General features: G+C 44.6%; 2 protein-coding genes across 2 annotated transcripts; one reads left to right on the top strand and one right to left on the bottom strand.

Moving 5' to 3' along the window:
- The first annotated feature begins 56473 nt into the window (after positions 1–56473).
- LOC126458176 (trichohyalin-like) lies at positions 56474–67131 on the top strand. Its single transcript, XM_050095045.1, has 4 exons — positions 56474–56499; positions 58120–60709; positions 60796–60851; positions 66676–67131. Exons 2-4 carry the CDS (start codon positions 58154–58156, stop codon positions 66728–66730), a joined length of 2667 nt encoding a protein of 888 aa, XP_049951002.1. The 5' UTR covers positions 56474–56499; positions 58120–58153; the 3' UTR covers positions 66731–67131.
- An 8886-nt stretch (positions 67132–76017) lies between these two features.
- Positions 76018–126160, bottom strand: LOC126456469 (carboxypeptidase B-like). Its single transcript, XM_050092220.1, has 7 exons — positions 126080–126160; positions 125681–125813; positions 116432–116641; positions 101184–101372; positions 96442–96803; positions 90085–90268; positions 76018–78309 (listed from the first exon to the last, which is right to left on the bottom strand). Exons 1-7 carry the CDS (start codon positions 126158–126160, stop codon positions 78137–78139), a joined length of 1332 nt encoding a protein of 443 aa, XP_049948177.1. The 3' UTR covers positions 76018–78136.
- Positions 126161–144179: the final 18019 nt, after the last annotated feature.

Here is a 144179-nt window from a genome sequence, read left to right as displayed (position 1 = left end):
TAATCTGGCGCCTTTTATAGCGTCTACGTGTTCAGAGTTGGCGCTTTTCTAGAGATTTTAGGTTCACTTTTAGCGCAAAGCTGTGTCATCGAGTTGGCAACACTGATCATAGACTTGTTCCTAAGCAGTAATGAGACTGCTATGCAGCGCATTTGCGTCACTGTCAACATTATATCAGTTTTACAAGCATATATTCAAATGTACATGTATGTAAGTTTGTGTTGTTATTAGGTTCTAGAACTGCCGCATGGAGCAAAATTATTAGGTTAGTTAAGCTAGAAACCAGAAGTTGAAGATACAGAATCGCCAATATTTTCTAATGACCATAAACGAGATCAGGTAAAGAACTGTTAAAAAAAGAGTGTTGCTGAATTTGGTGTGAAAACAACAATGGTATCAGATTTGAAGAGTAACAGGGAGGACTTTCGTTTCAAAATAATATTTCCTGATAAGGAAATTATCACCGTTTGTTTATCTGTAAAATGTGACGATAGTGATGATGGATTAGCTGGCGATATTGGTGGTCCTTTTGAAGACAGTATGATAAAAAAAGAGACAACAACCCAGCTGGACAAAATATTGGTTTATTTGGAATGCGAGGTGGAAATATTTAAGCCTGTGTGATCGTGTTCCATATAAACGACATACGAATAACGTTCAGAAGAAACTTATTGTGTATAAAACTCATTCAGTTTTTTTATTTTTTCTCAATATCTTACGGTGTTTAGCCCATGTTAAACCATTTTTTCTGTATTTGACGATAAGTAACTATAGTGAAGTGCAAGAAGTGAATGGTTGTCGCGTGTTGTAGGCGGTGTCACTACGTTCCTCTTATCCGAGTAGTGTTGCTCAGACAAGTTAAAATTTTATACTCACTGAAATGTAGTGCGTGCGGCGCTATTATCAGTTGGAGGAACTGAAGAACTAACCGATTCGATGAAAATAAGCATAACCGTATTAGGCCAGGATTTATTGTCACGTCCTTCGATAAAGTTCGAGAAATTTCAGGATCCAGAATAAATAACAAATCAAGGCTTCGAAACCGGACGCCTGATAAATGGCAGAGGGATTGGAAGATTGGAATGGTGGAAATACGGAGCACTGTGTGCACAATGTGCTTCTGAACATCAAAGTGAGACTACAAATGGATCACATCATCCCCAGCATGGTTGTTTTTCATTTTATGGTAGCACACGACCCGCACTCTCCAGATGTACACGGATAGGCGAGACCATCGGCCTTAAGTGACTATGGTGGTTTAGTGTTCCCTGAACTTCTAGTTTTCATATGCCCTCACGAAGTGGAAACTAGGAGGAATGAGCACCCTCAGGACGAAAACGGGTCGTTAATTAGGAATATGAAGAACTTTATGTTACTAACAAAATGGCTCAAATGGCTCTGAGCACTATGGGACTTAACTTCTGAGGTCATCAGTCCCCTAGAACTTAGAACTACTTAAACCTAACTGATCTAAGGACATCACACACATCCATGCCGAGGCAGGACTCGAACCTGCGACCGTAGCGGTCGTGCGGTTCCAAACTGTAGCGCCTAGAACCGCTCGGCCACCATGGCCAGCTGTTGCAAACACTAGTAACAAATAGTGCGTCTGAGATGGAACTAAACACATTTTGAATGGTTATCCACGAGGAAGGCAGAGACGCGGGTCTGAGAGATATTTATAGTAGAGAGTCAGTGAGTGTCAGAGTAAACGCCAATGGTGTGAAAGGAGGGGCAAGAAAATGAGAGTAGCAAGAAGAATACGATTGTCAACTAGCGAAGATGTCAGTGATGAGGCAATAATTATGATGTAGTATGCAAATGACAGCGACCAGAATATGTGCATGAAAATAAGTCTAACGAATAACGCAGAAAGACAATGATTAGCGAAGTGTTGGGCGTATGTACGACCTACGTTCACAACAATAGCATATGCAATTGCAATTTAGTACAATATAAATGTACTACTAACTATTAATTGAATAGTATGTTCAATCTTTACAGAACTTTGACTAGTCTACACTTCTCCGAGTCGGACAATAACCGTTGGATTAATTACAAAATTGCATTTTCTAGAATGCAAATCCATAATGAACTGTACTGACTCGCAGCCTATCGATCTACACACAGATCAGGAGGCTATTCATATTCTAATCATACGTATTGGACCCCCCTTCCATTTCTGATAATTTATGTACGGTATACACAAATACACTACTGGCCATTAAAATTGCTACACCACGAAGATGGCGTGCCACAGACGCGAAATTTAAACGACAGGAAGAAGATGCTGTGACATGCAAATCATTAGCTTTTCAGAGCATTCACGCAAGTTTGGCGCCGGTGGCGACACCTACAACGTGCTGACACGAGGAAAGTTTCCAACAGATTTCTCATACACAAATAGCAGTTGACCGGCGTTGCCTGGTGAAACGTTGTTGTGGTGCCTCATGTAAGGAGGAGAAATGCGTACCATCACGTTTCCGAATTTGATAAAGGTCGGATTGTAGCCTATCGCGACTGCGGTTTATCGTATCGCGACATTGCTGCTCCCGTTGGTCGAAATCCAATGACTGTGAGCAGAATATGGAATAGGTGGGTTCAGGAGGGTAATACGGAATGCCGTGCTGGATCCCAACTGCCGCGTATCACTACCAGTCGAGATGACAGGCATCTTATCCGCATGGCTGTAATGGATCGTGCAGCCACGTCTCAATCCCTGAGTCAACAGATGGGGACGTTTGCAAGACAACAACCATCAGCACGTACAGTTCGACGACGTTTGCAGCAGCATGGATAATCAGCTCGGAGACCGTGGCTGCGGTTACCCTTGACGCTGCATCACAGACAGGAGCGCCTGCGATGGTGTATCGACGACGAACCTGGGAGCACGAATGGCAAAACGTCATTTTTTCGGATGAATCCAGGTTCTGTTTACAGCATCATGATGGTCGCATCCGTGTTTGGCGACATCGCGGTGAACGCACACTGGAATCGTGTATTCGTCATCGCCATACTGGCGTATCACCTGGCGTGATTGTATGGGGTGCCATTGGTTACACGTCTCGGTCACCTGTTGTTCGCATTGACGGCACTTTGAACAGTGGACGTTACATTTCAGATGTGTTACGACCCGTGGCTCTACCCTTCATTTGATCCCTGCGAAACCCTACATTTCAGCAGGATAATGCACGACCGCATGTTACAGGTCCTATACGGGTCTTTCTGGATACAGAAAATGTTCGACTGCTGCCCTGGCCAGAACATTCTCCAGATGTCTCACCAATTGAAAAGATGTGGTCAATGGTGGGCGAGCAATTGGCTCGTCACAATACGCCAGTCACTACTTTTAATGAACTGTGGTATCGTGTTGAAGCTGCATGGGCAGCTGTACCTGTACACTCCATCCAAGCTCTGTTTGACTCAATGCCCAGGCGTATCAAGGTCGTTATTACGGCCGGAGGTGGTTGTTCTGGGTACTGATTTCTCAGGGTCTATGCACCCAAATTGCGTGAAAATGTAATCACATGTCAGTTCTAGTATAATATATTTGTCCAACGAATATCTGTTTATCTTCTGCATTTCTTGTTGGTGTAGCAATATTAATGGCCAGTAGTGTATATGCACTGAAATAATCAGAAAAGTTTTTTCTATGATCTTAAACAACATTTCTCAATTTATCTTGCACTTTTATTAATTTATAAGGAAAATTATCATAAAACATGAAGTGGACGTTGGCAATGGCATATAGTTTTGGAGTTTACCGCCCAACCAGTCAGGAAGCTCGGTTCACATGTCGTCATAAAGACGCCAGAAGCAGCGGGAATTATATATATTCATTTCAGCATTTCACGACTCACCTTATAGGTTAACAGACGTCTCGTCACAGTGACAGTAGTCCACTGCGTTGAACACGAACGAGAAAAGTACTGAGAAATGCCATATACAATAACTCTGCTACCTACAAAGAATGTAAATTACAGGAGAGATGGAGGCGGTGGAAAAATAGGCATACGCAATGAAATTCAAATCGAAAATGTACTCTGATTGCACACAACAAACTAAGAATAAACCGTTATTTTCGGAAGCTAGATAAGTATTGCAATCTTCTTATTTCACGTGACTATTTTGGAAATAAATGTCCTGGAATTGGGATTAACCCAGAAGAGAGAGCATTAAAATGTGTTTTAGAGATAAAGAAATGGTTGGCCGAAAGTACATAACAACACAGACACAAATCTATGTTTGGGAAAGTGAGAATGGTGAAGGTGAATGGGTATCTACTAAATTAAAAAAGGTATGTTCCGTAGTTTCCGTGTTGCATCTCGGAGCAATAAAAATAGAATCAGTGAAAGAACGATTCGAAGTGATAGTTTCACTGCATGATTGCTTCAGTTCGTATAGGTACGAAAGATCCAAGAACCTCACCATAAAACACAAATTACTTTCAAGAAAAGGAGTAGTGGAAGAAATGGAAATGCAATACAGAAAACGAGAATTGGTATTGAAACGTATGTCTCTATCACAAATGCAAGTAGAAAATTGTCGAAGATAATTGTTTTCAATATGTAAGGAGCAAACGGTGGCTACCAAAGACTTATTTATGCATTTCTACATCTACATCCACCTGTATACTCTTCAAATCACTGTGAAGTGCGTGGCAGAGGGTATGTCTCACATGGCAGTTATTATTCTTTCTTCCAGTTCCATTCACTTATTGAGCGCGGGAAGAATGGTTGTTTGAACGCCTCTGCGCGTTCTGTAGTTAATGTAATCTTTCCTCTCGTTGCCATGTGAAGGATACGTAGGGGGTTGTAGTATATTCCTAGAGTCATCATTTAATGGCGGTTCTTGAAACTTCGTAAGTAGGTTTTCTCGGGATACGTCACAATTCAGGAGTTCAGTTCGGTTTCTTCTTTATCTCTCCCGCGAGCCAGGTCAGGAAAACTTGTGATCGTTTGTACTGCCCTTCCCGTATACGTTCTATATCCCCTGTCAGTCCTACTTCGTATGGGTCACACACACATTTGAGCAGTATTCCAGCATGGGTCGTAAGAGTGATTTGTAAGCAACCTCCTTTGCAGACTGATTGTATTTTCCCAGAATTCTACCAACAGACAGAAGCCTAACAGTTGCCTTACCCACGACTGAGCCTATGTGGTCACTCCATTTCATATCCCTACGAAGTGCTGCACCCAGGAAACTGCAGGAGTTGGCCGATGACAACTGTGACTCATTGGTGTTATAGTCATAGGCTACAACGTTTTTTCGTTTTGCGCAGTACACAGTTTTAAATTTCTAAACGTTTAAAGCAAGGTGCTAATCTTCGTACCATCTTATCAAGATCTGACTGAATACTTATGGAGCTTTTTCCAGACAGTACTTCACTATAGATAACTGCATCGGCTGCAAAAAGTGTACCATTACTATTAACATTGTCCGCAAGGTCATTAATATGTAACGTGAACAGCAAGGGTCCCACCACATTTCCTTGGGGCACACCTGAAGTTACTTGTACATCTGACGATGATTCTCCATACAAGGTAACATGCTGTGACCTCCCTACCAAAAACGCCTCAGTCCAGTCACAAATTTCACTTGATACACCGTATGATCGTATTTTCGACATTAAGCGTAGGTGCGGTACTGAGTTAAACGGTTTTCGGAAATCAAGAAATACTGCATCTACCTGACTGATTTCAGTATGTCATGTGAGAAAAGTACGAGTCGGGTTTCGTACTATCGATGTTTTCGGAATCCATGCTGGTTCGCACGGAGAACTTCATTTTATTAGGGATAAGTCACTGTCTTCGAGTTCAGAATATGTTCCAAGATTCTTCAACAAATCGATGTCAGGGATACCGGGTGGTTGTTTTGTGGATCACTTCTACTACCCTTCTTGTAAAGGGGTATGACCTGTGCTTTCTTCCAACTACTGAGCACGGTTTTTTGTTCGACGGATCTACGATAGATTATAGACAGAAGAGGGGCTAACTCAACGGTAAATTCAGTATAGAATCTGATAGGGATTCGACAAGGCCGTGAAGCTTTGTTCAGTCTGAACGATTTCAGATGTTCCTCAACACCACTGACAGTAACACTTTTTTCACTCATTTTCAGTGGTACGATGATTAAACTGGAGCAAATATCCTGGGTTTTCCTTTTGTAAAGGATCGTTTGAAAACGGAGTTAAGCTTTTCAGCTTTTGCTTTTCTACGCTCAGTCCCACTTCCTGTCTCATTCGCGACCGATTGGACACTAAGTTTGGTGTCACTAAAAGCCTTTACATACGACCGGAATTTCTTTGGGTTTTGTGAAAAACCGTTTGACAATATTCTATTACGTTAGTGATTGAAGGCTTCATGCATTGCTCTCTCGACAGCCAAACACGTTTCACTCAGCGTCTCTCTCTCTCTCTCTCTCTCTCTCTCTCTCTCTCTCTCTCTCTCTATGTATAGCGCTACACTTTTTTTTACACCTATTACCTAGTTGTTTCTGTTTCTTTGGAAGTTTCTTTACAGTGACTGTATGCCATGGAGAGTCCTTTCCATTATGAACTGTTCAATTGGGTATCCAGTGCATGGTCAACTATTCTCTTAAACTTGAGCAATAGCTCGTCTACATACTCCTGCCCTGTTCTGAAAGTTTCAGGTTCCTTATTGAGTACTGCTTTCTTATCTTGTTGACTAAAAAAATATATATCTTACTACTTGTTTTGGTTGTCCTTTGCACTTTGGTAATCATTATTGGCACAAACGTGTCATGGTTACTGATACTGCACTCATGCTCATAAATTAAGGATAATTGCAGAATGTGGTAACACACAACGTGCCACTACACAAAACTGGTGCTAATAGCATAGGCACATAGGAAACACACATGACACGGATCTTTAAGTCCACGGTATTGGTGATGAGTTGAGAAAACCGTCTCAAAACGCGTGTGCTTCAAAATGCCACTGTTTCCTGCGCATGTACCCCGCCATCAATATGAGATATGATCACCATGCACACGTACACAGGCCACACAACGGGGTTGGCATACTCTGGATCAGGTGGTCGAGCAGCTTCTGGAATATAGCCTCCCATTATTGCACCAGTGCCTGTGGGATCTCCTGAAATGTCCTAGGGGTTTGAAGGCGTGCAGCGATACATCGACCGAGAGCATCCCAGACGTGCTCGATGGGGTCTAGATCTGGAGAACAGGCAGGCAACTCCATTCGCCTGATATCTTCTGTTTCAAGATACTCCTCCACGATGGCAGCTTGGTGGGATCGTGCGTTATCATCCATCAGGAGGAAGGTGGGACCCACTGACCCCTGAAAAGGCGGTGCAAAATGACGTCCCGATACACCTGACCTGTTACAGTTCCTCTGTCAAAGACATGTAGGGGTGTACGTGCACCAGTCATAATCCCACCCCACACCACAAACCACGACCTCCATACAGATCCCTTTTAAGGACATTAAGGGGTTGGTATCTGGTTCCTGGTTCACGCCAGATGAAAACCCGGCGAGAATCACTGTACAGGCTATACCTGGACTCGTCTGTGAACATAACCTGGGACCACTGTTCCAATGACTACGTACTGTGTTCTTGACACCAGGCTTTACGGGCTCTCCTGTGACCAAGGGTCAGTGGAATGCACCTTGCAGGTCTCCGGGCGAATAAACCATGCCTGTTCAGTCGTCTGTAGACAGTGTGTCTGGAGACAACTGTTCCAGTGGCTGCGGTAAGGTCCCGAGAAAGGCTACCTTCAGTACTCCGTGGCCGTCTGTGGACACTGATGGTGATATATCGGCCTCCTTGTGGTGTTGTACACTGTGGACGTCCCGTACTGTAGCGCCTGAACACGTTTCCTTTCTGCTGGAATAATTGCCATAATCTTAAGATCACACTTTGTGGCACACGGAGGGCCTCTTTGAGCCATTTTCAACACACAGTCACCATCAGCACGTCTGAAAACGTCTACATTCTACATACTTACTCGCTGTAACAGCATCAACACACCTCTGCGTATATGGACTGCTGCCAGCGCCATCGTGCGATGACCGCAGGTCAAATGTACCGCATGGCCATACCCCGAGGTGATTTAAACCCGCAAACCACCCGCCGGAGCATTATTTCACCATGTATCAGCATTATCCTTAATTTATGAGCATGAGTGTAGTTTCTATATGGACATCCTGAAAGATGACTGGTATTACGTCCACTGTTTTTCCCGTTCTAGGTAGTTTTCAGAGATGACATTTACTAATGTTTCACAGGATGTCTCATCACGCCCCCTGTAAGAAAACTGAAATTTTCCCAATTCATTGTTGGAAGATTAACGTCTCCACCGATGATAACAGTATGACAGGGGAACTTATGTACAAGCGTATTGAGGTCTTCTGTAAAGTTTTCGGTTGCTACAGGAGGTGAGTTTTGGGGGGGGGGGGGCGATAGAAGGTCGAATTACTATTTTATGCCCATGCCTGATACTGAGTCAACAGTCTCGCATGCAGCTTCAATTTCTATTTCATTTTCTTGTCTACTGCGGCAAATACACCACCTTCTTCGCTAAACACTTAAATTTTCCCCAAAAATTTCATCGCTTTCAATTTCAGGTTTCAGGCAGCTTTCTGTAACTAGAATTATGTGACTGATTTTCATTTTAATACTCTCGCCTGTAGGGGCATTCTTTTGAACGTTACACTCATACTTCTGGGAGTCCTACGACGGTCGTTATCTGGACTATATGGAGAGTCGCCTAATCTAAAAAAACTCTTGGGTGCACCCACACACAGTTAGTTGGATAGCAGCCTCTGATATGTGGTGGACACTTGATCCGTTTACAGGAACCCTGCATTTCTGAACCCTATAGCGCAAGTCCAGGAAGTCGCGACCTAACTTGTCACAGGATCCTCGAAGTCTCTGGTTCAGTCCTTCTACTCGACTCGGAACCAGGTGGTCACGATCTGTTCTGCGAACTGTGCTAAAAATTCTCCTTGAGCAAGGCTGGTCTTCTCAACCTTTTCTGCCAGTCGCTGGAATGATCGAAGTATGACCTTGTCACCCGGACAACGGGCATCGTTTGTTCCCACATGCACAACAATCTGCTGTTGGTTGCACACTGTTCTCTCAATGGCTGTCGGAATAGCTTCTTCAAGATGTTCTATGAGCCACACTGAGTGCAGCTGGTGTTCCTTTCTGTCCCTCGCTGTCATTTCACTAAGGGATACCATTATTCGTCGTACGCATTTCAGTAGCGGTGCACCCGTAAATTAATCATTTACGAATCGTCATCGCACAGATGATCTGTAAGGTCATAAAACATATGAAAGTACTTTTCGCCTTTACTTTGCATTCCCCATGTATATTCAAGTAAATAAATGCCAAACAACTATTTGCACAGCCTTGATCCATGTAAGTAATTTTTAATAGCAGACCACGTTCCTTCAGTGCTGTTTGTACATGCTTCTGTTCTTGGATCCTTGAAATGAAGGCTATTGATTGCGGAGAAGGGCATAAATTTTTTCATCTTTCAGGCACTTACACGAACTTAAACAGATACTGTTGTCGTCCCAGGGAATATGTATCCTTTTGATATGTCCAAAACTATCTCCTTTTCAAGAACACGGAAAAAAAATTATCAGTGGCTCTTTCAGTAGCGCAGAATATCAATCGCCCTATTGCGTAGCTGTGTCTCGTTAAATTTTTTTCCCCCAAATAGGAATTTTTCAGTTTCGTCAGTTACATCTTTCCCAGCAAAATTTTCATTTTTTTTCTAAACACATAGAGCTAAAAACTTCTCTGCAGTACTTCTTTCAATCAACTATGCATTGATTACCAAGTTGTAACTCGTAAGCCGGCCGGTGTGGCCGTGCGGTTCTAAGCGCGTCAGTTTGGAACCGCGTGACAGCTGCGGTCGCAGGTTCGAATCCTGCCTTGGGCATGGATGTGTGTGATGTCCTTAGGTTAGTTAGGTTTAAGTAGTTCTAAGTTCGAGGGGACTGATGACCTCAGTAGTTAAGTCCCATAGTGCTCAGAGCCATTTGAACTATTTTTTTGTAACTCGTAACAAAACACAAGGGTTGAATGAAAAGTAATGCCTCCACCTTCGTTAATTGGGTTTGGATGGGAATATCTTAATAAATCAAACGCAGAAATAATCCTTAGAATGTGATCTTTAATCACCAATATTCACTTTTCCACATAATCACCAGCCAACTGGATACATTTCTGCCAAAGATGCACAAGTTTTCTCAATCTGTCACGGAAGAAGTCGACACTCTGTTTCTGCAACCACAGTCTCACAGTTCTCTCGACTTCTTCATCAGAATCATAATGATGTCCCGGTAGATCTTCTCTCATTATCGGAACAGATGGAAATCAGACGGTGCTAAATCTGGACTGTATGGAGGATGTTGTACGGTGGTGAGATTCAAGTCTGTGCGCTTTCATTTCAGGAGTCAGCACCCAGGGTACCCATCGTGCATACATCTTCCGATGGCCAAGCAAAGCAATAATACAGGGTGATTCAAAAAGAATACCACAATTTTAGGAATATAAAACTCTGCAACGACAAAAGGCAGAGCTAAGCACTATCTGTCGGCGAATTAAGGGAGCTATAAAGTTTCATTTAGTTGTACATTTGTTCGCTTGAGGCGCTGTTGACTGGGCGTCAGCGTCAGTTGATGCTAAGATGGCGACCGCTCAACAGAAAGCTTTTTGTGTTGAGTACGGCAGAAGTGAATCGACGACAGTTGTTCAGCGTGCATTTCGAACGAAGTATGGTGTTAAACCTCCTGATAGGTGGTGTATTAAACGTTGGTATAAACAGTTTACAGAGAATGGGTGTTTGTGCAAAGGGAAAAGTTCTGGACGGCCGAGAACGAGTGATGAAAATGTAGCACGCATCCAGCAAGCATTTGTTCGCAGCCCAGGAAAATCGACTCGCAGAGCTAGCAGAGAGCTGCAATTTCCACAATCAGCTGTATGGAGAGTCCTACGAAAAGGGTTAGTTATGAAACCTGAACGTCAACTACCCGAGGCGATGGATCGGCCGCCAGGCAGCCCGTGACAGAGCACTTCATCACTGGCCTCCAAGAAGCCCTGACCTTACCCCCTGCGATTTTTTCTTATGGGGGTATGTTAAGGATATGGTGTTTCGGCCACCTCTCCCAGCCACCATTGATGATTTGAAACGAGAAATAACAGCAGCTATCCAAACTGTTGCGCCTGATATGCTACAGAGGGTGTGGAACGAGTTCGAGTATCGGGTTGATATTGCTCGAGTGTCTGGAGGGGGCCATATTGAACATCTCTGAACTTGTTTTTGAGTGAAAAAAATCCTTTTTAAATACTCTTTGTAATGATGTATAACAGAAGGTTATACTATGTTTCTTTCATTAAATACACATTTTTAAAGTTGTGGTATTCTTTTTGAATCACCCTGTATAATCCACACATTCTTGTGAAATGTCTAGTGAGTTTTCAATTTCTCTCTGATACGACGAGCGCCCTGAATCAATCTGTCAACATTTTGCTTGTGAAACTCGGTGGTTGCTGTCACAGGCCGTCCAACTCTTTGTCACACAGGTCAGATGTCCTACCTCAACATCTTTAAACATCCTCGCCCAACGACGCACAGTACTCACATCGACACAATCACCATAAACTGCTTTCATTCTCAGATGAAACTCCTTTGGGGTGACACCTCCTGCTGTCAAGAATACAATTACTGCACGTTGCTTAAATCGCATTGACCGACCGTCTGCGCAGGGTTCCATACTTTACACTGTAAAAACACAACCATTCAATACTGAGGCTTCCAGCCAACTGGAGCTGTAGAGAAGAGGCTACGGAACAAGCCAGTACCTGCCGCATACCAATGCTGCCAACTGTTGAAGAGTTCAAAGCTAGAGGCTTTACTTTTCAGTCAACCCTCGTATTTGGTATTAAATTCAACCATCCAAAACTAAGCCTATGTCAAGTGTATATTGATATTTATCGGTAGTTTTCTACCTGCAATCGAGGAACCTTTCCTTACTGGCCATTGTTTCTCGTGCCCATTATTCACTTTTACGCGACACTTCCACATAAAACCTTCATTCAGACTCCTCTTCCGCACCCACATCATTTGTCATTGGCACACCAAACACCTTCTCTCTTTCGCGAAGAAACCACTAGCCATGAATCAATTCTGGACTTGCTTTTCGACTTTAAAAGCTATACTAAAATTCCAAATCAATTCCTTGGCTCATTATTTCACTTCAGCAGAAGAATTCAGTATACTTTCGAAACCAATCACTGAAAAGCCGCCAGACTATTCTCTTAGTGACAATAGCTAAAGAGTTCGCTAATGATCTCTTAGAAAGAAGTCAAAGATCGCTACTTAGGTCCAAAATCTACAACTTATTACAAACTGTACAATATAAAGCGTACATTGTACACTGGCGGGCCAAAACATTATCACCACCTACTTAAAAGTGTGTTTGTTCACTACTGGAACGCAATTCAGCATTGATTATGCGTGACATTAATTCGACAAGTGCTTGATAGGTTTCCAGAGGTTCGTGGCACAAGATGCCCACACACGGGTCGCACACTTCCCATAATTTAAGACCGGTTGGTTTGTTGGCGTGAAACTGGTGCCCGATACAGCCCCGGTTGGGCTTCATCGGATTCAGGTAAGTCGAATTTTATGGACAAGACATCAACGTGAGTTCGCTGTCGTGCTCCTCAGACCACTGCAGCACGATTCTGGCCTTGTGACACGCACAGGTATCCTGCTGGAAGATGACACCGCTGTTGGGGAAGACATTAAACATCGAGTTACAGAACGCTCACCTAGTACACGGCTGCCATGGTGCATTCGATTACGACCACAGGTCCCATGAAAGTACAGGTGAATGTCCCCCATAGCATAATACTGCTCCCACCGGCCTGTGTACGTGGCGCGCTGCATGTTTCGAGCAGCCCTTCGCCGAGATGACGGCGTATCTGATCTGGACACGGCCATAGGACTGCTCTATCAATAAACGGTTTTCATCAGACCTGGTTACACGATTCCTCTGGTCCGCGGTCCAATCTCGATAATCCCGTGTCCTCTGTGATCATAATTCACGATGTTGTTGGGTCAACATGGGAAAACGTAGGGGGATCTCTGCCGCGGAACACCGAATTGTGTACGCTGAACTATGTGCTCCTACAAACTTGTGCAGGTGGCAGCACTGTACTCTGCCGTCAGATCTGCCACAGATCGCCGCCTATCCTGCTTTAGAGAGTGGGCAAGCCTCCGATCCCTGAATTCTGTGATGAGGTATGGAAGTCCAACTTCTTGTAGCCTCCTCTTGGTCTCAGCATTCTTCAACCACTTTCCATAGACGCTCACGACAGTAGCACGCGAGTAACCGAACAGCTTCACCTTTTCCGAGATGCTCGCTCCCAGGCACTGGGCCACAAAACTCTGGCTTTTGTCACAGTCGCTCAAGTCGGCGGGATTCCCGCATTTGCGCCACTTATCGTCGCTAGAATGATTCCCTGTTCGTCTGTGCTCTGCTCATACACTTCTCTTACAGCATTACGGGCCCTCAGCGCCACCAAACAGCGTACAACCTCGCTGTGGACAGTAGTCATACTACACTACTGACCATTAAAATTGCTGCACCAAGAAGAAATGCAGATGATAAACGGGTATTTACTGGACAAATATATTGTACTAGAACTGACATGTGATTACATCCTGAGAAATCAGCACCTAGAACAATCACCTCTGGCCGTAATAGCGATCTTGATACGCCTGGGCATTGAGTCAAACAGAGCTTGGACGGCGTGTACAGCTACGGCTACCCATGCAGCTTCAACACGATACCACAGTTCATCAAGAATAGTGACTGGCGTATTGTGAAGAGCCAGTTGCTCGCCCACCATTGACCACATCTTTTCAGTTGGTGAGAGATCTGGAGAATGTGGCGGCCAGGGCAGCAGTCGAACATTTTCTGTATCCAGAAAGGTCCGTACAGGACCTGCAACATGCGGTCGTGAATTATCCTGCTGAAATGTAGGGTTTCGCAGGGATCAAATGAAGGGTAGAGCCACGGGTCGTAACACATCTGAAATGTAACGTCCACTGTTCAAAGTGCCGTCAATGAGAACAAGAGGTGACGGAGACGTGTAACCAATGGCACCCCATATCATCACGCCAGGTGATACGCCAGTGTGGCGATGACGAATAAACGCATCCAATGTTCGGTCACTGCGATGTCGCCAAACAAGGATGCGACCATCATGATGCTGTAAACAGAACCTGGATTCATCCGAAAAAATTACGTTTTGCCTTTCGTACACCCAGGTTCGTCGTTGAGTACACCATCGCAGGCGCTCTTGTCTGTGATGCAGCGTCAAGGGTAACCGCAGCCATGATCTATGAGTTGATAGTCCATGCTGCTGCAAACGTCATCGAACTGTTCGTGCAGATGGTTGTTGTCTTGCAAACGTCCCCATCTGTTGACTCAGAGATCGAGACGTGGCTGCCGGATCCTTTACAGCCATTCGGATAAGATGCCTGTCATCTCGACTGGTAGTGATACGAGGCCGTTGGGATCCAGCACGGCGTTCCGTATTACCCTCCTGAACCCACCGATTCCATATTCTGCTAAAAGTCATTGGATCTCGACCGACGAGAGCAGCACTGTCGCGACACGATAAACCGCAATCGCGATAGGCTACAATCCCACCTTTATCAAAGTCGGAAACGTGATGGTACGCATTTCTCCTCCATACACGAGGCATCACAACGACGTTTCACGAGGCAACGCCGCTCAACTGCTGTTTGTGTATGAGAAATTGTCTCGAAACTTTCCTCATGTCAGCACGTTGTAGGTGTCGCCACCGGCGCCAACCTTGTGTGTATGCTTTGAAAAGCTAATCATTTGCATATCACAGCATCTTCTTCCTGTCGGTTAAATTTCGCGTCTGTAGCACATCATCTTCGTGGTGTAGCAATTTTAATGGCCAGTAGTGTATTTTGTCTTATTAGGGTATATCGGTAACACACCACTGTCAAGATATAGGGTTCCTTTACGGAATGAAAGCGACAAAATGAGCAATATAGCGTGATATAAATGTAATAAAATATATATCGTTGCTGTGTGTGATACTTCAGTTACCATTCCGGAAAAAAGGAAATTTTTCACTGTCATACAGTCGTAGACATGAGTGATGGGGTATAAAAGTCTATATCTTAGGAAAAGACCTTGAAACATGATTAGAATGGGGTGATTAATGTTTATAACCTAACAGCTGAAAGTCACCTTTCAATCGAGCTTACACAAACTAAGGTACGTAACTGCAACTAATTTTTTTGCTTTCAAATTCGTTGGCTTCTGCAACTCACTTCTAAACTGATGCATTACGACCTAATCTTGACTTCGGGCTATGATACAGATCAGTCTGCCAGACTAGCCAGGTTTTTTGCCACCACATTCGTTAGTTTCGCAATCGCAGAAACAAATTGTTGCATTCCTGTCTGAACTAGATACCGCGCTACACTACACTTCAGTCTGTCGCCACAGCCAAGAGCATTCCTTTCACATTCGTACGCTTTACCAACTCACAACCAAACTATTGCATATAAACCTAATCGAAGCCTCAGACAAAACTACATGTCAGTCTGTCACCAAGGCGGCCGGCCGCGGTGGTCGTGCGGTTCTAGGCGCTCCAGTCCAGAGCCGCGCTGCTGCTACGGTCGCAGGTTCGAATCCTGCCTCGGGCATGGGTGTGTGTGATGTCCTTAGGTTAGTTAGGTTTAAGTAGTTCTAAGTTCTAGGGGACTGATGACCACAGCAGTTGAGTCCCATAGTGCTCAGAGCCATTTGAACCATTTTTTGTCACCAAGGCCAGGTATTCTGGGTATTCTGCTGTCACAATTGTTGGCTTCGCCAACTCTCAACCACCAAATTGTTGCTTTCCACACCACCTTAGCCCTCAGGCTACAACACTGATCGGTCTGTCATCACAGAAAGGTTTTTTTTTTTTTTGTCGTCACATTCGTTTGCTTCGCTACCTAATAATCAAACTGGTGCAGCCTAACGTCTTACCTAAACTAGACCTCGGGCTCTGCTAACGATCAGTCCATCTAGTCCTAAGCCAAGTTGTTTGTTATCTTCATTGGATTCGACAGATCACAACCAAACCATAACACTTCAACGTAACCTAGACCTAGGGTAAGGTAACTGATCTGTGTACATCATAATCAGTTTTGTGGCAATCAAGTTCTATAGCTTCGACAACTCACAACCAAACTGATGCATCCCAACCTAACCTAGAAGTCATGCTACACTGTCACCACAATCTAGTTTTTCCTATGAATTCTGCTGCTTTCCATCTTCTTTTTTCTCTGACTTATGTTGCTTTCCATTAGAACATGCTAAAGAGAGTACTAGCAGTAAAAGGGGCCTGGGTGGCTGACTAGTGGTAATTATATCACAATGTCAGAAGAAGTCACAATCAGCTACAGTAGCCCATTACAAACAGTAGGTGCTTAAAATGTTATTAGGAAGGCAAAGAGTATGTGGTATACAAAGAGAATGGCTTATTCACAGTATAAAATTAAAAGCATGTGCTCAGTTGTGAACGAAGTGTCTGGTCAAGAGCACAAGGTCGACGATATAAAGTCAGTTCATAGCAAAAACATTTCTGTTACTGATAAGTCAGATATATGTACAGTATCTAACAATCATTTTCTGAACATTGCTGGTGAATTAAATAAAAACTTAGTTTCCCGAGGGAATCGTATAACTCTCTTGGAAAATATCTTTCCAAGTCTGATGTCTGAAATACTCCTCTGTGATACTGACAATGGGGAGATTGAGTCAATAATTAAATCACTGAAGACTAAGGGCTGTCATGGATATGATGGAGTGCCTAGCAGAATATTAAAGTACTGTGCTGTACATGTTAGCCCTGTACTTATCCATATTTGTAATTTTTTCTTTAGGAATGGTCAGTTTCCTGAACGATTAAAGTACTCAGTAGTAAAGCCGCTTCATAAAAAAGGAGGAAGTGATAATGAAGACAATTTTAGACCTATTTCTATGCCGTCAGTGTCTGCTAAAGTTATTGAAAAGGCTGTGTATGTAAGGATAATTGATCATTTTATATCGCATAATTTGCTATCAAATGTACAGTTCGGCATTAGAAGTCGTTTAACAACTGAAAGTTCTATATTATCTCTTCTCTGTGAGGTACTGGATGGGTTAAAAAAACGCTTCGAACGCTAGGCATATTTTTTTATTTAACTACGGCGTTTGATTGTGTTGATCACAAAATATTCCTCCAGAAGTTGGGCCATTACAGAATACGGGGACTAGCTCACAATTGGCTCACGTCTTACTTTAGCAATGGAGAGCAAAAGGTCAGTATTCACAGTGTCGAGAATGGCTGTGATGTGGGGTGTGAGTGGGTACGGTCAAATGGGGGGTGCCCCAGGGATCAGTGTTGGGGCTACTTCTGTTCCTTTTTTATATAAATTATACGCCCTCTAGTATTACAGGTGACTCTAAAATATTTCTGTTTGCTGATGGCACTAGCTGGTAGTACTGGATGTTGTGTGCAACATTGGCTCGGTTTCAAATAGTGCCATTCGTGACATAAGTTCATGGCTTGTAGAAAGTAAACTAACACTAAATCACAATTTTCATTTCACAGAATGGGCATATGATTAGTGAAAAGTTTCCATTCAAACCCAACCTTGACTCCAGGCAATGTTACATTTTAGTCTGCCACTACGCTCCTATACCTTGGGCTACGCTATGGGTCATCCTGTCGCCACAACAAGATTTTTTGATTCACGTTCGTTTGCTTGACCAACTCACAACCAAAACGTTGCATTCAAACCTAACCTAGACCTCGATAAGTGTGTCACTACAACTACATTTTCTCCTATCGCATTAGTTGGGTTCTCGAGCTGACATCCAAACTGTTGTGTTTTAATGTAACCTAGCCCTCAGGCTATGCTACTGATCAATCTTTCAACACGTCTAGGTTTTTTGTTATCACATTCGTTGGTTTCGCCAAGGCAGAGTAACACTGTTGCTTTCCAACCAATGCCTGACCTCGGGATGCGCTACAGATCAGTCTGTCGTCATAGCCAGTTCTTTTGTAATGACAGTTCACAACCAATCTGTTGCATTCTAACCAAACCTAGACTCGGTATATGCAACATACCACCCTGTCAGCACGATCAGTTTTTTTGCTTTCACAGTTTTTGGTTTCTCTAAATCACTACCGTATTGCTGAATCCTAAACTAACACAGATGTTGTGCCACCCTACAGATTACTTTTTTTGCTGCCATAATCGTTGGCCAACTCACAACAAAACTGTTGCAACCTAACCTAACCTAGAAATCAGACTATGCTTCAGATAAAACTGTCACCACTGCCAGGATATTGAGCACACCATTCGTTTGATTCGCCTACTCACTTCCATATTCTTGCATTCCAACCTAACATAGAACTCAGGCTATGTGACCTAGCAGTCTGCCACCACCATCGGATTTCTTGCCATCACATTCTTTGGTTTCGCTACCTCAGTCAAACCATTGCATTTCAACTTAACCTAAACCTTGGGCTACACGAAGCCCAGTCTGTTACGACAGGAGGTTTTCTGCTATCATATACATTGAGTTCGACAACCAGACTATTACATTCCATCCTAAGTAGACCCCGGGCCTCTGGCTGTGTTACCGATTAGCCTGTCACCACAACCAAGGGTTTCTGCTGTCATTTTTGTTGGCTTCTTTAGAGGATAGGCAGACTGTTGCAGTCTAAGGAAACTTAGACTTCGAGCTATGATACAGATGTGTCTGTCACCACAGTCAGGTTTTTTGCTGTCACATTCGTTGGCTTTGCCGACTCACAACTAAGCTTTGACGTTCCAAACTAACCTAGACTTGGCGCTACGTATTCCAGCATAACCTAGATCTCGGGCTATGATAAAGATCAGTCTGTCACTATACTAGATTATTTGCTGTTTCATTTGATGCCTTAGCCAGCTCAGAAGCAAATTATTGCATTACAACATAAACTAGACCTGGGGCTACGTTAACGATCAGTCTGTCACGTGAGGCATGTGTTTTACTTTCACTTTCGTTGGATTTGCCAACCCACAACCAAAGTATTGCTCTTTAGCCTAACCTAGACCCCTGGATATGCTAGAGGTCAGTCTTTCACCGCATCCAGTTTTTTTTACTGTTGGCGATGACAACCCGCAAACAAACTTTTACATACCTGTGTAATCTACAACTCAGGCTACATTAGAGATCAGTCTGTCACCACAGAATGCTTGTGTCCTATGACGTTTGTTGGCTTCGGAAACACGAAAGCAAACTGTTGTATTCCAACCTAAGCTAGACCTCGGGCTACGCTGCAGTTCAGTCTGCCACCACGGCCAGCTGTTTTGCTTTCGCTGTCGTTGGATTCGCCATCTCACAACCGAACTGCTGCTTGCCAACCACACCTTGACTTTGAGCAATGATACAGACTCGTTTCTTCCTATCACATTCGTCGGCGTTGCTGACTCACAACTAATCTGTTAAGTTCCAAGCTAAACTAATCTTCAGCCTACGCTACAGATTAGTCAGGCATCACATCTCTGGTTTTTCCTATCACATTGGTTAGCTTCTCGAACACACAATAAAACTGTTGCATTTCAATCTAATCTAGTCGTCTGGCTATGCTGCAGATCGGATCGTCACCACAGCCATGTATTTTACTAGCATATGCACTGGCTTCACCAGCTTTCAGCCAAGCTGTTGAATTCCAATCAAACTTACAACTGGAGCTACGATACAGATTAGTCTGTCACCACAGAGAGGCTTTTTGTTATCACATTTGTAGGTTTCACCAGCTCACAGTCATACTATTGCTTTCCAACGTAAAGTGGACTGCGAGCTACACTACACTTCATTCTCTCACAGTCAGGTATTTTCCTATCATATTTGTTGGTTTCGACATCCTGTAGCCAGATCTCAGGTGGACATCGGCTGTCGTCTATTCAGTAGGAAATCAGAGCACAGTGTTTCCCTTGTGAGTTGAAACGAGCTTCTAATAACTAGAAGTGACTGAGTGAACTGTAGTCTAAATTATTTAATTTCTGCGTGTTTGTGTATCTAGAAGCCACTGTTCAGCATTTAGTGCATATTTCCATCGTTTGCATCGCGACAGGCCTTGTTTTCGTGTGAGCAGTCAGTTACAGTTGTGAGCCGCGTTGGTTGGGCAGCACCTCCCGACCAATCTATGACTCCACCATCATCAGTCTGGATAGAGGCTATGACTGCTGGATTCAGATGCAAGCTCAATTAATGACGCTTCGCTCACAGCATCAGGTAGTGCTGGCTTCGGGCACTCAGCTTGAGGCTGTTGCCAACGGGGATCGCTGTGAGACCCCGGATGTACCTCCAGCACGTCCCTTGTGTCCCCCGACTGGAAGGTCATTTCAAGGTATAGCAGGCAGTAAAAAACTTTATGGAGGACCGATCTAGAGGCCTCCCTAGTTCCTCTGACAAACGGTTCTCGGGAGCTATCTGTGACTGACAAAGATCGAGAGCCAGATGCAGTCGCTCGCCCTGTTTCAGAGAAAGCCTCTCGGATCGTACGATCTGGGAATTCACAAAGGGTGAGATTACTGGTAGTTGGGAGCTCCAGTGTCAAGCGTGTGATGAAGCCCCATAGGGATACGGCTGCCAAAGAGGGGAAGAAATCCAGTGTGCGCTCTGTGTTCATATTGGTAGAAGTCATTCCAAATGTGGAACGAGTGCCTCGAAGAGCACAGGGTGCGTCCATATGCGGGTGATGGCTCATGTCGATGCTAACGCCGTGAGTCGCTTTGAATCAGACGAAATTCTCTCTGGTTTCAGGTGGTTATCTGAAGTGGTAAAGATTGCCATTCTTGCATGCGAGATGAAGACGGAGATTACTCTCTGTAGTATCGTCAACAGGAGCGATTGCGGACCTCTGGTGCAGGGCTGAATAGAGGCACTGTATCAGGGACTCAGCCGATTCTGCGACAATGTAGGTTGCATTTCTCGACGTGCACCATAGGGTGGGGGAATTTCGGGTTCTGCTTAATAAGACAGGGATCCACTACACCCAGGATGTGGCCACACGGGTAGCGGGATCTGTGTGGAGGGGACTGAGTGGTTTATAGGGTAGAGGGTCTCGGGAAAGCGCTGAAAGGGTGCAGAAGGAACGCAGGAAGAGGGTAGACATGGCAACAATCAGTATTGTAGTTGTAAATCGTCGTAGCTGTATTTGGAAACAACCAGAGGTTCCAGCGCTAATAGGAAGCACTGAAGCTCAAATCGTTAAAGGTACAAAAAGCTGCCTAACGCCGGAAATAAGGACTCAATGGTGTTCTGAAAAGAATACATGCAGTTGGCGACGGCGTTTTTCTTGCTGTTAGAAGTATTTTATGTTCTAGCAAAACTGATATACTTATTCCTGAGAGTTAGTACGGTTAGAGGTTACACTTGATAATCGGAAAAAAAATTATTAGTTTCTCTTACCGACCCCCCCCCCTTCCCCCGGCTGAAATGTTTCAGTTCCTGAACATTACAAAGAAAACCCGAGTATCATCTCATACAATTATAGTTGGTGGTGACTTCAATCTATTCTCAATATGTTGGCTAAAATACATGTTTAAAGTCCGTGATAGACATAAAACACCGTTCGAAATCGAATCGTGCTAAAGGCTTTCTCTGAAAATTATTTTGAACAATAATATAATAAAAATGGCGTGTGACGAGGGCCTCCCGTCGGGTTGACGGCTCGCTTGGTGCAAGTCTTTCGATTTGACGCCACTTCGGCGACTTGCACGTCGATGGGGATGAAATTCTGGTGATTAGGACAACACTACACCCAGTCCCAGAGCGGAGAAAATCTCCGAGTCAGCCGGGAATCGAACCTGGGCCCTGAGGATTGACAATCTGTCGCGCTGACCACTCAGCTACTGGGGGCGGACATTTTGAACAATTAATTCCGTACTCCACTCGAAGTGTAAATGGTTGCAAAACATACCTGATCTCATAGCAAAAAATAAACCTGAGTAAATAGGAAGTCTCATGACAGATACAGGAACTGCTGACCACAAGGTCGTTCTAACGAGACTGACCACCACAACATCCAATACACCAACAATAAAGGCAAAATATATCTATTTAAAAATAGCAGATAAAAATTTGCTTGATGTCTCTCTAAGAGACAGTCTACACTCCTTCACAGCTAACACTGTGTGTGTCGACCACATGTCGCTTGAATTATGCGAAATAGTATCGGCGTCAACTGAGAGATTTATACCGATGAAAGATGATACTGAACTCCTATAATACCTATAGTACACAAAACAGGTCAGGACACTGTTACTGAAGCAACGAAAAAAGCATATAAAACTTAAAATAACGCAAAATATCCAACATTGGCAATGTTTATGCTGAAGCTCGAAACTTAGCGCGGACTTCAGTGGGAGATGCATTTAACAGCTTCCACAACAACACTCTGTTGCGAAAATCCATAGAGACTCTGGTTGTTGTAAAGTATACCAGCAGCAAGACAAAATCAATACCTTCACTGTGCGATGGCAATGATAATATTGCCAATGACGGATCCACTAAAGCGGAGTTGTTAAACACAATTTTCCGAAATTACTTCACCAACGAAGACAAAGTAAATATTCCAGAATTCGAGTCAAGAAGAGATTTCAACATGAGTAACAAGTAGACATCCGCACAGAAGAAAGGACACTTGGAATACCTCCACTAACCTAAGTCGCCCAACCACCACCTCCTCCCAAGGATTCGTGGGAAAAGGACTCGACCAGTGCTGGACATAAGTCTTTATTTTGCATGCACCAGTCGTTATTTAAGCAATTCCATGCAGTACAGCCATCCAGTGTGTTCACCTCGAGGTCCGACTCCAACTGACCTAGTACACACTACCACCACTACAGGGCGCTTTCGTCCATTCCGTGACATATGCCAAAATGGCAGCCATGATGTCAGGTGATGATGCAAGCACCGTGATCCAAGATGGTGGCAGACAGTGTGTTCACCACGAGGTCTGGACCAAGTACACAGTACCGCCACCAGAGAGCGCTATCATCCATTTTGTGATGTAATCCAAGATGGTGTGGGGAAATGGTGGGAAAACGACTCTGCCTGTGCTGGACGTAAGTTTTTATTTTGCATGCAGTGTCTCCACCATGAGATCTAGACTCCAACTGACCTAGTACACAATACTGCCACCAGAGGGTGCTGTCATCCCTCCTGTGACGTAATCCGAGATGGTGGTCTGGAGGGGGAAAATGGCGCGAAAATGACTCATCCTGTGCTGCACTGCTGGAGAGAGTAAGGAAGGAGTGTACTTTATTTATTTTGGAACAATTTATTTAGGGATGGAGTATATTTATCACACTGATACAAAACACATGCTTGGGGTCACGCCATGCAGCTCACAGACCTGTAAACTACTCCTAAATAATGCTCTGCAGACACACAAACAACTGCTAATTTACCAAAATAATTTCAATACAGACATGCAGATTCCTCCTAAATAAAGCAGTACACTGATGTGTAGACACGCTCAGTACTGATAAACTGTCCCAATAATGCATAGCGCATCCTACAGACCTGCTCGCAAAATAATGCAACAGACACGAAAACAGCACACGCAGATTCTGCCTGCCACCTCCTTCCAGTAGACTGCACAGGAGGCTGCCTGCAACCTGTCAAAGTGACACGGCCGTCAGCTGTCAAACCATGTACAGATGCCCTCATGCATGAGGTGGCGACATCCCTTTAATACTTTGTACCTGAGAAATTCCTCTCAAAATATGTGTTCACCTAGGCACCGTTGCTGACACGACCGGACGGGAACGCCGACGCTCCAGGGGCATGTGCGCTGACATCGCCGCGAGTCACCGTCGGACGCAACCCATCACTCTCATGCTGCTGTAGGTGTAAGTTGTTCCTATTTTCGAGTATACAGTCAGTGTTATACTGACATCAGAGAACTCGCCAAGGCATGCTCACGCCAGTCTCATATGTAAGTCGCCTCTGGGCACCACATGTCTTTAACACTGATGACAGAGTAGCACAGGGTGCATTGTTTCTAGCACAACGTGAAGATGCGTCTAACCATGCTTAACTGCCCAGCGTGATTGATGCAACACCGAAATGCCGCGAAGTGCGTGCACATAGCTACAAACAATCACAAGTTCATCTAACAAGGTTCTCAATCTTATACTGTTATCACATGACTATGTAAAAAATAAGAACCGAGTCGTCCTCACAGAAATTGTATAGTGTCCCAGAAATAGTTAACGCTCGGTTTCTTAATGTCTTAGTTGTATGCCGGAAATTATTGCCCTAACTGAACCTGTTTACGAAAATAGCGCAGAATAACGTCGAATGCAGTCTTCCTCGCGGACCTAATATGGTATCCTGTCCATCACATGTTACTCTTCCTGCTTTCAACACACACAAACGTTCTCTCCTATATGTAGAGGCTCCTATATCCTAGCACAAAAGATGTGAATGAATGTAGCGTATCCTGGGAACCTTCTGCAAGGCTTGCATATACACAGACGTACAGAAAACAAAGCAAACGCTCTCCATATGTGGAGGTGTCTGGATACAGTCGAGTACAGTGCTATATTATGCCTCCCGATCAGTGCATCTGGGCTAGGTGTTGGCAGCTCTGATACATTTACAAGTAATTTTAGAACACAGAACGAGAGGTTATGTCATGATCACATGGATAGATCTGACATAAAATCGATAAAATTTCGAAAAATAAAGAGGTAATAGGTAGAAATTGACCAAATATACACCGAAATGGGGGGGGGGGGGGGTAATTGAGGAAGTACTTGCGCATCTTCTGGTTCGCGCCAGTCAATTTGTACATGGGAACAAGTATGCGGCAGCAAGAGGAGTCCGGGAAAACGTTGACATCGAAACAAAGGGAATAAGGGAGGTAGTCAATTTTTTTCCGTCGAGGCGGTATTATACTGTATGTCTGTTGAGGTACCAGTGATACACGCGATTTGACTACTGTATTTGACGCTTTTCAGGACAGAGAACCATTCAGCTCTAAACTTACTTGCATCTGCGTTAAAGGATAACAGAAAGTGGACGTGATGATTGATTGAGATAGAGCTGTTACGAGGTATGATTTAATGGTTGACTGATGCATTGTAGAGAAGGAGAAGTTGCTGCAGGTCAATTTTTCCAGTGTTCTATCTGGATGCATCAGTCGCGTGACATAGCCTGCGTTCTACTCATATACAGCCATGTGTTTTGAATGTGGTTTAAAGCACTGTCTACTTGTGATCATTAACGGTAAACCTGTCGGTCATCATAGGACTTCCATCTCATGTGTGATGAAACTTGACACATTCTTCTAATCGAACTTTGATTTATGCGATGTACTCCATCCCCATGTCGCATCTTGGGTGTAAAATCGAGACTTCAGCGTCATAACTAAGTTAGCTATATGTGCATATGAGGCGCTGTAATCCCCGTGTACACATCTGCCTGACAGATGCGCTGTTTACAGAGTTAGTGACGGAATGATTTGTAATTTTCGCATGTTGAACGCTGCGGCAATAGGTTTATCTGTTTCCTTGTAGGAGGTATTCCCAGCTACTAACGATCATTTTATATAGGCCTGATGCAGGCATCGTGTAATTTCTGAACCGTGATCGGATGTGAACAGTGGACACTATACATCTCCAAAAGCTATATTGTTCTCGTATCACGCAGAGCAAATGCTTTACGGAAGTAGTGTTTTCGTTTTATGGTTCGATAACATAGTTTATCGTAGAGAAACCGGGGAGAAGGATGTATAGCATGCGCTTGAAATATATTTCTTACATTGGAATATTAACAGTGCTACATTCCATGCAACTGATAGGCCGGAAACGCAGGCGATCTAACATTATAGCCCGTTTTCAGTGCAGAACGTTGTAGCCTTAGGAGTGCATGTGTTTGTGTTCTCTCTTTCAGGTACCGACCTTGACTCTAGAACAGTACTTTAGAGTCGACAGTGTTGGTTTATTTACGTAAAAATGCGTGCAACTCCATCCGTCTGGAGCTTCATCACGCATAAAAATCATTCTTTTCTTGTTCTTGTTAACAATATGCTATTACATCACGGCACTTTGAATTCTGTTGCTATACATCGATAAGGAGTGCTAACCTCCTCAACATAGGCGCATCTCGAGAAATCTCATGCACTTGGATGGGTTAGGACCCTGAAAGCTCCATTCATTCACGAGACATGGAGTATAGCGTCTTCTTCTGGTCGGTTGCAGATTAATTCGGTAACGGTGCTGCAGGGCGGGTTGGTCAGTGACAATGAGAGGAGGGTCTTTTTCTCTGTAATTTTGCCCCAAGACAGCGAGAATGCTCTGTGACTACCATCCGCAGAGAGATAGATCATAAATTAAGCACTATACTCGAGGTGTTAGAAATATGTGGAGCGCTGTCTGGTATAATTTGATGATTTGTGTGTTCGAGAATTAACACTGAATGGACATACTGCACAGTCATCTATCCACGTTCGCAATGATACTCGAAAAGTGGAGAAAGGTTTAAAATTGGGGGCGCGCTAGCAACTGTGATGCTTATTATTAGAGTACATCGATAGTGTTTTTTCCGTCCCATCTGTGCACTGGTACGCTGTTGGTTACCACATAATGATTAACTGATATCGCTTGTTTGAGTTGGGGAAAGAGTTTTGGTGGATGGACAGCACCTTCTGGGGTGGATAGCACTGAAAAACTGATCACATACATGAGTGCAATATGAGGAATCAGTCGAAAGGGAACACAGAGCCATCAGCTATTCCACGACTGTGACAGATGAGTTTAAATGTAGTTTGTAAACCTACGCCAACGCCGTAAAACTCTTCCAGTTTGCTGATGTTGTAACTATCTTTTATTTAAAATCATCCAGTGTTTGTGGCGTGTTATAGTAGCCACAGAAATAATATGATTTACATTGTGTGATGTCTAGTTTTCTGCAAGAGGCCATGGATCAGAGCATCTTAATGTCAGTTTAGGACCTGACATAGACATCGAAATCGTGGCAGAAAAACGAAATGTATGACAGTGTACGAATCATGTTAGAAAACAATGTTTCAAACAACGACACAGGGGTCACGGGGAGCGTTTCTTGCGACTTACAGTATACTCTGTGGGATACGGCCATCTAACAACTTTCTCTCTCTCGACCCATATCACAGCAATGCGTCATCGAGCTAGCAACGGCAATAGGTAAGCTCTATACCAGGTGAAGTTAGTGGAGCTTTTATAGTTCGGCAACGGCGATAGGTCAGCTCTATCTCAGGTGAAGTTCGTGGAGCTTTTATAGTTCGTAATTTTTCTTTGTTGGATGGTACAGAATAATGATGATACCATGTTGGGGAGATAGATGTGAATGGATGCGGATATTCTTCTGACTGTAGTATCTGTATCTAGTTTGGACGCGCACCACAATGCCTGCATTTCCACCAATTGGTCAAAACACGCTCCTGTTGCTCTAACTCAGGTTATTCTGTTTCTACACAGGTTGCAGAAAGTGGTGGATATGTCTTTCTCCGACTTCTGCTCAGTTCTGACTTAAATTGGAACGACCACATGCGCAAAGCTGTGGAAATGGGCGCAGTTGCAAGATGTGTAGGAGGTTGACTAAAACCAGGTTGGAATTTTACTGTAGCAGACAGGTTCGAGAAAGGTGACTCGTTTCGAGATACGAGAGTACCAGAAATATGATTCACTTGTGGGTGTGATACAACGCAGGTATGTGGTTGAATGGAAAGACTTGATTCCAAATAATGGACATCGTTTCTAGCAAATAGTGTAACACTAGAGATCTGAAAAACTAATGTACATTTTCTTACGATTTCAATCAGCACATCATCTACTACTATTTTTTGTGTTATTTCTCAATCAATCACCGCCTATAACTCAGTGGATATAACGCAGAACCTCTGATATGGTATCGAGTCATAATACGTTACAAGTACTATAGAAATATCTAGCTGGGGTGGTGTGAGGGAGTCGCACATACCGCTTACGTACCATGTCCCTCTGCCGAATCACTTTCAAAATTCAGCGCTTCTATAAAGAGGTTGCATCGTGGGCTACGTGTAACTGGAGTGCTGGTCTGATAATACACACTCCAGCGATCACCGTCTTGGTATTTGTCTGGATAGAAAAACTGTCTAATTCAGCGCTTCTATAATGAGGTTGCATCGTGGGCTACGTGTAACTGGAGTGCTGGTCTGATAATACACACTCCAGCGATCACCGTCTTGGTATTTGTCTGGATAGAAAAACTGTCTAATTCAGAGGTTATTGATTTATAAAGCCAGTACGGCTTTTAACATGGATACTTGTGTGCACCAGTAGAACCATGACCGCTTGTGACAATAACATACAGTAGCTGCTGGGATCGAGTTTTTTTAACATCTGGCCAATTACGTCTCTCTTTCTAGTACACGGTGATAGCACTCGCAAGAAAAACGTAAGAGACATGTCCACCCATGGTTGATTTTCTCTCATTATTGTTTCGTATCCCCAGCGATCAGTTATTGATGAAGTATTATACTTAGTAGTAGGGGTTGTGTGATACGTTCGCATTTGAGCATCAGGCGTATAAAGTATGTGTTTGTGTTCCAAAATGAGCAAAGGAAATGACTATGTCCAGCCATAAGAAAGGTATGGATTTGGTGTGGAGTACTGTGATAGCATGGGAAGAGCATGTCAAGTCATAAGAATGCTACAGCCGCCAAGAGAGTGTATTTCCGATACTTTGCTCATTGTCGAATATCGTTCAACTGAGTCCACGATCGTAACGTTTAGTTTTAAGTACAGTGATAAAATATATGTGTGACCGATTTCTTAGGATAAACATTCTACCTGTCCATGCTCGGCCTGCAGCGCCGGTGATCTGTGTGGGGGTGATTCACATTTCCCATTAATGGTAGGAGCTGTCAAACTGGAGATGCCTGTTGGAGTGTAGGAAAGAAGATCAATTTACCGTGTTGTCCTCTAGACGACCGAATAGCGAACTAATACTTAGTATGTGTTGGATGTTGTTGTGTTATTGTGGTCGTCAGTCCTGAGACTGGTTTGATGCAGCTCTCCATGCTACTCTATCCTGTGCAAGCTTCTTCATCTCCCAGTACCTACTGCAGCCTACATTCTTTTGAATCTGCTTAGTGTACTGATCTCTTGGTCTCCCTCTACGATTTTTACACTCCACGCTGCCCTCCAATACTAATTTGGTGATCCCTTGATGCCTCAGGACATGTCCTACCAACCGATCCCTTCTTCTAGTCAAGTTGTGCCACAAACTTCTCTTCTCCCCAATCCTATTCAATACCTCCTCATTAGTTATGTGATCTACCCATCTAATCTTCAGCATTCTTCTGTAGCACCACATTCTGAAAGCTTCTACTCTCTTCTTATCCAAACTAGTTATCGTCCACATTTCACTTCCATACATGGCCACACTCCATACAAATACTTTCAGAAATGACTCCCTGACACTTAAATCTATATTTGATGTTAACAAATTTCTCTTCTTCAGAAACGCTTTCCTTGCCATTGCCAGTCTAAATTTTATATCCTCCCTACTTCGACCATCACCAGTTATTTTGCTCCCCAAATAGCAAAACTCCTTCACTACTTTAAGTGTCTCATTTCCTAATCTAATTCTCTCAGCATCACCCGACTTAATTCGACTACATTCCATTATCCTCGTTTTGCTTCTGTTGATGTTCATTTTATATCCTCCTTTCAAGACGCCATCCATTCCGTTCAACTGCTCTTCCAAGTCCTTTGCTGTCTCTGACAGAATTGCAATGTCATCGGCAAACCTCAAAGTTTTTATTATTTCTCAATGGATTTTAATACCTACACTGAATTTTTCTTTTGTTTCTTTCACTGCGTGCTCAATGTAAAGATTGAATAACAGCGGGGATAGGTTACAACCCTGTCTCACTCCCTTCCCAACCATTGCTTCCCTTTCATGTCCCTCAACACTTATAACTGCCATCTGTTTTCTGTACAAATTGTAAATAGCCTTTCGTTCCCTGTATTTTACCCCTGCCGCCTTCAGAATTTGAAAGAGAGTATTCCACTCAACATTGTCAAACGCTTTCTCTAAGTCTACAAATGCTAGAAACGTAGGTTTGCTTTTCCTTAATCTAGCTTCTAAGATAAGTCGTAGGGTCAGTATTGCCTCACGTGTTCAAACATTTCTACGGAATCCAAACTGATCTTCCCCGAGGTCGGCTTCTACCAGTTTTTCCATTCGTCTGTAAAGAATTCGCGTTAGTATTTTGCAGCTGTGACTTATTAAACTGATAGTTCGGTAATTTTCACATCTGTCAACACCTGCTTTCTTTGGGATTGGAATTATTATAGTCTTCTTGAAGTCTGAGGGAATATCGCCTGTCTCATACATCTTGCTCACCAGATAGTAGAGTTTTGTCAGGACTGGCTCTTCCAAGGCTGTCAGTAGTTCTAATGGAATGTTTTCTACTCCCGGGGCCTTGTTTCGACTTGGGTCTTTCAGTGCTCTGTCAAACTCTTCACGCAGTATCATATTTCCCATTTCATCTTCATCTACCTCCTTTTCCATTTCCATAATATTGTCCTCAAGAACATCGCCCCTGTATAGACCCTCTATATATTCCTTCCACCTTTCTGCTTTCCCTTCTTTGCTTGGAACTGGGTTTCCATCTGAGCTCTTGATATTCATGCAAGTGGTTCTCTTTTCTCCAAAGGTCTCTTTAATTTTCCTGTAGGAAGTATCTATCTTACCCCTCATGAGAAAAGCCTCTACATCCTTACATTTGTCCTCTAGCCATCCCTGCTTAGCCAATTTGTACTTCCTGTCGATCTCATTTTTGAGACGTTTGTATTCCTTTTTGCCTGCTTCATTTACTGCATTTTATATTTTCTCCTTTCATCAATTAAATTCATTATTTCTTCTGTTACCCAAGGAGTTCTACTAGCCCTTGTATTTTTACCTACTTGATCCTCTGTTACCTTCACTACTTCATCCCTCAAAGCTACACATTCTTCTTCTACTGTATTTCTTTCCCCCATTCCTGTCAATTGTTCCGTTATGCTCTCCCTGAAACTCTGTACAACCTCTGGTTCTTTCAGTTTATCCAGGTCCCATCTCCTTAAATTCCCACCTTTTTGCAGTTTCTTCAGTTTTAATATACAGTTCATAACAAATAGATTGTGGTCAGAGTCCACGTCTCCCCTGGAAATGTCTTACAATTTAAAACCTGGTTCCTAAATCTCTGTCTTACCATTATATAATCTATCTGAAACCTGTCAGTATCTCCAGGGTTCTTCCATGTATACAACCTTCTTTTATGATTCTTGAACCAAGTGTTAGCTATGATTAAGTTGTGCTCTGTGAAAAATTCTACCAAGCGGCTTCCTCTTTCATTTCTTATCCCCAATCCATATTCACCTACAACGTTTCCCTCTCTCCCTTTTCCTACTACCGAATTCCATTTACCCATTACTATTAAATTTTCGTCTCCCTTCACTATCTGAATAACTTCTTTGATTTCATCATACATTTCTTCAATTTATTCGTCATCTGCAGAGCTAGTTGGCATATAAACTTGTACTACTGTAGTAGGCGTGGGCTTCGTGTCTATCTTGGCCACAATAATGCGTTCACTATGCTGTTTGTAGTAGCTTACCCGCACTCCTATTTTTTTATTCATTATTAAAGCTACTCCTGCACTACCCCTATTTGATTTTGTATTTATGATCCTATATTCGCCTGACCAAAAGTCTTGTTCCTCCTGCCACCGAACTTCACTAATTCCCAATATATCTAACTTTAACCTATCCATTTCCCTTTTTAAATTTTCTAACCTACCTGCCCTATTAAGGGATCTGACATTCCACGCTCCGATCCGTAGAACGCCAGTTTTCTTTCTTCTGATAACGACGTCCTCTTGAGTAGTCCCCGCCCGGAGATCCGAGTGGGGGACTATTTTACCTCCGGAATATTTTACCCAAGAGGACGCCATCATCATTTAACCATACAGTAAAGCTGCATGCCCTCGGGAAAAATTACAGCTGTAGTTTCCCCTTGCTTTCAGCCGTTCGCAGTACCAGCACAGCAAGGCCGTTTTGGTTAGTGTTACAAGGCCAGATCAGTCAATCATCCAGACTGTTGCCCCTGCAACTACTGAAAAAGCTGCTGCCCCTCTTCAGGAACTACGCGTTTGTCTGGCCTCTCAACAGATACCCCTCCGTTGTGGTTGCACCTACGGTACGGCTATCTGTATCGTTGAGGCACTCAAACCTCCCCACCAACGGCAAGGTTCATGGTTCACGGGGGGGAAGATGTGTTGGATAGCTTTCGTAACTGCGTGCAAATTTGAGGAGATTGAATATGGGGGTGCATTTGCGCTGGATCGTTATTCCCTCCCATATAAATTGTTCAGTTGACTGCTTCTGCATATTTCGCGCCTTTATTTAGTTGAGAGAAGATCGATTGTGGTGTGTGCATGTAGCGTGTGGAAGACACGTTTGCCGGTTCTCTAGACATGAGAAACATTTTAGTTGACCTCGTATGATTTGGAATCCACTACATCACCGACATCGGTATTTGAGAGTGGAAATATCAGTTTCCTCTATTTGTTTCGAGTTTCCGAGTAAATGTCTTCACAGATGTGACAAGTTTCTAGTTAGTCAGTGGTTTACAGCACGCCCCAGTCAATATCTTGGGAATTATGTTGCGCTAGCGATCGGTAGGATGCTGCCTAATGCTTGATATCGAGAAGTACCACGAAAATGGTGAACAATGCGAAAATAAATGTGTTCTTGTAATCCCCAAGTCTGGAGATGTCCGTAGAAAAGTGAGCAAGCAAGGAAGCAGGTTCTGACCAGAAACAGTAACGTGTTTGTGCCGAGGGGAAACGAGCCCGAATTTGTAGAACATTTATAAGAGCCACTTCGGTCTGCTGAGGGTGCTCTGGTGTGCGTTGGTGGTGAATGACTTGTGATCATCGGCTGTGGGAAAGTATCTAGTGCTGTGAGGAGTATATATGGTACTGTCCGTTTTTGTGGTATGTGTACAAATGATATAAAAGCGATCATTTTGTTTGGCACAGGATACGAATTGTATGTTTACTACATCGACACTTACTACATCGACATTTACAACATTGCAGCGGTGATATATTGCTGGTTTGGGGATCGGTTTTAGCATTAATATTCAAGCTCCTGTCCTCAGTGGGAGAGCAGTGTAATTCAGTAGGAGTTTTTCCATATTTGACATTATGTAGGGTACGCAGTGATATATTTGTGGGTAGTAGGTTGGTGCCACATCCTAATATTCAAGCTCCTGTCCTCAGTGGGAGAGCAGTGGAAATGAGTAAGAGTCTTTCCGTATTTGACGATATGTGTGGTAGTTTTTAAGATTTAACTGCCAGTGCAAATGGCGATCTATGTAAAATAACTGCTGAAAGTCTCGTTTGCAGAAGGAAAAAAGGAGGACGGTGCTTTGATACTGGTGGCATCAATTCAGCGGGTAAATTTGATAAGGGCCAATCATAATGCTCGATTAATTCACATCCTTTGTGCTGGGATATAGGAGGCTCTACATAGCGGAAGGAACATTTGTGTGTGTCGAAAGCAGGAAGGGTAACATGTGATGGATGGGGTACCCTGTTAGGTCCACGAGGAAGACTGCATTCTGCGCTATTTTCGTAAACAGTTTCTGTTAGGGTAAGAATTTCCATGCATACAAGCTGAGACATCAAGAAAGCGAGCATTATCTATTTCTGAGACACTATACAATTTCTGTGAGGTCGACTCAGTTCTTATTTTTTACATAGTCATGTGACATCAGTATAAGATTGAGAACTTTGTTAGATGCACTTGTGATGATTTGTCGCTATGCACACACTTCGCGGTGTTGCATAAATCACGCTGTGCAGTTAAGCATGGTTAGGCGCATGTCCCATGTCGTGCTAGAAACAATGCGCCCTATGCTACTCTTTTATCAATGGTAAAGACACGTGCTGCCGAGAGGTGTCTCGCATATGAGACCAGCATGAGTGTGCCTTGGAGTTCTGTGACGTCAGTATAACACTGACTGTATACTCGAAAATAGAAACAACTTTCACCTACACCAGCGTGAGAGTGATGGGTTGCATCCAGCAGTAGCTTTCGGTGATGTCGGTGCACATGCCTCTGGAGTGTCTGCACTCCCGTCTGGTCGTGTCAGCAACGGTGCCTAGGTGAACACATATTTTGAGAGGAATTTCTCAGGTACTAAGTATGAAAGGGATGTCGACACCTCATACATGAGGGCATCTGTACGTGGTTTGACAGCTGATGGGCGTGTCACTTTGCCGGGCTGCAGGCAGCCTCCTGTGTGGTCTACTGGAAGGGGGTGGCGGGCAGAATGTGCATGTGCTGTTTTCGTGTCTGTTGCATTATTTTGCGAGCGGGTCTGTAGGGTATGCATTATTTGGACAGTTTATCAGTACTGAGCGTGTCTACACATCAGTGTACTGCATTATTTAGGTGTAATCTGTATGTCTGTACTGAAATTATTTTGGTAAATCAGGAGTTGTTTGTGTGTCTGTAGAGCATTATTTAGGAGTAGTTTACAGGTCTGTGTGCTGTGTAGCATGACCCCAAGCATGTGTTTTGTACCAGTGTGATAAATATACTCCATCCCTAAATAAATTGTTCTGAAATAAATAAAGTACACTCCTTCCTTACTCTCTCCAGCAGCACAGCGCAGGCTGAGTCATTTTCGCGCCATTTTCCCCCTCCAGACCACCATCTCGGATTATGTAACAGGAGGGATGACAGCACCCTCTGGTGGCAGTACTGTGTACTAGATCAGATGGAGCCTAGATTTTGTTGTGGAGACACTGCATGCAAAATAAAAACTTATGGAATCTGAACTTTCCGCCATTTTTCTGGGGGAGGGGAGGGGTTTAGGTTAGTGGAGGTAGCCCAATTGCCCCATCTTCCTGCCAAAATTCAAACTTCCCGGATAAATCCGCCATCTTGAATGACGTTATCTCCGCCATCTTGGATGACTTCATGTGCTGTTGCCAAGTCTACATGCTGCCATCACGGATGATATCATCACCGCCATATTGGATACATCTGGCAACAATGCAGAGTGGCTCAGAACATAGGTTGCCCTAATAGTAATATTGACTGGTACCATCGAAAAAGTCCAAAGAATTGCTGCCCATTTTGTATTATCGCGAAATAGGGGTCTGAGTGCCAGGGATGTTAAAAGAGAGTTGGTGTAAAGAAAAATTCATTAAAGCAAGGCGTTTTTTGTTGTAGTGAGATATTTTCACCAAACTTCAATCATCAACTTTCTCATGTGAGGGGGAAAATATTTTATGGCCACCAACCTACAAAGGGAGAAATGATCATCGTAATAAAGTAACTCAGTGTTTGAACGGAAAGATTTGAGTGTTCATTTTCCCGTTGTGCTGTTAGAGAGTGGAATGGTAACGAAAGAGTGTGAAGGTGTTTCGAAGAATCCTCTGCCAAGCAGTTAAATGTGAATTGCGTAGCAGTCATGTAGATGCGGAGAATCCAGATATGAGGCTACGCTAGTGATCACTGTCACCATACCAGGTTTCTTCCTCTCAAATTCGCTGGCTTCGCCAGCTCACAACCACACTGTTCCATTCCAAACTAACCTAGACCTCGGGCTATGCTACAGGTCAGTCTGTCACCACAACCAACGTTTCTTTCTATGACATTACTTGGCTCTGACAATTCAAAACCAAACTGTTGCATTCCATCCTATCCCATACTTCGAGCTACGGTACAGATCAGTCTGTCACAACAGCCTTACAAATTTTTTAGCTTCACCGCCTCACAACCACATCGTTTCGTCCTATGCTAACATAGACCTCGGGATATGTTTCAGGATAACCAATCACCTCAACCAAGGTTTTCTGCTTCTACATTAGTTCTCATCGCCAACTCGAAACTGTTGCATTCCAACCTAACCCACGCGTCGGGCTGCGCTGCAGATCAGGTAAAGGCAGGTTTTTGCTTTCACATTCTTTGGCTTCGATAATTCATGACTAAATTGTTGTTTAAACAGTCATAGACCTGTGTGTACTTTACAGATCTGTATGGTCACGAGCCCAGGAGAGGCGCTGCAGGCGATGTTTGGCTGTTACAAAAGGCACTCGCATCCGTCGTCTGCTGCCATAGCCCGTTAACGACAAATTTCGTTGCAGTGTCCTAGAGGATACGTTCGTCGTACGTTCCACATTGATTTCTGCCGCTATTTCACGCAGTGTTGCTTGTCTCTTAGCGCTGACAACCCTACGCAAACGCCGCTGTTCATGGTCGTTAAGTGAAGGCCGTCGGTCACTGCGTTGTCCATGGTGAGATGTAATGACCGAAATGTGGTATTCTCGGCATCCTCTAGACACTGTGGCTCTCGGAATAGTGAATTCTCTAACGATTTCCGAAATGGACTGCCCCATACGTCTAGCTCCAATAACATTCCGCGATCAAAGTTTGTTAATTCCAGTCGTGCGGCCATAATCACATTCTAAACCTTTTCAAATGAATCACCTGAGAACAAATTATAGCTTCACGAGTGCGCTGCCTTTTTGTACCTTGTGCACGCAATACTACGGCCACATGTATATGTGCACAAGTATATGTGACTTTAGTCACTTCAGTGTACACTGATAAGTCAAAACTTTATGACGTCTGCCCACCGCGACGTTGGATGGTAGAGTTGCGGACACATGACGCGGTAACGAAAGTATGTAAGCGGAACAGACACGGACGGGGATCATACTAGCGAAGATATAAGCTGCAAATGGGGAAATATATTGTGATAAACGACTTTGATAAGGGCAGATTATTGTTACGCCGAGCCTGTGAACGAGTATCTAGAAAACGGAGAAACTGGTCTAATGCTCACGTGCTACTGTTCTGGGCTTCTACGGAAAGAGGTAAAAGTACAGTGAAATTACCACTAGACGCTAAATGCATGGACGTCCACGAGTCTTTACAGAACGTGCGGTTCGGAGGCTTGTCTGCTCTGTGATGTTGATCTGTGGCATCTCTGCCGAAAGAGCGCAAAGCTGGTGCTCGCACAAGTGTTTCAGAGCACACCGTTCATCGTACATTGTTGGATATGGAACTCGGCAGACCGGCCGGGGTGGCCGAGCGGTTCTAGGCGCTACAGTCTGGTACCGCGTGATCGCTACGGTCGCAGGTTCGAATCCTGCCTCGGGCATGGATGTGTGTGATGTCCTTAGGTTAGTTAGGTTTAAGTAGTTCTAAGTTCTAGGGGACTGATGACCTCAGCTGTTAAGTCCCATAGTGCTCAGAGCCATTTGAACCATTTGAACTCGGCAGCAGACCTCCCCTACGCGTTCATAAGTTGACTCAACGACATCGTCAATTACTACTCCAATGGGCACGGGACCATCAGGATTCGACCGTCGATCAATGGAAACGTGTCTACTCTTCTGGCGAATCACATTTTTGCTACACTAGGTCGATGGTCTCTCTATAAACGCCGTCATCTAGGTAAACGGCGGTTTGAAGCGTGCAGTTCGCCACGGACGCAGGGTGGTGGGAGCACCATTATGCTATGGCAGACATTCTTCTGTGCTTGCGTGAGAGCTGTGGTGGTAATCGTAGACCCGGTTACAGCTCCGAACCACCTGCATCGCTTCATGCTCGATATCTTCCCCGACGGAGATGTTATCTTCCAGTAGTATAACTATCCATGCCTCAGAGCCAGAACCGTGCTACTGTGGTTTGACGAGCATTATAGTGAACTCACGTTGATGTGCGGACGATCATATTCACCTGATGTAAATCCTATAGAACCAGCTTGGTCGCTATCAGGCGCCTTCACCGCTTACGCAAATAAGCGTCCCATTATTTACGCGAATTACGTGACCTGTGCTTAGGTATATAACGCCACGTACCTTCACAAACCTACCAACTGACTGTCGGACCCCTGACACGTAGAATCAGTCATGTATTTCGTTCCAAAGACGGGCAAACAAACTATTTGGGTCGTCAGTGTAGATGTAGGATGTGAAAGCCTTTGACATATTCAGGTTAGTAGTAGGACCCATGACCCAAGATGGTGTTTGGATATCATGAGCGAACTATTTCGTCCGATTTCACGGAAAAAATCAGCAATTTTACATGCACAAATAACGCCTACCTAAGTAAGTTTTGAGCACCATAACAGAACCCGAAAAACCCGAAGCGCATTGGCTGGCCTACACCGAAAAGGGGTATCACTAGCAGATACATGGACTACATGCAGACAGAGGGTCAACTCTCGTAAGTGCGCGTCCAAGCAACCGACAGAAAGATATATGCAACTCAAAAATACATGAACACCAAAAAGACGATAAACCCATAACGAGAGAATGTAGTGGTTCTATGGAGGAAAAGTAAGAATCTTGAAACTAAATAACTACATTATCTTTATAGAGTCAAACGAAATAAAAATAATAATGAATACGGTAGAAAGAAATACATGGAAAAAATGTGGGGAGAAAGAGCAAAAGAATCAGTATCAAATATCTTACATTTGCTGATGTCCTGGCGATAATTAAGTAGATTACCTCTAAAGCCAGACACGCCCTAGACAAGCTTCATGAGATCACTGACTGATCTTCAAATCTCTTGTGAGAAGTTACCGTATATGGACTGCAGACACTCGAATCTTGGATCACTCAGGACGGAATATGGCAACATCACTCAGGTTCTACACTTTTGCTACTTGGGTGAAATTATCGGTAACATTGGCAACGACGAAGGGAGCAACAAATCTCGTGCAGAAAAACTTCGTAAAGCCTACACAATAGCCTGGAATATTTATAACAACTCTCTTTCTACCAAAGGCAAACTACGCCACAAGCAAACCGTCCTTCCCCAAAAAGCATTCTACGCAACTAGGGGATCGTCGTTAACCATAAATTTTAATATCACCGAGAAAGTCGAACGGCAGATATTGCGGAAAATATTCGGACCCAATATCGAAGATGGTATCTGGATGCGAGGAAGTTCGGATGAATTTGGTTCCCTAATGGAACGATTTAGTCTCATTGCAAGGAAAAGACATCTGATAGTTTATGGACATATAGCGCGAATGAACGACTTAGGGTTAACCGAGAAAGTCTTCGAAATAATAAACGAGGCCAGAGAAACTGAAGTACGATGGCTAGCCAACAACCTGAAGTACGTCAAGAAAGTCGCTGTTGACCCACTGGGACACACAGACAGAAGGTAGGCTCTAGTAAGTTCACGTTCAGAAAACTAACAGAAGGAAATTTGTAACTCTGAAATACATGGACCTTTAACGAGAGGATGAAGAAGTTTTGAGAAAATAAGAAAAACAAGAAGCCTAAAACTAACCAGTGGTTTTAAGTGCTCTTTAAAAGACCAAAAGAAGTAATCATAATAATGCCTAGAACAGATAGCATGTCTGGGAACTTATTACGAAATGAATCATTTCTGAAATTGAAGTGGAAGCGATGGAAAGAGGAAATATTCGCAGTAGGATGCCTGATTATGATTACACAAGGAGGTGTCGATGGTGTGGAATGCAACAGGTGTGCTGCAATGTGGAAGACTGCTAACAAGCTTTGACCAAAGCAACAGCTTTCCATTGGAGTGCTCAAGCGGTTTTGGATGTCAATGGCAGATACGCGTCACATTAGATGTATGAGGGTTGCCCAGAAAGTAATACACTGCATTTTTTTCTTCAAGAATTTTTTATTGAACACAGTGAGAATCACACACAAGAAAGAAAGGTGTTTTATCCACACAACCTATCTTTCTACGTAATCTCCATCCCAATCTATGGCCTTCCTCCAGGTCGGTACCAACCCTTGTCCTGGTGGCGGAGCCATTGCTTCATTGTGTGAATCACCTCCTCATCGTCCTCAAAATGTCCTCCACGAATGGCATCCTTTAATGGCCCAAACAAGTGGAAGTCCGAGGGGGCTAGGTCAGGGCTGTAGTGTGGATGAGGTAACAATGTCCAGCCCTGTTTTGCAGTGTGTTCAGCAGTCCTCAGACTTGTGTGGGGCCGAGCGTTATCGTGTTGCAGCAAAACATCTCCTGGGTTGCTGTAGCGCCGAAGTCGCCGGAAGTGCGTCTTGAGTTTTGTTAATGGGTTGACATATGCTTCTGAATTAATGGCACTGCCTCTTGGCATCACATCAATGAGACTCACACCTTCACAGTCCCAGAACACGGAGATCACGACCTTATTGGCGGAAGCAATTGCTTTGAATTTTTACAGCTGTGGGGAGTCGGAATGTCGTCATTCCATAGACTGTCATCTTGTTTCGGGCTCAAAATGGTGAACCAAGGTTTCATCACCTGTCACAGTTCAGGACAAGAAGGCTTCCACCCCCCCCCCCCCCCCCCAGTTTCAAAACGTTGCAACAAATCAAGACAAATGAAATGTTTTTCCTGTGCGATTTGTGATCCATCCTTAGACACGGCGGAACCCATCTTGCACACAGTTCTGAATATCCAACAGTGCGGATAATTGCATCCACATTTCCTTTGCGATTGACAGATGCAGCACCAATTACCGAGTCGTAATGCATCTGTCCTCGCGAATGACAACGTCGGCTCGCTGCAACATGTCAGGTGAGACAGCTGTTGATGGTCTCTCCGACCGCTGCAAATCGTGGAGCTCCGCCGAACCGCTGTCTGATGACCTCACCCTCCGTGCCCAGCGACTAACTGTACTTCTGTCGACTGCAGATGCTCCATTGACTTTGCACAAGCGTTTGTAAATATTCCCCACAGTTTCTTTCTCTGCAGTGAAAAATTCAATGACGGCACTTTGCTTGTACCGTACATCACCTACAGACACCATTTTGAAACCGTCCTGCAGCTACACTATCTGTCGGAAGTGACGCAAACTTGGCGCGCTCACTCAGGAGATTTCAAATAACACATGCGTAACGTTTCGCAGTCTTAGCATTGTTTTCGGCTGAGAAAAAAAATGCGGTGCATTACTTTCTGGGCAACCGTCGTATGTTCATATGTATCAGAAAAGAATCCACGGGAACATTGCCGACTGTTGGTGTTATTTTGTCATCGAATACGGCGGATGCGGCTGAAGAAGCACGTAGCATATCTCTGCGGCCAGGAAATGTATCGCAGCATAAAGAAATTAGTCATCACCAAATACACACGAAAAAACCAAAGATCCACAACTCCTAAATGAATGAAATTTTGTTCGATACATAGCGGTCTGCAGCCGTATGTTATTTTACGAATGTCATGGTGGAAAACACACCAACAACTAAAAAGTCTATCTCTTTATTGTGTTACCGAACTCAGTCAGCATCATCACTAAATAAGACAACAGCTTAGTATATGTACATACAATTCATCATTATTTCGATAATGACCACCCTGCAACAAGTTTAAAACATTTAATTTCAAATACACTTTTATATTTTAAATTTGAAATTATAGGTTGAACGTATGTAATGGATATCTGTAGACAGCCCAATTTCAGAAACCAACACCTACTCACCCACTTCCCTCCTGCAGTCGGAAGCCATGTACTGTCGACGAGCAAGACATAATCGTAGTCTGTGTCTTTTCTTGAAATGTCTTACGTTCCAATTTATCAGTTCCACAGTGCTCAACATTACATGTTCTCACACCAACTGTTGATTTAATTACAAGCAATGTGGCACCGAGAATTAGATTTGTACGTAACACGTTGCAAGAAACGACACATGAGACAATTGCGTCTTGCTCGTCGACAGTTTCTGCATCTGATATAAATAGACAATTGTTTGGGTACGCGCTGGCTTATTAAATTGAGCTGCTTAATGACGTAGATCACGTGCGCTCAACCAGTAATTCCGTTCACGTCTGGCATTCCAAATGCCGACATTTAGAAGCAGATTTGATCTTTCATGTTTTAAACTTGAGGCAGGATGGTCATTATCGAAATAATAATGGAGCATACACACAATTTTGCAAGAGATTTTTGTGATCTGATTATGGTATTCTAGTTCGAAAGTAGGAAATACTGTGAACAGAAGAGAATTAACTACATCTGGTGTTTAGCCGATTTTTTTAATAAGGATTATGAATAAAACGCTGAGAAACATAATGTAGAAGAAATTAGCTGATGAGGAGTTTGGTTCTTAGAAGTAATGCAGGCACAGTAAATGCAATATGTTCTTGCGTAATAGATCTGAAAAAGTCATTTGAGTACATGACTTGGAATAAATATACATTCCAAAGAGGGAAAAGAGAGTGTAGTGGAAAAACAGGTGACTTATTAACTCACTGTAACTAAATCAAAAAGAGAAAGTGACAGTGCGAGGAGGAACTACCATTTGGACTGAAACAGGAAAAGGAGCGAGAGAAGACGGCTTCTCTTCGCCCACCCTACTCAGTCTCTACTTAGAGAATATGACTGATCACTATTCACTGCACGAAAGGGGGAAGTAGAATGCAGTGGTTGAGGTCTGTAGATACCACGAGTCCGATTTAGCAACAGATGGAAAGAGTTGCTGGAAGCTACGTTGCATTGAATGTGAGGGAAAGAGCTACTAAATGAAAATAAGTACAAAGAAACTGAAAGACTGCCACTGAGAAAAAAATTAAAAAGTGAATATGAATGGAGAAATATTGGAGCATGTGCGGGGTTTAAGTAATTAGCAAGCAGAATAGAAAGTGACTGGAAGAGGAGCACAGTACAGCAATGGCGAAAGAGGCATTTTATCAGAAAATGAGAATCTTCTGCAGCAATGTGGACAAAGATTTGAGGAAAGGACTGATAAACGGTTTTGTATGAAGTGTCCTCCTGTACGGTGCTGAAACGTACACAGTAAGAAATAAACACAGAGGAGAGCTCGAGGCTTTTGAGATGTGGACGCGACGAAGAATAAAAAAATAAATTTGATGGATAGTGTAGAAAATAAAGAGAAATGTGATGGGTGTGATTAAAAAGAGGAAAAGTAATTGGATAACTGTTCCATTGATGGAAAGAAGCGTTGGTACTAGAATTTAGCCCCCGAGAATGGCAATGGCTCAGACAATCTTCAATAGATGCGAACTTCCTCATTCCCGTACAACTAAAAACTTAACGGTTCACATTTACCCAGTTTCATCACCTTCTCACACCAGTTCCTCTGCCATTCCCTTCAATTGAGATCACCGTATTACAGCGCCACATGGTCCCGGCATCGGCACTTCCAAGCCCACAGATGGGAAGAATTATTGCGAAAGTAGAGCAAGCTTATTAAAACGAAATAATATGTAGAAGGGAAGAGAAGGCGAGAGAGGAAGAAATTTCAGATCGTGGACGATTTTCTGGACGACAGCACATACAGCAGAACTAAGTTGGAAACGGTGGACCACCAAAAGTGAAGACGTAAATAAACGTTAAAACTGCAGGAAACTGATGGTGATGATAGCGAGTTCGAAACTATTAAGATAATAAAGAGTTTCTCTAGAAGATATCCGTGTGTTTTGCGTCACGTATGAGCACCTACATGAATGCGAGCGGCCTAACTTGAGAATGAACGGAGACCGGCAGCGCCTCAGGCAGACTGCGCCGCGCCGCAGCCAGTGCTGGGCTCCTGGGAGGGCGGCGGGATGCGGTGACGTCACAGGGCCGGGGCGCATGTGTCCCGCAGATAAGGCGGTAACGCGGTTACGCCTGGGCGCCGCCGCCGGCAATCATCGAGTTAGGCGGCGCAGATGCGCCCTTTGTGGTCGCTATCGGCCGCAGACACCCCGCGACGCCCATATTTTATTCCGGCGAACCCGAAGCCGCCCACGCGCCCCTGAATTCGCCAGGGCCTGCCGCCGTTGACGTCACGGGGCGGGTATAAATGGTGGACGCTGTGCCCAGGTCGGCACCAGTCCAGCGGAGCCCGAGGAAGACTCGCTCCTGAGGACGCTCACTCCAGAGGCCACCGCCAGCCGCACCGTCTCTCTGAGAACGCTCCGGCCGGCCGAACCTCTCTTCAACAGGTGAGAACCTCCTCAGTCCTGCACAGACTACTCGTACCCTTCCCGTCCAACTTCACCAGCCATTCATCACTGGTCCCTCTCCTCTCACCTTGTGTGGTGTTCACTACTTCGCAATTACGCCTGATCCTGAGATGGAAATAAATCTTGCCACCAGAGTTTAGCCCCAGAAGGTGGCTAGCAGAGACAGTCTGCAACTTCCTCATTGTCTTACAACTAACACAAACTCTTAACAGTTCATATTGTTCCAAGTACATCAACCTCTCACCACCAGTTCCTCTACCATCCCCTTCGACTGAGATCACCGCATCACAGTGCCACTTGGTCCCAGCATTGACACTTCCAATCTCCCAGAAAGAAAGAATTTTTAGACCCAAAGATTGTACACCACCTAGAAATACTTCACTCTAGACGAAGCATCTATTTCCTGGGTTGAGTCAGAAGCTGTAGGAGGTAGTTGGACGCCATAGTTCAAATGAAGACTGTAATAGCCGGGTGGTTCCAGCCAATACATGTCCTTCACCATTCACACTCTTCCAGTTCATCAACGTCTCACCAGAAGTTCCTCAGGATCCCCTTTCAGTAGCTGCTGCCCGATAGCTTCAGCCCTCAACCAAATGTCTCTCCAGCTCTCAACCCAGCGTTTGTGACCGTTTTGTAGCTGTAGTTCATCCCCAAATGATACGCATATCTCAGCGAAAACGCTAAGCTCGCGAAATTTGATCTCATGATCTCCACATTGAAAAGTAGGTTCCGCTACCATTGACAGATCAATTTGTCCAAAACGACGTTCCTGTTGTGTCCTGCTAAGCAAGTACTAACACTCCTTTTGTCCTTCAAATGGTTCAAATAGCTCTGAGCACTATGGGACTTAACATCTGAGGTCATCAGTCCCCTAGAACTTAGAACTACTTAAACCTAACTAACCTAAGGACACCACACACATCCATGCCCGAGGCAGGATTCGAACCTGCGACCGTAGCGGTCGCGCGGTTCCAGACTGAAGCGCCAAGAACCGCTCGGCCACACCGACCGGCTTTCGTCCTTTCTAAATATATTTACTCACAACTGTACGGGTGTTTGTAATCTCCAACTGTCGCTAGTGGATGACGTAGACCTTCTAGAGTTGTCATGTATTCTTTTATTTTTTCTGGTAGGCTTAAAAACTGTTTGAATCCCTGTTTGACCAAAATTTTTCCAATGCGATCAGTAACCTAGTTAATAAAACAGAGGAAAGGGTTCCCTGTTAGCGACCATTGCTCCTCCTTTGTAGCATTTTTCTATCAATGAATACAGAGTTTTGAAATCGAGTCACTCTTTTTTAAACACCCTGTATATCAAACGTATTTGTCACTGAGCCACACGTACACATACACCCTGAGAAACTTGGTAAGTAATATTTTGTAACAGTGTTTGATATGTATTGTTCCCGGTCAGATATAATCCTAATGGGCGTCACCTGATTGGGCTAAATAAATCAATGTAGAACTAAATATATTCGTATGAATTCGTTAGTTTCATTTCCCGCGAGAGAACTGGCCCCAGAAGTGTGTACAGATACTTGGAGAGTATGATTCGCCCATCTTCAGGATGCGCTGCCGACGTGTGGGGGCGGCCGCGTTGCTGCTGCTGCTGGGCTGCGCCGTGCCGTCGCTCGCCTGGGCCGCCGCCGCTGCCGCCTCCTGCCCCCGGCCCGGGGGCGGGACGCAGCCCGGGGGCCGCAGGAGTGACCTCTACCGCCGCAGGGACACGTGAGTACCGCCGCGTCCCAATCCCAGATACTTGTACCCTAGCCCGCAGGCGTTCCTTAGGGCTCAGTTTAGGTGCGGATGCACAGTGAGGGAAGCCTGTGGTCTAGCGTGCCTCGGGTAGCGGCTGCGAACGGCTGGTAGCCGTGCGGTGCCGAGCCCTCATCGTAGCTCCTTGCCGGTGGATCGCGCTGAGCAGCATCACACGCGAATACGAGTAATACACCTGTCTGCAAAACTTACGGACGAAAGTAACTTTCGCACGATGTGTCACTGTCAAGTAACATACCTCTATGAAAGTTGGACCCCGTATACGAGGACTGTTCAGAAATTAAAGTCCGATCGGTGGCGAAATGGAAACCACTGTGAAATTCAAAAATGATTTCTTTGCAACAGTTACCTACATCTTCCAGCTATTTCTCTACAAATTCGCGGCTCCGACTTAAACATTTGTCATGTCATTGTACCAGCTTTCCAATACCCTCGTCATAGAAGGCATCTGTCTGTGCTTTCCACCACTTCTCTGGGGTGCTCTGCAGTTCTTTGTCTGTACATAAATAGTCAGCGGTTCATGTGAGCAGAGATGAACATCAGAGATATCCAAGTCGGCTGATGTTCGGACGCTTCCCATCGAAAATGCTGCAGGGGTGTACTCGTTGGCCCAGTAGTGTGTGGCCGAGATCTGCCACGAAGAGTGAAATGCATGACAGTATGTTACGTGGGGTTGCATGAAATCATGCGAAATCTCGCAGCGGGCACCCGTACTTGGCGGGAGATAATATTGGTCTTGGCATCTTTACATGCCGACCGTGCGCTCAGAACTGAAAAGAGCGACAGGCAAACTAGAGACACAGCCCAACATATCTGTGCAAAGCTTCGTTGGAATTTCACAGTCGTTTCCATTTAGAGACCTATCGGACCTTACTCTCTGAATAGGCTTCCTACAACGAAATGCTACAGTATATCACAGAACGTAGCTGAAAGAAATACACAGAGTGACGAACAGAAACTAAACTTTTATTGAATGTCCTCCAGACATTACAAAAGGCAAGACGCGGCTCTTAGTGGATTGTGTGATCGCTAGGGATGGCAATGCATGGTCAGCAACCTGTTCCCATGGTGGCCGCATAGTTGGTAAGGAGTTCTTGTGGTAGGGCATCCCACTCCTTCACCAGCACCTTGACAACTGCTGGTGCACATGGACGTGCTGAAATATGTCTCCCCAACACGTACCACATGGTTACCGGGGTAAGGTTCAACTGGTCTGAGCACCATCTGAGGTCATCAGTCCCCTAGGACTTAGAACTACTTGAACCTAACTAACCTAAGGACATCACACACATCCATGCCCTAGACAGGATTCGAACCTGCGACCGTAGCGGTCGCGCGGTTCCAGACTGAAGCGCCTAGAACCGCTCGGCCACAGCGGCCGGCCCGCGGTAAGGGGCAGGACGGTCCATTCATCGAACACCTCTCATTCCATTAGTTCCTCCACCTGTGCTGTCCGATGCAGTCGCGCATTGTCACACATAAAAATGAAGCCAGGGCCGAACGTACGCCTAAAACACATATACCTTGGACGAGTACAGTGTCAGAATAACGGTGACTGATGAATTCAAAGATTTGGGATGGTACCAAGAGCATAGCGATTGGACCAACAAGGAGTGGTCTCGCGTGCTCTTCTCTGATGAGAGTACATTCACTGTGTGTTGTGATTCTGGACGTGGCATTGCCGACCGTGGTCGTCACACAACCTATTAAGAACCATGTCTTGCCTTTTGTAATGTCCAGGAGATCATGAATCGCGGTGACTCTAGACTCATTATTGCCTTTGAATAAAACGTCATTTCTATTCGTCTCACTGCCTATTTCTTTATTTCTTTCAGTTACCTTCTGTACTACACTGCAGCATTTCATTCTAAGTATCGCCCCAGTTTCATCGTGCTTTGTTAGTTGGCAGCGACACATCATGGGGAAGTTACTTTCATCATTAAGTGTTGAACATCAATGTAATATTCTGTTTCTTTTTCCTTTGTTGTTCTTTCATTCTCCAATCCCTTACGTCCCAGCGTGTGCTGGCAGCAGTACGGTGTACCACTCCTCAGTCGTAAGTATTTACACAAAAGCAGCAGGTTTAAGACATAAAAAATAAAATATTTTCACAGTTTTTAGATGTATTAAATTGATTTCAATTTGATGTTTTTTAGAAGAGATATTGAAAAAAAACTGACGGAACTCTACTCTGTGCTGAAATGGCATGGGGATTTACTAGCAGGGGAGAGATTGGGTGATTCTGGTAGTGTAAGGTGTGGATTGTCAGTGGAGCAGTAGGGCTAATATCTGAGAACGCTTGTAATTCGGGAGGGTCAGTGGTAGGGAGGCATGGGGTTTGGGATAACTGTAACTAAGATGGAGGCCAGGTTGTGAAGAAGAAAGACTAGAAGAGGATGCGACTAGGGTGTGCAGATGACAGGGAGTGGGATGGATCTGAAAGGAGGCTAAATTTCGAAGCGAAATTCATTGTTTGGGGGAGGAAGTCTGTTAGAAATGCACAGGGACACGATTTGGAGAGGTGCAGATGTGTATTTCGTGGGGTCTGATGGTTTAGGCGCATCAGCGTGCTGCAATTGGATAAGGCAGAGAGGGAACAAAGGTACTGTTCGAGTCACGCTTGCACGATGTATAGCATGTACGAAGGTGTTCAGTACGTGTGAGTAGGGAGGAGAAAGAGATGGAGATGATGTGTATTTGTAGACTGAAGCGACGAATGAAAATTTGTACGAAGGCCGTGTTTCCAACTCGAGTCTCCTGCTGTCTGGCCGGATGCGCTAATGACTACGCCGCCGTAGCGCAGCGGCCTTGCACGGCTGCAGGCACTGCCCCAGCACGCCTCCCTCCTCAGTCCAAATTCCCATTCACGCCTCAACCCACTTGGTGTTGCCCCTAAACTCTGACAGCACTGCAGAGGCTCTCCAGCTTATTGCAATATCACCTCAGCATCGAACGAAAGGTGGGATCCTGCCTGAAACGCAGGCATAGGTGCTTTAAGCAAATGAAACTATATGGTTCCAGAGACCTTTCCCATTTTCAAACACCTGTGATGTATGTATGCAGACTGAAGTGATGAATAATAATTTGTACCAAGGCCGGAATTCGAACCCGGCCCACCTGCGCACTAGTCAGATGCGCTAACCTCCACGTCAGCCTGGAAAGAGGTGAACCGGTGAATGTTTCATGTAGGGGAGGGTAAACGGATGTGGAAGGCAGTACAGAGTGTATAATAACGAGGATTTGGAGAGAGTAATGGAATTTCGCTGGAGCGGATATATACTCCACATTAGCACAAAAGAGGGTGCGACGGATCAAGTCTTTGTAGAAGTATGTGATTGCACGATAACTGGGTCACGTCTATTGTAGATATTGGTTCAGGAAGGGCATGGGCCACAAGACTCCCCAAAATCAGCGCCATTGGTAACGTGCTGGATAGGCAGTAACCTGAACAGAAAACCACGTCTGCAGATGAAGGCAGAATCTTGCAAGCAGTAGGTGCAGGTGAACAGGTAGGTCCTTTCTTCCTAGCTCTCCTAAAGGATTTTGGAAAACTAACATATCCTCGACTGATAATCTACAACGACCGCACGGAACATAACGAGCGTGGTGGGGCAGTGGTTAAGACGCTGAACTCGTTTTCGGGAGAGCGCTAAGTCGAATACTGGACAGCTATCCAGATGTAACTTTTCCGTGGTTTTCCTAAATCGCCAGGGCAAATACTGGGATTGTTCCTTTGAAAAGGACACGGCCGATTTCTTTCCCCAGTCCGAGCTCGTGCTTCGTCTCTAATGATTTTTTGGTCGACGGAACGTTAAACGGCGATGTTCCGTCGTTACATCAAGTACGCCCACAGGTCTGGGCATAGGCTCCTATTTAAGGCTCCTGTTGTGCCCCACACGGCCTAGACGTTTATGTGGCGAATTTAGTAACACACTGTGCAGTCTACTAGCCGCTGCAGAGTCGTCCCATAGAGTATACTCATCATTGTTTGTCCAGTTGTCCGGTCTTTACTCATTTCACCTCACAAATAAATAGGGAGAAAATGATCCTCTTTTTCCGTGTAATATGCGAGATACACAAGTAAAGGGAGTGAAATCGCTACTCACTATATAGCACCCATTGATGCTTCAAACTTCCCCTGACAAAACGATGCAAAAATAAAGTCGTCTTTCTTCAGTTTCAACATTTTGTTAATGCAGGATCAGCAACCTCTTTTTACTACTTCATGAAGCGTTTATTAGAAAACCTGCCACAGTTTCAGTGCAAACGTTTGGCGACTAATTTCGAAACAACTGGTTCATTCTCAGACTTGACCAACTGAGACTGCACTGAAAATGCCCTGACCTTAATAACGAACATCACTGTGGCAATAAACGCTTAAGAAAGTAATCATAGATGACGATTACTGTCATAATCAACACGTGCGTACTCAGCAAGTCAGAATCAGAGTCACAGTTTGATTCTGACTTGCTAGGTAAACACGTGATGATTGTGACAGTCATCTACGATCACTTTATAAAGCATGTACTGTCACTGTGTGTCCATTATTAGGATCAGGCACTTTCAGAGCAGCCTCAGTAGATCGGGCTTGAGAATGAACCAGTTGGATCGAAACTAGTCCCCAGACTGTGATAGATGTGTTATAATACACGATTCATGAAAGTCGTCTTTCTTCCAAAAATTTGGATCTTAGATGTATGAGCATCTCAATGACTCTCTCGCTCTGACTGGATAAGTAGGTTACGAAACGGGCAGTACGCCTTTCAATTCCTTCAGTCCAAAAAGCGTGTGGCACCGAGAGAGAAATGATGACCTGACCAAGCCATCCACCTCTTGTTCTATCCTTTGCCCTAAGGCGCCATCAGACGGCAGTAACAGAGGGATCAGATAAGCAGGGTCCTCTCCCTGACACTGATTTTAGTTTGATTAACAGGAGCCGCTACTTCTCCTTCAAGCATGTTCTCAGTCGTTCTCACCTGCTGGAGTAGACGTCATTCCCGTCTCTTCCGCCAAAGTAAAAATGTTTGAATTATCGGAGATCCAACACAGCCTCTGTTTCACATTCAGGTATGATGAGGTAGTCAGCTAAAAAGGCGTGCGAAGCCCTTCGTCTTTACCCTTTATTGTGACATATTAACAGTCCCCAACACCAGAACAATAGTCAAGAACAGGTGGCACTGTAAGTCAGTCAGCACCGCATAACGGTATCAGAGGATGTTCAGAAATGTAGCGACGTAGTTTCGGCAGAGTCGCCTGCATTCACTGTTCTCTATGTGTCTTGTGGTGCAATAACATGTTACTACCTACACCTCTCCTGATTTCTGGATAAGATCTCCCCTCGCTCTGGGGACGTCAGAGCTTAGAATGCGTTACAGAATTCAGCCACCAGAGTCATGTCAGCTACAAAGGTTTGTGGCCCATCTCTTACAGGTCATGAGAAAGAAAGACGATAAACGTCAGTTAGCGGAAACATATGGACTCATAAGCTCTATTCAGCTGCCATTCGGACGCGTTTCGGTCACTGACCTTTACCCTGATCGCCTCAATATTGATTTGTCTGAAGAGGACAATCACGACTAAGCAGAACAGCAGCTGCAGATAGGACCCGGATCGCGGCCCTTCCAAGGGCATGTTATGCCAATTAAGGGTCTCACTTGTCAGATCTTTGTCGCTGGATCGTCGCCTGGAGCGAAATATGGAAGTGTCTTCCAACGATTCTTCCAGTAGGCATCGTAATCAACGGACCACAATTAATTTGTCGAAACAAATCTCATGTAGGTGACCAGTGATTATATCTGACTCTATCACTCTTCGCGAACTGCCACACTTGGATCGGCTTCCTAAGGAATCTCTTGTTGGGATCTCACCCCCTTTCCCAGTTTCCGGAGATTGACTACAGCGTCGCTTGGCGAACTATCCAGCGTCAGCCTCTGGACGGCGACTCAAGCGTTCCTACTTATTTATGATCCGAAGAACAGTTACTGCTTCAGCTAGGAGTCATGTACCTACTGGTCGACAAAACCAGAGGGGCGACAGTGATGGATCAGCAGTTTCAGACACCAGGAGTGCTACTGGTGATACAGTGCCAGCCGCCGTATTTTTACCATAGGCTGAGTCCTTCAGCTGAGGGCACTTACCGCTCGACATTAACCTCTGGGTCATCTCTATGGGCTACTTCTTTATCAGTGGATGGACCGTTTGCAGATTACGATGAAGAAACATTGGAGTGTGGTAAGATAGGTGGGTTTACAGTTATTTGTCTTCCACTGCTTTGCATATGGACTGCCTTAGGCAGACACTTCAAATTCAAATGGCTCTGAGCACTATGGGACTTAACAGCTGAGGTCATCAGTCCCCCAGAATTTAGAACTACTTAAACCTAACTAACCTAAGGACATCACACACATTCATGCCCGAGGCAGGATTCGAACCTGCGACAGTAGCAGTCGCACGGTTCCGGACTGAAGCGCCTTGAACCGCTCGGCCACCGGGGCCGGCGCAGACACTTCCTTTGGTGTTTTCAGGATGAATCTGACAGCGACTTTCACAAATTGCGAAACTCTCATCAGGAATGCCAGTCAATCTCAAAATGATCTTGATTCGAGCAATGAATTTTGTTATTCCTTATGCAGAAAATGAATCGCCAGGTCACGATGTTCATTGTATAGAGAAGTATTCTCATTGTTTAAGCAAGATATGTTGTCAGATTTATTGTGTGACGATTGTTGTGTACGAGAAGAAAGGAAGATTGGGATTTATTGGTCCATCGTCGAAAACATTTCTAAAGATGCTCAGAAAACATGAGGAGGAAGTCGGCCATGTGGTTTTCAAAGGAATAGTGATGGCATTAGCTTTGAGTAGTTTAGGGAAAGCATACAAAACCCAAATACTGAAGACCATACAGCAACTTTAGCCGGAATCCAGTGTCTTAACGACTCTGCCACGCAGCTTACTATCCCTCTCAGAATTGTGTGAAGGCTGGTCATGTGTTCTTCTGTGGGATTCTAACCATCAGCTCTCTAGACAATATGATAAACCAACTAAAAGCCTTACTCATGTTGGTCACAGTACCAGACCAATCAGTAGATGCAGACCTGGTCTACTTCCATGCCTCACTAACATATTTTCTACACTTTGAATTCATATAGTATATAACTGATTCTTATGAGCTTGTAATTGGTGCAGCTCTTTCCAGTACGTGTGAGGCGTTGCAAGGTTGACGCTGTACGATCTCAAACTTACCGTCAACTCGTCAAATCTTAGTACATACCCTTACTTACCACATTCATAGATGACTGATGTTGTGTTTCAGGTCACCTGACGACCCTTGGACAGGAAAATACTGCAACTCATGCCAGCTACAACGCAGCCTCACTAGCGCAGATAAGGACTATGACAGTGGGATGTACATCGGCAACAACAGCATGTGCCTCAAACTCCTTGAAGCAAACCAGTCTTCGTGTGCCACGTGGCCGGTTCCCACACTCACTGTGATCACCCCAAGACTCTTTCATGAGGCCACAGTGAGCGGACTGATAGACAACTGGCACATGGTCTCTGAGCCGCTTCATGAAGTCGAGATTAAGACAGATGCCAAGAAGTTACCAACGGCAACCTTGAGTTCCCTTGAAAGACGTCCTCCTGGGCACATCTCCTCAGATCGACAACTGAACACACCACGCCAGAAAACATTGCCAGCCTCAAGACAGTCATCCAGAAAAGCTCTTGCAAGGCAGTCAACAGTGAAGACGACAGTCTCGGAACGACGAGCCCAACGTGCGAGTGACAGGAAGGCTGATGTGTTAGAGCAGCTTTCAGTGCCATCTGCTGGGATACGAGTAGTAAGACAAATGAACTCAGTGAGTAATCGTCGAGATGTGAGGACTGGGAGACAGTCATGGCTGAAATATTCTTCAACAGATCGACGGCTCGAACGAGATACAGATCAGCTGTATAGGAATTCTGTTGAGAGACTTGTACCTGTAACTTCTGTTTCTCTCAAGAGGAAACCACCGGTAAGGTCTACAACCTCAAATACGCACAAAAACTCCATGTCTGTCTCTGTGGACCATGGTCGAGAAAGGCAAACCACTTTTAGATCTGTCTCGCTGGATCGTCGGGAAGAACGAAGTGCTGAGCGCCTGTCTCGAGAATCATCCGGAAGGAGGTTATCTGCGACGTCTTTGGCACAAGATCGTCGCAAGGAACGGAATATGGAACGACTTTCTAGGGATACATCTGAAAGACGATCCACTGGTAGATCTGTATCCCTGGATCTTCGACAAGAACGAAGCACTGAGCGCCTGTATCGAGAATCATCCGGAAGGAGGTTATCTGCGACGTCTTTGGCACAAGATCGTCGCCAGGACTGGAATATGGAACGACTTTCTAGGGATACATCTGAAAGACGATCCACTGGTAGATCGGTATCACTGGATCTTCGACAAGAACGAAGCACTGAGCGCCTATCTCGAGAATCATCTGAAAGGAGATTACCTGCGATGTCTTTGGCGCAGGATCGTCGCCAGGACCGGAATATGGAACGACTTTCAAGGGATGCACATGAGAGACGACTCACTGTTATGTCTGTCTCCCTGGGCCGTCGGCAGGAACGAAGTGCTGAGCTTCCTTCTAGAGATACGTCTGAAAGAAGGGCATTTGCGAGGTCTAAGATACTAGACCGTCGCCAAGAACGGAATATGGAACGACTTTCTACAGATTCCGCTGAAAGACGATCCACTGTTAGATCTGCCTCCCTGAATCGTCAGCAAGAAGGACGTTCTGAACGTCTGTCTCGTGGATCTTCTGGTAGGCACTCATGCGTGAGGTCTCTGACATTGGATAGTAGCCAGGAACGGAATATGGAACAACTTTCCATGCATAATCGAAAAATGCATTCCTCAACGCGTACTGTCTCATTGGATCGAAGTGCTGATAGCGTGTCTCGAAAATACTCTGAAAGGAGGTCACTTGCGACGATTTCTGCACACGACCGTCGCCAGGAACGCAGTATGGAACAGGTTTCTAGGGATACCTCAGAAAGACGATCTAATGCTAGAGTTGTCTCCCAGGATGGTCGGCAAGAACGAAGTGCTGAACGTCTGTCTAGAGAATCCTCTGACAGGAGGTTACTTGCTAGGTCTTTGGAACAAGACCATCGCTTGGAACGGAATGTGGAAATACTTTCTAGGGATGACTCTGGAAGACGATCCACTTCTAGGTCTGTCTCCCTGGATCGTCGACAAGAACGAAGTGCTGAGCGCCTGTCTCGAGAATCCTCTGAAAGGAGATTACTTGCTAGGTCTTTGGAACAAGATCGTCGCCAGGAACGGACTATGGAACGACTTCCAACAAAATCCTCTGAAAGACGTTCCAATGTTAGATCTGTCTCCCTTGATCGTCGGCAAGAACGAAGTGCTGAGCGCCTGTCTCCAGAATCCTCTGAACGGAGGTTACTTTCTCGGTCTTTGGAACAACATCGTCGCCAGGAACGGACTATGGAACGACTTCCAACGAAATCCTCTGAAAGACGTTCCACTGTTAGATCTGTCTCTGTGGATCGTCGGCAAGAACGAAGAGCTGAGCGCCTGTCTCGAGAATCCTCTGAAAGGAGGTTACTTGCTAGGTCTTTGGAACAAGAGCGTCGCCTGGAATGGGATGTGGCAATACTTTCTAGGGATGACTCTGGAAGACGATCCACTTCCAGGTCTGTCTCCCTGGATCGTCGACAAGAACGAAGTGCTGAGCGCCTGTCTCGAGAATCTTCTGAAAGAAGATTACTTGCTAGGTCTTTCGAACAAGATCGTCGCCAGGAACGGACTATGGAACGACTTCCAATGAAATCCTCTGAAAGACGTTCCACTGTTAGATCTGTCTCCCTTGATCGTCGGCAAGAGCGAAGTGCTGAGCGCCTGTCTCGAGAATCCTCTGAAAGGAGGTTACTTTCTAGGTCTTTGGAACAAGATCGTCGCCAGGAACGGACTATGGAACGACTTCCAACAAAATCCTCTGAAAGACGATCCACTGTTAGATCTGTCTCCCTGGATCGTCGACAAGAACGAAGTGCTGAACGTCTGTCTCGAGAATCCTCTGAAACGAGGTTACTTGCTAGGTCTTTGGAACGAGATCGTCGCCTGGAACGGAATGTGGAAATACTTTCTAGGGATGACTCTGGAAGACGATCCACTTCCAGGTCTGTCTCCCTGGATCGTCGACAAGAACGAAGTGCTGAGCGCCTGTCTCGAGAATCCTCTGAAAGGAGATTACTTGCTAGGTCTTTGGAACAAGATCGTCGCCAGGAACGGACTATGGAACGACTTAAAATGAAATCCTCTGAAAGACGTTCCACTGTTAGATCTGTCTCCCTTGATCGTCGGCAAGAACGAAGTGCTGAGCGCCTGTCTCGAGAATCCTCTGAAAGGAGATTACTTGCTAGTTCTTTGGAACAAGATCGTCGCCAGGAGCGGAGTATAGCACGACTTCCAACAAAATCCTCTGAAAGACGTTCCACTGTTAGATCTGTCTCCCTTGATCGTCGACAAGAACGAAGTGCTGAGCGCCTGTCTCGAGAATCCTCTGAAAGGAGATTACTTGCTAGGTCTTTGGAACAAGATCGTCGACAGGAACGAACTATGGAACGACTTCCAACGGTATCCTCTGAAAGACGTTCCACTGCTAGATCTATCTCCCTTGATCGTCGGCAAGAACGAAGTGCTGAGCGCCTGCCTCGAGAATCCTCTGAAGCGAGGTTACTTGCTAGGTCTTTGGAACAAGATCGTCGCCTGGAACGGAATGTGGAGCAACTTTCTAGGGATGACTCTGAAAGACGATCCACTTCTAGATCTGTCTCCCTGAACCGCCGACAAGAACGAAATGCTAAACGTCTGTCTCGAGAATCCTCTGAAAGGATATTACTTGCTAGGTCTCTGGAACAAGATCGTCGCCACGAACGGACTATGGAACGACTTCCAACGAAATCCTCTGAAAGACGTTCCACTGCTAGATCTGTCTCCCTTGATCGTCGACAAGAACGAAGTGCTGAGCGCCTGTCTCGAGAATCCTCTGAAAGGAGATTACTTGCTAGGTCTTTGGAACAAGATCGTCGCCTGGAACGGAATGTGGAGATACTTTCTAGGAATGGCTCTGGAAGACGATCCACATCTAGGTCTGTCTCCCTGGATCGTCGACAAGAACGAAGTGCTGAGCGCCTATCTCGAGAATCCCCTGAAAGGAGGTTACTTGCTAGGTCTTTGGAACAAGATCGTCGCCAGGAGCGGAGTATAGCACGACTTCCAACAAAATCCTCTGAAGTACGTTCCACTGTTAGATCTGTCTCCCTTGATCGTCAACAAGAACGAAGTGCTGAGCGCCCGTATCGAGAATCCTCTGAAAGGAGATTACTTGCTAGGTCTTTGGAACAAGATCATCGACAGGAACGAACTATGGAACGACTTTCAACGGTATCCTCTGAAAGACGTTCCACTGCTAGATCTGTCTCCCTCGATCGTCGGCAAGAACGAAGTGCTGTGCGCCTGCCTCGAGAATCCTCTGAACCGAGGTTACTTGCTAGGTCTTTGGAACAAGATCGTCGCCTGGAACGGAATGTGGAGCGACTTTCTAGGGATGACTCTGAAAGACGATCCACTTCTAGATCTGTCTCCCTGAATCGTCGACAAGAACGAAGTGCTAAGCGTCTGTCTCGAGAATCCTCTGAAAGGCTGTTACTTGCTAGGTCTTTGGAACAAGATCGTCGCCAGGAACGCACTATGGAACGACTTACAACAAAATCCTCTGAAAGACGTTCAACTGTTAGATCTGTCTCCCTTGATCGTCGGCAAGAACGAAGTGCTGAGCACGTGCTTCAAGAATCCTCTGAAAGGAGGTTACTTGCTAGGTCTTTGGAACTACATCGTCGCCTGGAACGGAATGTGGAAATACTTTCTAGGGATGACTCTCGAAGACGATCCACTTCTAGGTCTGTCTCCCTGGATCGTCGACATGAACGAAGTGCTGAGCGCCTGTCTCGAGAATCCTCTGAAAGGAGATTACTTGCCAGGTCTTTGGAACAAGATCGTCGCCAGGAGCGGAGTATAGCACGATTTCCAATAAAATCCTCTGAAAGACGTTCCACTGTTAGATCTGTCTCCCTCGATCGTCGACAAGAACGAAATGCTGAGCGCCTGTCACGAGAATCCTCTGAAAGGAGACTACTTGCTAGGTCTTTGGAACAAGATCGTCGACAGGAACGAACCATGGAACGACTTCCAGCGGTATCCTCTGAAAGACGTTCCACTGCTAGATCTGTCTCCCTTGATCGTCGGCAAGATCGAAGTGCTGAGCACGTGCCTCGAGAATCCTCTGAAAGGAGGTTACTTGCTAGGTCTTTGGAACAAGATCGTCGCCAGGAACGCACTATGGAACGACTTCCAACAAAATCCTCTGAAAGACGTTCCACTGTTAGATCTGTCTCCCTTGATCGTCGGCAAGAACGAAGTGCTGAGCGCCTGTCTCCAGAATCCGCTGAACGGAGGTTACTTTCTCGGTCTTTGGAACAAGATCGTCGCCAGGAACGGACTATGGAACGACTTCCATCGAAATCCTCTGAAAGACGTTCCAGTGTTAGATTTGTCTCCCTGGATCGTCGACAAGAACGAAGTGCTGAACGTCTGTCTCGAGAATCCTCTGAAAGGAGATTACTTGCTAGGTCTTTGGAACAAGATCGTCGCCAGGAGCGGAGTATAGCACGATTTCCAACAAAATCCTCTGAAAGACGTTCCACTGTTAGATCTGTCTCCCTTGATCGTCGGCAAGAACGAAGTCCTGAGCACGTGCCTCGAGAATCCTCTGAAAGGAGGTTACTTGCTAGGTCTTTGGAACAAGATCGTCGCCAGGAACGCACTATGGAACGACTTCCAACAAAATCCTCTGAAAGACGTTCCACTGCTTTGGAACAAGATCGTCGCCAGGAACGGACTATGGAACGACTTACATCGAAATCCTCTGAAAGACGTTCCAGTGTTAGATCTGTCTCCCTGGATCGTCGACAAGAACGAAGTGCTGAACGTCTGTCTCGAGAATCCTCTGAAAGGAGGTTACTTGCTAGGTCTTTGGAACAAGATCGTCGCCTGGAACGGAATGTGGAAATACTTTCTAGGGATGACTCTGGAAGAAGATCCACTTCTAGGTCTGTCTCCCTGGATCGTCGACAAGAACGAAGTGCTGAGCGCCTGTCTCGAGAATCCTCTGAAAGGAGATTACTTGCTAGGTCTTTGGAACAAGATCGTCGCCAGGAGCGGAGTATAGCACGATTTCCAACAAAATCCTCTGAAAGACGTTCCACTGTTAGATCTGTCTCCCTTGATCGTCGACAAGAACGAAGTGCTGAGCGCCTGTCTTCAGAATCCTCTGAACGGAGGTTACTTTCTCGGTCTTTGGAACAAGATCGTCGCCAGCAACGGACTATGGAACGACTTCCAATGAAATCCTCTGAAAGACATTCCACTGTTAGATCTGTCTCCCTTGATCGTCGGCAAGAACGAAGTACTGAGCGCCTGTCTCGAGAATCCTCTGAAACGAGGTTACTTGCTAGGTCTTTGGAACAAGATCGTCCCCTGGAACGGAATGTGCAGCGACTTTCTAGGGATGACTCTGAAAGACGATCCACTTATAGATCTGTCTCCCTGAATCGTCGACAAGAACGAAGTGCTAAACGTCTGTCTCGAGAATCCTCTGAAAGGAGGTTACTTGCTAGGTCTTTGGAACAAGATGGTCGACAGGAGCGGACTATGGCACGACTTCCAACGAAATCCTCTGAAAGACGGTCCACTGTTAGATCAGTCTCCCTTGATCGTCGGCAAGAACGAAGAGCTGAGCGCCTGTCTCGAAAATCCTCTGAACGGAGATTACTTGCTAGGTCTTTGGAACAAGATCGTCGCCAGGAACGGAATATGGAACGACTTTCTAGGGGTGCCTCTGAAAAACAATCGACTTTTAGGTCTGTCTCCCTGGACCGTTGGCATGAACAAAGTGCTGAGTATCGTTCTCGAGAGTCGTCTGAAAGGAGTCTACTTGTGACATCTTTGGAGCTAGATCTTCGCCACGTACGAAAAATGCAGCAGCTCTCAAAGGATACTTCAGAGAGGCTATCAACTACCAGATCTGTCTCCCTGGATCTTCGGCAAGAACGAAGAGCTGAACATTTGTCTCGTGAATCCTCTAGTAGGCACTCACTTGCCTGGTCTTCATCGCTGGATCGTCGCCAAGAGCGTAATATTGTGGTACATGCTGAAGATTCTTCTAGGAAGCATCGTTATCAATGGACTGCAGTTCGTTTGTCGAGAGACATCTCACACAAGCGATCAGTGATTAAATCTGACCTAATCAGTCTTAGTGAGCGGCGGAACGTGGATCTGCTTTGGAAGCAATCTCTTGTTAGACTAGCAGCGTCTCTGCCTCTATCGGGAGATAGACTAAATCGTCGTCTGCAGAAGGAGCTAACGCTGAGCTCTGGGCGACGACTCACGAGTTCTTCCTTATTTATGGATAGAAGAACAGATGCTGCTTCTGTTATGAGTTATTTACCAGCTGGTCGACAGAACCAGGCGGGCGACATTGACGGATCAGCAGTTTCAAACACCAGGAGTACCGCTGATAATACACGGGCAGCCGCCATATTCCTACCAAAGACTGAGTCCTTCAGCTGGGGACGCTTACCGCTTGACATTAACCTCTGCATCGCCTCTATCGTGTTAATCCTGATTCAATGGATGGACCACTCACAGAAAGGGGTGCAGAGACACTGGAGTGTGGTAAGATAGGCAAGATTGGCGCTTTTTTCTCTTCTGGTGCTTTCCATATGTACTGCCTTAGTCTGACACTTTCTCTGATGTTTCAGGACGAATCCGCGAGCGAGGCTTCGTCTGGGAAGATGAACTGGGACGGAGTTGGCAGGTACTTCCACCGAAATTTGTAGTATAGACTGCTGTAGACAGTAAAAGTTCGCTGTGCTCCATTTATAACCCCTTGTCCCATTACTTCACATTCTTAACTGCAGCAGCACCCAGATATACTTCGTGACGATTGAAAGTGGCACACATAATATGAGGGGCTTATTTCAATAGTGGTACAAGTCCATTTTTGTTCATATTGAGATACGGAGTCCTAAAGTTAAATGAGCGCTGAAAAATCTGCAGTTGAGATACCAGAAATATTCAAGCATATGGCTTCTTGCTAGAGATGAACCTTTCTTTGTTTATTTGGCTCATTAATTTCAGAAGCATTATAGACAGAAAAGTGGAGGGAATGGACTTTTATCACTATTGAAATAAGCCCTTCATATGTTTGGTAGTTGTGTTGTGAGGGAAGTATGCACGATACTTGCAGGGGAAAATAATCATGTCTAAGAGAAGCACGGCTCGTAAAACTATTAAACGAAAAGGAACAATAGGGTCTGATATCTTGCAATCTCCGATATTGTACTTCACTAAACGCTCCACATCAGTCTTATTTTCAGGAGACTCTCTCCCTCTGCACTATACTTTTTTCTTAGATATGGAAGATGGTGTTACGATTCGCAGCCAGTGTTCCCAGTTGTCCACGATTTTTCAGTCCTCTTGTGTCTTGTGGATTGCAGTTCCTGATCAATTTACAGTCTAGATGGTAAAAAAATAGAAAATAAGTAGGTATTAAGTAAGTGGCAACAATAAAGACAAACAAGGTCTTACTGAGTGTCTGATGAGGCAGATTTTACGTGGATCGACTACATTTGTAGCTAGACGCGGCAAATACAGGTCCCACGAGAGAAGCGATCAATATCGCAAAGAATGTTACATTCAAAATTCACACACGCTTAGGTTAGGCACATATTGTTTCCTCCGTCCTACAGGACGCGAATTGCTACGACGTTAAAAGTAGGGGAATCCGGCTTCATACATAGAGATACCGAGAATATTACAGCCACTAGTAGTACAACAAGGAATAGGGAAATGATGCCGACACCCGTGGATCCTTCAGCACTGGCCATACTGTGGCTAGCGAAGTGCGGATGTATACTAACTGACCAGAAGAATCCCGACACCTATTAGTAGCTTGAACTCTGTTAGGAACACCTTCAGCTAGGTGTCTAAATGTATGTAGAGGAATGGCAGCCCATTCTCCCTCAAGAGCCGAAACCAGGGAAGGTACTAATATCGAACCCTGGGATTTGGAACGAACTCGGCGTTATAACTGATCTGAAGGTGTTCGATTGGATGCTGATCGGGACTCTGGACAGGCTATTCCATTTCAGTAATATTATTGTCCACAGAGCACTGCCTCATAGATGTAACTTGTGACAAGGACCATTGTCATGCTCACACAAAGAGTCCTCCTCGGCGCAGTACCCATTGCTGTGAAATCTGTTCATATGTTTCCTCATACAGCTATTTCTTAAGCGGACCGAGAGGAACACATCGTAAGCACGAAAAACACCTCCCGTATCGTAGTTCCATCTAATAGATATTTCACTGCTGACACTACACATGACGGCATGTAACGTTCTCCAAGCATTCGCCAAACCAAAAGCCTTCCATGGAATTTGTACGGCAGATAGCGTGACTCATCACTCCAAGTCATTGATTTCTCGTCAGCCACTGCCAAATGGCGTAGCTCTTTACGTCACCTCAAGCGCCGGTTAGCACAGACTGCAGAAATGAGGGACTGCTCCACCACTGTACCCCCCCCCCCCTTCTTTTAAATTCGCTACGGTCAGCCATTGTGCGAGCTGGACTGCTAGTAGAAATTTGGAACCTACGAATGATTCTTTTCGCTGATTTCGTGCATTTTTTTACAACCACGTTCCACAATGCTCGGCAGACTCTCTCGGTTAGTACAAGAAGTCTGCCTGGCCTTGGTTTACCTGAGGTTATTCCTCCGCGTTCCGACTTCACAGTCGCGTCACCGATAGTTGAAATGTTCCTGATGGATTTGTCACTAACGTGACATCCGATACTAGTCCATGCTTGAAGTAGCTAAGCTCTTCTGACCGATTCATTTCGCTCTTACTGCTTCTCTACTGACAACAGAGTAGTCTCCGCCACCTTTTGTATTGGCGGTCCACCTGCCTTGACATTGAGAGAGGAGGAGGAGGAGATTACTGTTTAACGTCCCGTCGACAACGAGGTCATTAGAGACGGAGCACAAGCTCGGATTAGGGAATGATGGGGAAGGAAATCGGCCGTGCCCTTTCTAAGGAACCATCCCGGCATTTGCCTGAAGCGATTTAGGGAAATCACGGAAAACCTAAATCAGGATGGCCGGACGCGGGATTGAACCGTCGTCCTCCCGAATGCGAGTCCAGTGTGCTAACCACTGCGCCACCTCGCTCGGTGACATTGAGAGAGCAATTACATAATACGTGAGGGTGTTCCCATACTTTTGACCAAGTAGTGTAGAGGTTAGCCAGAGAAGGTAGCACTCATTTTAAAATAGTCCTAGTTACAAAGGCACTTCGTTCTCTATTCACAGTGCGAATAAATTTGAGGAGAGCACGTGGAGGAGACGTAACAAGAATAATGAAATAATAATAACAATAATACGACGAAAGTCTTGGTGTGCAAGTGGTCTTTTTTTAGGCAACAACTCTCACAGTACTGGCTTCTACCCACACCGATGACGAGAATCTTTGCTGGAACTTAGCGTCATTTTTGCTCCTGGCGTTCCTTCGTATGTGTAAGGAGCGGTTTATTGCAACATTGCTCGCCTTCCAGTCAAACTGGTCAAAACTATGCTGTATACAGGGTGAAAAGTATTTAAACCGACAAACTCTGGGAGGTTGTAGGGGACATCAAAACAAATATTTTTTCATAATGTCATTTTTTCCTATGAGGAGTATTTAAACCGGTAGAGGAAGATTTCTCTGGCGACAAATTAATTAAACCAACAAAAAAGTCCAGAGGGGACATATCTGGGGATCGAGGAGGCCATGGTACAGGATCTCCGATGCCAATTCACGTTTCTGGGAACCGTCGGTCCAGAAATCGACGCACACGACGGCTGAAATGTTCCGGCGCCCCGTCATGTTGGAACCACATGCGTTGTCTTGAAGGGAGCGGGACGTTTTCCAGCAATTCTGGCAATGCTCTGGCGAGAAAATTGTAATAGTGCCTGCCATTTAATGGCCTAGGTAGCAGATACGGCCTAGTTAAACAGTCCCCAACAACACCAAGCCACACATTAACGAAGAACCGCACTTGATGAGCGCTAGTAACTGTGGCATGTGAGTTATCCTCACTCGAAACATGCGAATTGTGCATGTTGAAGACTCCATCACGCCCGAACGTTGCTTCATCGGTAAACAACACAGAGGATGGAAATGTAGGATGTGTCCCAGGTACCACTGCGAAAACTGTGCTCTGGGTGGATAATCAACTGGTTACAGGTTGTGGACACGCTGTAAGTGAATTGGACGTAACAACTGCTCTCGAAGGACTGTTCTTACATTCGTGTGATTCGTCCCCATGTTACGTGCAATTGCACAAGTGCTGGTTGAAGGATCCCGCTCCACATGCTGCAAGACAGCTTCCTCAATTTGCAACGTTCTTACCGTGCGACGGCGTCCCTTTCCAGGTAATCTGCTAAATGGCCCGCTCTCACGCAGAAGTTGGTACACAGCAGCAAAGTTCGCATGATGCAAGATACGGCGATTAGGATGTTGTTGTTGATAAACCCGCTGTGCAGCTCGTCCGTTGTGGTGCGCTACGTAGTACGCACCAACCATATCAGTGTACTCACTCCAGGCGCAACGCTCCATTAGCAAACAGAGACAATGCGCTACTACACTGGAGGACAGCAGTTGCCTACAACTGAAGAGCGTAATACGCCCTCTAACAACTGAAGATCGTAATACGGCCTCTAACAACAGAAGAGCGTAATACGGCCTCCACCGGTTTAAATACCCCTCATAGGAAAAAATGACATTAGGGAAAAATATTTATTTTGATATCCCCTACAATCTCCCAGAGTTTGTCGGTTTAAACACTTTCCACCCTGTATGTGGATCACTTCGCCGGCTGCTGGAAAGGAACGGCCCTCCGCCATACGAACTTCGGATGTTTGTGTGACGCATGGAAGTAACCCCAGTTACTTACTCCCCTTTAGAATACTCGTACTTACACCGATTTTCATTCTGGGATTGTATCCCATTCATGATGCCTTCATATTCATGTTACAGAGGGAACGTATGTCTCTCTCAAATCGTCTTACGCTTTTAATTCAACAGCTCAGCTGTCTCTGTCTCGATCGTCTTTCTCCGAAGCACCATTTTTTGTGAGCTTGTTCTCGTTCGACATGAAACGTTACTGCTGCCGTTATGTGGTTGGCCTTGAAAATTATGGGGGACGAACTTGACCTTATGTCGAACGTTTCCAGTATGAATTGTTGTAGAGAAAGTAGCTAACTCAAGTTCGTTCTCACCGCTCTGTTTCTGAGTTGCAGTTCAACTGTTTCATTGTCAGCTGATGAAATGGGCGTGGCATGCGCAAACCTGCGGCGCTGACCACGCCCACGCGACAAAGCCACGCCCACCTGGCGCCGTCAGTGGCTGACGCTGAATCGATTTCAGTCCCCGATTACAGAGGGAGGCGCGTTCAGAATTGCGCTGCCGCACGACCATTAGTACTCCGTTTAGCATACAGACTAGAAATGCTAAGTTGTCGGAAAAGAGCGGTGTTCAATGACGTTCATGACGAATTAGTCAATATCAGTGTCACATTTCCACGAATGTTCTCTCTTTCTCTGTACCAGTTTTCTTGCTGTTAGACGTAGAAGGTGGTATTATGTTTCGAAATCAGAGATACTTGTTCTAAAACATTTTCAAGTTGGTTACAAGACATTGGCTATGGTGAAAACTGGTGCCATTTAATACTAATCTTAGTCTTTTGTACCTATTCTATCATACAGTTAACATCTGCTTGTATTTTCCCAAACTGAGGCTAATGTTTTCCTAGATACGTTGCTGACACGTATTTGTGACACAGAGTAACTGTAGGCAATATACGAGTCTTTGCTGTACGATTGTGACTTCGTGATTTGTAATACATCACTGACTCATTTTGAAATACAGTTAATCCGCTGGTTTCATTGCGAACTACGTATCGTGTGAATACTATATACTAATTACCCTGGTTTAAAGTGTATGAAGATTATAATCTACTTTCCCGTCAACGTCTGGTTCATTAAGGGCTAGATTGCAGATGTGATCAATTAGTCTTAAAGACTAAGGAACAGTCATTACGGGTTAACACCCACCGACTATCAGATGATTAGAGGTGGAGCACAGGCTTGGAAATGTCAAAAGAAAATCAGAAGCTGAATGACCAGACAGGATATTCGAACCATGGACTTTCCGAATGCGGGTCCAGTGGCTTATTATCGCGCCACTTCGCTCGATAAACACGCTTATATAGTGCTCTTCCCTCCAAGAGGATCGCCCGCGCAAGGCAAGGCTCGGGGTTCGGAGCTCGATAAGCAGTTTCAGTCTTTCAGGGAATTTCTTAGAAGCGTACACTGCACTACATAACTATTCCTTCTAGCATTCTTAAGTGTATTAAAAAAAGAGCGAGTGCCAGTTCATGCCCAGCCGTCCAGGTTCACGTTTTTTTCTAAATCAGTTCAAATGAATACTGGCATGATTTCTACGTTCTAGCCTGTCTGAGCTAAGTGCTCCGTCTTTAATTATCTCGAGATCGACGAAACGCTAAGTTTTTTTGATAACTGACTCGGCCTCTGCTTTGGACAGGAGCCTGTGGCAGCTGGCCGGGGGCGGCACCGCCTCCGCGCTGTCCGCCGCCTGAGCCGCCCCCGACGCCACCTCTCCGCCCCCCGACGCCGCCTCCAGCCTCGCCGCTAGTCGCCGCCAGCCGAGCCGTAGTGCAGACCCCAGCCGACGCTTCTAGGGACCACACTCGTATACAAAGACGAGAATAAATTATTTTTCTCTCAGGAAAAAAAAAATATTTTTATTTCGAAGATAAAGTGTCTGTTCACTGATTTGTAACGTCAGACTTTTATCGATCTGTTACTGTGTTAATCGACAATGTATTTTACAGTTCGTTGTAGTGTAGAACCAAGAAACGTAGTTAATATTCAGATTACGAGTACTTCGTGTAGCGCTAGCTAGAACATTCCTGTTATTCCACCTGTATACTGCTGTGACAAATTCTCCTGTACCTGTCATGTGGTAAATACGACAACATTAAACGGTATCATGGAAGCATAAATAGTGTATTCAATTCCTGCTCACATTTCCATAATCTCCTAATTCCTCTTCTACATTGCAACCAGTCTGCAACATAAGCTACGAAAGGAAATTTAAATTGCTGCCTGTATTTTATGCAATTAAGTAAACAGGAGTGCTACATATTTTCGGCTTAGCCTCTGTACTGGAAAAATCAAAAGAATAGTGACCAGAACGAACCCTGAGAGACAGTCATCTGAAGCAGCGTCATCGAATATATCATATGTGACACATTCATGTTTCCTTTCTCTGGACCATAATAAGTTGTCAAAAGTCACGCACTTCACATCTATCACAGAGGTTGTAGTTTCATATCCTGAAAATTTCCTACGGGTCTCTCTTGTGTGCATATGCGTTAGAGATAGATTCCTTTGTTAATGATAAGTGTTAATATCTATATGTCTCGAGAAATTCAAGAAGTATCCATAAAGAATCAGTATCTTCATTGTGGGAAGAAATCTATACTGGTGCGGTACAGTGATCAATAATGTTGCTGTACTCATTTAGAACACTGGTTTGATACAGGTCTCGACTATTGTGTATCGTGTGCAACTCTTCTCACATTTTCACACGTAGTGCATTCTACATCCATTTTAACTTGCTTACTGTAGCCACGCCTCAGCCTCCGTCTACAATTTTTACCCCCAACCCTCGACACACACGCACACACACACACACACACACACACACACACACACACACACACACACACACACACACTTTCACCCGTTACCAAATTGTTTCTTGATGCCCCAGGAAGTGTCTTGACAACCTAAAACTCCTATGTGTCAAAGTTATGGCATAAAACCCTCTCCCGTTCCCGATTCAGTCCAGTACCTTTTAACTATTTATGCGATCTACCCGTGCAACACCACATTCCAAATTCCACTGTTCTTCACTTTCCTACACTGTTCGTCCACGTTTCACTTTCGAACGACGCCGTAATCCAAAGAAATATTTTCAGGGAAGGTTGCAAATCATTTAAATTTATAGTTGGACTTACCACATTCTTCTTTTTTAGAAAAAAATTCCTTACTATTGTCAATCTGCTTCAGCAGCAAACACTTTCCGCGTCGCATTTCTTAATTTAATTCTCCCAAAATGACTCAATTCGACGGCAGCTCGTGAGAGATAATATATATATATATATATATATATATATATATATATATATATATAACGTCTCCTGCGAATTTTGAGAGTTTAATTTTTTCTCTGTGGCCCTTAGTGATTTTCCAAATTCCTCCTTACATCAGAATTAGGTCCACATTTATTTTCGTTGTATAATCACTTCATAGACAATATTTAAAAGGTGATGGCTAACACACAGAAGACAGTTTTTTTCTGCTAACAAATATGAACTTTTTAAGAAGCGTTTCATGACTTATGCTCAAATGTGCTACGCATTGACGTTGATATGCAACACACAATAGCCAAGTTGCAGTTGGTTATCTTCTAAGTATTCATTGTTCCTTAACAGTAGTTCACACATGAGGTTCTGGTTTGGCAATGGACTAAGAATTGTTTGAGCCCAATGTCATAACTACGTGTCACAGATAGGGAGCAATGAAAGAAACGCTCGTCGTCTGCAAGGCTGTGGGATTGCTAACAGGAGACATCCGCATAGTTTATTTGCGCCTCCGAGAAACAGGGAATCTTGGTGCTAAGCATTTTTTTGCAACAGAAGGTGTGATGGAGAACATCAGTTTTTCTCGTACCATGACTGAGAAGTTTGGTAATGTGCCTCACACCAGTTGGTCTAGTGTGGCACGTACTGTCGGCACAGGTCATGTGACCATCTAGAGCCGAACGGTTCTAGGCACTTCAGTCCGGAACTGCTTCAGTCCGGTCGCAGTTTCGAGTCCTGCCTCGGGCATGGATGTGTGTGATGTCCTTAGGTTAGTTAGGTTTAAATAGTTCTAAGTCTAGGGGACTGATGACCTCACATATTAAGTCCCATAGTGCTTAGAGCCATTTGAACCATTTTGACCATCTAGAGGAAAACAACCGACTACACTTGTTCCGCTCTCACACGATTCTGTACCTCGTGTGGAGAGTGTGCAGTGGTTTTATCAGAACGGCTACAGTTCTATAGGTGGCTAAGTCAACAGTCGTAATTATGACATCTACCACTACAATAACCACATGTTATTGCTCTTAAGTCCATCCAGCGATTCCGCTAACATTTGGGTTGCAATGGTTGAGAACCATCTTATTGGGCCTTGTTTTTGTCAGCACTTCGGTCAATTCCAAAGACCGTGTCACGATGAAAAATGGTTCAAATGGCTCGGAGCACTATGGGTCTTAACTTCTGAGGTCATCAGTCCACTAGAACTTAGAACTACTTAAACCTAACTAACCTAAGGACATCACACACATCCATGCCCGAGGCAGGATTCGAACCTGCGACCGTAGCGGTCGCGTGGTTCCAGACTGTAGCGCCTAGAACCGCTCGGCCACACCGGCCGGCTCACTAGACAAAGCCAACGGCCTTGCCGCAGTGGTAACACCGGTTCCCGTCAGATTACCTAAGTTAAGCACTGTTGGGCTGGGCTTGGATGGGTGACCATCTGGTCTACCGAGCGCTGTTGGCAAGTGGAGTGCACTCAGCCCTTGTGAGGGAAAATGAGGGGCTACTTGATTGAGAAGTAGCGGCTCCGGTCTCGGAAACTGACATACGGCCAGGAGAGCGGTGTGCTGACCACGTGCCCCTCCATATCCGCATCCAGTGACGCCTGTGGGCTGAGGATGACACGGCGGCCGGTCGGTACGTTTGGGGCCTTCATGGCCTGTTCGAGAGGAGTTTAGTTTTAGTTTAGTTACTAGACAAAGTTTTGATAAGGAATCCATGTTCTGGAACGTACCGTTTCGATGTAAGACACTCTCCAGTCGCATTAATGTGACTACCTGTCAAGAGTCTGAGTAACACCTTTCGCAGAGCGGACGTGCAAGAAGAGAGTCAGTGAGGTTCTGGAAGGTACCGACAGGAATATAGAGCCGTGCCAATACCAGCGCCGTAGACAACTGCGATGGGTTTCTCGGTTGAGGATGGATGGCGCGAATAGCCCAATCGAAGTGTTCCCACATATTCTCGATTGGGTTAAAATCCGCGGACTCTGGTGGCCAGCGGAGTACAGTAAGCTCATCATGGTGCTCTTCGAACCACCCACGTAATATGCGAGCTGTGTGACACGTTGCACGGTCCTGCTGGTATATGCCATCGTGTCGAGGGAAAAAGAACTACATGTAGGGGTGGACGTGGTACCCAAGGATAGATGCCTACTTGTGTTGGTCCGTTGTGCCCTCCAGAATGACTAGGTCGCCCCGGGGATGCGACGAAAACATTCCCTAAAGCGTGAGGCTCCCTTATCCGGCCTGGGTGCTTCCAACGATTGTAGCAGCATGTTTTGTTTCATACAGATCACGCCATACGCGCCGACGGCCAGCGGTGAGTCATCTGACAAGGCCACCTGTCTCCACTCACTGGACGTCCAGTCGCTGTATTGGCGTGCAGATTCCAGCCTTTGTTGCCGATGAACGGCGGTCAGCACTGGGACATCAACCAGGCGCCTGCTGCGGAGGCCCATACGCAGCAACGTTCGCTGAACGGTCGTTGAGCAGAGACTGTTCGTAGGACCCATGTACGTCTGGGCGGTCTGTTGCTCAACACTTGCACGCCTACTCACCCGTACACATCTCCGCAGCCGTCGTTCACCCCTGTCGTTCTTGGCCCGTGCTGCAGCACGGTTGCCTCGGCGCCGGTTCTGGCTAGCGCTGTTTCTACATCTACATCTACATTTATTCTCCGCAAGCTACCCAGTGGTGTGTGGCGGACGACACTTTACGTGCCACTGTCATTACCTCCCTTTCCTGTACCAGTCGCGTATGGTTCGCGGGAAGAACGACTGCCGGAAAGTCTCCGTGCACGCTCGAATCTCTTTAATTTTGCATTCGTGATCTCCTCGGGAGGTGTAAGTAGGGGGAAGCAATATATTCGATACCTCATCCAGAAACGCACCCTCTCGAAATCCGGACAGCAAGCTGAACCGCGATGCAGAGCGCCTCTCTTGCACAGTCTGCCACTTGAGTTTGCTAAACATCTCCGTAATGCTATCACGCTTACCAAATAACCCTGCGACGAAACGCGCCGCTCTTCTTTGGATCTTCTCTATCTCCTCTGTCAACCCGACCTGGTACAGATCCCACACTGATGACCAGTACTCAAGTATAGGTCGAACGAGTGTTTTGTAAGCAACCTCCTTTGTTGCTGGACTACATTTTCTAAGGACTCTCCCAAAGAATCTCAACTTGGCACCCGCCTTACCAACAATTAATTTTATATGATCATTCCACTTCAAATCGTTCCGTACGCATACTCCCAGATATTTTACAGGAGTAACTGCTACCATAGTTTGTCCCGCTATCATATAATCATAAAATAAAGGATCCTTCTTTCTATGTATTCGCAATACATTACATTTGTCTATGCTTAGGGTCAGTTGCCACTCCCTGCACCAAGTGCCTATCCGGTGCAGATCTTCCTGCATTTCGCTGCAATTTTCTAATGCTGAAACTTCTCTGTATACTACAGCATCATCCGCGAAAAGCCGCATGGAACTTCCGACACTATCTACTATGTCATTTATATATATTGTGAAAAACAATGGCCGGCCGCGGTGGTCTAGCGGTTCTAGGCGCGCAGTCCGGAACCGCGCGACTGCTACGGTCGCAGGTTCGAATCCTACCTCGGGCATGGATGTGTGTGATGTCCTTAGGTTAGTTAGGTTTCAGTAGTTCTAAGTTCTAGGGGACTGATGACCACAGTAGTTAAGTCCCATAGTGCTCAGAACCATTTGACAAACAATGGTCCCATAACACTTCCCTGTGGCACGCCAGAGGTTACTTTAACGTCTGTAGACGTCTCTCCATTGAGAACAACATACTATGTTCTGTTTGCTAAAAACTCTTCAATCCAGCCACACAGCTGGTCTGATATTCCGTAGGCTCTTACTTTGTTTATCAGGCGACAGTGCGGAACTGTATCGAACGCCTTCCGAAAGTGAAGGAAAATGGCATCTACCTGTATCTAATATTTTCTGGGTCTCATGAACAAATAAAGCGAGTTGGGTCTCACAAGATCGCTGTTTCCGGAATCCATGTTCATTCCTACAGAGTAGATTCTGGGTGTCCCCACGCACCGTATACTTTATCCACTGCAGCACGTGAACAGTAGACAAACTTAGCCATTTCGAAAATACTTCCGACTCTGATCCGATACCCAATAATCACGCCCTTTTCGACGTGAGATAAATCGCTCTGTTTCCGCATTAGGACAACGACGACACTTAATAATTTTTTCATAATGCGGGGCCACAGTCATAATATATTTCTTTAAAGTCAGTACCGCCATTAGACTGTTGCTTATTTACAGTGTTACATTTACACTTACACAATCATGATTTCGGTTTCAAAGTGCCATTATCAAATGTTTTAAGTGTTATACCGTGCCTAAGATGACATACTGTCGTATTTAAAATACACTATTAGACACATTGTCTAAGGGTCGACATTACTGGCAAACTGCCTATTGGCTTCTGTCTCGGGTTCTTCGGCTATGATGTCGCAATGACTGGGCGGTCCAACAACACCAGGATCAACGAGCATAAGCGACATTGTAGGTTGGGGCAGGTGGAGAAATCGGCCGTGGCAGAGCACGCACTCAGTGAGAGCGACCACGTAATAAAATTCGCCGACACGGAAGTTCTGGCTGTAGAGAAGCACTATCACACGCGCTTGTTCAGAGAAGCTGTAGAAATACAAAAACACGCGAACAGTTTGAACAAGAAAGAGGAAAGTCTTAAGGTAAACGGATCCTGGCTTCCCGTACTGCAGCGAACGACCGTCGCAGGTAGCAAGAGGAGAACCGCACCGGAAATGACCGCGGAGAAGCCCTCGGACGTTGGCGCGCCAGGTACATATAGTCTGCGGCCGCGAGCTCGGCTCCAGTTCACCACCCGCAATGGAGGGTGAAGCTTTGACAATGCCAGCCACTCGTGCTGGCGAAACGTCAGAAAAATCATTAAATGAACGTCGGCCGAAGAACCCGAGACAGAAGCCAATAGGCAGTTTGTCAACAAGTGGCCACGAAAGCCTTAACAATTTTGTATTACTGGCAAAGCCTACTGCTTTGTTTCATCATTGAGTATACCACCTGGAGTCAAGATCATCACTGAGTATACCACCTGGAGTCAAGATCATCACTGAGTATACCATCTTGAGTCAAGATGGTATACTCAGTGATGAAACAAAGCAGTAGGCTTTGCAAGAAATATCGACCCTTAGACAATGTGTCTAATAGTGTATTTTAAATACGACAGTATGTCGTCTTAGGCACTGTATAACACTTAAAACACTTGATAATGGCACTTTGAAGCCGAAATCATGATTGTGTAAGTGTAAATGTAACACTGTAAATAAACAACAGTCTAATGGCGGTACTGACTTTAAAGAAACGACTGCAGTTTTTTCCGCGTCACCCTGACGCGCTTTATACACACTCTGCTGCTAGTGCTGCCACCTGGTGTCTGTGAGTGGCGTTGCAGGTCACATTAACGCGACTGGACTTTGTATAACCGTGAAGAACGGATCAATTTCAAATCTTCCACTTCACCATACGCACAGAGCTCAGACAATGAGCTAGGACACGTGTGAGCTACACGAGTCCACGGCATGGCCAAAGTTTCGAGAACTGCTCATAGTATGATGCAGCAGCTGGGCAGAGATGAACAGATCTGCACAGGATACACTAGCGTGCAGAGCTGCATCAAACCGGTCGTCGACTGACGATCAGATATTTTATCCTTAATTCTAATAAACTTGATGGCCATCAGTCAGCGAAGGGTTCTTCCATTTAAAGACGTGGCGTGTGAACCGCCCGAATGTTGTGACTAGATGCAGCGTAACGCTAGGTTGTAGACACGGTATCGGAGCAGTCTGCAATAGACAGGTGTGCAGCAGACACGGCAGAACGTCGCGAATTAAACCGCTTCTGAACGTGGGATGATAATCGGTGAAAGACGCGTGGCTCGTAGGATATCTCAGATTACACGATAATTCGGGTTTCACGGGTCAGCAGCGTCTAGGGTGGATTTTCACTGTCGCAGAGATAACAGGTCGTAGGAATAAAATAGAGCAAAGGAACATTCTCTGAGAAAGTTGTCAGTTGGGTATGGATAAAAAATTCGATGCATGTTCTCCGACAGGGAGCTCCTTCTAACTACCTCCCCTTCTTCTTGAGAAGATTCTCTGTGTGTGTCGTCTGCAGTGTCCGGCACAGAACACACGCGTAATCTCGCATTTCACTCAGCTCGTTCAAACAGGCAAACTATTCAGTGTACAGATATAGAACTGGCATCGGTGTGTTCTGGAACCGTTGCACTACGTTTACATTTTACTTTTACATGCGGCAGCAAATTATGAAGACGATTACGGACAGTTTTCGAAAACGCATTTTCTTGCGATGTTACCGAGTGTTCGATATGGAGGAAACTTTTTGTCGTCGAAATTAGGGGAACACATTATGTAACGAAATCTTAAGAATACATCACATTCTCATGTAGTCCAAACCGGAAATGTGTCAGAGTTTTCTAACTCGAGGTAATGTTGGTTCAATATGACGTATAATGGTCCGCTCTCGCTTAAGTACTTCAGCAGTCGTCCATCGGTTTCGTTATGAGAAACAGATTGCTAGGTTGGTAAGAAACCATCTATTAATTTTTCTGACCCGCCTACTTATTTCTGATATAACAAAATATACGATTTACTCTATGAGGAAACATGATGATAAACATCTGAAAATGTCAGTGACAAAGATGCCTGGTCCTTCACCAGTCTGAAAACCTTGATCTGGTAATCAACCCAAAAATGTTTTCATTTTCACTTCGTTTGGAAGGTCGCTCCCTCTTCTTTCATTATTTCGGGAAGGAAGTTCGCCAGCCAAATAATGTTTTCATTGTTAAATCTACATTTTCTCTTTTCGGTCTACGTATAACTGCCCCCCCCCCCCCCCCCGTTCCCCTCCTTCAGAGCACTATCAATTCTGTCATTTTTACTAAAAAAAATCGTAAAACTTAACTCAATAGAACTTATTCAAATCGAAGTACGCTACAGAGCTCGCTTCAAAACAAGGAGAATGTTCTCCGCTCGTGAGAAATTTCTCTAGTTCTATTCATACAAAATTGGAAGATGTTCGAGTTGACCATCTTCCCCCATCCGGTTACTCAAGCAGAGTATATTCTCGGGTGACGTACAGGTATGTTCTCCGACTCGCTTTATTCATCCGAACCTTAGAGTCTTCTCCAAATTTCCGAGAGTAAAGTACGCTCTCCATTTCGCTCGTACGATCCATCGTTTCCTCACACGTAAACGTCGGGAGGAGGAGCCGTACTGAGCGTTAGACGTTCTGCTGTGCCATATATGCGCCATTCCTAAAGCCTTATGGATTGAGAGGAGACAAAGACAGCACAGAGGCTTTAGAAGATTGACATCCCATCCACAACCTTTGCCCTGACTTTTGGCCACTCAGTATAATATATTTTTTGATTGTTATAATTATCATTGTACTACTTTTATAATCTCTATTTTTTTCTTTAACACTAATACTGTATAACATGTTATATGTCCTTGATGTTCTGTAGAAACTGAAATTTGTTGAATCTGAGTATGCCTTGTTAGGTGTAAGAGAGGGCTTGAAGGCCCTAATCTTGCCAGGTAAAATAAATGCATAAATAAATAAATAAAATATAATATATTCAAGCATACTTAAGAATAAAATTATCACACTTTAGAACATTAGCAATTGTTTTTAATAAACTTTTCAGATGTACAGCACTTACGTGTGTCGTGATTACATAATGATAGTAGCCAACTTGGTACTTACATCTGCAACACAGTTCTTACGATAACAGTCAAATTGGTACTTGTATCACCAACACAGTTCTTACGAAATTTGGGAGATGTTGCGACAATGGACCTTCCACAGATACAATGTTCACATCAACAACACAGTGAGAGAAACCAGTAGATTGCACTCCACTAAGGTTCTTGTTTATGGTTATAGCGAGAAGGGTGCGTATAACAGTTCACTTTCTCCTGCGAGAGTATCTTCAGTAGGAAGTGCTGGCCACACATTTGAGCGAGTAAAAGGTGATATTATATCCGAGTAAGCCGGCGCTTGTAAACGGAATTCTGAAGACGGTGTCGGTACTACAGATGACACACCGATCTTGCGTAGATTGAAGCAGCGATTGCTCCTTCTCTGTCATACAAAACTGCACATCAGACACTTTCTGCGTCCTCGTTAAAGCTCAGCATTTCGACATGAACGACGTCGGCTCCCTGAAGTGCCCAGTGTAAAACTATCCAGTTACCTTTGCTGTGGAACTGATTGGAGTAATCAAGTGTTCGAACTGTGCCATTGGTTGGCACATCACTGAGTTGTCAATTTACGCTTCTCTGTAAACTTCTCCAACTTCCCTGAGATAAACTAAATGAGACGTTGGTTCTCTCACAACGAGAGCGCCCCTCAATTTCTCAGTGTACCCTCATGGGAACACCACATGAAATACGTCGAGCATTAGGGAACGTGTACCTCAAGACAAATCAACAACTATTGCTCCATTCTACATACATCTCATGCAATTAACATAAAAGCCAAATTAGAAAAGTATGGGGTTATACGCAGGTGTATAGCAAGGGATGATACTGAAAAGTAGATTAGATGTGGAGTTAGATTTACCTTCGGTACAGTTTAGTCAAGTATTTTGCCGAAAGTAGTTATATCACCTTTTGCTCCACATAACAGTAGCGCGGTTGCAAAAAGTACGTCAGCACTTAAGTTGTATATGGAATGAAAGATTATTTGGTGGGCGAGCACTGTCAAAATCATGTAACAACTTTCTGTTGTAAAATCTGTCTGGGGGAAGTGGCGCCACTAGAACTGAGCTATGTCTGGATGGGAGTAATTTTGTATGTTTGGAACAGTGACGCAGGCCTACATCACGCGGAGCTCCCTGTTCATTAGAGCTTCCTTTGAACGGTATGTTGCCATTTCGTAGTTACACATTCGCAAGGTAGTTGCAAGAATGTCGAGAAAATGGGCACTGTCAGGAAAGTCGATCCTCATTCACCGCTCAATAGGTTCAGACTGTAATTTCCGATAGGTGTCCAGTTAACCTTGTTGATCTACGAGATGCGATCAAGTTGAAAAAATATGCATTTTTCCCCCGGAAGACTGAGTGCAGATGGAAAGACGCACTTTAGCTTCAAACATGCGAGCATTATTTGTTTATGGGTGCACGAGATGGCAAATTTATCCAGTGGGTTAGGGTTTAAGCGGCAGCCACTGGACTGCGCTATGTTCTCCATATTAAAAATAGCGCTGTTCAGTGTACAAGACAAACGTGTAATTATTCACGTCATTCATTTTCCAGTAGTGAGCCTCACTGGTATTCATTGTCTCCGAGCAGTGACATGGTGATGGATGTGTAAGATGTCCATGTATAGATGGGACAGTGCAAAGAAGGCTGAATCCCACGTGATAACGAAATAATGAAACAAAATGAGCCGCCAAAATGGTTGTGTGAGTGAGCTGCCACGGAACTGAGGAACAGGCTAAAAGTTTCTGGTGCAAGTAGTACGTCAGAAAAAAAAAAATAGCATACGTTCGAACTTGAAAGCACTCCGTAGTATGAAGCACTATTGGGGGGGGGGGGGGGGCACTGTCTCACTACGATCTGCAGAGCGGGCGGCCACCCGTCGGCATAGCACGGTGCGTGTGTGGCTGGCAGTTTCTTCAGTCTGTGGCTGGGACGGCTGTCGACGGCTGGCCGCTGTGGGGCAGAGCATCGCCCCAGGCGAGGCGGAGGCCACCGGCCCGCGGCCCGCGCGCAGCGGCTGTCGCAGCTCACAGCTTGGTGACGGCCTCTGCGACCACCGCCAGCGCCGCCACGGCGTCCCTCCCGGTGGGCACGATGTACTGCGCGGGCAGCACGAAGCCGTGCCGGCCGCGGTCCCTCAGCTCCACCGTGTACGCGTACTTGATGCCCTGCGAGCCCTTCGCCCAGTCGTCAGAGCCGCCTGCCGACACAAGATAGGAATTTATAAGGAGTCGCCCCAAAACTGATGGATGCATCGCTACTACGCACTGAATACTCTGCAGTATTACCTCCTTTTCTATCTACGGGGTTATTCTAAATGATGGACCCATTTTCAAAACTTCGTATTTATTCAAGCTTAAATCCAAAATGAACAAGCTTTATATCAATGAAAAGAGGAAGTTTCAAAGTTTTTTTCATAACGTTTGATATCAATTTAATAATTTGTAATACACAATACACACATTAAAAAAGTTTTCATCACCTCTTTTCCGAGAGTTCCTGAACCTGTACAAAAAATTTAAATAGAAATTAACATGAACATCATTTCCGCCCTTTTTATTGCTCATCAAAACCACATTTTGCATGTTTTACCACCATTCAACGAGACCTTCAGAGATGGTGGTCCAGATTGCTGTACACACCGGTACCTCTAATACCCAGTAGCGCTTCCTGTTGCATTGACGCACGTCTCTATTCGTCGTGGCGTAATATCCCCAAGTTCATCAGGGCACTATTGGTCCAGATTGTCCCACTCCTCAACGGCGATTCGGCGTAGATCCCTCAGAGTGGCTGGTGGGTCATGTCGTCCATAAACAGCCCTTTTCAATCTATCCCAGGCATGTTCTATAGGGTTTATTTCTGGAGGACATGCTGGCCCCTCTAGTCCAGCGTCAGCAGCTCGTGGTCTCGCGATCGCGTTCTCGCTTCCCGAGTAAGGGGTCCCGGGGGGGTCAGGGATTTTTACCTGCCTCGAGATGACTGGGTGTTTGTCTTGTCCTCATCATTTCCTCATCATTCATGAAAGTGGCGAGACTGGAATGAGCAAAGGTTGGGAATTTCTACGGGAGCTGATAACCGCGCAGTTGAGCGCCCCACAAACCAAACATCATCAACATCTAGTCGAGTGATGTCGTTATCCTGAAGGAAGTCATTCACAAGATGTGCACGATGGGGGAGCGAATTGTCGTCCGTGAAGACGAATGCCACGCACATATGCTGCCGATATGGTTGCACTATCGGTCGGAGGATGACATTCACGTATCGTACAGCCGTTACAGCACCTTCCATGACCATCAGCGGCGTACGTCGGCTCCACATAACGCCACCCCAAAACATAAGGCAACCTCCAACTTGCTGCAGTCGCTGGACAGTGTGTCTAAGGCGTTTTGCCTGAATGGGTTGCCTCCAAACACGTCTCCGACGGTTCTCTGGTTGAAGCCATATGCGACACTCGTCGGCGAAGAGAACGTGATGCCAATTCTGAGCGGTCCATTTGGCATGTTGTTGGGCCCATCTGTACCGCGCCGCATGGTGTCGTGGTTGCAAAGATGCACCTCGACATGGTCGTCGGGATTGAAGTTGCGCATCATGCAGCCTATTGCGCACAGTATGAGTCGTAGCACGACGTACTGTGGCTGCACGAAAAGCATTATTCAATATGCTGGCGTTGCTGTCAGGGTTCCTCCAAGCCATAATCCGTAGGTAGCGGTCATCCACTGCAGTAGTAGCCCTTGGGCGGCCTGAGCGAGGCATGTTATCGACATTTCCTGTCTCTCTGGATCTCCTCCACGTCCGAACAACATCTCTTCGCTTCACTCCGAGACGCCTGGACACTTCCCTTGTTGAGAGCCCTTCCTGGCACAAAGTAACAATGCGGACGCGATCTAACGGCGGTACTGACCGTCTAGGCATGGTTGAACTACAGACAACACGAGCCGTGTACCTCCTTCCTGGTGGAATGACTAGAACTGATCGGCTGTCGGACTCTCTCCGTCTAATACGCGCATGGTTGTTTACATTTTTGCGTGGGTCTAGTGACATCTCTGAACAGTCAGAGGGGCTGTCTCTGTGACATAATGTCAACAGTCAACGTCTATGTTCAAGAGTTCTGGAAACCGGCGTGATGCGAAACTTATTTGATGTGTGTAATTTGTAACTGAAACGCTTCTCTTTGTCATTGGGCTTGAGGGCCTGCACAAGTTGTAATCGGTAGGGCTTGTACAGCAAACGTCGTCTCAGAAGTTTCCATACAGTTGGTTGGGGTATTCCAAGTTCTCGATTGGCTCTGGGACTGTGCACAAAACTTTTGTGAATTCGTCGGACATCATCCTCTGACTCATGCGGTCGGTCTGTGCTTTTTCCTTTCCACACACTCCCGGTCAGTTTAAATTGCTTAAACCAGCGGCTAGTGCCTTTCCGAGTTGGTGGTTGAATACCGAATTTGGAAAGAAATGCCCGGTGCCCTGCAATGTACGACTTACTTTTCGCGAACTCAAGAACGCAGAAAACCTTGTGCTCCACAGTCGTCATCTCACCCACAACTGACAGTGAAACTGAATGACGGCCCTTATTGCCGCGCGAACTCTACCGGCCGTTTCTGAAACCATTATCGACCGCCCGCCACCGCCCGCCAAAAACTTCCTCTTTTCATTTGTATAAAGCTTGTTCATTTTGGATTTGGATTTGAATGCATACGAATTTCTGAAAATGGGTCCATCATTTAGAATAACCCTGTATTTTCATTTACAGAGAAACTTTCGCGCACACGGACAGTCCCGCAAGACTAGCAAACTGCGAAGTTAAAGGACATAGCTCTAGCAAGTCTATATCAATATCTTTTCCATTATTTTGTTATATTCGTGATATTTAGTGGTACCAAATAAGTATCCTCAAATAATACACCTATCTGAACGTATGTTTCATTATATTGTTATTCATTATCTGATCAAAAGTATCAGATCAGCGTACCTACTTTTTTTTTTTTTTTGAGTCATCAGTCTTCTGACTGATTTGATGCGGCCCGCCACGAATTCCTCTCCTGTACAACCTCTTCATCTCAGAGTAGCACTTGCAACCTACGCTCGGAATTATTTGCTGCATGCATTAAAATCTCTGACTTCCTCTGCAGTTTCTGTTCTTTACAGCTCCCTCTACTACCATGGCAATCAGTCGCTGATATCTTAACAGATGTCCTATCATCCTGTCCCTTTTCCTTATCAGTGTTTTCCACATATTCCTTTCCTCTCTGATCCTGCACAGAACATACTCATTCCTTATCAGTCCACCTAATTTTCATCATTCGTCTGTAGCACTACATCTCAAATGCTTCATTTCTCTTCTGTTCCGACTTTACCATAGTCCATGTTTCACCATCATACAATTCTGTGCTCCAGACGTACATTCTCAGAAATTTCTTCCTCAAATTAAGGGCTATGTTTCACACTAGTAGACTTCTCTTGGCCAGGAAGGCCCTTTTTTCAGTGCTGGTCTGCTTTCGATGTCCTCCTTGCTATGTCCGTCATTGGTTATTTTAGTGCCTAGGTAGCAGAATTCTTTAACTTCATCTACTTCGTGACCATCAATCCTGATGTTAACTTTCTCGCTGTTCTCATTTCTGCTTCTTCTCATTACTACTAGTGGACATTAATATGAGGTGTGACGCCTTGATCTCTTTTGGGGACAGTTTCAGTGAGGTATCTGAATCTCTGTGGAGGAAACGCATGCCTTTCTTCCTCATAAGCCGAAATCAAAGAAGGTAGTCATGTTAGACACTGGGGTCTGGAATGAAGGTGATGTTCTAACTCACCCCGAAGGTGTTCCACCGGTTTCAAGTAGGGGCTCTGGGCGGACCAGTCTGTTTCACGAATGTTATTGAGTAGTATGTCTACCAGCTATCCAGGTCACTTTGATTACGCTGGACATTTTGGCACACCGAGGAAATTGGCCTAGTGACGTCACCATCTTTATCAGTGACATCATCAATCTTATAAGTGATGTCATCATCCTTATCAGTATGAAGATATGCCCCCATCCCCTTCCTTATCTCAAGCCAGTCACGCCAATTATGTTTGTCGAAAGTAAAAGACGTGTCCTCCTCACCCTGTCTTGAACATCATACTTCCAGCCAGTCATAGCACAAAAAGACATCTCTGAGCATTATGGGACTTAACATATGAGGTCATCAATCCCCTAGAACTTAGAACTACTTAAACCTAACTAACCTAAGGACATCATACACATCCATGCTCGAGGCAGGACTCGAACCTGCGACCGTAGCGGTCGCGCGGTTCCAGACTGAAGTGCCTAGAATCTCTCGGCCACACCAGCCGGCCAGTCACAGCACAGTATGAAAAATGAAAAGTCAATCAAAATAGATTCAAGTTGATGGAACTGTGCCAGTTGTGTTAGCGAGAAATTAAAATTCGTCTCTCCTCCCCTATTTCAGGTATCTGTGAGGAGGAGGGGGGAAGAGGGGAAGCTTTTTGTACCCTACAAATGATACGCTGGTGTTTCCGTAATCCTAGTAAACAGATTCTCGTCGGAGCCTGCATAGCTGGCTCAAGGGGTTCTGATTTTCCACAATGGCGGCTGCTTGACAACACCTGTTGGAAAGAAACTTCTCAGAACGCTGGAAGGAAGCAGTAGCTTACAGCAGGTGCTATGAGGGTTAGCAGGAAACGGCCAATTGAAATGACTTCCTTCTGCTCTGGAGACCCTTTGTCTGAAAGGTCTGAATGTTAAAATAATCTCGCGGAGCTTGCTTGGAGCTTGTGAAACCGGGAGTCGGCAAGCAGTCCTCGGATAGTACACCGTGAACCACGTAGAGCAGAGTTTGTGACTTAAAGTGTTTCACTGATGTCTGTAGTTGATGTCACAGCATTATCAACGAGGTTAGTTTCAAATAAAGACTACATGAATCGGAAGTGCGTTTCGTGGGTGCCAGTGGCGTGGCATTCAATTTAGTCCTTCTCAGTTTTCTCGGCAAACGTTGCCTTAGTGACCTTGCAAGTGCTCTATAGAAAGCGGCATCTTATATCAGAGCGTGGACCTGTTAGCTAGCTGGAGACAGTATACAGTGAACGATGCAGAGTGTGGCGAGATTTAATTGATGGAAATATATTTCATTTGCTTCCATACCGTGTTTTAGGGTGTCTCTTGACCTCTTGACCTATATTTAACTGTTTTCCTGTTTTGTTGTGTAGCTTATCGGCGGAATTTGGTAGTAGCCAGTTGGAGGCTGTGTATGAAACGTTAGCAGTGAACAAGTTCCACTCCAGCGGTCAGATCTCGAAACCTTTCTGAAAGTAGTTGGATAGCTTTAGGACATGTAATTATTGTCTTCTGAATAGTGGGGAGTCTAACCCAGAGTGTCAGGTGAAAGAATGGCGACCCTTATTTACACTCATTTCACATGTGTAGAAACAGACAATGACTAATTTTTCGTCTGGGGCATATTGGCCAAGAATTCACACAAAAATAATTCCTATTGCCCAGTTCTGGCAAAGGTTTTCGGGGTGTTTTCCATCGTTGTAAGGCGAATGCCGAAATTGAAAATCCTCTTCCAAAAGTTCTAAACTGGACTTCCCTGGCAACCGCTGCAGCTCTCCTGGTGTTGAGTTGCCCAGTTCTTGGTCTCTAAAGGCTCATTATGTTAACAGCCCGTTCTGCTATTCAATACAGGGATCAAAAGTGCAATTTAAAGAGAAAAGTATAGCAGTAATTATAGACAATTAATCCGCGTCCATTCATTAAAGTTTCTGAGTAAATATATGGAGCAATAAATAGAGTAACAGGGCAACGGTCCAAGCCGACACGTCAAAACCTGTGCGGAATTTTTTTTATATACTTGAAGAATACATCTAAGGAAACACTAAGCCAAAATTTTCGCTGCTCAAACACAATGCAAGTATTTTTTTAAAACTATTGAAAATTGCCAATTTCTCGGCGCGCCAAGCCACTAGAGAAATGTAGACACCTATTGCAGCTGCAGCAGACACTGAAGTGCCCCAGCTCGGGGCACTTTCAGAGTAAGTCGGTGATTACACTCACAAATCAGTTTATTGACACAATCAGTGTCACAAACGTAACTTCTGTGCTCTCTTAGCAGTTCAAAACAAATAAGAAAAATCCTTCTTGAGAAATAAAGGAATAACGTCTTTGACAACTAGCAGGTTTCGAAAAACAACAAAAATAGGTCTTTGCATGAGACTATCCTCTGAAAAGTTTTCTTGCAGATGAAAACGACTATCTTCTTAGACATGCGCAGTAGCTGTTGGTCTAGCTACGTAGGCTCGTATTGGCTGAGGAAACCGGCGCGGCGGATACTGCGAAAGGTCCGCAGATGTGGCGGCCTCTACAGCTCTTGCGCGCGCCTTTTGAATTAGCCAGGTTCCCGCAGGTCAGGCGAAGTTCGGCTATTGCCGGTGCGCCTGCGGAGCTGGAGCGATGACCCGCATAGCGGTGCTACGTTGCGGGTTGGCGGCATTGTAGGGGACCCCGGAAACACGCCAGACAGAGCACTTGCAACACGGAAGGTGCCTCGGTTGAGGGTGCATCAGTAAACAGGTAACACGGCACTATGCGGTTGTAATTTGTAAAGTGAATTCCAGTTTCCGTCGACAGTTTCTCTGACGCAACTGTTCACAAATTACTATTTGCTCGAATTTGCAACTTATTTTTAATATCTATAACAATTCGCTCTTGCCTTTGCGATATTAATAAGTATTCACAATGGAGATACAAACTGTATTAATTTTCTTTGGATTTCTTCGTATAAGCTTACTAACAGCATCTGACTTTGTGCAGGTTCCAGAGTTTCACAGCAATGTTCAATCCAATTAATGTTTTCAGCGTTGTAAAGATGAAATGTGAAGAACGTGGTATGCAGTCGAAATCACTTACGCCTCCTGGACACCTACATATGTGTTATTTATTAGTTAATTTCTTGGACAGTCTTTCAAATGATATTGACATTGCACTAGAAAATGTGGAAACATTAGAAGAAACAGGAAATAATTTTGCCGATTCCATTAATTGTGGTTCGAACAATGATTGTTATGCAGATTAAAGCACAGAGCAAAAATACAGTACCTTCCTGGCTCAAAGAAAACGTCAAAGTAATAACTTTCAGCGACAAATAAAGGTTGTAAATGTTTTAGTTAAACGAAGGAATGATGGAACGCTGAACCCTAAGCAGCGTGCAAAGCCAATTTCGTTTCGAAAAATCTGAAAGTGAAATGTATAAATGGAAGAAAGATATATACGAACTACGAAAGATGCCCCAGAATTAAACTTCTTTTACTGGTGGACATTCTGAACGCTCTTAACTGGAAGTGAAGTGAACATTACTGATTTCCAGGTGTCTTAGACCTACTTAAATAGATTCAGGAAATAAAACGGGAAAGGAAGTCACAAAATTACGAAGTTTACTTCATGTAAACGTGTGGGGGAATGTCACTAAAAGGTAATCCTATACAGAAATTCGTAGCTGACCTGAAGACTAAGCTTCTTGTTATCAAAATAATGGTTCAAATGGCTCTGAGCACTATGCGACTTAACTTCTGAGGTCATCAGTCGCCTAGAACTTAGAACTAATTAAACCTAACTAACCTAAGGACATCACGCACATCCATGCCCGAGGCAGGATTCGAACCTGCGACCGTAGCGGTCACTCGGCTCCAGACTGTAGCGCCTAGAACCGCACGGCCACTCAGGCCGGCTTCTTGTTATCCCCTAAAATGCTGTATATGAAGCAATCAGTTAGGTTTCGTTCAACAACTGTACTAGCTGCACTTCAGTATTTCGAACAAAAAAAGACAGTCGCTTTACAGTCAAAGAATCATATCGATGATTGTATATAGTTGTATAGAATAATGCCAGTGATAAGTATCAGTGCATTATTGTTTCCAAAATTTTACACCTGTCTTCAGGAACAGCAAGACAAATTGAAACCAAAAATTTCAAAAAATGACTGTTAATTGCAAAAATCTTGTAATCGATGTAGAAAAATCTGGAAAAATGGGAGAGAATAAGTTTCCGATTTACATCCGAAACGTCTCCTTACCAGTTGCAGAAAATAATTCATTGCTTTTGTTCGACTCGTGGCATGGACATAATAACACCTCTGTCTTTAGGAGGATGACGAAAATACTGTTAATATATTTCTGATTCCACCGGGAACTAATAATGAGGTTTAGCTCCTCAATTAACAAATTTTTCGATGGTGTTAAGCATTTTTCAATAAATTGTCGAACATTATAATTTCCAGTAGCCCTTTGTCATTTCAGGTTTATCAGCGGATCGGTGTTGTTAAACTTCAGACATTTGTGCACTGTCGGTTTGCATCACTACATCTTACGGATTTGGTCAAGTACGCCTGGTACGCAGCACAGTATGCAGAACAACAGCCGTGACTATTTGTTACTCCATTCCAGTTCTGTCTAAATAAAAATATCAATCACTGTGAAGTGCCTGAAGGCATTAATTTTTCTTTTGTCAGGTGTGCCTGGTGTTGAAAAATGTTTGTTTTCGTCATCCAATAGCCACTTCGCATTTTTGTGAGGACTACTGGGACTAAGCAAGGAACTATTTCATTGTTACTAAAATGTACATTGTTAAATTATTATTGTACGAACTGTGCTACGGGACTTCTTATAAAGTATTTCATGCCAACAAATTAAAACCCGATTGATGTAAGTCTTCAGTAATGTAACATCATACACTACCTTGAGTTTCTTTCTTCTGCTAGTCACTTGTGTAACAATTAAATCTACAAAAGTTTAGTTGTGGAGGTAGACTGCAAGTTATTCAAAAAATGAAAGATTTGAGGAATTTTTTGTGCGGCTTAAATGCTTAAAATTAGCGTATGGGTGGACTTCGGACTTCGCGCTACACAACGCTATGTTCTCTTGTCACGGCTTACTGGCCAATTCGCGACCTAGGCAGAAAGGACGGTACAAAACGGTGGCTCTTCGTGCGGCAAATACGAGTAACATTTTTAAAAAATACTTGCAGTGCACCATAGCAGCTAAAATGTTGAAAGCGCATTTTTTTCGGTGTATTTCTCCTGTGTGAAAAATTTTAGTGTAGGTTTCGACATATCGGACTGGATCATTCCCTTGTAAGACAGCGTGACTTCTGGCCGCAAGTATGCTGATATTTTCACCCGGTAGTTCTAAGTTCTCTGTACAAAATTTGAATAGGTCTGCAGAATTTCGCCGGAATAAATTATGACCACAACTGGGTGTTGACCACGGCATGTGATGGTTTTTGCAACACAGAACGAGTCGGAATGAAGAGAATCCCTCCATCATCGATCACTCTAAATTATTCCAAGCCGAGAAGACATTTCAGTTCTGGCTGATTGTACATTTTTATGGTTGTTATGGTTCATAAATATGAGCTACACTAGAGCTACGACTCAACGAGCATAAGCATACTGTCAAAACGACCGTGAGTAGTATTGCTGCGTACAGTCCTTACTTCCTTAGTTAAGGTCTCCTTTGTTCTTTGTTTATTAGTACTTCTTTACAAATAAGCTTTGAGAACATGTCATGCAAATCTTCTCCTTTTCTTTTAACAGAATTACATGATATTCTTCTGTTTAACAAATATTCTGGAGCTGGTGTTTGGTCGTCATTGTCTTACAAACTTGAAAATAAGATTCCACTACGTCCAGTGCATAAATTAAAAGACCGTCGCAAATTCTTACCACAGCATCTCCATAGCACTTCAGGTTCTAGAATGCTTCACATTTCAAAGTAAATGTATGTTCCAAATCATTAAAAACACTACTGCCACAATTTTACTTTAACTGACAGACTTAAAGAAGATGACGAAATGTTTCGCAAATGGCTAACCAGTTGGAGATCATAACACCCTGCTGCTTTAGGACAAAATTTTCCGCGTTCGGGTAAGAGTTTATTTAACTGACCACTTCCGGTAAAGCTCTTGGGGTGCTATCCAGAACTGTAATCACAACTCTTGTACGAGTTTTTTTTTTATGTAGTGAAAATGGGTCCTTCATTCTTGCAATTCTCTCTTAAACTATTATCTTCACAAGAAAATGGCCTTCGGGTTTTTTTGTAGAACACTTGGGGAGCTATTCTGAAGTGTGATCATGATTTTTTTCGCATATACAGGGTGTAAACTTTGAGTTGACAAACCAGAATAACTCGAAAAATAAGCTTCACAAGAAAAAATGTGTAGAATCCAAAGTTGATTATTTTCGAGGGGGAAATCTGCTGGGACTAAAATTAGCCCGCCACCCCAGCCCCTGGGGATGGGGCGGGAGGCAACTTTTAAATTTCAAATGGGAACCCCCATTTTTTATTGCAGAATCAGATTCTACATAAAAAAACTACGTACATTTTGTCTTAAACATTTGTTTTGATTCTTGGTAGTTGGCGCTGTAATTCAAGAAAATCCTTTTTCTCATTTTGCTTGGGAAATGGTTACGGATAAATAAAAAATACTTATTTACTTAGTAAATTTTGATTCGCTAAAACTAAAACTCTCCCTCTCTCCCCGTAGGGTGGGGTTTGAGAGAGAGGAATTAGAGTTTTACGAATGTTGACCCAAATATTAATTTTTCCCGCAGATTCGAATAAGTTTTGTTTGTTTCGTGGTCATGAGGCCACACAACTTTTAATTATCAAACATATCATCTGACTAGCTAACTAACTAACCAAACATCCTACTTACTAACGAGTGAGCTCGTTTTTTATTTATCAGTAACCATTTTTCACGCAAAAATGAGAACACGGATTTTCTTGAATTACAGCGCCAACTACCAAGAATCATAACAAATGTTTAAGACAAAATGTACGTAGTTTTTTATGTAGTATCTGATTCTGCAATAAAAAATGGAGGTTCTCATTTGAAATTTAAAAGTTGCCTCCTGCCCCCCTCGAAAATAATCAACTTTGGATTGTAATCAAAATATCCACGGGTGTACTGTCGGTCTGCAGTGACCAACGGGCACAATATTTCGGCGATCATACATGTCGCCATCATCAGGTGAACTGACGGACTTAGCTCCTGTGAACGTGCCGGCACGGAGATCCGTACGCTATGGCTGCTCAGAGGGAACTGGGTTCGGTCGCGGCGGCGGCCGATTTAAATACCCTCCGCCCGCGGCGCGCTCCCTCCGCTGTCCGCGCCCAGCGCCACGGTCGCGCGGTGGATTCTACACATTTTTTTTCGTGTGAAGCTTATTTTTCGAGTTATTCTGCTGGGAGCTAGATACGAGTGGCAAAAGTCATGGTATAGCGATATGCAAATGTGTAGATGGCGATATTAAAGCGTAACAATGTATAGAAGGCAGTGCGTTGACGAGTTGACGGAGCTGTCATTTGCACTCAGGTGACACATGTAAAAAGCCTTGGCCACGCAACTGGAATTAACAGATTGTGAATGCGGAAAGGTAGTTGGAGCTAGACGCATGGGACATTCCATTTCGGAAAGCGTAACGGAATTCAATATTCCGAGATCTACAGTGTCAAAAGTGTGCCGAGTATACCAAATTACAGGCATTACCTCTAACACGGGCAACGCTGCGGCCGACGGTCTTCACTTGACGGCCGAGTGTTACGGATTTAAGTCAAGAGCCGGCACGCCAGTCGGGAACGATAAAGAAGAGAAGGCTGTGACAGGACTAGTCACGTTAGTGTAATTGCTGAATTGTGTAGTTACATTTGTAATTTTTTAAAGAATGGTCATTGACATAATTTTACATTAAGCTGTGGATCGATACCTTATCTTTGTCTTATCATCATGTTTATCTGTGCATTATCATCTTTGGGAATCAGTAATTTACTTGAAAATGAGCTTATGCCCCGAAACCTGGGTTGTGCAGTAACATTAATAACAAAATTTGTGAAACAAGGCAAAAAAAACTGTTTGTGTAGTCGCGTTATTGTTGAGAAACGGCAGTTAGGTAGATAGCAGCTCGACTGCAGCCCAGCCTACTACTTACCAGAGGCGGGGTAGAGCGTGGCCCCCGCCGGCCCCACAGTGTAGGAGCCGCCACCCCCGCGCGCGATGGCGGACGCTATGCGCTGGCCCACGCGCTTCAGCTCCTCGTGGTCGGGCGGCACCACCGCCGCGTAGCCCCACGGGTACAGCACGTACTGCCCGTAGCTGTGGAACGACACGTACGCCTGCCGGCAGACAAACCGGCGCAGCCGTCACCACAGGGCTTCCATCTGCAACCGACTCGGGCGACACCAACGGCTCAAGTACTTTGCACCACCCTACTCTCTCCTACTTAAGGGTTAACATCGCTGTAGAATTTAAAAAAAAATCATTTTATTGGCTTAAAAGATGATTTGAACCTTCTAAAATATGAGGCAAAAAGTCTAATCCCTGGAAAAAAAAATAATGTTCTGTGGAATTCCGAACTCCTCTTCTAGTGCCTCGGAAGACACGAAACGGCGTACCTGTGCCATTCGATACCCACTGTAGTGTCTGAGTATAATAAGAAGCATTTCAAAACAGTAATACGTTAGCCTGACTTCGCAAGTGTCAGTGTTGTTGTTGTGGTCTTCAGTCCTGAGACTGGTTTGATGTAGCTCTCCATGCTACTCTACCCTGTGCAAGCTTCTTCATCTCCCAGTACCAACCGCAACCTACATCGTTCTGAATCTGTTTAGTGTATTCATCTCTTGGTCTTCCTCTACGATTTTTACCCTCCACGCTACCCTCCAATACTAAATTGGTGATCCCTTGATGCCTCAGAACATGTCCTACCAACCGATCCCTTCTTCTAGTCAAGTTGTGCCACAAATTTCTCTTCTCCCAAATCCTATTCAGTACCTCCTCATTAGTTATATGATCTACCCATATAATCTCCAGTATTCTTCTGTAGCACCACATTTCGAAAGCTTTTATTCTCTTCTTGTCCAGACTAGTTAACGTCCATGTTTCACTTCCATACATGGCTACACTCCATACAAATACTTTCAGAAATGACTTCCTGACACTTGAATCTATACTCGATGTTAACAAATTTCTCTTCTTCAGAAACGCTTTCCTTGCCATTGCCAGTCTACATTTTATATCCTCTCTACTTCGACCATCATCAGTTATTTTGCTCCCCAAATAGCAAAACTCCTTTACTACTTTAAGCATCTCATTTCCTAATCTAATTCCCTCAGCATCACCCGATTTAATTCGACTACATACTGACATACTGTCAGTACGTGTACGAAAAAGACAATTCTTTTGCATCTAATCTTGATTTTTGTGTGCAGTATTGACTTTTCATAGTTTATTTGTGATCTTACAGTGTACAGTTTTGTCTTTCGACGAAGAATAAGTAGTAAGAAAATGTACTCGGGCAGAAAAGGTACGAAAACATCATATCCAACGCGGCGTCGAAGATGTGTGTCATCAAAACGTCCAAAGAATAGATTAACGCTGAGAGCGGTTCAGAAGAAGCCAGAAATTGAAAGACAGTGACCAGGATTTTTACGTGCATTAACGAGTTAGCTACAGGACTATTAATTTTTTGCCGTTTTCTCTGTTGTTTCTTAACAAGTGTAATGCAGACATGCTGCAAGAACGGAGTCCTAGAGGTTTAGTGAAAATGATACGAAGGTTCCATTTTTACGTTACGTGTGCCATGTGGCTACCGACAGGAATTACTCTCACATCTAAATTAATACACCATGTCATCATTGCTGTAACTCACCTGTCGTTAACTGCACTTGGTTCTTATTTGCCTGCCAAATGTGATTGTCTTGTCGTTTTTTTAAAAGACGTTTCCTCCTGCTCATTGGTGGATTCTGCAACTTATCTTGCTGTGGCCCAGACACTGACTGCCAAGGACGCATCAGAAACGTAAATAGCACAGTGAAACGTTTGTCTAAGCTACAGCAACATAACAATACTTAAAACTCACCAACGAGCAGCAGAAGAAGTCATTTTGAATATAAAAGCAACAACAAAATCACATTTAGCAGGCAAATGAGGACCAAGAACAGGTAACGACAGGTCAGCTACAGCAATGATGACGTGGTGTATTAACTTACACCAGAGAGTGATTTCTGTCAGCAGTCACAGGGCATACATAACATAAAAAAAGGAAAAACAAAGGGAAAAGACCTACTGAGAATAAATGAGATGTGTTTGGGTATTAAACAAAACAAAAATTGCGTTCCTGCAAAAAGGGGGACCGTCTGTAAAAGTGAGGGTAGTTTAACGATAATTGTATCACAACTTTCAACTTTTTAGTTCAATTTAACTTCAGATAATATATATCTGTACATTATTGCCATTTACTATTTGCAGGTATAAAATATTTACAGAATACAATCTTAGATCTATAGGTGAAAATCTGCAAAAAATTTCTTGCATTATTTGGAACAATAAACAGAACTCTTAAATACAAATGGCAAAAAAATGCAAAAATGGAATTGTATAAAAGTACGGCGATATAAAACCGACAGTTGAAAAAAAAAAGACAACAAAATACAAACAGCGTAGATGAGATTCTCAATAATATTGAAGAGCTGCACAAGAAGACATTTAATCAAAAACGAAAACTTCCAGAATCAGTTGAATGTAAATGGTATTAAGAAGGAGCTCACTGAATACAGACACAGATGTAAACAACATGAGAAATGTAAGCCCACTCAGGAATTCCTGAAGTACAGCGCAACTGGAAGGAGAGACATGGGTTGACCGTGGGAACGGCGGACATAAACTTTGTTAAGACGGAACAAGCAGATGACCAGCACCAATGTGAGTGACGACGACGACGATGAATTATTCCCACCTCATTGGCAATCATTTGCTTTCCGGGCGAATACTGTGAAGGATTTTATAAAAATTTCTCAATCAGTGACATGTTTATTCCTTTGGCTCAGTGGTAAAATGGCAAACTACAAATCAAAAGGTCTCTAGTGCAATCCGTGTGCAATACTACAACTTTTATCTGTAAAATCTCATTTGTTGATGTGAAGAATGCCCATTTGGCCACCAGTAACTGGCTCAGTGAGTCAGTTCAGATGTCGGAGCAAGGCAGCGGCATACCAGCTCAAGCAGGACCGTGCCCTGTAAAGCACTGTGCTGGTCAAATCAGTGTACGAATTGATCACTGCTTTACTTGCTCGTGAGACGACAAGCCGTACAGTAAACCCTCCCTACGATAGTTCCATCTTCCATGGGTCATGTGCACGATAAACTGTAATCATGTGGAAAAAGTCGTTTTATATTCACATCACAAACTGTTTTGTAAATACGCCTACATACTGAGCATTTACAAGCTCTTTTTTTATTTTTAAAATTTTTGTAAGACATAGAGATGTAAGTTAGTAATACCAAACCTCACGTTTTGCACATTAAAATAACAGAAATTACTTAGCAGAACAGAAGGAGTTATCCAAAGAAACTTCTTCAGATGACTTTCAAATTTTACTTAGCTTTCTGTCAGACATTTTACATCACTGGATAAATAATCAAAATCTTTGGTTGCAGCACTGTGAACAACTTTTTTGGCTAAAGACAACCTTAACGTGGCCTATTGAACATCACTTTTACTTCTGGTATTGTAATTATGTACGTCACTCTTCCTTTTGAACTGCATTGAATTGCTTCCAAAAATTTCATGAAAGAAAAAATATACTGTGAACAGTAGTCAGTATGACTAACTGCTTAAACAGATGTGTACAAGCTGATCGTGGGTGAGCTCCATATACAAACATCAAAAAAAGTTTTGCATCAACACGGTTCCTAGAACTCCTGAAGATAGACGTTGACTGTGGATATTGTATCACAGACACAGTACCTTTGACTGTTCAGAGATGTCACTAAACCCACCCAAAGATGTAAACAACCATGCATGACCAGCGCCTATTAGACGTAGATGGTACGACAGCCAATCAGTACCAGTAACTCCCCCAGGAAGGAGTTACACGGCTCTTGTTCTCTGTAGTTCAACATGCCTAGACGGTCAACACCGCCGTTCGATCGCATCGGCTTTGTTACTTTATACCAGGAAGGGTTCTCAATAAGGGAAGTGTGCAGGCATCTCGAAGTGTACCAAAGCGATGTTCCTCGGGCACGGAGGAGATACAGAGAGACAGGAACTGTCGATGACATGCCTACTGCAGTGGATGACCGCTACCTACGTATTATGGCTCGGATGCACCTTGACAGCAACGCCACCATGTTGAATAATGCTTTCCGTGCAGCCACAGGACGTCGTGTTACGACTCAAACTGTGTGCAATAGGCTGCATGATGTGCAACTTCAATCCCGACGACCATGGCGAGGTCCATCTTTGCAACCACGACACCATGCAGCACAGTACAGATGGGCCCAACAACATTCCGAATGGACCGCCCAGGATTGGCATCACGTTCTCTTCACCGATGATCGTCGCATATGCCTTCAACCAGACAACCGTCGGGGATGTGTTTGGAAGCAACCTAGTCAGGCTGAACGCCTTAGACACACTGTCCAGTGAGTGGAGCAAGGTGGAGGTTCCCTGATGTTTTGACGTAGCATTATGTGGGGCCGAAGTATGCCGCTGGTGGTCATGGAAGGCGCCGTAACGGCTGTACGATACTTGAATGCCATCCTCCGACCGATAGTGCAACCATATCGGCAGCATATGTGCGAGGCATTCGTCTTCATGGACGACAATTCGCGCCTCCTCCGTGCACATCTTGCGAATGACTTCCTTCGGGATAACGACATCGCTCGACTAGAGTGGCCAGCATGTTCTCCAGTCATGAACCCTATCAAACATACCAGGGATATGAAACTTCCTGGCAGATTAAAATTGTGTGCCGGACCGAGACTCGAACTCGGGACCTTTGCCTTTCGCGGGCAAGTGCTTTACCAACTGAGCCACCCAAGTACGACTCACGCCCCGTCCTCACAGCTTTACTTCTGCCAGTACCTCGTCTCCTACCTTCCAAACTTTACAGAAGCTCTCCTGCGAACCTTGCAAAACTAGCTCTCCTGACGAGGTACTGGCAGAAGTAAGGCTGTGAAGACGGGGCATGAGTCGTGCTTGGGTGGCTCAGTTGGTAGAGCACTTGCCCGCGAATGGCAAAGGTCCCGAGTTCGAGTCTCGGTCCGGTACACAGTTTTAATCTGCCAGGAAGTTTCATATCAGCGCACACTCCGCTGTAGAGTGAAAATTTCATACGAGGGATAGATTGAAAGGGGCTGTTTATGGACTACATGACCCAGCAACCACTCTGAGGGATCTACGCCAAATCACTGTTGAGGAGTGGGACAATCTGGATCAACAGTGCGTTGATGAACTTGTGGATAGTATGCGATGATGGATACAGGCCTGCATCAAGGCAAGAGGACGTGCTGCTGGGTATTAGAAGTACCGCTGTTTACAGCAGTCCGGACCACCACCTCTGAAGGTCTAGCTGTATGGTGATACAACATGCAATGTGTGGTTTTGACGAGCAATAAAAAGGGCGGAAATGATGTTCATGTTGATCTCTATTCCAATTTTCTGTACAGTTTCCGGAACTCTCGCAATCGAGGTGATGAAAAACTTTTTTTTGGATTGTGTATTATTGTTACAGCAAGTTCTTGAGCAACGACGACTTCTTTCCTTAAAGATAAGTTAACCCAGTATATTATTGTATTTGACATTATTGAATGAACATACGCAAAATATATCAAATTACTGATTTGTTTCTCTCCAAGTTTTGCAACGATTCTATGTGCAAAAATGTCTATATGCAAAGTTGTTTTAGGAGTTCGAAAATGTGCTTTTTGCAGTTTAATTTCTCATCAGTATGAACACATAAGAATTTTGAAGTTTCCACCCTGTTTATTATTTTCTCACGATGTATTACACTTATCACTCGTGCAGTAACCCTCGATGTCCAGAACTAAATATGTTGTGTCTTTTTAAAATGGAGGCTGAGCCCACTCGCAGAAAACCAGTCAATGATACGAGTACTTTTAAGACCTTTGTTTACCATTTCTTCTGTTGCTGTATGTACGCTTGGATGGGTTACAATACTAGTGTCATCTGCTAAACGAGCTAATTCTGCTTGCTGTATATTATACAGCAAATCGTTTACATACATCAGAAACTAGTGGATCTAAGACCGAACCTTGTGGAACCCCAAACGTAATCCCCCCCCCCTCCCCCCCCCCACCCCGACGGAATATGCTCCCCTGATTACAATGGTTGAAGTACTAACTACAACTTTCGACATTCTGCTGGTTGGGTATGACATCGTCCATTGGTTGGCTGCTCCATAAATTCCTTAAAACCTAGTTCAGCTTTGAGAATACTGTGGTTCCCACAGTCAAATGTTAGTGTACGTCAGACGGCTGGCCATTGTACCTTTATGTTGCGGTTTGCGGACACGAAGTTACGGATGGCGGAGGTCTCGGGCTCGGAGAACTTGGAGGGCCCGGCGTACGTCTCGTCGCAGGGCCGCCTGCTGGCGCCCTGGCCGCCCCACCGGTACCCGAAGTTGCGGTTGAGGTCGATCCCCGCGCACCGCCCGCTGCCGCTGCCGCCGCGGTTCTTGCGCCACAGCCGGTCCGACGAGTGAGAGAATTCGTAACCGTCCGGGTTGACGACGGGCAGCACGAACCAGTCCACGGAAGAGCCCGCCGCTCCCAGCGCCTCTGGCTGGTCCACCAGCGTGTTCAGGAAATACGTCACCGACGCCGGCGAGATCCACTCGCGTGCGTGGATACCTGTCGTAGTGACACGTACATCACAAACAGATTCAATGCAACTCTTATTCGGTGCGGAGCAAAAGAGAGAGGCAGTAACTACACACAGTTGGGAAATAAAGTGGTCCAGGAGTGAAACCTAGTGGAACATCCCGATGTTTGTAAAATGCAGCCCCCCCCCCCCCCCCCGCTTCACTCGGTCGACTTGGCGCACATGGCCGATGCCGATGTGGAAGTTGGTGCTTTATCCAATCTAGAGCACCGTTCCTCACAAGCGACTTCTGATCAAGCTGCGGGCCTATGGGGTATCGTCTCAGTTGTGCGACTTGATTCGTGATTTCCTGTCAGGAAGGTCGTAGTTCGTAGTAATAGACGGCAAATCATCGAGTAAAACTGAAGTGATATCAGGTGTTCCCCAGGGAAGCGTCCTGGTACCTCTGCTGTTCCTGATCTATATAAATGACCTGGGTGACAACCTGAGCAGTTTTCTTAGGTTGTTCGCAGATGATGCTGTAATTTATCGTCTACTAAGGTCATCCGAAGACCAGTATCAGTTGTAAAGCGATTTAGAAAAGATTGCTGTATGGTGTGGCAGGTGGCAGTTGACGCTAAATAACGAAAAGTGTGAGGTGATCCACGTGAGTTCCAAAAGAAATCCGTTGGAATTCGATTACTCGATAAATAGTACAATTCTCAAGGCTGTCAATTCAACTGAGTACCTGGGTGTTAAAATTACGAACAACTTCAGTTGGAAAGACCACATAGATAATATTGTGGGGAAGGCGAGCCAAAGGTTGCGTTTCATTGGCAGGACACTTATAAGATGCAACAAGTCCGATAAAGAGACAGCTTACACTACACTCGTTCGTCCTCTGTTAGAATATTGCTGCGCGGTGTGGGATCCTTACCAGGTGGGATTGACGGAGGACATCGAAAGGGTGCAAAAAAGGGCAGCTCGTTTTGTATTATCACGTAATAGGGGAGAGAGTGTGGCAGATATGATACGCGAGTTGGGATGGAAGTCATTAAAGCAAAGACATTTTTCGTCGCGGCGAGATCTATTTACGAAATTTCAGTCATCAACTTTCTCTTCCGAATACGAAAATATTTTGGTGAGCGCAACCTACATAGGTAGGAATGATCACCAAAATAAAATAGAGAAATCAGAGCTCGATCAGAAAGGTTTAGGTGTTCGTTTTCCCCGTGCGCTGTTCGGGAGTGGAATGGTAGAGAGATAGTATGATTGTGGTTCGATGAACCCTCCGCCAAGTACTTAAATGTGAATGGCAGAGTAATCATGTAGATGTAGACGTAGAGCAGACGGTCCAATCCTCGAGTAATCCTAAATGAGTTTTAGTCGGGAGCCACTATGCTGGTTTGGGGATTAATGACCTTTCAATAAGGCAGGCGTGTTGCACCAGCTGTTCTAAATAAATATATGATAGTCCTGGAAACTAGCACCACTTTGCAGAGGACGCCACTAAGGAGAGCAGGGAATGGCAGAGGAATATGGCTGCATTTTGCCCCAGTGTGATTAACTGAAAGACCTGAATGTGGACTAATATCGTGGTCACAAAACCAAGGAATCAGCTAGCACTCCTCGCGGAAGTCGTGGGTCCTATGGAGCAGAAATGTTTAGATAGTGTTTCGAAAGTATGTCACCAATACTGGCGAGATCTACTCACGCAAGAAAATGTACCATACCAGCACTTACCATCAACACCTGACCCAGGGTTGATGAAATACCAGCAAAACATTTTTGGGCATCAGGTCAAAGAGTGAGGCAATAGCTACACACAGCTGGCAAAAAAGTGGTCAATTAATAAAACCCTGAGGGACATCCAGAGATAAAATACTTGATTTGATATTCGTTTATTTCCTGTTACGCATCGGGTATTATCTACGTCTTTTTTCTGCTAGTCAAATAAATAAAGGTGAGATCAACTTCATAAACTATAGACCTTTCAGTTTTGGTTCCAGTCAGCAAACGCTTCTTGGGTCATGCCGTTATTTACGCTATGGCAATATATTTGCTGAGAATAGTATTTATTTACGCCAGTATGTGGTAATTTCAGCTGTAGAGCCACTTTCAAGTGGGCTTCACTGGAAAAAAGCATGAATACAAGTCATGTGACATGCAAATACGAGGAATTTACCGCCATAATAAACAACCGCAGCATTTACTCGTGTGGTGTACCAGATGCAGAAGTTGTTTAAAGAGATGACGTGCAGACGCGATACTGCTAGGCAGTGCTTCCCGAACCGGTCTACACCAGCTTTACGCTTTGCCCCCGTTTTCCCATGCAGTTATGTCCTTAAAAATTGCGATGAGCAAATATGTGCCCAGGTAGACCATGATAATCAGCCAGTCTATACCTTACGTTTGTAACTACATGTACATATGTATGTTTGAGCATAACTCTGGAGCCCCTACAGAAATATCAACAAAATGTTGTACTCATGTGATTCAGAATTTAGGAAAGAATACTATGGATGTAATACCTGTCTAGCACCAGTAGCTCGAGCCTGTTGAGGTAAAAAAGGGATGTGAGGTGTAAAAATAATTATTTCTGTCATGTTTAAAATACTATAGAGAGACACATCGCTCTTTTCAATTGAACTCTGTTTTAAATGTCATTAGTGCTGACGTTCCTAAAAATTATGCATTCGACACAAATACCAATTTTTGATTTTTTTTACATGATGACCCGTTCCTACATCCCCCCTCCCCCCCCCCCCCCCCCTGTTCATTAACCACGTCGCCTACATGTGAAATGCGATCAGGAGCCTCACCAGTCAGCCTACTTTCTGCTACCACCACCACGTTGATTATAACCAGTTCAGACAATATGAGATAAGAATCTTTTGAAATGTGATAGCGCATAAGAATGCTGAAGACTAGATGGATAGATCGAAGAATTAATGAGTAGTCATTGAGTCGAACTGGGAAGAAGAACTTTATGGCTCAACTTGACTGAAAGACGGGAGTGGTTGGTGTTACACATCTTAAAGCATCAAGGAATAGTCAGTTTAGCGATGATGAGATGCGTGGGGGGGGGGGGGGGTACAAATTACACGGATAGAACTAAACACAAATACAGAGAACTGGTTCAAATGAATGTAGAGCGCATTAGTCATGCAGAAAAGAGGCATGAGTAGAAAGCTACATCTGACTAGTCTGAGGACTGAAAACAACAACAGCAACAAAGATAACAGGTTATATATACTATGAGTTCCGTTGAAATCGCTGTAGATTTTCAAGAGCTAGTTTTTCTCTTACTTTTCACCCCCAAACCCAAAAAAATCTGTTCCTGTGGGTGCTACCGGTCACTTAGCCCCACAGTATTTATTCCCTGTTACTGAGTGATGTATGTACCAATATTGTTCGAATTTTCTTCAAGAGCAACCAGACTCATACTTATTTTTACATGTTAGCTCATTTCAGTCCTCATCCCACTCCTGCACGTAATAACGCAGTCTGACGGTCACAGAATTTATTATCTAGTTAACGTGTTCTGTGTATTCGAAGTTCGGTTGAAAATGCTACAGCCGTCCCAGGGTTCGCACTGCCACCCATAGGGGACCCAACAGGGTGTCTGACAACTCATATTAGTCATTTCCGTGAGCCAAGTCTGGCTGAACTTACTCCAGGCGCCTCAGAGTTATTATGGAACAAACACACCCACAATATTCATTTTTACGTACATAGATGGAAGATAACAGGTTAAGAAAATGGATATTAAAATATGGAAGTGAACTGAAGTTTACAGCGAGTAGTGTGTCTGCGACTTAAAAAAATAGAGACAGGAAATACAGATGAAGGAAGAAAAGACTCTTAGTCTTTAACGTTTCATGGACGATGGGATGATTAGAGGTGGAGTAACAGTTCGGACAGCCCCGATACTATATTATTTATGGAAACCACGAAAAACGTGAGTGCGGGTGGCCTGACGGGAATTCGAAATCCGTTCCTTCCTAATATGAGTAAAGTGTTTTAACAAGTGGTAGGATTCAATCGCTAAGAAAAAGAGAAAGAGAAAAAGAAAGAAACGATTTCGGGTTGGGTTGGGTTGTTTAGGGGAAGAGACCAAACTGCGAGGTCATCGGTCTCATTGGATTAGGGAAGAATGGGGAAGGAAGTCGGCCGTGTCCTTTCAAAGGAACCATCCCGGCATTTGCCTGGAGCGATTTAGGGAAACCACGGAAAACCTAAGTCAGGATGGCAAGACGCGGGATTGAACCGTCGTCCTCCCGAACGCGAGCCCAGTGTGCTAACCAAACGATTTCAGGAACAGCTTGTTATGAAGTGTGAGGAATAAGAGTTGGATTGCAGAGAACTCCAGGAGACGGCAGGAGTTGGAAGAGAGAGTGTGGGAGCTGAGGATAGGGACGTAGACGTACCTCCGTCGACCCAGATGGCGGGAGCGCCGGGTTTGCCGGATGAGACGCGCACCACCTTGAGCGGCCGGCCCTGCACCGAGCTGCCGATGGTCTGCACGCTGAAGCGCTGCGGGTACGTCGCGGCCAGGAAGTCGAGGAACTGGTGGATGTCCGCCAGCCGGTGGTACGACTGCCACTCCATGCGGTGGCCTGCGCAAACACGTCAGCACTCCCACTAAGAAGGCCACCTCAGTCGTAAAAGTGTAGGAAATCAAATGAGCCCCCAGTCACCACAAGTTTTTAGACACACGTCCAAACTACATAGCATATTTGGCATTGAAAAGTCTAACAACAAATGCAAAAAGGCCTGGAGTATAATTAACTCTAATGCACATAATAAATAAAAATATATTGCCGTAACTCCAGAAGAATTTAACAAATTTTGCATGCAGTCCATTGAATAAATTAGTAGTTCAATAAACAAAGCCCCTGAAAATGCGAAGTTGAATGTAAGTTCCCTAATGTACTACAAGTTTCTGGAGTTGTGACCATATACAAAAAAGGTTAAAAGAAGTCTCCCGCTAGTTGTAGGTCCATATCCATAACGTCTATTTTTTCCAAAATTTTTGAAACAATTATGTAACATCAAGTTAGTGTTTGCTTGGATATAATCAGTGATAAACAATTTGCATTTATGAAAGATAAATCCACAACTGATGCAGTGGATTCCCTAGTAAAATTAGTTCCAGATGTGTTTGAGGCTAGGGGCTACGGCCAGGTTACATTTTGTGACCTGAGCGGAGCTTTTGGTTGTGTACAGCTTAATACTATTTTGAAAAAGCTATTTTACTATGGTCTTGATGGCAACAGTATAAATATGTATAAATTTTTTCAAGAGAATCGCCAAAAAATTGTGTGCATTCGCATTGAGGAGTCAAATTTGGTTCATATTAAGTCTGGAGCGGCACAAGCGTCGGTGCTCGCATCTTTATTGTTTCTCTTAATAATTAATGACCTGCCTCTGTTTATAAAGTCTCACACAGTATTGTATGCCGATGATATAACTTTTCTAAATAAAAGCTCAGATCTACGCACGTTGAGAACATTGACCGAAAATACCCTTGCTCAATCTTCATTATGGTTCAGAGCGAATGGTTTCTTTCTAAATGAAAGTAAAATCCAGGTACTCTAGCTTCAAACAGTTTCCTAACCACCATGAATTAGCAACCGCTAAACTTTTACTTGTTATTATTGACAGTAAATTAACGTGGGAACCACACATTAAAAATTTATCTTTTTAGACTTTCGAGAGTAATTTATTTAATTATAAATTTAAAAAGACATGTTCAAAATAGCTGTGTAATATCAGCATATTTTGCTTTCTTCCAGAGTATCTTATCATAAGGAATTTTATTGTGGGGTAGCAGTTGTCATCTAAATGACATTTTACTTATGTAGAAGAAAGTATTAAGAATAATAACTGATTCTGATAAAACAGAACACTGTAAACTTCACTTCATTAAATTGCAGTGTCTGACAGTAGAAAACTTACTCATATATAATGTTTTATTGTACGTTAAAAAACAATGTTTCTAATCCAGTCGTGAGAAGTAACATTCATAATACTATCAATAGAACACGTTTTAATGTGCTGTATCATAGATTATCTAAATCATGAAACTCCTGCCTAGTCCTTGGGCTAAGCACGTTTAACAGGTTAAGCGCACACTTTAAAGAATTGCCTGTAAATATTTTTAAAACTAAACTGTATAAGCTACTAGTTAATAATACTTATTACACTGTTGACGAATTTTTTGAAGATGAAAGTACTACTTTCTAACATAAGGTTTCTGCTTTTACCTATTTCGCGTAAACCAAACTACACTGATATAGTAGAGAGTGTAGATTTGTATGCTCTTGACTTTTCCTATTGATGTAGCGAGTCGAATGACAACAAAATTTTATTATTATTATTATTAAGTGCACTGTTTGTCGCCTTCGCCGAGCAGAGACGCCACAGCCTATTGTTATCTCATTTCAGGGCCACTAAACAAAGGGTGTGCAGTAAAAAAAAAAAAATAATGTAGTCAATGCATTGAGCGCAGCAAGAAAACTTGTTTTGGGAAGTTTCTTCAGAATTAATCTTATACGTTTGAAGGCATTGGTGTTTTTTCGATGTGTTTATGGTAGGTCGGGGAATACCTTTAAAAAGCTGCTATGCAACACTGACGTATATTTCACATTCAATAAGCATTCTACGTGCTCATGTAGAAATATCTTTTAGTTTGATAAAGTTATTCTAAATGTCTTCGCTAAATATTGTAAAAGCTGTTTAGAATTAGGATAACGTGTCCTAAAACAGATATGGGCAAACGTTTCAAAGATAATACACCCATTCTATTTATAAAAATAACCATACCTATGCAAATATTACTACTGTAAGTTATGCTGCCGTATTTTAGGAATAGTTTCATCACAACTTGTTTTTCCATTAGCAGGTTCTCTTTCATGGCAAAAATTAATTTTGACAAACAGTACTTCCAGACTGAAAATAAATGTTCACACAGTTCTAGAACATTTTCCACATTTACACAAATATTTCTTTGTACCTACCAAATTTGTGTTATGTACACAGAAAATTGGGCTCTGTCTGTCCTAATATTCATTATTGTCTTGTTTATTGTATGGAGATAAGTATTAAGCAGTCGACATATTCCTTAAATATGATACTCTACATTCCAATACGATACAGTTGATTTCGAGATGTGATACATTGTTACTTAAGCTTCCAGCCACCGGGCACACAGTGGTGCTCCGCGGGTTGCCGCCCTTCCCATACGCCAGCAACACAACAGCGGCAGACCAAACAACCAGCAGTAAATCCAAACGGAAAGCCTCCAAAACAAGAAGGTGTATGCCAAAATCAGGAAGGCTAGAAAGCTATGCTTGTGACGAAAGCTGTGACGGGTACTCAAGAAAGAAAGGAAACTGAGGAGACTGTATCTGATTCCGACATCTCTTTCACTAGTGACGACAGCATGAATAATGTCGATCTCTTTGGAGATCCCACACTAGATCCTATTGTAATGACAGGTCCAGCACATTTCGATTGAGAAGATTATATTATGGCTAAATTTCGTTGGAGGAAATAGGAATCCATACAGCTACAGATACGTCTGCACAGTACAAAAAATACTAGAAAATGGCTCTAAAGTCTGTGCACATAAACAAAGTAGTTTTCAATTAAATGAGAAAGACATTTCTGTTATCATAAGAGTAATGTGATATGGAAATAGCTAATTCCTCATATTGCTACTGTGACGTGAAATCTGGAATGAAGAATAGGCTTTGTGCAGTCCTGTTGATGTTCAAGAAAAATATAAGATGGTGAGTCTCTTTTGCGTATAGTAATGTCAGTATATAAAGTGTAATTGTGGACAGTTGCTACCCATTGCTGTTTGACTTTATAGCGGTAAAACAGGAAAACGAATCAGAAATTTCTAGAATTCTCTCTGATACACGTTTAATGTCACAAATATTCTAGAAATACCGGCCACAGAAAAATGATGGTTATACATTTGTATTGTTTTATGTGGTCTCAATCCCATTTTAAGACCTCAACCTTCTCTCGTCAATGAAAATAATAGTACCACAGGTGAATAATATTTTGTACGAGGCATATCAGATTTAAGAATTTTAGTAGAAAATGATACACTGTTTTCATTTTTTCTAGTCTACATTTGTAGCTTTAAAAAAATTAAACACAGTGTCAATTCAGAGCAGTTTACACTAACATTTACAATTTTTTCCTAAAGGTTACTGTTTTTCTTTCAAAAATACAGATGAATTCATTTTGTATCATATTTACATTATACTAGGTCTGTTTATAAATAATTCTTCTGCTACCAGTCAGTGACAGGTGAATTATTGATAAATAAACCTATTGTTTTCACAGTCGCCGACTTTCAAAACCATTTATAATGGATCGAATCAGATATTATATTACCTTACCCTACTAGTCTTCGTTTCAAGCCCTCAATATAGATATATTGATATGTTTTATAGCATAGAATTTCTTAGGGCTGTGTAGTTTTGCAACTGTGGAAAGTTATTACTCTAGATGAAAGTTAAGACTTTATCTGTTCTTTCGGAGCCCACAACCGATCATTCCTGTGTAGTTGTTCTGCTGGCTACGGTGATACATTTCACTGGGTTTCAACCAGGAGACGATTTCCAATTGTTACAACTTATCAAGCCCTAGTAGAGACCCACAGTTGAATGCTATGAATAGTTTAGTTGGTGGGATAGACTAGACTGTCCTCAGGGTGAATGGTGAAAACAGGCACTACAGAGTTGAGGGCGGATGCATCGCCCACCGTCCACTGCACTCCTCGCTGGCCAGAGGCGAAGACCTGCTGGTTCGTCACTGCGGTAGACTACGCTCTGTCTTTCCAAAGACCTCTGTGAACTAAGAAGGCTTTTTATCATGCTAGAGGACCGACTTAGAAAGATTCGACTCGCTCGATTTCGATTTCGGACTGTTAACTTTATTGAGCAGCTGAGGCATTGTAAAATATTTCTCATAAAATGTCGTCATGTCCTACTGCGTGGCGACTGAATTTTTTTATATTGTGGAACCTTAATTGAACTTCATGTTTTCAAGAATCCGTTTGGAGGCGAGCTATTAAATGAAATTTCCCGACACAACTTGGAATTTTACGTCAGTTTATAAATCTTTGTCTAATGCGGGCTCTGAATAATAACAGTGAGCATTGAACACTGTTGTACACTACTGCCCATTAAAATTGCTACACCAAGAAGAAATGCAGATGATAAACGGGTACTCATTGGACAATTATACTAGAACTGACATGTGATTACATTTTAACGCAATGTGGGTGCATAGACCCCGAGAAATCAGTACCCAGAACAACCACCTCTGGCCGTAATAACGGCCTTGATACGCCTGGAAATTGAGTCAAACAGAGCTTGGATGGCGGGTACAGTTACAGCTGCCCATGCAGCTTCAACACGATACCACAGTTCATGAAGAGAAATGACTGGGGTATTGTGACGAGCCAGTTGCTCGGCCACCATTGACCAGACGTTTTCAATTGGTGAGAGATCTGGAGAATGTGCTGGCCAGGCAGCAGTCGAATATTTTCTGTATCCAGAAAGGCCCGTACAAGACATGCAACATGCGGTCGTGCATTATCCTGCTGAAATGTAGGGTTTCGAAGGGATCGAATGAAGGGTAGAGTCGGCCGCGGTGGTCTAGCGGTTCTAGGCGCTCAGTCCGGAACCGCGCGACTGCTACGGTCGCAGGTTCGAATCCTGCCTCAGGCATGGATGTGTGTGATGTCCTTAGGTTAGTTAGGTTTAAGGAGTTCTAAGTTCTAGGGGACTGATGACCTAAGATGTTAAGTGCCGTAGTGCTCAGAGCCATTTGAACCATTTTTTTTTTTTTTTTTGCTAGTGATACGAGGCCGTTGGGATCCAGCACGGCGTTCCGTATTACCCACCTGAGCCCACCGATTCCATATGCTGCTAACAGTCATTGGATCTCGACCAACGTGAGCAGCAATGTCGCGATACGATAAAACGCAATCGTGATAGGCTACAACCCAACCTTAATCAAAGTCGGGAACATGATGGTACGCATTCCTCCTCCTTACACGAGGCATCACAACAACGTTTCATCAGGCAACGCCGGTCAACTGCTGTTTGTGTATGAGAAATCGGTTGGAAACTTTCCTCATGTCAGCACGTTGTAGGTATCGCCACCGGCGCCAACCTCGTGTGAATGATCTGAAAAGCTAATCATTTGCATTTCACAGCATCTTCTTCCTGTCGGTTAAAATTCGCGTCTGTAGCACGTCATCTTCGTGGTGTAGCAATTTTAATGGCCAGTAGTGTATTGTTGCTTAAAAACTCGCCTTGAGGAACTTATCGCGTTATACCTTATAAAGAATTTGTTTCAGAATGTGTCTATTGGTCTACAGCAGGGTCGGCCAAGATTTCGGCAGCGGGCCTAGTCCGAGCAGAAGTGCCAAAGCGTTCAGCCTGGCCTCACACTTCCCCAACCACCAAGCCACGATGTATAAGCGCGAGGAGCGGGAAGAGGGGATAACAGCGAAGGTGCCTCATTTAAACGGAAGTGCAGTCGCACTTCATACTACTTGGTTTTACATTTCACAACTCCCAACAACGTAGTCAGCAAAAAAAAAAAAAAAAAAAAAAAGAAACAGCATTATTTAATTATTTTTGGCCAGCTCAAGATATAATTTTTATCTGGTACAAACTGTCGGCATACAGAGTTTTGCATTCAAGTTGCGACGTAATCGTGACTTATTTAGTTTCATAACTGAATAAAGGTCTTTCACACAAATATGTCGGCCGGAATATTGTAGCACTTTTGTAACTTCCTTACAAAAAAAAAAAAAAAAAAAAAATGGTTCAAATGGCTCTGAGCACTGTGTGGGATTTAACTTCTGAGGTCATCAGTCCCCTATAACTTAGAACTACGTAAACCTAACTAAGGACAGCACACACATCCATGCCCGAGGCAGGATTCGAACCTGCGACCGTAGAGGTCACGCGGTTCCAGACTGTAGCGCCTAGAACCGCTCGGCCCCCCCTGGACGACTTAACTTCCCTACAATCCCATTATGAAGACTTGGAAACTGTACCTGAGGAAAGCAATGTAGACGTCCTGAACAGTTTTAACGAAAAGGATTTGTCACCAAAACTGGAATTAGTTTGCAGGTCACTTAGTTACGTCTGCACATGCACAGATGCTCTTTCAACCGAAACGGGAAACGGTCTCGGCAAGAGCTCGTGAACTGATTTATGAGTGACAGCGTCCTCGAAATCTTTATAAAACTATCCTTGAAATTCTTTCAAGGCCACAATGAATACTTCAGACCCCGCGTTTCCTTTAACTCCAGTGAACGTAGGGAACTGAATTGTCTTTGTCACAATGTGTCCCTTCTACAACGCGATTTTCTTTTTAAATGCCACTCCGTCACACTAGAAACAAGTTATCTTGCTGTGTCTTACTGTGGGCAGTGTGCAGTCAAGTTCACTTCAAAGTCCGCAATCCATCCCGATGTTCTAATTTTCGCTCCTGAACGCCTTTTCCTTCATAAGTACAATAATAGGGAGATGTAAATCGAAAAATCGATCGAGACATGTCCCTTGACTCAACCAATGTACTTTTCTGTAATATATGAAGTCTCCATATTCTTCGTTCATTTCCACTAAAAAGTGTTGCAACTGAAACTGGAATAATGGTTGCGATATCAGAAATTTTACTGTTCGTACCACCAATTTCTTCACGTGCTCTAGGTCTGTAAATTTAGCACAAAATGCTTTTTGGTGTACAGAAGAATGAATCCCGTCTGTCGACCGCTGTAATTTTTCGCCCTTTCACTGTCAACTAAATCTTTAAATTCTTCATGTATGGTATTGTAAAGTCGTTTCATAGCAAATGAGCAGTACCTGTCGCTTATCCGAAATGGAAGTTGTCATCCCTCTCTTCTGTCATTCCCATTCATTTTAAAGGATAGCTGCTACAGATCGCTAGACTTCCTCTTTCTGTGCAAACAGCCACTGGATCTGTGGACGTCCTTCGTAGCACGAGCAAATAGGTGACAGCACTGACACCACGATTCTGCCGAACTCAGCGAGTTGTGCCAACAGAAAAATGTCGCACCGCAATGCTAAATGAAAAGTCACACTGTTACGTCTACTTCCGAGAAGTACCGAGCAAAGCCGAGTGACAGCTTGGGCCGCACACGACCCGCAAACAATGCACCCCGTAGACGGCCCTGGGCTACAGGGTGTTTTTCTCTTCTAGGTAGCCACTTGCCAAGGCGCACGAAAGCTATTTCATAGTTGTAATGAAGGAGTTGTTTTTCAGGCAAAACACCTGAATTGTGCATGTAGGTAGGGAGACAGGCGGGACAGCCTTTTGCAGTAATTTTCGGGTGGTAACACCACCCATATGAGCTGCCCCTGTGGACAGGGGTGGAAAGTTCATATTGCCGTAACTGACGACCAACGACCACTCACGTCCCAGCAACTGTTTTCCTCTCCTGTGCCGATCAGAGAAGTATTTACAGTGTCTTCTTCAACAACCAACGCCCTTAATCAGTTGCTGTATATATTCCAATCTGTGTCTTCCTCAACATGCAAAGCCCTTAATTAGTTGCTGTATATATTCCATTTCGTATCTCTCTCATCATTTTTTGCACTCCACGACTCCCGCTAGTGCCATAGAAATTTTACCCGAAGTCTTAACACGTGTGGAAGCATCCTGTCCTTTCTCCTTGTCACTGTTTTCCAAACATTCTTTTCCTCACCAATTCTGCAGGAAACCACCTCATTTCTTATATTTATCAGCCGACTTTATTTTCAATATCCATCAAAACACTACATCTCATAGACTCCGATTCTCTTCCTTTCCTGCCGGCCGCTGTGACCGAGCGGTTCTAGGCGCTTCAGTCCGGAATCCCGCAGCTGCTTCGGTCACAGGTTCGAATCCTGCCTCTGGCATGGATGTGTGTGATGTCCTTATGTTAGTTAGGTTTAAGTAGTTCTAAGTCTAGGGGACTGACGACCTCAGATGTTAAGTCCTATAGTGCTTAGAGCCATTTGAACCATTTGAATCTTCCTTTCCCACTTGTCACACAGTCGATGATTTACTTTGTGAAATAAGTATGTCTCTCACATGTCGTATTTTCATAGAGGGAAGTCCAGTAAATTGGACTTCCCCCCTCCTAAAGCTGACCACCTGGTTCTTGGCTATGTATTCTCCTGAACTGTAGTGGGACCAAGTGTAGGTGATATTTTGGCTTCTACCACTCTGCAGCGAAGAGCACAAGTTTCACTTCTTACTTATCAGTTCACTGTTACATGTTTTCGTAATGGGAAACTTTTACATTGTGCTACATTTTTCACTATTTCTCCCAGGTGTTGCCAGATAAGCCATTCAACATACACTGAGGTGACAGGGGTCATGCGATATCTTCTACCATCGTGTCGGACCGCCTTTTGTCTGGCGTAATGCAGCAACTCGACGTTGAATGGACTAAACAAGTCGTTGGAATCCCCTGAAGAAATACTGAGCAATGCTGTGCGAAAGTGTTGCCGGTGCAGGATTTTGTGCACGAATTAATCTCTCGATTACATCCCATAAATGATCGATGGGATGCATATCGGGCGATCTGGGTGGCCAAACCATTCGCTCGAATTGTCCATAATGTTCTTGAAATCAGTGACAAGTTCACCGATTTTTTGGAACATGACGTCCATGAATGGCTGCAAATGGCCTCCAAGAAGTCGAACACACAGAAGATTCAGTCCAGTCCGTGTAAACACAGCCCACTCCATTATTTTGGACCCACCATCATCTTGCACATTACCTTGTTATAACCTGGGTCCATGACTTCGTGGGGTCTTCCCCATACTCGAACCCTACGAACTCAAATCAGAACTCATCTGACCAGGCGACGGTTTTCCAGTACTCCAGGGTCCTAACTATGCGAGCTTATCTTCACAACAGAAAAGAGCTATTCCTCCAGCTGAAGAACGATATGAATACACGTTGGCTGCGGGATGTGTCTCATGATACCGGTACTTTTCAGATGGCGATGGGAACAGAGTATGTCCAGAGGATGTGTACGTCCAGCTTATGGCCATTTTTCGGACCTTGAGAAAGATCGAATCATTTTAATGAGGGACACGGGAGCATCATACGGACAGATGGCGCAGACAGTTGGTTGAATTGCATTGTCTTCAGAAACAGTGGTAACGGGATAGACTCGCGACAGCAGTGTGACATGGACTGTAGTCAGGGATCCTTCAAGAAGGTCTTCACCACAAGAAGATCGTAGGATCGCTCGAGTGACTCTGATGAATAGAGAGACGAGAACAGCTGAAATCCGGGTAAGGAACAGATTACTGGAAGCTGGTTTGAGATTTCCAATTGTCGTGCCCCCTTCTCTGCAGACACCACGCTACAGACAACACATACTTGCATGGTGTAGGGCGATATGGGCATTCTATGGTGTTCAGCGGTGAGTATCTCTTGTGTGTATGACAGCCTGACGGACGTCAAGGCGTGCATAGATGACCTGGTAAAAGATCGGAGGAAGCAGCCATTTGTGAGACCTGTACCTCTCCAACTCCCGGAATTATGGTGTGGGTGGCTGTTGCATACGACAAGAAAATTTGAGCCAGTAACTGAACCAACTTGTGACATCATACTAGTCGGCTTGCCCGTCACTTTTCGTGAACGCTCGGCTCCGTGGAGGGCCCACGGGAAATCAATATTTTACTGAAAAGGTACCCCACTAAAGGTCTTAATTTTATCGTGTGCTATCGAGAGCTTCCATATTTTTAAACAAACAGTCAAGAATTATGAAACTCATCTGAAGTAACTAGTCGCTTCACGCCGGAGACGGCTGCTGGCGCACGTAAGACCTGAGGTGTAACGTGCTGTGCTGTGATGTAAGGGCCACGGCCTGTCTATCTCGTGAGCGACGTTTCCTTCCAAATGTGAGGGCATTTTGACGTCACAAGTAATATCACGAGGTGTACGGCAATATTGACAATTGATTCGGACAACATGCAGTATGCCGGTTTAAGGCGGATTGAAAATGTATCACTAACAAGTCACCCTTATCATTAAAAGGCGGTTATTAACGCATCAACGATATAAACTTTCAAGAGATGCTTTGATAACCAACGCTTAAGGCAAACATTACGTGAATGTTGGTAGCGTAATGAATACTATGGTGGTTTATAAAGTGAAAGGATGTAGATTCGCATTTTACAACATGCAAATATTTTTTATGTTATTTATTTATTTTTATTTATTTATTTATTGTTCCGTGGGGCCAAATTAAGGAGAAGTCTCCATGGTCATGGAACTAGTCAATACATGAAATTATACACGATATTAGATGTTAGTTTTGTTAATACATTCTGGGCCATTCTTATGAATGTAATACCAGTGTTTCTGCAATATTCGATGTTATTTAACATTTCCGTCAGATTAGAGAGCGAAAGATGAAATAAATATTTGGTTGTTTATTTCCGAATAAGTGACCATTTCCGAATGTGTGCTTAGGCAAGAACCTAAGAGGACAGCTTAAATTGTTGCAAGTGAAACGACGAACGATAACAATCGCATTCTATCTCGTCACAAATATTTCGAGCATACACTCATCTCACAAGTCCTCCTGCAAACCGATGTCACTTCTGGTTAGTACATTTCTGCCGCTTAGGAGATGTGTGAGCTGTTAGCCATGCGAGAGAGGCCCGCGTCGAACGCTAACGAAAGTCGATAGCAGTTCCTGCGCTCGTCGATATTGCATGTGACATCAAAATGACGTCACGTTTGCAGAAAGAGTTGTGAAACGAGTGTTATCCTTCGTGGGGGAAGGTTGAATGCTCGCCAGTATGTGGCTAGAACAGTGAACCCTGTTGTCATACGTTTCACCAGTGGGGTAGCAAATGGCACATTCCAGCAAGATAATGCAAGACCCCACACTGTAGTTCGCAATCTAAACGCCTGAGGAACGTATGGCTCGTTGACTGGACTGTCCAGTCCTCTGATATCTCAATATCTCAATCAATAGAACACGTCTGCTATGCAGTGGGAAGGCTAGAAAAAAGCACACGTGACTGCTCTATACAAGAAGGGCAAAAGAACGGACCCGCAAAATTACAGACCAATTTCCCTACGCCGGCCGAAGTGGCCGTGCGGTTAAAGGCGCTGCAGTCTGGAACCGCAAGACCGCTACGGTCGCAGGTTCGAATCCTGCCTCTGGCATGGATGTTTGTGATGTCCTTAGGTTAGTTAGGTTTAACTAGTTCTAAGTTCTAGGGGACTAATGACCTCAGCAGTTGAGTCCCACAGTGCTCAGAGCCATTTGAACCATTTGAATTTCCCTAACATCGGTCTGCTGCATTATCCTTGAACACATTCTCGCTTCGAATGTAACAAACTGTCTTGAGACTGAGAATCTTATGTACACGAATCAGCATGGTTCCAGAAAGCATCTCTCGTGCGAAACTCATCTTGCCCTTTTCTCACGCGATATACTGCGAACTATGAATGAAGGGCAATGGGCTGATACCGTATTTCTAGATTTCCGGAAAGTGTTTGACACGCTGCCCCACTGCAGGCTGTTAAAGAATTTACGAACATATGGAATAAGATCACAGATGTGTGACTGGCTCGAATGCTTCTCAAGTTACAGAATCCGGTTGGTTGTCCTCGACAGTGAGTGTTCATCAGAGACAAATATATCGTCAGAAGTGCCCCAGGCAAGTGTAACAGAACCACTTTTGTTCTCCATATACAGAAATGACATGGCGGAATAGGTGGGCAGCAGTCTACTTTTGTTTGTTGACGTTACTGTGGTGCACGGTATGGGTATCGCCTTGAGTGACTGCAGCTGGCTGGGTGGGCGAGCAGTTCTAGGCGCTTCAGTCTCTAATCGAGCGACCGCTACGGTCGCAGGTTCGAATCCTGCCTCTGGCATGGATGTGTGTGATGTCCTTAGGTTAGTTAGGTTTAAGTAGTTCTAAGTTCTAGGTGACTAATGACCTCAGATGTTAAGTCCCATAGCGCTCAGAGCCATTTGAACCAATTGAGTGACTGCAGGAGGATACAGGACAGAAAAATCTAAGTTAATGCGAATGAGTAGGAAAAACAAACCTGTAATGTTCGGATATGGCATTTAAAAATGTCCTGCTTAACTCAGTGAAGTTGTTTAAATATCTGGCAGTAACGTTCCAAGGCGATATGAAATAAAACGCGCATGTGAGGATTGTGGTAGGTAAGTCGAATGGTCGAATTCGATTTATTGGGAGAATTCTAGGAACGTATGGTTCATCTGTAAAGGAGACCACATATAGGACGCTAGTGCGACGTATTCTTGAGTACTGCTCGAGTGGTTGGGATCCGTAGCAGGTCGGATTAAAGGCAAACGTCGAAGCAATTCAGAGGCGGGCTGCTAGATTTGTTACTGGTAGGTAACAAGAGATGAATACACTAAACAGATTCAGGAGGATGTAGGTTGCAGTAGGTACTAGGAGATGAAGAAGCTTGCGCAGGATAGAGTAGCATGGAGAGCTGCATCAAACCAGTCTCTGGACTGAAGACCACAAGAACAACAACAGGTTCGAACAACACGCGAGTGTTACGGACATTCTTCGGGAACTCAAACGGGAATCCATGGACAGTCTCTTCAGGGAACACCAACGAGAAAATTTAGAGAACCGGTATTTGAAGCTGACTGCAGAAAGATTCTACTTCCTCCAGCGTACATTCGGCGTAAAGACCACGAAGATAAGATACTAGAAATTAGGACTCCTAAGGTACTAAAAATTAGAACTCATAAGGAAGCATATACACTACTGGCCATTAAAATTGCTACACCAAGAAGAAATGCAGATGATAAACGGGTATTCATTGGACAAATATATTATACTACAACTGACATGTGAACACATTTTCACTCAATTTAGGTGCACAGATCCTGAGAAATCAGTATCCACAACAACCACCTCTGGCCGTAATAACGGCCTTGATACGCCTGGGCATTGAGTCAAAAAGAGCTTGGATGGCGTGTACAGGTACAGCTGCCCATGCAGCTTCAGCACGGTACCACAGTTCATCAAGAGTAATGACTGGCGTATTGTGACGACCCAGTTGCTCGGGCACCATTGACCAGACGTTTACAATTGGTGAGAGATCTGGAGAATGTGCTGGCTAGGGCAGCAGTCGAATATTTTCTGTATCCAGAAAGGCCCGTACAGGACCTTCAACATGCGGTCGTGCATTATCCTGCTGAAATGTAGGGTTTCGCAGGGATCGAATGAAGGGGAGAGCCACGGGTCGTAACACATCTGAAATGTAACGTCCACTGTTCACAGTGCCGTCAGTGAGAACAAGAGCTGACAGAGACGTGTAATCAGTGGCACCCCATACCATCACGACGGGTGACACGCCAGTATGTCGATGACGAATGCACGCTTCCAATGTGCGTTCATCGCGATGTCACCAAACACGGATGCGACCATCATGATGCTGTAAACAGAACCTGGATTCATCCGAAAAGATGACGTTTTGCCATTCGTGCACCCAGGTTCGTCGTTGAATACGCCATCGCTGGCGCTCCTGTCTGTGATGCAGCGTCAAGGGTAACCGCAGCCACAGTCACCGATCTGATTGTCCATGCTGCTGCAAACGTCGTCGAACTGTACGTGCAGATGGTTGTTGTCTTGCTAACGTCCCCATGTGTTGACTCAGAGATCAAGACGTGGCTGCATGATCCGTTACAGCCGTGCGGATAAGATACCTGTCATCTCGACTACTAGTGATAGAGGCCGTTGGGATCCAGCACGGCGTTCCTTATTACCCTCCTGAACCCACCGATTCCATATTCTGCTAACAGTCATTGGATCTCGACCAACGTGAGCAGCAATGTCGCGATAGATAAACCGCAATCGCGATAGGCTACAATCCGTGATGGTACACATTTCTCCTCCTTACACGAGGCATCACAACAACGTTTCACCAGGCAACGCCGGTCAACTGCTGTTTGTGTATGAGAAATCGATCGGAAATTGTCTCGAAACTTTCCTCATGTCAGCACGTTGTAGGTGTCGCCACCGGCGCCAACCTTGTATGAATGCTCTGATAAGCTAATCATTTGCATATCACAGCATCTTCTTCCTGTCGGTTAAATTTCGCGTCTGTAGCACGTCATCTTCATGGTGTATCGATTTTAATTGCCAGTAGTATAGATAGTAGTTTTTCCCTCGTTCTATTTGCGAGTAGAACAGAGAAGGAAATGACAAGTAGTGGTACAGTCCGCCACGCGCCATACCGTGATTTGCGGAGTATCTATGTAATTTAGATGCAAATGTTTCCGTGGAAGACTCCAACCGATTAATCTTTATGAACTGACAGAGCACCTGTTCCAGATCTGACAAGAAATTCCTTAAGATAACATTCGGAGGCCGTTTGCTGCCACGAGATAAAGAATATAAGAGTGCACTCGTGGACGTCGTGATGACACCTGATAGTGATGTCGATGATGGACACCAGTTCCGACTGGGGTGAAGGTAGCCGTTATGTTATGAGCATCTCGTAAGGTTTGATAACTATCCGACTGATGTCCCGTGGTGTAACGTTTTTCCGTTTCCCTCAGTAGAGGCGGCGGCAGAGAGCGGACTGGGTGCGGACTCACCGTTGCGGCCCATCAGATCGTCCAGGTCCTCGTCGGACATGGGCGGGTTCTCCTCGTCGATGGCGCGCTGCAGGTCGTCGACGGCCACCTCGACGGCTGCGCCCGCCTCCAGCAGACGGCGGCGCGTCGCCTCCGCCGCCCCCGGCCGCTTCACCAGCACGTCCAGCGAGACCGTGCCGTTGGCCTGCGCGTCGCTCCACACCATCACGTCTGCCGACACACCGGACACACCCCACTCACAAAACAACACAGTGTCTGACACGAGACATTTTTACTGTATTAATGTGGTAATTTTGAGTACTGGATTATTTTTTTATGTAATACACACTGGTGTCCAGAATTAAAGCAACAAACGGAAATTTTGCAAGGCTGCGTTTATTTTGCCACAAAACAGTATTAAGAGGTGATAGTAAAGAAGAAACAGTGTGAAGAAGTCACAACGTAAGTAACTGCAACGTGCATAACTGCAGACAAAAAGTTCTTCGTTTTTTGCAACTTGACGGATTTGCACACAAATCCGACAACTGGTTAACGTGCTCAGTATGGGGGGTGACCATCTCTGGCAGCAATATAGACCTGACAACGACGCATGTTGTGAATGATGTCATCAGTCTGATGTTGAGGCAGTAACGCCCGTTCTTCCTGCAGAGCTGCTCGCAAGTCTTGGAGAGTAGTTGATGGATGCTGATGTGGTGCATCGCAGACATTCTCCATGGGATTCAAATCGGGACAGCGAGCACGCCACGCCTTGCGTGTAGTATATTCCGTTTCGAAGAAAACATCAACCACCCGTGCTCTATGAGGTCGAGCATTATCGTCCATCAAAAAAATGGTTCAAATGGCTCTGAGCACTATGCGACTTAACTTCTGAGGTCATCAGTCGCCTAGAACTTAGAACTAATTAAATCTAACTAACCTAAAGACATCACACACATCCATGCCCGATGCAGGTTCAAATGGTTCAAATGGCTCTGAGCACTATGGGACTCAACTGCTGAGGTCATTAGTCCCCTAGAACTTAGAATTAGTTAAACCTAACTAACCTAAGGATATTACAAACATCTATGCCCGAGGCAGGATTCGAACCTGCGACCGTAGCTGTCTTGCGGTTCCAGACTGCAGCGCCTTTAACCGCACGGCCACTTCGGCCGGCTATCGTCCATCAATACGAAGTCTGGGCCTCTGGGCCCAAAGTACCTCGCTACAATCAAATCACACATGAGGTGCCAAAATCTCGTCACGATACCTGACAGCAGTTGAACCTTGCCGATTCACCCTTACAATTTATGGAGAAGTGTTTGAGTGGTCAACATAATCCCCGCCCACCACCATTAGGTATCCTCCTCAATATCGGTCTCTTTCCACAACGTTTTGTACCCGAAATCTTGTCCGACGTTCTCTCCAGATGCGACTCCGTCGAGAATCACTCGAGACCCACCTGTGAAAAGAACATTGGCCCATAGTTCGACCGTCCAGGTAGCATATTGACGACTCCACTCTACACGTTCCCTTCTGTGAAGACGCGTCATAGGCACAGGTACAGCAGGTCTCTGGCAGTAAAGGCCACTCTGCTGAAACCTTTCTGTACAGCGTTTGCCTCGATACAACACGTCCAGTGGATGCTGACAGGTCAGACCCCAGTTGCCGTGCAGTACCAACGCGGTACCGTCGTGCCCTTACAGCCAAATAACAGTTCCCTCTTTCTGATGACACATGTGGCCGGCCCTTCCCTGGTCTTCGGGATACAGTTTCGGTCTCTATAAAATGTCATCACATCCGAGAAACAACAGTACGATTCACATTAAGCCGTCGGGCCCTATCAGCTTGCGACTGTCCTGCTTCCATTTTTCCCTTGGCCCTCCACCGCAGGGAGAGTGGTAGACGTCGTCTCCTTGCCATACTGCAGCCTCTGTGACTGCGTGCACAGCGACTGTGGATGTGGAACTACCCGGCAAACACTACCCCGTTTGACAGGCGCCCTGACATCATTGTTGGTGTGAGTGTCTGTTGGCCGAATGCTATCTTCTGTGCAGAATACGATTGTACGGACATCTGTTGACAGTTTTGTATGATTATATCCTGAATTAGTCGGGGAAATAGCGTTTTGCTGCTTTAATTTTGGTCACCACAGTATTTCATCACTATTTTGTAAATTTTTTTAATGAACGAATATGATTATGTAATTTAAATGCAATATCTGAAAAAAGAGTTATGTACCAACACTCTGGTACACGCTGGTCTAGTCAAGGCGATTTGCTACTGTAAACATTCAAAGGGTGTATTTGAAGAAGGGAACAATGTCGATGGGCGCGGACGCGCACAGGACTGTTGGGTCCGGCGTGAGCTCCGGTACAGTAAGAGTCTGACAGAGGCGGTCAGGCGTATTGGTCGCTAGCGGCATGTAGTGCGCCCCATTGCAAGCTATCAAACTGGAAGAACCGTATGTTATGACCAGGCACAATTACGGTGTTAATTGGGCACAGTGAAAAAAACATCGCGAGGAATTAATATGGAAGAAGACTACTGTGGGCCCAAAATTGTTAATTGCAAAGCGATGCTAAGAGGATCCTGTTGCCATGTATTGTCGGCGATCATTACCTTACGCAGCACCAGCAGCCACTCACTGAAGTAAGACCAGGGCTACTTTAATATTTAGAAGTGTTTCAAGGCTAGCCAGCTGTGTTTCAGAGTAGCGAAGATAGACAAGTGCTTATAGCTCTCAAAAATGGTTCAAATGGCTCTGAGCACTATGGGACTCAACTGCTGTGGTCATAAGTCCCCTAGAACTTAGAACTACTTAAACCTAACTAACCTAAGGACAGCACACAACACCCAGCCATCACGAGGCAGAGAAAATCCCTGACCCCGCCGGGAATCGAACCCGGGAACCCGGGCGTGGGAAGCGAGAACGCTACCGCACGACCACGAGATGCGGGCGCTTATAGCTCTCAACCTATGCAGTTTAGATCCCATGTTTATTAGACTTCTTTTGTTTTGGTCCATACTACCCCTCTAAAAGTATGTCGGTGACGTTCCAATTCATTCGTTATGTCAGTGGCCGTAATTTTTTTTTTTTTTTTTTTTTTTGCCTAGGAGCCGATATTGACACTACAGGGTGATACCTCGGGCTGAGTAACTAAATGGTGGGGTGGAGGTAAAATGGCCACTCAAAGACATATTCAATTTCCAGCAAGTCATGGTTATTGATGGAAGTGAGCCGTGGTAAAAAATTTGCTGTTTTGAAAAGCGCGCTCTCCGTTTCTGGCGGTGGCACCGCTGTGCTAATCGCAGCTTTGGTGTCTCCCTCTGGTGGGGAAGCGGAAAGGTTGCCTGTTCACGTGCACGTAAGGGGCGCTATGAGCTCTGTAGAGAGAGTCTGTCAGTCGAAGTGAGTCGGGGCAGATGGTCAGTCGGAGTGAGGCTGGGTCAGTCAGTCAGTCTCGGCGAGTTCAGTTGGTCAGCCGGCTCAGTGTGCGGCAGTCAGTGTCTACTTGTCGTCCGGAGTGCTAGTACGTGCTAGGCAGCCAGACTGCTCGAGTTTGTTTAGGCAATGGGCATTGGCGGTTGGATCGATCGGTTAGTCGCTCGCGCACTGGGACACAAGATGACTTGTCCGTCTTGATCGTCGGCGCATGTGAGGTCGCCACGGCAGTCCTGTGGGCCGCGCCGTATACGAGGGGTAGTGGCTTCGCGCCGACACGAGAGCAGCAGGAGCCAATCTACCACATCGGTCTGGCCGGTGCGAGCTGCGCTCCGTGAGACGGGAGATCGGCGCGCCTTCCTGCGTCCGTTGAAGTGGCTGGCAGCGGACGGTTCGGGAGAGCATTTTGGGGGTCCGGTGCCAGGTCTTCGCCAGACATCGCAGTTTTTTCTTGGTCAGTCTCTCGTCCCCAGCTTGGTGGCTCCGAGCACTATGGGACTTAACAGCTGAGGTCATCAGTCCCCTAGAACTTAGAACTACTTAAACCTAACTAACCTAAGGACATCACACACATCCATGCCCGAGGCAGGATTCGAACCTGCGACCGTAGCGTCGTCCCCAGCTTGCTCGTTTGTCTCCCGTCTGCATTTGTTAGGCAGTTAGTGTCTGTCTGTTTGTCGGATTCGGTGTTAACGAATTTATAGAATTAAGGTAAAGGCCGAATTCCTGAAATATGTTTTTATCTTGCCTATCATCTTGCGAGGCTGTATATGTGTAATGTACAGCATGTTGTACACTTTATGTAAGTCTGAATTTCATGGGTTTTATTTAAATAGTCATTTCTATAAAGTTGCCCCCTTCCACCGTAAGAGCCCTTTTAAAAACAAATTGCCCTTTTGGTGGAAAATAATTTCTTAGTGTGAGTGTTTGTACCACTTCCATCCCTCTTACGGGGAGCATAGTTAATGTGTTTGTGTGAGTTGTTAAAATTTTTAGTTTAAAGTAATCTGGCGTGTTGCAGATTTGCACCAGTGTAGTTTTTCAGATGTCGTTGTGAGCGGTCGTGACTACGGCCTTGTTGAAAGGGAGCGGAAGGTTCTCAGCCCGAAGGCTCCTACTGTAACAAAAAATTTTTATTTCTGTCTCTGAATAAATTGTAACTTGATATTTCGAGGGTGCTTTTCTGCTTATAATTTTAAATCTGTTTTGAAAAAGCTTTTAGGAATAAAATTCGCATTTGTTAAATTGTAACTTGATATTTCGAGGGTGCTTTTCTGCTTATAATTTTAAAATTGTTTTGAAAAAGCTTTTAGGAATAAAATTCACATTTGTTAATTTGTAACTTGATATTTCGAGGGTGCTTTTCTGCTTATAAATTTTAAATCTGTTTTTGAAAAGGCTTTTATGAATAAAATTTCCATTGGTTGAAATTTAATTTGTTTCCATCAGTTACTCCTTGGAAACTACTTCCACGCTCACATAGTGTGTTAATGTTCTTGATGAATCGCTAGTAAATAAAGTAAATTCTTTAAGAAAAGATTTTGAAAGTTAAAAATCACAGTTCAGGAAGCTACGACTTACACATTGTGAATCGTCATATTATAAGGTATCACACCAAATATTTTCAATGAAGAAGAAAATAATGTATTGGAACTACACGCATTTTTTTCGGAGTATTACACAGTGACCAATTTTACGCACCTAAGTGAGTACTGCAGCCGGTGCCAGTGTCTTCCCAACAGGGTCCTATCTTTCTTTTCCTGATTTCCAGGCACTAGATTTAGATATAAAAGGGTTTAGATTTTATCTGTTGTATTATGCGCGATTTTTGGAAGTAACCAACTAATGTTGAGGTAAACACATTCGCCACTTTAGACCAGATTTGTGGGACCGGTTTCTACGGAGTATTGAGACGAACCCCAGCTCCAGCTCCAGGCAAGTGGCTCGTCAACATGGTGTAAGCCGAAATACGATTATGTGATCGTGCTTGACAACCGCTACTATCCATACCAGATGCAACACGTAAGGAACACACGGCAAGTGGCCAGAGGAACCTTCATTCGTCAGTGGCACGTATCATGGCAACGATGCATTTCCGGACAAAAGTTCGGAGGACCTTTTTTGCTCCATTTCCAGTCATGAATCCGTCCGAGCAGTTTGTCGGTTTTATTAATGTTCACGCTGTGTAATGCGCATTTACAAACCCATGTTACTTCTGTTTGAAATTTATGCCGTAGCAGCTGATCTGTGTTAGCTGCGCACGCTCATTGAATTGTCGTTGTCAACACTGGAAGACACACGTGAAAAAATTTCCCCTCTGACTTCTTTTAACCCTGCAGTGGCCGCACTACTTACCGCTGGGCCACTTAGCAAAGAGGCAAACTTTACTTTACTCACGGCCAAATTTAACAACGTCAGTTAACATGAAGTACATCGTAAAATATTACTGTCTCTGTAAGTATTTGTGTTTGTTACTCACCAAAAAGAATGCTCTCTTAAGAAGCACTTGACGTTAGTCGACGTGTTTTGCTTCTGCTGCCAGTTGTTAGAAGCGTATTACTCGTGTTAGAAAATACTGCAGAAACCCAGTGGCCGACGAACACTCGTTTCGGGACGCATGCGCCCCGCAGGCCCCAGTTTGACGACCAGTGTTTGTAATGTTTTGGTCCAACAGGAGCGTCGCATATTACTGGTAACAGTGTTGAGTGTGAGAGGATAACCCAAGGCATTCGGCACACGGGCCGTGCTTTCGAACGTGAACGTTGAGCGTGCCGACTTCAACGCGCTGCTGAATGCTCAGAAACGATGCTACTGGTGCGTAAGGTACGTGGGCCGCAGCGTCGTGTACGCGATCTCAACGCGCTCCACCGCCAATTGTCGACTATTGACGAAATAGACGGGCGAAAAATTCCTATATTAGCTCTATTAAAACGTACATTTCCTACTTTTCCATATGCTAGTTAGGTTGTTCTGTCTGTAGTATACATAACTAAAAACTTCGATATCCATGAAAATGTTATAAGGCGAAAAGGAAAGTACCATCTCCAGCCACTAAGCACATAGACTTACAAAAGTTCCTTTGCAAATAGTGGGATACAACTTTACAGTAGTTCTCCTCATGAGGGAAAAATTATTTCGTCATTTATACTATCGACGACAGTGCTGCCAAAGCAGAGTTACTAAACACAGCCTTCCAAAATTCCTTCACTAAAGAGGACGCATTACATATTCCATAATTCGAATCAAAAACTTCTGCCAATATGAGTAATTTAGAACTATATATCATCGGAGTAGTGAAGCAACTTAAATCACTCATTAAAAGCAAGTTTTTCAGTCCAAGCAGTATACCAATTAGGTTCCTTTCAGCGTATGCCGATACAATAGCTCCATACTTAACAAACATATAGCCGGCCGAAGTGGCCGTGCGGTTATAGGCGCTGCAGTCTGGAACCGCAAGACCGCTACGGTCGCAGGTTCGAATCCTGCCTCGGGCATGGATGTTTGTGATGTCCTTAGGTTAGTTAGGTTTAACTAGTTCTAAGTTCTAGGGGACTAATGACCTCAGCAGTTGAGTCCCATAGTGCTCAGAGCCATTTGAACCATTTGAACAAACATATACAACCGTTCGGGCCGGTCGCTGGTGGCCGAGCGGTTCTAGGCGCTTCAGTCTGGAACCGCGCGACCACTACGGTCGCAGGTTCGAATCCTGCCTCGGGCATGGATGTGTGTGATGTCCTTAGGTTAGTTAGGTTTAAGTAGTTTTAAGTTCTAGGGGACTTATGACCTGAGATGTTAAGTCCCATAGTGCTCAGAGCCATTTGAAGCCAACCGTTCGCCCGACGAAAGTTCCGTACCCATAGACTGGAAAGTTGCACCGGTCGCACCAATACCCGAGAAAGGTAGCAGGACTAATCCACTAAATTATAGTCCCATATCATTAGCGCCGATATGTAGCAGGATTTTGGAACAAGAGCAGCACGTTTTGTACTATCGTGAACTAGGGGAGAGAGTATCATGACGTGGTACGAGATTTGGAATGGACACCATTAACACAAAGGCGTTTGTCATTGCGGTGGAATCTTCTCACGAAATTCCAATTGTCAACTTTCTCCTACGAATGCGAAAATATTTTGTTGCCGCCGACCTGCATAGGGAGAAACGATTATTATAATAAAAAAAATTTAATCACGAATATGACCTTCCTCGTCATTTTATTACAACGAATCATACAGTTAACGACGGGTTTTCGAGAGATCCTCGATTTGCTGGTGCTCAGAAACCGAGTACATACACATATGGATTTTAACTAACAGGCAATATTGCGCATCACAACTCTGTTCTACACTGAAGCGCCAAAGAAGCTGGTATCGGCATGCGTGTACAAATACAGAGATATGTAAACAGGAGAATAGGGCGCTGCGGTCGCCAGCACCTATATAAGACAACAAGTGTCTGGCGTAGTTGTTAAATCGGTTACTGCTGCTGCAATGGCAGGTTATCAAGATTTAAATGAGTTTGAACGTGCTGTTATAGTCGGCGCACGACCGATGGTACACAGCATCTCCGAGGCAGCGATAAAGTGGAGGTTTTCCGTACGACCACTTCACGACTGTACCATGAATATCAGGATTCCGGTAAAACATCAAATCTCCGACATCGCTGCGAGCGGAAAAAGCTCCTACAAGAACGGGACCAACGACGACTGAAGAGAATCTTTCAACATGACAGAAGTACAACCCTTCCGCAAATTGCTGCAGATTTCAATGCTGGGCCATCAACAAGTGTCAGCGTGCGAACCATTCAAAGAGACATAATCGATACGGGCTTTCAGTGCCCGAAGGCCCGCTCGTGTGCACTTATGACTGCACGACGCAAAGCTTTACGCCTCGCCAGGGCCCGCCAACACCGAACATTGGGCTATTGAGAGAAAACATGTTGCGCGTCCGAACGAGTCTCGTTTCTAATTGTATCGAGCAGATGGACTTGTACGGTTATGGCGAGAACCTAGTGAATTATTGACCCCGCATGTCAGCACGGGACGGTTCAAGCTGGTGGAGGCTCCGTAATGGTGTGGAGTGATATGGGACACCTGATACGTCTAGATACGAGTCTGACAGGTGACACGTTCGTAAGCATTCTGTCTCACCACCTGCATCTATTCATGTCCATTGTGCATTCAGACCGACTTGGGTATTTCAAACAGGACAATGCGACACCCCACACGTCCAGAATTGCTACAGAGTGGCTCCAGGAACACTCTTCTGAATTTGATCACTTTCACTGGCCACCAAACTGCCCAGACATGAAAATTATTGAGCATATCTGAGATGCCTTGAAACGTGCTGTTCAGGAGAGATCTCCACCCCCTCGTACTCTTACGGATTTACGGACAGCTCTGCAGGACTCACGGTGTCAGCGCCCTCCGGGACTACTTCAGACATTAGTGGAGTCCATGCCACGTCGTGTTGCGGCACTTCTGCGTGCTCGCGGGGACCCTACACGATAATGGGAAGGTGTACCAATCTCCTTGGCTCTAGTGTATATGCGCAAAATTTGCAGGTGCTCAAACGGTTCTTTATAACCATTCAACATAGTTTGCACGTACAGCACTGAAGGGAGATGGCGTGCATGTGACGTAGGCGGCGTTCTGCCATCTCATTCGTCAAGGTTCAAACGCACGTTCGGAATATCTGCCATGCTGGACATTGCTTTGCACGGAGAGACTCCCCAACGCGCTACTCCGCCCTGTGACGTCGTAAACTCGGCACGCTCGACGTTCCAGTGCACGGCCCGTCTGCCGACAAATTTTGTGCTGCAGCTTAGCGCACCTTCATTGTCTCGGAGGACGACGCGGACGTTGTCTGCAGCATCCGCCGGCGCCGTCACCCTCAGCAGCTGGGCGCCGCTGTACGAGACGCGGGGCAGCGCCGCCTCCGCCTCCGCCCCCGCCGCCGCCTCCTGCTGCTCGGCGACGGCCGCCTCCACGGGCAGCCGCGAGTCGTCCACCACCGTCACCGCCGCCGGCGCCTCCTCAGGGGCGGCGTCTGAGCCGGCAGCGGCGCCGCCCGCGTCGCCGGAGGTGGAGGCGGCGGCCGCGGAGGCGAGCAGCAGCAGCAGCAGCAGGTGTAGCGTCGCCATGGCAGCACTGGGCGGGCGGAGGCCTCGGGCACCGCTTATATAGCGGCAGCAGCCCGGGTCCCTGACCCCGTGCGGTCGTTCGCACGCGCGGCCAGCCCGGCCCAGGTGGCCGCGGAGACGCCGTCCGCCGCTCCGGACACCTCTGCCGCCGCCCAGCAGCGCGATGTCATTCGGCGGACTCAGCCGCCGCGGCAGGCGCCGTTTAAAAACACGTCTCCCACATTCTTACAGCAGGTAGTGCAATGTGTAATCTCCCCCCCCCCCTCCTTCCTTCTTCCATCAATTGTCCAACTTAAACAATGCCCAGTCCAAGTAATTAATAAGCAAAGTCTTTTATGAAGATTTGAGAGCAGCGAAGATTGCAATAAACTTTCAAGTTCACTTAGCTTCTCATGCTGAGAGGGCTCCAGTTTTCCTTGTGTAGGGGTATGATTCCTGATCCTAAAAATCTAACATCAGGTCCTCATGGTTGTTTTGAACTAAATAAATTGGAAGATTGTTGTTGCCGAATTTCTTACGTAAATATATTTTCCACTGATTTTCTCACATTTTAGTGTATCACACAGTAATTTGATTTTTCACATTAACGAATTACACTGTACGCACCTATTATAAAAAAAAGTCCTATCACATCAGAGGCAAGCTTACAACTCTCACACTCTGCGGAAATAACAATATTGCAAAGGGTTTACAATTTTTCTTAATAAATGAATTCTTGCTAGTTTTCGATTATTGTTTCATACATGAATCCATAAATAAACGTAGTAAACAGTACAGGACTCCGAAATTAATAATATAAATGTTAAGTGTGCAAATAATTCGTAAATTCAAATGTTTCTAAAAAATAATTTTAACTGTACATTCAGAACTAGTACTTATCGATAATAACATCAAAAGTAAAATATTTCATAATGTAATTCCTTTTCCTAAAGTTTAACCTGAAATATAACATACTGTGTATAAAATTATACGACCGTTTTCAGAAAAGCAACTGAGATAATATTAACCTGTCCAAAATTCGAAAAATAATATTGGTATCGTCAACTACTCTTGAGAAAAAGTAATACTAGACGGAGTTGTGCTATCGCAAGTGGAACCACATTTATTCGGATTACGCTACACCAGAGATCACGTAAACTGCGCCCCGCGAATCGAATCAGGCCGGCGACGTCAGTTCATCCGGACCGACGACGCTACTTGAGTTTGCTCCGTAAAAGGTACTGGAGTGTCAAGCAAAATTTGAGACTGGATTGAGGATCTTTTGGTAGGGAGGACACATCATGTTATCTTGGATGGAGAGTTATCGTCAGCTGTAGAGGTAACTTCGGGTGTGCCACAGGGAATAGTGTTGGGACCTTGTTGCTCATGTCGTATGGTTGGTTAGTTGATTTGGGGGCAGGGGACCAAACAGCGAGGTCGTCGTTCACATCGTATTGGGGAAGGATGGGGAAGGAAGTCGTCCGTGTCCTTTCAAAGGAACCATCCCTGCATTTGCCTCAAGCGATGTGGGGAAATCACAGCAACCCTACATCAGGAGGGCCGGACGCCGGTTTGAACTGTCGGCTTCCCGAATGCGAATCCCGTTTGCTAACCACTGCGCCATCCCGCTCTTTCCATGTTGTATATTAATGACGCAGTTACCTGTAGTGAAGTGCAGTCTGAAAGAAGCTGCATAAATATTCAGTCAGATCTTGATAAGATTTCGAAGTTGTGCAAAGATTGGCAGCTTGCCTTCAGTGTTCAGAAACCATACACCTTTAAAACAAAAAAACTTAGTGTCCTATGACTGCAATATCAATGAGTCACAGTTGTGATCGGCCTACTCCTACGAATTCCTGGGTGTAGCACTTTGTAGAGATATGAAATGGAATGATCACACAGGCTTAGTAATGCATAAAGCAGGTGGTAGACTTTGGTTTATTGGTAGAATACTGGGGAAGTGCAATCAGTCGACAAAGGAGATTACTTACAACTCACTCGTGTGACCCATTCTAAAATATTATTCAAGTGTGTGGGACCCGTATCAAACAGGACTAATAGATGATGTTCAATGTGTACAGAGAAGGGCAGTACGAACGGTTACAGGACTGTTTGATTCCTGGGAGAGTGTTACACTGATGCTGAAGAAACTAAACTGGCACACTCTTGGAGCTACGCGTAATGTATCTCGAGAAAGTTTTTCCATTTCAGTCCGGGGTTGGTACAGCAACCAGTATGTATGATATGAAGAAACAAGCAGTCTTGGTTGCAATTTTAAAAACTCTTTATTATTTCCCAATGACGTGTTTCACCTTTATTTTGGCATCTTCGGATTGGCTAGTCTTTCCTAGCAATGGGTACATGGGATACCACGCATAAAATATCCCAGCACGTAAATGCCCCTTGTCAAAGCTTCAGTGACGTGTGCAGTTTCAAGAACTGGCTTTCAATGATGACTCTAGGAATATACTACAACTCCCCACATACCGCTCACACAGGGATTAGAATAATTACAGCACGCACAGAGGCATTCAGGCGATCATTCTCCCTGCGCTCAATACGTGAATAGAACAGGAAGAAACCCTAATAACTGGTAGAATGGGCTGTACCCTCTGCCAGGCACTTTGCGATGGTTTGTAGAGTATAGACGTAGCTGTAGATGTATATGTATGGAACACGAGACGTTGCGATATAATTTAAATTTAAATTTCGTGTTTGCAATACTAAGATATCTTCTCACTTGCGAAAACCTTGCGTTTGGGTTACGGAATGATGATGCGGTTCTCGTTCGTTCTTTTGTAACTTATTCAGCCCCCTGTGAAAGAAATTTGGTGAACTCTGCGCTACGCCGTAGGTCTTCTGAACTATCAGTTAGCCGGAAATTCAGAAAAAAACGGGGATGGTTCAATAAATGACACCACACAATCTTTTTTCTCAGGACTTAACTGTTCTTACGAGTTAGAATGTGCCTTTTCGTGACCAGTGTACTTCAGGCATCTGTTCCGAAGAATAAACTTCGACCAAAAGAATGCCACCGAAATTATCATTGATATTCATCAAACAAATAGTTATATTTTGCAACAATGACCGAAAACAAATTTTGTAACCAAGTTAATTAATTTAGTATAATCAGACAAGCTTGTATTTAAGTATGTAACTGAGATTGATTGAAATATTAACTACTTAACGATAACACACAGGAGCCAGCTCATGCTTGATGCTTCAGCAAAAGTTATGAACTTTATTTGTTTGGTTTAAAATGATGTTAAGTAGAAATTACTGACTTGTGTTTAGGCAGTAACGTGCAAGCTCAAATGAAAGTGCCACGACAATGATGTGACTGGAAGTTAACTGTTACTGTACTGAAACACTTTAGAATCAGTGAAAATCTATACCGTCTAGCCACTAGCAACACACAACGTCATATGTAGTGAGCGTCACTGTCGTTCCGTTTTACGTTGCGCTGCCTGCGATTAATCAACATTTCATACTAGTTTTTATAGCAGTTGCGCTCAATACGATTTTACAAGTAGTAGCAGTCACTACAGACAACGCCGAATTTACGAGAACCAAGATTACATGCAGAACACAGAAAATATAAGATCACTTGCGCCCGGAACGCCATCAAGATCAAAAACAGATGAAAAGATCGAGAAAGTAGGTTATCTGATTGGATGTGAACATCAGTTGGGTATTCGATCGATTGCCGAAACTGTAGGAAACTGGTGCCGAAAATTCTTACGATCGAGCAACAAGAAGTTCATGAAATATTTAAATTGACACTTTGAATACCAATGAAAATATTCTAATTTCTTGGAAAGAATCGTAACATGGGACAAATTTTTATTTTTGCACTTATGATCCAGAAAGTGCCAACCCATACATTCCAAGGGCCTAACTTTTTTGTTTTTTTTAAAAAAAAGCAAGCTCGAATGAGCAAATCAAGATGCAAGGAAATGATGATTATTTTACTCAATATTGATGGAGTTGTATCTTCACTGATTTTCTGAGGGTCAGACTATTAGTCAACATTACTATCTTGAGGTTCTTACTCAACTCTGTGAGAAAATACGAAAAAAATGACCTGAATTGTGGAAGAACAAGTCATGGGTTCTGGATCAACACAACACACCGGCTCATACCGCATTGTCTTTTAAGACATTTCTAGCGAAGTACAGCATCCCGGTGTTTGATCATCAGTGATTATTTATCTATTCTCCAAGGTCAAATCTGCATTAAAAGGAGCAAGATTTCAGTCCCTTGAAGCAGTGCAAGAAAAAGCGGGATGTGTCTTTAGTGTCTTTAAGGAGCTCACAGAGGAAGACTTCCAGCGCTTGTTACATTAATGGAAAATTCTCATGGAGCGTTGTAGGGATAGAGGACGGCGTATATTGAGGTTGATAGCAACTAAATTTGTATGTTTTTGAAATAAAGTGTTGTACAGTAACAGGCCTGTTATTTTATAGTTTCTCATTACGGTACAGTCCTTCAAATAATGATCACTGCCAATAAAAGAACAAAGTACTTACATATATAGTCAGAAAATAATATCTAGACTGTGAAATGAATGAGGTGATAATTATTAGGTTCTGTGTTATAGTACTACAAAGCAACATTTACATTAAATGTATTATTTTTCTACATAATCTCCATCACGTTCTACGGTCTTACGCCAGCTTTGTGTAAGAGTGTGTACTCCCTGTTGATGAAAGCTCTTGCTCTGCGCTCGTAGTCATGTTTTCACTGCATGAATTACGCTTTTCGTCATATTCAGAGTGTGTCCAACGAGGAGAAAACGTAAGTGGACCAAACAAGGGGTTGTATCTGTCTGGGTGGATAAGGCAGTGATGTTCGACCCAATTTGGGAATGTGTTCTCAAGTTTTGAGACTCGTGTGTTGGAGCATGATTTATTTTGGATTCTTTTCAGACTGAGCACGTTGGAAACACTTGTTCACTTGTGCCTCTGAATTAAGCTTGACCTTTTCGGCAAAACACCCACGAGAATGTCACCATTACTAGCCCAGAATTCACTTCCCCAGCGAATGGATTTGCCTTGAGTGTCTTCATTTTTTTTAGTGATAGCAGGTGATCTCAGTCAAGTGACTGTGATTTTGTTTCCATCTCAAAGTGATGCACCCAGGTTTCGCCACCTGTAACGATCGGTGACAGAGAGTAGTCCTGAAACTGCTCCAATAGTTGAGGTGGAATGGCTTTTCTTTTGATGTTGTGGTCTGTTGTGAGCATTCGTGGAACTCATTTTGAGTACATCTTTCAATATCCAAGAGTCTCTATTATTGCACACACGTTTCCAATGATTACAGATAGTTTGACAGCCAACTGCCAGTTTGCCGTGCACCGGTATGCACTAACAATGCCTTCCGTGAAATTCACTGTGTCGGGAGCAATGGCTCTGATAGGAAGTCCCAAACGTGTCCGACCATGGAGATCAGTTCCAGCACTTCCTGGCACTTTAACTCTCTTTACTCAAGTTGCAACAGTACCCCTAAAAACTGCAACATTACGACACACTGCACACAAACGATTATGGATGTTCACTACGTTTTCTTTTTCCAAAACCAAGAATTCGACCATAGCACGGTGATTATAACGAGTGTCTTGAGTAGACGCTATTTTGTGGTACAATACGGCTGTAACATCTGCCGGAATGGTTCGAAATTCCTCACACGTGCAGATGAAACATAAAATCTGAGGCATGTAAAAGGATATTTTCCTATAGACACTGAGGTGACAAAAGACATGGGACACCTCCTAATATCGTGTCGGACGTCCTTACTCCATGCGTACTGCAGCAACGTGACGTGGCACTGACTCAACAAGTCGTTGGAAGTCCCGTGTAGAAATACTGAGCCATGCTGGCGCTATAGCCGTCAATAAATGCGAAAGCGTTGACGGTACAGGATTTAGTTGCCTAACTGACCTCTCGATTGTATCCCATAAATGTTCCATGAGATTCATGTAGGGCGATTTGGGTGGTCAAATCATTTTCTCGAATTTTCCAGATTCTTTGTCAAAGAACAGTTGTCGCCCAGTGGCATGACACATTGTCAAACATAAAAATTCCATCGTTGTTTGGGAACATGAAGTCTTTGAATAGTTGCAAGGGGTCTCAGAGTAGCCAGACGTAACCATTTCCAGTCAATGATCGGTTTAGGACACTTTCCATTCCATGTAAACAAAGCAATCACCACTATGGAACCACCACCGGCTTGTACAGTGCCTTGTTCAGAACTTGGGTACATGGCTTAGTGTGGTTTGCGCCACCCTCGAACCATACCATCATCTCTTACCAAGTGAAATCGGAACTCATCCGACCACACTACGGTTTTGCAGTCGTTTATGGTCCAACCGACATGGTTACAACTCACGAGGGACGCTGTAGGCGATGTCGTGCTGTTAGCAAAGGCACTCGCTACGATCGTCTACTGCCATGGGCTATTAACGCCAGATTTCGCCGCATGTCCTAGAGGATACGTTCGTCGTACGTCCCACATTCATTTCTGCAGTAATTTCATGCAGTATTGCTTGTCTGTTAGTTCTGACGACTCTATGTCAACGTCGCTTCTCTCGATCGTTAAGTGAAGGCTGTCGGCCACTGTGTTGCCCGTAGTGAGAGGTAGTACCCGAAATTTGGTATTCTCTGCACGCTCTTGACACTACGGATCTCGGAATACTGAATTCCCTAACGATTTTCGCAACTGAATGTCCCATGCGTCTAGCTCCAACTACCACTCCGCGTTCAAAGTCTGTGCGGCCCTAATCACGTCAGAAACCTTTTCACGTGAATCACTTGGGCACAAATGAGAACTCCGCCAATGCACTGCCTTTTTATACCTAGTATATCCGGTACTATCGCATCTCTCTATACCATGATTTTTGTCATGTCAGTCAATATCAACATCTGATAATAATGGAGTGGCAATATTTATTGAATGATGCTAACAGAATGACATGGATTAAATACCATAAAGAGAAACACCGTATTTACTTTCTCCTGAACACATAAATCAACATTACTTTAACTTATATTTTGAACAGACAGTTAAGAAAAGTTCGTTTTATACACTAAAATAAACAGTAAATTTTATCTTGTGCCAGATTACCTCGTCCTGCATGTGCGCGGACCGCAGGGGGAACGCTTGGTACCCCAGACCGTAGATGAAACCCCCAGGAGCGGGTTTGGTGGACGCGGACCGCAGAGGGAACACCTAGAACCGCAGCGGACGGAAAACGGAGCAGCAACGCTCCAGCAGGTCGCAAGGAATGGGCGCGGACCACAGAGGAAGCGCCTGCAGCCGTTGGTGGAGGGGGAAGGCCATAGGCATAAATACCGGAAAGGTTGATACTGCCACCAAGGAAAACGCAGCCCCGGTCTCCGACGAAGAACAGAAGAAGGCTGTTTCACGACAGCCAGCAGTCGTCCAAACCTTACCACGAGACGCCGGGAACGATCTCGCCGCCCTCCTCAAGGGGGGGACCTCTTATAACACTGTACCAAAATCTGGGTGTTTGTGCTAGAATCTTGGTATCCTCATTCTTCATGGCATGATCTAGTTCTAGACAGTGTTCAGCAATGGCTGACTTAGTCACCTGTCTTAATCTAGTGTGCCTCTGATGTTCTTTGCACCTGATCTCCACAGTTCTTGTCGTCTGGCCAATGTAGGACATGCCACATTGACAAGGTATATTGTAAATCCCTGGTATTCGTAACCCCAGGTCGTCTTTGACACTCCCAAGCAGTCCCCAGATCTTGTTGGATGGACAGAAAACACACTTGATATTGTGTTTACGGAGGATCCTACTGATTCTGGCAGAAATAGAGCCAGCATAGGGCAGATATGCCACCTTCTTTGCTTCATCTTGGTCTTCTTCAGGAACCTGTGTTATAGTGGCTGGTTGGAGTGCCCTCTCAATTTGTCTGTCCGTGTATCCATTCTTGGAGAAAACTGTTTTGAGACGTTCTATCTCTATAGGTAGATTCTCTTGGTCTGACAGGGCACGTGCTCTGTGGACCAAAGTCTTCAGAACCCAATTCTTCTGTGCAGGGTGGTGACAGCTGCTGGCCTGCAGATATAAATCAGTGTGTGTTGGTTTTCGGTACACACTGTGCCCAATTGATCCATCTGCTTTCCTCTGGACTAGTACATCCAGAAACGGCAGCTGGCCATTCTTCTCCAGTTCCATGGTGAACTTGATATTGGTCGCAGAGAATGGGCGCGGACCACAGAGGAAGCGCCTGCAGCCGTTGGTCGAGGGGAAAGGCCATAGGCATAAATACTGGACCAGATCCACTCGAGGAGCAGTCTCAGGGCGCACCTGATGAAGGCCACGAGCTACGTGACCGAAATATCGTGCAAGTACGACGCTGATATCCGGCAGAACACCCGACAACCCAAGATGTCAGCAATATTGTGACTGTGGATCGATTCCAGGGTGGATCGATTCCAGGGTGGAAATAATAACATGTAATCTATTACAGCGCGCACTGACTATCCAGTTGAAGATTTGCGGTTTTGCTCATTATCCGCGCGTAGTTACGAGAGTTTTCAAAAAATAAAAAAGCTAGGCCTTAAGTCTTCTGTTTCCATTACAACGAATATTTTCGTTTGGAATACGCAGTTATGCGTGTGACTCGCGTTTTAGATCGCGCCGTGAGGTAGTGAAACGCAGTCATCAGTTATCAAGGCACGCGGTATGACCTTCCTCTGATCACACGAATGTTTTGACTTTCCGGGAAATGAGAATCGTCGACAGGAGAAGATAAACTGAAAAACGGAAACGGAAAAAGAAATTGAAATTACAATTAAATCAATACCATTAGCTACTGACAGGCGTTGAAATACATCAACGGGGACAGTTGAAAATGTGTGCCCCGACCTGGACTCGAAGCCGGGATCTCCTGCTCACATGGCAGTTACTCAATCAATTTTTTTAAAAAAATTTTTTATCTCATTTTGTTCGTCATAGTTCGTTGCATCTGTTCGTGACGGACGTCCCCTGTCGCCCGTTTAAGTTCTTTGTTGATCCACTCACTCAGTTTTTTTAATTATTATTGTTACAGAGGGCAGCTAACCCTCTTACCGAACACGCTGAGCTACCGTATCGGCTATCCATCTGAGCCACCGAGGACACAGAGGATAGTGCGACTGCAGGGACTTGTCGCCGGCACGCTCCTAGTAAGACCCACGTTCTCAACTTATAATCCACACACTACAATCGTAGTGCCCCTGCCATTATACCCATTACTCGCGGCAGACAATCCACCGAGTCCCGTAAGAGATCAGGCAATTCGTGTGCATCATCGCTGAAGAAGATCATCAGCCGGTTAGCCTTAACGATATGAAGATGGCATGCTGGCGAGCGCCGTATCCATAAAATATCGTAACATGCGAGCATAAAACATGTTCCAAGCCCACCAAGGCTGTAGCTTGGGAAAGAATCGTTCTGCCGATACTTGAGTTTTACTAGGCCGTCTTGGACCCACACTAGATAGGATTTACTCCAAAGATTGAGAATATCCGATGAAGGGTAATGTGTTTCGTTTGGCGAGCGCGAAAGCGTCACGGACATGTTCAACCAATACGATATTGCAGTGTGATTGCGAATACGCTGCAAAGTTCCTTTGGACGCCCCTACATGTACTCGAATATCCATTATGTATATTCCCGTATGGGCGATACATTTTACTTGAAAGTTTCTTGCCCTGTGTCGGCGGATAAATACAATATTGCAGTGCCTGTGTTTGCACATTGCATCGTAATTTGGAATAACACGGGCACTGCAATATCGTACTTATCCGCCGACATCGGGCAAGCGACTTTCAAGTAAAATGTCTCGGCCGTACGGGAAAATACATCTTGGATGCCCCAGTACAGGTTGTCGACATGTGCTGCACGGATATCCAAGTGCTAAGGCGACCGCTCGCGATAAGCGGGAAATTCGGGTTCGAGTCCCGGTGCGACACAAATTTTCATTGTCGTCATTCCATTCCACAGCTAATGGTTGTCCCTATTCGCAGTTGCGAATACATTTAATGTAAGTTCAGCCAACTCCTATGGCAGAGAGAAGCATTGTGCGACACGGTGTGATTTCTGCTGAAATTCCGAGAGCGTACTTTGCTAGAAGAGTGAACCAATATTTTGCTCCCCCCCTCCGTATGTCTCGCGGAAAGAGGATGACGGAAAGATTAGAAATATTCAGGTCCACACGGTGGCTTATCAACAATCGTTTTGTTCGTGGACCGTTCCCGTGGAAGAGGAAAAGTTAATGGAGAGGGGGGGGGGGGGGAAGAGAGAGAGGAGAGTGACAGTCGTTCACAGAGTACCCTGCGCCACACTTCGTAAGATGGTTTTCGGAGTACTGAAGAGCCAAAACGTTATGACCAACTGCTTAATAGTTTGTTTGTCCGTCTCTGGAACATTCAACCAACTTCGCCGTTTTCGAGATACTCGTTCACAGGCTCTGCGTAATAATAATCAGCCCTTTGTCAAAGTCGCTTATCTCAATGGATTTCCCCGTTTGCAGTCCATATCTTTGCTAGGGTGATCCCTCGTCCGTCTCTGCTCCACTTACATACTTTTGTTACCGCGTCACGTGCCCGCAACGCCACCAGGCGGCATTCAACGTCCCGCTGGGCAGTGGTCATAACGTTTTGGCTCATCGGTGTATATGCAGACGTAGATGCAGAAAAACGGCCACACACCACCACCACTAGCCAAGTGGACCGTTACCATTGCGAAGAACGTCCTTTTGTACTAGTCGACGTAGCATATTACGAAAGGAAGTGCTCGAAAGACGGAACTGTTGCTGAACACACGAATTTATGAATGCTGAAATCATTTCATATGTCCATCGCAGGCTGTCATTTTTGTTTATATTGATGAATTTTTTGCGTATTACTCGACCCGTGTTAATTTTCAAACGCAGCACGAAACAGGTGTTTTTAAATATGAATCACATTTCAACCAGACAGCTGCATTTGAAAACGACTGCAGGCAATACGTGATGCAGTAAAGTGTATTTGAATAAAAAATTGGCAGGCTTTTAAAATGGCTTCAGCACGGACAAATTATGTCGACGATATGGATCTACTCAGTCACGACAATACTAATGAAACACGCGGAGTTAGAATGCTCCAATAAAATGCTACGTTACTGCCTGTTACGTCGGGCGATGCTGAGAGAATTGGATTAGGAAATGAGACACTTAAAGTAGTAAACGAGTTTTGCTATTTGGGGATCAAAATAACTGATGATGGTCGAAGTAGGGAGGACATAAAATGTAGACTGGCAATGTCAAGGAAAGCATTTCTGAAGAAGAGAAATTTGTTAACATCGAGTATAGATTTAAATGTCAGGGAGTCGTTTCTGAAAGTATTTGTTTGGAGTGTAGCCATGTATTGAAGTTAAACATGGACGATAAATAGTTTGGAAAGAAGAGAATAGAAGTTTTCGAAATGTGGTGCTACAGAAGAATGCAGAAGATTAGATGGGAAGATCACATAACTAATGATGAAGTATTGAATAGAATTGGGGAGAAGAGGAGTATGTGGCACAACTTGACGAAAAGAAGGGAAAGGTTAGTACGACATGTCCTGAGGCATCAAGGGATCACCAATTTAGTATTGGAGGGCAGCGTGGAGGGTAAAAATCGTAGAGGGAGACGAAGAGATGAATACACTAAACAGATTCAGAAGGATGTAGGTTTCAGTAGGTACTGGGAGATGAAGAACCTTGCACAGGATAGGGTAGCATGGAGAGCTGCATCAAACCAGTCTCAGAACTGAAGACCACAACAACAACAACGCGCCAGAGAAAACTGACTTGCAGCTCCCTGTCACATAAATACATAGAAGTGCCAGAGAAACTCTACACCCGCCTAATATCGTGTATGGGTCACGCGAGTACGCAGAAGTGCCGCAACACGACATAGCATGGACTCGAGTAATGTCTGAAGTAGCAATAGAGGGAACTGGCACCATGAATCCTGCAGGGCTGTCCATGAATTCGTAAGAGCACCAGGGGGTGCAGATCTCTTCTGAACAGCACGTCGCAAGGCGTCCCAGATATGCTCAATAATGTTTATGTCTGGAGAGTTTGGTGAACAGCAGAAGTGTTTAAACTCAGAGGAGTGTTCCTGGAGCCACTCTGTAGCAATTCTGGACGTCTCATTGTCCTGCTGGAATTGCCGAAGTCCGTCGGTACGCACAATGGGCATGAACGGATGCAGCTCATCAGACAGGATGCTTACGTATGTGTCACCTGTCAGAGTCGTATCTAGACATATCAGGGGTCCCATATCACACCAACTGCACACGCTCCACACCATTACAGAGCCTCCACCAGCTTGAACAGACCTCGGCTGACATGCAGGGTCCATGGATTCATGAGATTGTCTCCACCCCGCACATGACCATCTGCTTAATGCAATTTGAAACGACACTCGTCCGACCAGAGAACATGTTTCCAGTCATCAACAGTCCAATGCCAGTGTTGAAGGGGCCCGGGCGAGGCGTATAGCTTTGAGTACTGTACACAAGGGTACACGAGTGGACCTACGGCTCTAAGAGCCCATATTGATGATGTTCCGTTGAATGGTTCGCACGCTGACACTCGTTGATGGCAGAGCATTCAAATTTGCGGCAATTTTGCGGAAGGATTACACTTCTGTCACGTTGAACGATTGTTTCCAGTCGTCGTTGGTCCCTTTCTTGCAGGATCTTTTCCCGGCCCCAGCTATGTCGGAGATTTGAGGTTTTACCAGATTCCTGATATTCACGGGACACTTGTGGAAATCCCGACTCCATCGCTACCTCGGATATGCTGTGCCCCATCGCTCGTGTGCCGAATACAACACCACGTTCAATGTCACTTAGATCTTGATAACCTGTGACTTTAGCGGGAGTAAGCAGTTTAATAATTGCGCCAGACACTAGTTGTCTTATTTATGCGTTGCCGACAGCAACGCCGTATTTTGCTTGTTTACATAAAGTAGGGCTTATTTCAATAGTGGTACAAGTTCATTACCTCCACTTTTCTACCTGTAATGTTTCAGAAGTTAATGATCCAAACAAACAGAAAAAAAGTTCATCTATAGCAAGAAGTCATATGCTTGAATATTTCTGGTATCTCAACTGCAGCCGGCCGGTGTGGCCGTGCAGTTCTAAGCGCTTCAGTTTGGAACCGCGTGACCGCTACGGTCGCAGGTTCGAATCCTGCCTCGGGCAGGGATGTGTGTGATGTCCTTAGGTTAGTTAGGTTTAAGTAGTTCTAAGTTCTAGGGGACTGATGACCTGAGAAGTTAAGTCCCATAGTGCTCAGAGCCATTTATCTCAACTGCAGATTTTTCAGCGCCCCTTTAACTTTAGGACTCTGTATCTCAAAATGAACAAAAATGGACTTGTACCACTATTGAAATAAGCCCTTCTTATCTCTGTATTTGAATACGCATGCCTATACCAGAGTCTTTGGCACTTCAGTGTAATAATGTAACTAACTATACGATGTTTCCCGAATCCCGTACGGCTGTAATCCATCACAAGAATTAAAGTGTCTCCAGACGGTGGGTCTCGATCCGGACTTGGGCAGCAGCACGCGACGTCAGGCCACCGACCCCCTCCTGCCCCCCTCCTGCCCCCCCCCCCCCCCTCCTAGATGACGCACTGCCCGTACTGCATGGTCCGCACTCAATGCCGCGGACAGTTACACCGCTAGCTCGTGACTGGCATGCTGCTGCATCAGAGGTCAGGGCCCTTTTAACACACACACGTCCCCCCTCTCTCTGCGGTCTGCGACCCGAACGCGCTCAATCAGGGGCCACGCCTCCACAGAGCAGCCGCCTTGAATACTCGTCTGGGGCTACAAGAATCCCGACTGTACGAGATTGCCAGGTTGAACGAAGCTGACCTGCGTTAAATGTGCATTTCTCTTTGCATTCTTCAGACAGACCGAAGCCGTTAAACGGCATTGATGGTGATTCGCCTATCGAATGCGGAATCAGGTCTGGGTATTTTTCGATGCGAGTTGGAAATTCGTCAGTACTGGCTTCTAGCCTGTCTTCTTTCCCACCATGACCAACTCTGTATGAAGAACGGCAAGATGTACACCAAATGGATGGTTTTCCATAAACAAATACTCTATTTCAGTTATGCTTCTCGTAATGTACTTACGTGCAAGATGAGCTAATTACACCCGAACTTTACGAGTTGCGACATAATTCCAGTTACGAATCAGCTTATTAATTTCAATGAGTAATACCCATCTGCAGATGTACAAAATCTTGTCTTGCAAAATATAGTAAAATTATAAAACAAGGCATCAGGTATCAGATTAAGCATAAACGAAACAGTCACATACATGAGTCCATACGGTATACTAACCATATCGGGTCGGCATTTGTAGAAATGGCGCAGTAACAATAAGGAGCCAAACAAGCTTCAGAGTCAGCAAGCCTATTACACCTGTGGATATGCTACTAAAATTTTATAGGCATACGACGAAACTTGTTGCGCTCATTATTGTGGCTGTGCCGTTTTTACATATTCCAATTCCGTATGATTACCAAACTGTGTACAACAGGTGTGTGACTTTTACGTTCATGTTAAAACTGATTTCTGATGCCTTGTTTTTTTAATTTTCTTCATTTTGTACAACGCGAGGCCTCTGTATTTTTTAGGTCTGAAATGATCATTGTTGACTGAAACTAGTAAACGGATGTATAAAAAGAGTTGTGAGTCGTAAATGGAATAAGAAATATATAAATAGTCTTACAACCGAAGTTGTTTCCCACGATGTGTTATAGGAATCTTTTGCTATTCTCACACTAAAATTAAAGGTAAGGAAAATACATACGCGAAAGTGGGACGCACACTAATACCTTTTTTCTTAGACAAACGCTGGAACTCCTTCCATTTAGTACCAATTGGGAATCCCGTTGCGTCACCAAATCTCGCCTGCCTGAAAATAACCGCGACTCTATGATCGTAGTGGGCTGGATGTGAAGCAGCCCGCTCTGCTCCTTGGAGCAGAGAAAAAATCGTGAACAAACAAGAAAATCAGAACAACTAACAAGATGATATATTGCTTTCGATTTATACGTTTGTGTTGTATTAGACACTGGTCGAAGTTTTGCACCATCTCCACATACGGATTGGACGAAAATGTGCAAACACCGCCAGAAATGCATGCTTGAACATCCAGTGCAAATACTAGACAAGCCTGCAGGTTGCGCTGTTGTATTTGACCACGAATAAAAACTGTGGAATGCTCTCAGTATATTGCAAGTGTCGACTGAGGTGAGAACATCGTTCTGTGTAATTGTGAGTCCATTATGTGGGAGCTGAGTGAATTCAGACGTGAACAAAGAGTTGGCACTCTTCTAGTGGTGCTTCTGTAACCAAGGTAGCCGAAGTGCTTCGTGTGTCAGGAGGCACCGTATCGAAGATTTATACCACATACACGGAAAATGGAAAAACGTGATCAGCTAAGTCACAGCGCGAACGGAAATGTATGTTGATTGGAAATGAAAATGAGCGTACGGCATTGTGGGTCGGGAGTTCCCCATTCGGGGAAGTCCGGCAGCCGAGGGCAAGTACTTATTGCATTCGATGCCACATTGGGCGACTTGCGCGTCGGAGATGGGGATGAAATGATAATCAGGACAACACAACACCCAGTCGCTGAGCGGAAAAAATCTCCTGCTGCAGCCGAGAATCGTACCCGGGCCCCTGGGCGTGGCATTCCGCCGCGCTGACCACTTTTTTTATCTCATTTTGTTCTATATTGTTCGTTGAATATGTTTGTGGCGGATGACCGATGACATCTACATCTACATCTACATCTACATGATTACTCTGCAATTCACATTTAAGTGCTTGGCAGAGGGTTCATCGAACCACGATCATACTATCTCTCTACCATTCCACTCCCGAACAGCGCGCGGGAAAAACGAACACATAAACCTTTCTGTTCGAGCTCTGATTTCTCTTATTTTATTTTGATGATCATTCCTACCTATGTAGGTTGGGCTCACCAAAATATTTTCGCATTCGGAAGAGAAAGTTGGTGACTGAAATTTCGTAAATATATCTCGCCGCGACGAAAACGTCTTTGCTTTAATGACTTCCATCCCAACTCGCGTATCATATCTGCCACACTCTCTCCCCTATTACGTGATAGTGCAAAACGATCTGCCCTTTTTTGCACCCTTTCGATGTCCTCCATCAATCCCACCTGGTAAGGATCCCACACCGCGCAGCAATATTCTAACAGAGGACGAGCGAGTGTAGTGTAAGCTGTCTCTTTAGTGGACTTGTTGCATCTTCTAAGTGTCCTGCCAATGAAACGCAACCTTTGGCTCGCCTTCCCCACAATATTATCTATGTGGTCTTTCCAACTGAAGTTGTTCGTAATCTTAACACCCAGGTACTTAGTTGAATTGACAGCCTTGAGAACTGTACTATTTATCGAGTAATCGAATTCCAACGGATTTCTTTTGGAACTCGTGTGGATCACCTCACACTTTTCGTTATTTAGCGTCAACTGCCACCTGCCACACCATACAGCAATCTTTTCTAAATCGCTTTGCAACTGATACTGGTCTTCGGATGACCTTACTAGGCGGTAAATTACAGCATCATCTGCGAACAACCTAAGAGAACTGCTCAGATTGTCACCCAGGTCATTTATACAGATCAGGAACAGCTGAGGTCCCAAGACGCTTCCCTGGGGAACACCTGATATCACTTCAGTTTTACTCGATGATTTGCCGTCTATTACTACGAACTACGACCTCCCTGACAGGAAATCACGAATCCAGTCGCACAACTGAGACGATACCCCGTAGGCCCGCAGTTTGATTAGTAGTCGCTTGTGAGGAACAGTGTCAAAAGCTTTCCGGAAATCTAGAAATACGGAATCAACTTGAGATCCCCTGTCGATATCGGCCATTACTTCGTGCGAATAAAGAGCTCAGGTTGTTCACTCAGTTTTTTATTACAGAGGGTAGCTAAACCCTCTGACGGAACACGCTGAGCTACCGTGTCAGCGACCACCCAGCTAACGGGAGCGGTCTGTATGTTCAGTGACCGTGACTTACGGTCAGTAGAGAACCGTGACGAAAAATAAGGGGACGACAGCTGCAAAAGTCACTGCAGAACAGAATGTCGCTGTCGCGAACCCTGTCAGCACCAAAACAACACGAAGGGAGCTCCACTAGCTGAGAATGGCAGGGCGAGGTGGAATTCCAAAACCACTCACCAGTGAGGAAAATCCCCATAACTGGAAAACGTGGTGCCGAAGCCATGAAACCTGGACTATGGACCAATGGAAGAAGGTCATCTGGTGGGATCAGTCTTGTTTAGCAGTGTTTCGAGCATCTGGCCGACTTTTAATCACAGGTGTGAAATGTGACGGGGGTTCGGTGATGTTTTCTGCAGCCATATCGTGGTATTCCATGGGCCTCATGGCTACATTGCAGCGTCGCATTAGTGCCAACCGTTTTGTGAGCAATTGGTAGTAAATGGAAGGAGTTCCAGCATTTGTCTAAAAGAAAAAGGTATTAGCGTGTGTCCCACTTTCGAGTATGTATTTTCCTTATCTTTAATTTTAGTGTGAGAATTGCAAGAGATTCCTGTAACATATCTCGGGAAACAAGTTCGGCTGAAAGACTATTTATATATATTTCTTATTCCATTTACGACTCTTAATTCTTTTTATTCATCAGTTTACTAGTTTCAGTCAGCAATGGCCATTTTTAGACCTAAAAAATACAGAGGCCTCGCGTTGTACAAAATTATGAAAATTAAAAAAAAAAAACAAGGCATCATAAATCAGTTTAAACATGAACGAAACAGTCACACACGTATTATTCACAGTTTGGCAATCGTACGGAATTGGGATATGTAAAAACGGCACACCCACGATAATGAGCTCAACAAGTTTCGTCGTGTGCTTATAAAATTTAAGTAGCACATCCACAGCTTGTCGTGTCCTGCCATAGGTGGGAGAGGGAGAAAAGGGGTTACTGGTCAATCTGCGTTCCCGAGCGGTACAGAGCAGAAGGCAGAAGGACAATTCACAGTGAAGGCATTTGATTGTTTTCTTCTATCTGAGCCAAGACTGGTACAGGCATTTACTAGAAATGCAGGTGGTGAGACTTGGTAGGGAACTCGTTGTGGAGACTCTTGGACAAAC

This window comes from Schistocerca serialis, chromosome 2 (genome assembly GCF_023864345.2).
Source record: "Schistocerca serialis cubense isolate TAMUIC-IGC-003099 chromosome 2, iqSchSeri2.2, whole genome shotgun sequence".
Classification (NCBI taxonomy): Eukaryota; Metazoa; Arthropoda; class Insecta; order Orthoptera; family Acrididae; genus Schistocerca; species Schistocerca serialis.
This window is presented reverse-complemented; position numbering and strand designations above follow the sequence as displayed.

Coding starts and splice junctions, on each gene's coding strand:
- LOC126458176 (XM_050095045.1), top strand. CDS start 58,154: ATGGAACGACTTCCAGCGGTATCCTCTGAAAGACGTTCCACTGCTAGA. Junction 60,710..60,795: donor TGCAGAGACACTGGAGTGTG/GTAAGATAGGCA, acceptor CTGATGTTTCAG/GACGAATCCGCGAGCGAGGC. Junction 60,852..66,675: donor AACTGGGACGGAGTTGGCAG/GTACTTCCACCG, acceptor TGCTTTGGACAG/GAGCCTGTGGCAGCTGGCCG.
- LOC126456469 (XM_050092220.1), bottom strand. CDS start 126,160: ATGACATCGCGCTGCTGGGCGGCGGCAGAGGTGTCCGGAGCGGCGGAC. Junction 101,373..116,431: donor CGATCTGATGGGCCGCAACG/GTGAGTCCGCAC, acceptor GTGTTTGCGCAG/GCCACCGCATGGAGTGGCAG. Junction 90,269..96,441: donor CCGCAAACCGCAACATAAAG/GTACAATGGCCA, acceptor GTCTGCCGGCAG/GCGTACGTGTCGTTCCACAG.